Source organism: Nesoenas mayeri, assembly GCF_963082525.1.
Source record: "Nesoenas mayeri genome assembly, chromosome: 1".
Taxonomy (NCBI): domain Eukaryota; kingdom Metazoa; phylum Chordata; class Aves; order Columbiformes; family Columbidae; genus Nesoenas; species Nesoenas mayeri.
Genome location: NC_137541.1, coordinates 94,511,136 through 94,655,314, shown reverse-complemented (window position 1 = coordinate 94,655,314; position 144,179 = coordinate 94,511,136). Strand labels below are relative to the sequence as shown.

Sequence of the window (144,179 nt, the reverse complement as noted above, 5' to 3'; positions counted from 1 at the left end):
AGCTGGCGCTGGAGAAGGTTCAGATTGGATTTCAGGAAAAAATTATTCACAGAGAGCGTTGTGAAGCTGTGGAACAGGCTGCCCAGGGAAGTGGTGGAGTCACCATCCCTGGAGGCATTTAAAAGGCATATAATATAGATGAGGTTCTTATGGACATGGTTTAGTGCCAGAGTTAGGTTAACAGTTGGGCTCAATCTTGAGGGTCTCTTCCAACCAAAATGATTCTATGAAATAGCAAAAAGAGGTGAAGTAGGCATCATTCAATGAAGTAAAGAGGAAGAAAACACAGGCCTACCAGCATGGAAGACTTTGCAACTCAGGGCTTCATCTCCCTGCCCTCAGAAACCCTGCTGGGGGCTAAAAGCTGGTGGGCACAGGCTGTCTGTGCTTGCCAGCCTGTGCAGGACTCTCCAGGACAGAGAGTATTTTTTCACTCGGATTTCTACTCTGCCAGCCTCCCCCCCAGGACTGCCCACTTGCTGAGAGGGAATTCACTCAAGACTCTCCATCTAGGAGCTGCATACAGCTCCTTTCTCTTCCCCAGTTCAGTGAAGCTGTGTTACCACAAGTGCTTTCCACCAGTGAGCTTCACCTTCCAGGTGAGAGTTTTACCAGTGTGGATGGGGCCGCACTAAAAAAAATCAGAGATGGATGTCCCACTCTCTGCCCAGGCGAAGCAGTCGCAGAGCGGCAAAGGCTGTGGCAGATGGTGCCAGCAAGGACGTGAGTGAGCACCGTCACTCTGTCCGCATGGTCCTTTGCACAGAGCCCAGCTCATGAGGAAGACTCAGACTAAAGATGCAGGCTGGGCACGTGCTGCTGCTGAGCTGTGGTCCAGCTGTTGGCCCAGATGCTTCACAGTGAAAGAACAAAAGTTTTTGAGAAGCTTGGATGTGCATCCACGCATTTAATGGGCTCCTAAGGTAGCAAGGTAGAGCATGTACCCTATAAACATTTTTTGAAGCCCTCAAAAAAATCCGATCTCTTCTACTTTAAGTACAAAGCCTTCTTAACGCAACATGCGTGGGACAAGACAGTGTATCAAGACTTACAGGTACCATACATACTAGACGTTCTCAGCGTGACTTTTAAGAAACCGACTCCCAGTACAAAAAAGTACTCAAGTGCCAGACCAAAATCTCCCCCTAAGAAGGTTCCAATGTTCTATTTACAAGAAAATACCACTTCAGTTAAAAATACTAAAAACGATTCTCTTTAGTTCATATAAAAATAATCATGTCTATGTATGCACACACATATTTACATACATTTATGGCTTTCACATGCTTCGACCTTCTCCAAGAAGTGAGGAAATAGAAATGCTCCATTACTGCTTTTTCTCCTCCTCAGGTTTTTCAGCCTCTGCTTCTCCAACTGATAAAGTGCCACTACCGTATTTTTTCACTCGGGTTTCTACCCTGGCAAGTCTTTGCTTCACCTTTTGTTGAGATGAGGAGTATTCTGCCAAGAGCCGAGCAAACCTCGTCTGCAGCGTATCCAGAGCTGTTTCAAGCTTTTCTATTTTTTCTTCCAAGTCTTTTGGGTCAGCTCCTGCTTTTGCTGCTTCCTCATCTATTAAATTGTCTTTCATCAGAATTTGTCGCCCTTTCTCTTCCAGAGCCTTTTTGGCTTCTGGATATTCTGTGAGGGCTTCCATTAAATCATCTTTAGACAAGCAGAATAAATCGGAATAACCAATGCTCCTTATGTTGGCTGTCCTCCTGTTGCCAGATTTGCTACCTTTGATGTTTAGGATGCTGATTTCACCGAAGTAGCTGCCATCGCTTAGGACTACAAATTGGGTTACGCCATCATCTGCCACCACAGCCAATTTTCCCTCCTTAATAATGTACATTTCTCTCCCAATATCTCCCTTTTTGCAAATGTAGTCCCCAGGACTGAAGACCGTAGGTTTCAGTTTCAGCACCAGCTCAATGAGAAGTCCGGCTTCACAGTCTTGGAATATACGCACTTTCTTCAGTGTGTCCAAATGGACGTTGATGGCAATTTCAGCCTTCAGCTTGTCAGGCAGATTTTTGAGAACTTCCTTCTCATCCACTGTTTTCTTGTTGGTCCAGAGGTAATCAAACCACTTAATCACCCTGGCTTCCAAATCCTTAGTCACTTTTCGGAAATGCATGTACTGTTTAATGGAATCGACCTTGGCCTGGAACTCTGCCCTGGAGGCGTTCATGTTGGAAATCATGGAGCCCACGTTACCGACGATGGTAGCGAAGATCAGCACGCCCACCAGGAAGTCAATGACCACAAAGAGATACTCCTCATCTTTCACCGGAGGAGGCGTTTCTCCGATGGTCGTCAGCGTGAGCGTCGACCAGTACAGACTGTAAATGTACTTTCTAGACAGGCGCGCGTACTCTGGAATGGAGGTGTTGGGGTAGACCCAAGAGTCGGTTCCAAATCCGATGACCTTCGAAATGGCAAAGTATATACAGGCGTTCCAGTGGATGATAATAAGAATGTACAAGACAAGATTTCCAATACGGAACATGTTTGGATAATTTGTCCTAGTTTCTGTACGATCAAAAAACTCAAACAGCCGAGAAATCCTCAGCAAGCGGTTAAATCGCAGCTCAGGGTAGTTCAAACCAAGCTTCAAATATGCCAGGTCAGTTGGCACAAGAGACAGCACATCCAGTTTGAACTGCAGCGTTTTGGTGTAATGATCTCGTAATTTCTTTTCATCCTGAACTAGCAAGCCTTGTTCAAGGAAGCCTTCAAAGAAGAAAAATACGTATTTTACTTGTTAGAATAAAAATACCATCAACAATACTGAGTGACTTACATTGCAGATACCTGAGAACACTGAAATTTGTACTGTTATGCACGCAGGTGTTGATACACTGAGTTCATTTAATAAAAAATATTCAGTTGCAAATTGAAATACTTCAATTAAGTTTCAAAGCTGATATATAATGATGTAGAGCAATGACTCTATGATTACCACAGTGCTCCCTGCCCCTTTCTGCTCTATTCTGGGAGAGCTATACCTTTGTCTTTTAGATAATTTTAAGGAAAAAAAAGGGGGGGGGCAGGGATTCAAATGCCTCATTTTTCATGAATTGTTGACATGAGTCATACCTAAAGTTAAGCAAGTGTTAAACAATAGTGTATAAAATCAGAGTGGAATATTTTAAAATAAATATCAAGAATAAGTGGGTATAATGGATTGTTGGAAGCTTCTTCAAAACAACATAGATACCCTTGAGATAATGAAATCCATCTTTTTCTTCCCCCGAGCCGTGTTTCTCCTCTTGTGTCCAATGTGAAAGCTGACAGGATTTTCCTTTTCATTTGGGGACAATGGTTTGCACCTTTTGTGTGTTTCTCGTGAGAGCTACTAAGCAGAATTTTGTACACTGGTATTTCTTCATTCAAACGACTTTGGAAAGGATAAGATTTTTTAAATTATGAGAAGACGTAAGCTGCGGTAAAAGTCCTTAAACTGCATCTGTGTGAGAGTTCTCACAGAAAGGCTGCCTGAGCAGCACAGCCACAGTGCTGTTTTGTACCTCGGAAAGCACAAGGTGTTGAAAATGTTCCAGAAGGAACAGCGAATGCACTGTAAAATGTTGCAATTGTAAGTGGAGATGTTCAACTGTCTGCCCACCAGGCCAGCCAGGAGCAGAAGTCCACTGAGGGAAAAACAGAACTTTCCCTGTGTGTTGGGGATTATTGCATTTTGCTAAGCCTTTAGCAATCTACAAGCAGCAGCTTTCTCAGCAAAGCATCTGCTGACGAAGACCAAGCTGCATTTCTTTCTGCCCTACTCAGCACGGCTGTATTTCTGGAATACGTGTGTATCTGTACAGCTGCCTCATGCATATGTGTGTATCTGTCTTTGGGTATTTGCAAACTGACGGGACCACAAGTGGCAGTAGTTCCTGTGCCACCTCGTAGACACTTGCTGAAATTGCTGCTCAAATATGCCCTTATAAACAGAGATATGTGACTAAACAGGAACATTTCCCAGAGAGATGAATTTCTGACTCAGAGTTATTAAAAATAACTTTGAAAACACCTTCCTCCAGAAGGGGGATAAAAGCTCCTCAGCTCTCCTTTTTGTCCTCTCAAAGAACTGGAGTCCTATAGTAAAACCTTTTGAAAGCATCAAAACACAGGGGTGTTCTAAACAGAACTGGGGTGCATCCAGCACAGCATTGCCAGCCAGGTGAGGGAGGTGACTGTCCCACTCTGCTCTGCACTGGTGTGGCCTCACCTGGAGCACGGTGTGCAGCTCTAGGCAACTCAGGATAAAAAGGATATAAAGCTACTGGAGAGTGTCCAGAAGAGGGACATGAAGTTGGTGAAGGGTTTGGAGGGGAAGCTGTATGAGGGGCGGCTAAAGTCACTTGGTTTATTCAACCTGGAGAAGAGGAGACTGAGGGGAGACCTCATGGGGCTACAGCTTCCTCACAAGGGGAGGAGGAGGGGCAGGCACTGATCTCTTCTCTCTGGTGAGCAGTGACAGAACCCAAGGGAATGGCAGGAAGATGTGCCAGGGGAGGTTCAGGTTGGACATGAGGAAAAGGTTCTTCCCCCAGAGGGTGGTGGAGCACTGGAACAGGCTCCCCAGGGAGGTGTCACGGCCCCAAGCCTGACAGTGTTCAAGAAGAGACTGGACAACACCCTCAGACACATGGTGTGAACTGTGGGGTTGTCATATGCAGGGACAGGAGTTGGACTTGATGATCCTTGTGGGTCCCTTCCAACTCAGGACATTCTGTGATTCTATGACCTGCTGCTGAGAGATGTGAATCATTCCTCTTCACAGGACACAGTCACTAAATAGGTGAAACACAGTGAGAGAGGCCCTGCAGCCAGACCAGAACGCAGTACAGAGAACCTGATGTGGATCACGGCAGTTGTGGGGCTGCCTAGAACACAGATCAAAGCCTGTCCATGGACAGTGGGGAGTCACACTCTTCCCCAAAGGCTTCCAGGACCTCTGTCCCCAGGGGAGATGGACCTTGCAGACTTAGAGGAAAAGGCAGCAGGCACAGCCAGAGCCAGGAGGGCTAGTTAAGAGAGCTGACAAAGATTTCAGCACCTAAAAGAAGTGACTCCCTTATTTTTAGTGCCTGAAACTGCAGCAGACACCTTCACTGAAGCATTCAGGAGGTCTCCGCAGCAAGTCTGCAGCTCCAGTCCAGGCCTGCAATGCCAGCCTTCTAACCACGTTGAACATCTGTAAAATCATTATCAGGACAGACCTGGAAATTTTATAACTTGCATTACCCTGGACATGCCCAATTTCTGCCCAGTTCTTTCCCATTACAATAACATATGTAACTGCAGAAGAGAAATTTAGTTACCACTGTTGAAATTTTAACTATATAAAGAAGATGAAGTCCCCTGCCCTGCCTCAAATACAGCAATCTTGTTTCAGGCTGCTATCTGAAATAGACTTTCCTGTTGAACAAGGTACCTGCTGCATTTAAGAATTTGGCTTGCCATGAGTTGTGCGCTTCCAAATGTGACAGCATTTTTAGCCTCTGTCCTGTAATTATGTTTACAACTTGTCACAAGCCATAATTAATGTCAAGCTGTCAGCATGATTTAAAAATGAAAAAAGAAAATTTAAAGATCAAAGATTTAAAAGAACTCTCATTTTCACGACGCTTTCAAGGGACTTTTTAGGGCTGTATCTGTGCCAGTAAATAGAATAAGCCAGGAAATGTTCTCTGGCCTCAAGACCAGCCACCATGACAGGTTCTATTCACACATAAGTTCTCCCAGCCCCCTTCGAAAATAACACCATGAACAACACCCAACCTCTGCTGTCCTTCCAGCTGTGCCCAGACACTGCCTGAGGGAGTGCTGGCTGCCGTAGACCGCAGTGCATGCAACCAAGTACATCAAAGACTATTCTAGCAATTTAATGGTATGGATCACTGTACGTCATTGCTTAGGCCTGTGTTACAACCTTGTTTCGCTTCAAACAGATATCCCTTTAAGGCTAGAATCTGTATCAGCTGGGGATGTGCAAATACAGAATCTTCTCAGCCTGTCTGGAGTACAAAAGCAGGGACAGGAACCACTTTACACATGACGTGGCATGGTCCTCACAGATCCATCGGGTTCACACTTCCTTCAGGAAGGCAGGACCTAAGCAGAGGTGCCTGGGTTAATCCTGTACCACCACCCTCCTGGGTTAACCCAATAACCACCACCAAGCACTGGGAGACCCAGCCAGGACCTCGCAGAGGCTGCAGGAGATAGAGCTGATGGTTCCAGGCAGGGGGCTGCAGACTGGAGGCTGGAGGTGGGGGCCAGGTCTTGCTCTTGACCAACTCAATAATCACTTCTGTGCTGCACACCTCGGCTAAGAAAATGCAGCATTTGAGGGGTGCCTTGGTTTCTTGCCCAATTTAATGAGCACAAGCAATATGTCATGCACAGAGTGATCATGACATGCAAAGTGCCTTATCCTCCCTTCTTCACACAGGCTGTTAGAGTGGTTATTCAGTCAGTGTCTGACATGCCTATTAAGCAATGGTAGAACTAAATTTAGAGACAATTGAAGTGCAGGTGTTGGGATGTCCAGTCTTAGAACAATCCAAGCTGGTCAGACACTTCGTCTTCCCAAAGCCTCCACATCTGGGCTTTGCTGGAGACAGGCTACTACACTGATCAGACCCCAGAGAGGAATTTGTTTCCAGCCTTTATAGATCCATGCTGTATCTGAAAACACTGTGAAACCCCAAAAAGACTCACCTGTCCTGAATCTGACAAACATGTCAAGAACATAGATGATATCAGAGCCATAATCCAAGAACAGCCATAATTTAATATGGTCAACTTGTAGCTCATCAAAGCAGGCTCTAAAGAAACAAAGATATAATAATAATAATACTCTTACTATTACTACTACTACTACTACTACTACTAATAATAATAATAATAATAGTAATAATACACCAATTGCATAAGCAGAGTTCTTGCAATGTGTGTCCTAGCAGCATGTTAGTGCACACTACCAGCACTGAAAAATTAAGGGCAGCATAGCTCCATGCCTAGATATCTGCACACTAGAGCTCTGTCTAAACAGACTCTAGGATCTGTTAGGTGTTTAGGCCTGGAGCAAAACCCAAACACATAGTTGCTACGCAAGAGCACTTACAGACGAATACACATATCCTACAATTAAACATGCATCGAATTTCATGGGATACGCATCTCCATTAAGATAATTCCTAAATAAAATATTTGTTTCTGAGTGGCAAGCCATCCTCACCTCTCCCTTTCATCTGACAGAGCTTAGGTGAGTCATTTCCACACCACTTCATTACTTTGACTCAAAATTATTTCCACATTTTACAAGGGAAAACAAATACTTGAGTAAAATCCTTCCACCCTTCAGGCATCTACAGATGCATGACATTAATTTAAGATGACCCAACGCTGCCCATACCCTTCTGTTCTCTCCTGGTTGATGGGAAGACCTGTCCCAGCAGTGGTTACAGAGGCTGTGGTGGCCACGGCCGATCCCTGTAGCTCGCCAGCAGGTGGCACGCAAAGGCCACCACCAGCTCTTACGGGGACACATTGCAAGTTACAACAAACTGGTTTTAGAGAAGATAAAAAGAAACGTTGGCTGTCTACTCCCAGTAGTATGTTTATCATATATCCCTAAGGGTATATTAACTGTAAATTTTCTAGGTAAGCCACCCAAAAAATACTGGAGGGAGATAAACGGGTGATTTACACAGGAAACATGAGACTAAACACTAAAATTGAAACCTAACATTATTATCAACTTAAATCCATACCTGCACACTAGCATACACCAGTTATAGAATACGGGTGCTGCAATAATGGTCAGCCAGTTGTAGTAAATATTGCTTGAAGGATCTATCACAAAGATCTCTTTTTTCTTCCTGCAAAGTAAAATGGGCAGATTTACACTGGAAATTTAATGAAGTGACCTGCTGGATCTCCCTGTTCTGGAGGCTGCTCATCTCATGAGGTCACAGCTGCCTAAGAAGAGAAAGTATCCATGCAGGCAGCTCCAGACGAGATACCAGATACTATCTGCCTGACCCAACTTTGGAAAAAATAAGAGTGAAAAGAAAAACAGAGACGTTCACGTTTCCCAGGCTCAGAACAACACCCCTTCTGCATATGACCCCCACTGAAAATAAAGGAAAAACATTAAATGTTTCTTATTATCTTTCCAGCTAGAAGGCTATGGTCCACTGCTAGAGAAAGATCCTTCATTTGCAGATTAATGTTAATGTCTTTGCAAAGTGCTATTACTGAAATGACTTTATGAGCACACATTTAAACAAGTAAAATACATAGGTATACAAATACATGTTCACATAAGTAAGACTGTGCACATACACATAGTGTGTGACTAGAACTAAAATATGTATTATTATATAAAAGCACATTTCACACACTCACAGTCCTGGCTCCCTAGGCCTCAGAACAGTGAGAGATACTAGATGAAGCATACAGGCCTGGAATCCAGAGAAGATGTAAAGAACAGCACGGCTAATGACACATGTAGAGTACTCTCAGAAGTGCCCTTCCCCAGCATGAGAAAGGTTGATGTGGTATAGCCAGCATTAGGCATGTTGTATGGAATCAGAGAAATTATGTATTAGTGGATTGGGAGGCCCACAGCTGCAGAAGTTATTTCAACATAGTGTGATCTGTGAACCACATAATAGTATGGGGAATGCATGACCAGGCAAGGCTTGGATAGGTATTTGTGCGACTCTTCGTCATCTCCAGGAATCTAAAAATATTAAAATGTTATGACAATTTATTTCATATTTGTGCATACTTCTGGCATTATCCTTGCTGTCAGCTGAACGTGAGATGACAATGTTACTAAAAGAAGCAGTTTTATTCTAAAAAGTGTTTGCCATCTTCACACAGTTAAGCTCAGGTTCCCACTACATGGCAACTGAAGCTGAAAGAATATGCTTAGAAGAAAGGCTTTCAAATAAAACAAAGCTTTGATTAGGAAATTCAAGATCTTGAGATCAGGCAGATTCCATCTGGAAGCAATTCCTAACTACATGTCCCCATGCCTACAGAGCACATGCCACCACACACATATACATAAATTCGCAGTATATTACCCTCACATATTCCTTAACTGTGAAGTCAGCTCAAATGTATTACCTTTTTATTGTTATGTTTTATGACTCGTAATACTAAATAGTACTATGTTTGGATCAGCTTTGGGGGAACAAAACAAGAGTAGGATCCATTTCTGTCTAAAGCATTCAAATGATCCCATTTTCTTGCAGAAATACAGCATCTCCTCATCAGCTGAAGAAAATCTTAGTGAACACCAGTAATGAACAGCACCACATTAAGTAAGCAAATATGCCAGTCAGTGTAATAACGAAACTTATTAGTACATCTAGAAACTGTTTGTGACAGGTCTAAACACAGGTCTTAAAGATGCAACAGGTTTGCTGAGCAGTTGCACCTTTCCAAAGGGAAAAGCATATTAAAGATTTGACAGGCTAACATTCTGCAGTCTACAGAAAATAACTGGGGTGGAAGTGTAATGATGAAATGCCATACCATGCTTTGTAGTGTAGGAGGTGTGTCACAGGCACATATTCATTCTTTATACTTACTCTTCTTTTTTTTTATCATCTTTTTTGTCATCTTTCTTTTCCTCTTTCTTTTCCTCCTTCTTTTCCTCCTTCTTCTCCTCTTTCTTTTCCTCTTTTTTCTCCTCTTTAACCTCTTTCTTTTCTTCCTTTTTGCTGTACAACACAACGTAAGGCTTAGCAATATTACCAATATTCTAGCAGCTAAGGGAGCAGGTGGATGTCGAGGTACAGGAAACTAGACTAGACTCCAGACAGAGTAGGACAAGGATCCAGCTGGTGACAACAGTTTACAGGCTGAGGCCTCTTGAACTGACACCACCACACTAACACATCAGGTAATCAGCTGGCTGATTCCATGCATTAGTCACTCACACTTTCTTGACCTAGTCTGACCTCAGTGCACCAGGCAGATTTTAACCAAATGCTTCCAGTTTGTTTCATTCTTTAGAACTCAGGCATTTAAAAAGAAGTCTATCAAGTTATAACAGAACTTGAAATGGATTAACAACCTGTCAACATTCTTTGCATATCCAAAACCTCACAGTCACTGTCTGAAGCTTTTATGGTAATTAAACAAAATGAAACTTAATTTTCTCTCACAGTTCTTTAAAACCAACATGGCTCTAATTGGCTGATTACCTCTGGTTTCAACTACTGCCTTGGAGAAGAATCCTAGTCAATGTTTGAACAAATGCAGCAACTTCAGAGGTGTGTTTTATTTAACTACATAGTAGCCATTTTATAAATGCTTTATAGTCAATATGATTAAGCCAACCTATTTTAGACCTTTGCAGTAGAGATCCAGTGTATCTACAAGACAGTCCGTATCTACGAGATTACTTGTGCCCTAAGGGCATTTTTTTTCTTTCCATCAACTGTAAAGGAAGAATGGATTGTCCAGCTCAGATGCAGGTGTCCATGTGTGATCAGAGGAGCCAGGCCCAAGTTGCTCTGCCTTTATTTATTTGCCACTGTATTGAAAGGCTGAGCACTGAGCATGAAGTTCTATCCTTACTCACATCAATGGGAATTCTGCCTAGACTTAATGGAATCATGATTGTCTCCATGTTTATTAATTGTTTTTCATGTAATAAAGTAAAATATGGACCACTTAACAGTAAAATATAAATAAAAATATATAAAAATTTATAAAAATATAAAATATAATATATATAAAATATATATATTAAAATATATAAAAATTTATAAAAATATAAATATAAAGTAAAATATGGACCACTCTTATCATTCCATAGTATCCAGCACAGACCCACACTGCAAGATTTAATTCCAGATATGTTTTTTCATACTGTTCAAGTATGTATATCCTTTAGCTCATTAGAATGTGATAAGCCAGATAGAAAGATGGAACTAACTTCTCCCATTCTGAACTTTGTATGAACAGTCTTGAGCTATATTAACTTATACAGATAGGCCTACACATCCTCTTCAAAAACTGCAGAAAGTTAACATCTTTCCTAAGATTTTGTCAAACTTAAGGCTAAATTTGCTACAGGGATTGGTCAAGAATCATGTAAACTGAAGAGCTGCACTCATTTGCGCAAGTAGAAAATTGAACAACTGAGATCTCCCTATTTTGTATTAGATTTTTTCTTTTATTCCTTGAAGCAGGAAGTGTCCCCGTTGGTTAGACATAAAAGACTAAATGTTCCTGACACTACAGGGTATGTGGATAAGGCATATAGAAACATAACTCCCCATACATAAGATCCAGTTTGGATGAAAACTGGGACTCCTGCTCCCATGGAAGCTACATGTTGTCCTCTGAACTGCCAGGATTGGGTCTCATTTTCCCTTGCACTAGTGTCAATAAAGGACAAATTAGTTCAATGAGAGCAACATCTCACAGCAAAGACAGAATACGTAATAACAGTTGAAAAAGTGCTGCTTACTGGATTTGAACCGACAGGTGAAAAGTTTAGTGAGCTCACTTGTGCTTTGCATGTACTTGCTTGTATTACTCAGCTCAGAGAAAAATCTATGCTGTGAATAGCAGTCCTGTCTATGAATGCGCTTGTTACAGGAAGAAAAAAGCACTACAAGGCAGAAGACGACAGTCACCGATTTTAAGACAGTAGTAGCTTTCACCTGTCAGCAACAAGCACCTCTTCCAATTCTCACCCTTAGGCATTTCCATAGTGATGTAGCATCACAGTGTAATTTGAAAAAGCCCACATTCCTTTGCTAAAAAATGCTGAAATCCTACACTCTCCCATGTCCAGGGAAATACCTACCAAATTGACCAACACTATTGAAATATTTCAAATTAGACACTGCAAGGGAGCATAACTGGAAGAGAAAAGAACCTTTGGGTTGACTGATCTTCTATTTGTACAGGCATTTCAACTCAAATAAACAGTTTTTCATTTACCAAGGCTGATTCTACATGGCAGTGGGAACTGCTGCTTAAGTATTTATTTCTCTGCCACAACTCCCCTGGACTTTTATTGCTTCTCTTCCAAATCCACCTCAAAAACTCCTTCCTATCTAAGAAACATGTCAAGATGTCACTGTGTATTACTATGCATGGTGCCTGATCTAAAGGCCAATTCACAGTTGTTAGTGTTGAAGTAGCTCCTCGATACTTAAAATGTCTGGCTTTCTTATCAGAAAGGAAGAACTATGAGTAAATGTAATTTTCAAAGAGTAGGGCCACTGTACATTTATGGATATTGTTATGCAGGGAAAAGCAGGTTGATACAGAGAATCAATCAAAAAGTCTCAGTGGTGATGAACTCTGGAAGGGAATACTTTGACAGTTCTAACTTCCTCCTATGTGTTGTATTTCACACAGCATCTAATGCCAATACTTCTTTTTCTCTGGCCTGAGATCTGCCACAAACTCATCTGTCAACTACAAGTATCTTTCACATGTAAGACTCTTCAATGTCTGTGGCCTCTGTTCATCGCTCTATTGTGGTAACTCCCAACTTATCGTACTCCCACCTATGTGTAGTCTGGCAGTGGAAGTCACTAAAGAGTAAAGGTTGGCCATAATCAAAGACTTCAAAGCATCACCTACAGTTCCGCATGGGCAGGCACTCTTAGGTCTTTAACATAATGAAAAACCCAAAGCTTAAAAAAGATCTGAATCTTTTATTCTTTATCAGTGCTATTGAGTAAACTGGAATCCAGTAACTAATAAAAAAATATGTTGGTGCCTCTTCTCTTTGGCAGCAATACAGGGGCATCCATTCTGTGTTTCCAGCATGCTGAAAGCAGCGTGCATCTTCAGACTCAGAAAACATGTCTTCATCAGCCTCTGTGAAAACACTGTCATAGTCTCTGAATGAGTCAGATATTTGCCTTTCTCATCCCTCAAGTACTTTGCAAATCAAGTATGTTTCAGACTGTCAGGCAGGTAGACAGACAAGTGTTGTCTTCATTTAAAAATCATGAAACATTGGAAGGATGAAAGTTTTGCCCAAGGTACATGACTCATTGTCAGAAACAGTGTAAGCAAGCAGTATTTCCATCCTAATTGGTCCTTTGGGCCCTGACTAGCAGGCTCCAGGCTTTTAGCACTTCTATTATACCAGTCTAAATAAAATTCTGCACATTTCTGTCACTGTTCACTGCACATGGATTTTCCTTTTTCATAAAAGTTATGCAAACCAAACCAAAAATTTTCTTCAGGAACAGGAAGACTTCTTGTTCAGGTATTTGCACAAAGCTTTTGCATCATCATTTTAAAAGTACAATTTGAGCTCATCTGTCATGGAGATATTTGGAGGAAAAAAACAACAGTTTCCTTAAAGTATTTCCGACATAATAAAAAACTGTGTCTATTATTTTAAATATTTGGTTTCACCTGCAAAGCAATGAAAAAAAATCATCATCACGTGTGACAAGAGATCTGCTGCTGGATGCTGCAGAGCTGACATGTCCTCAGATAACTGTGGTCTGAGACACGCAACAAATATTGGTGTTGGGTGATTTTAAATTTCAGGAGCTCTTCACGAGATTTCGCTTTGGTGTAACACTGTGAAATATCTTGGCAACTATATGAAATAGACTCCAAAGGACAGCTTCTGTCAGAGCTTCTGTTGCAATGCAAGCCTTTTTACATTACCTGTCACTCTCTCTACACCTACATCAACAATATCTGCTGAACTGAAACACATATTTAAAAAAGATGGTCAGTTTTCACTTTGACTGTGCACACAAGTGTTTTCAAGGTACCCTGATCAGTATCCACTTCCTATTTGAAAACCTGAAATTTTTTGTGGCACTTGATTTGCAGAAGGGGACTAGCATGTTAAAAGAGGAAAATCACTATTAGAAAATTAATACACGAATCTCATTTAAAACCTGAAGAATTAATAAATCAATTGGCAACGCAGTAAAATCAGCCAGCTGAACTAGATGAGGTAAGGACTAAGTGCTTAATCAAATTCACTCTTTGTGAGATAAGGATAACTTCAGACAAAAAGAAGTTCACAGGGAACATAAAGGATGCTTTTAATACTAAGAAAACTAGATCTTTCTTTATAATTAAACTATATTCTTATGGGAGGCTTGGGAAGAGATAAGGAGTTTATACTACAAATGTTGCTAGGCTGGAAAGGGAAAAAGAGAAGGAGCTACTAGTTGAAAGGTGTTTTGAAGTGATCAGTACTTACTCTTCATTGGTGTTGTTGCTATAGTTGACATTAAACTTGGCCAAGGGCCAGTGACTGCAGCAAATGAAATAAAACACATTAAAGAGTGTATAAGGGCTGTTGGTATTTCATACACGTGCTCACTGACACGACGGACCGACTTACTAGCTTCTCACATGTGCACCGATAAGATTAGGAAGGTCAACTTTGACTGCAGTGATAAGCCCCTTTGTGTAACTATTTCAAGGCACCAGTTTCTTTTTATCATGTGCTTGGCAAACACATTTGTGACCGCATCTGATGTCCGAAGCTGGTTCCCAGGCATCTTAGTGCACAGCAACGTGCATCTCGCTATTTTTAGCCCTGTACTCATTTGGCTACTATTTTAAGCTTTCTTCAATCCTTTCAAGTCTTCTTCACAGATGCAGTGCCAAGGCTTTTGGATAAGTAACAAGCATTCCTACCATGGCTGCAGAATTAAACCTTCATGATAGAACTGAGAGTTACTGTCACGTGGCAACAGTGTAAAACTGAGAAGGCAAGAATTGGTATTTCCAAATTCACTTCTAATAGCCTTATATAGAGCTTTGTTGGCCCAAGATCAATGTTGTCCTCTCTAATTACTTAGAATCGTCAGCTGCTACTGATCCAGACATCTGAAAAATCAGACACCAGTCTGGCTGATTCAACAAAATGTGCTTTTGAGGTGAACATCTAAAGAGCAGATCAAGTGAAGACAATAAGACTGTGCTGGCTCAAAACAAATCAAGGTAACCTGTGTCATGCACAGCCTTTCAAAGGTTTTTGCTTTAACCTGAGTTAGTAGTGGAGATTTTGAAACAAATCAGCTTATTACTTGCTTACCAGTCTTTCACTATGAAAAAAAGAATGGTAGTCTATGCTTCAAAGCATAATTCCAAACAGAAAGTCAACTTCTGTCTTGGGACTTCATCTTCCTCTTTTAGTTGGGAGTTAAATTTCGAACACTATACATATATTCATAAAGTAATAATAATAATTCATCAACTCAAAAGACTGTAAACACATTGCTCTGTTGTTATATTGGTAAAATTTTAAGATAAGACTGAACCTGCCTTCCATACCAAAGACTCAATACGTGCTCTTAAGTCAGCAGCCAAAAGATTTTCTCATTTCTGCATAAGAAGCCTTCTGTAAAGTTAGCAGCCAAACTCCTGAGCAGGTGTAACAAAGCAACGACACATTTTGCACAACTGCTTGTTTGGAGTTTCCTAACACTCACAGATAATGTGCATAGCATGAATGTCCTGAAAAGCCACAACTAGCAGCATCCTCAATTCTCAAAATGGAAACTGCATTCGTCCTCAGTGGAGTAGAGTTTAGCAACATCAAGTTGAAAGGAAGCAAAATTCCAGTTCTGAAAAACTACTCTGCTTGAAACAGCATGACCAAAATCCTTATCTTCTTTGCCACAGTGCATTTGAGGGGGAAAGAGAAAGTTGCTGAAAGCCGTAATACTTCAGTTATGTGAAGATTCCTGGGCAGCATTAGACACTCTGCTAACCTCACATGCTAAGCTCCTTACCCTCGTCTTAAAATAAAACTTACATCCTAATCACCATGAAAATTCCATAACCTCAGTCATCTTCCTTTCAGGAATAAACACATCTTCTTACCTGTTCACCCCCCCAGGCTGCTCACGGATACCCAAAAAGGAGCGGATGTTACTTTGCCTGCTGGACACCTCTATAAACTCTGGTCCTCGGATACGCTCTAGGAAAGAATCCGGTCTTTGGTCTTCATGGTGCAAATGTCTTGTGGCCCAGGACCTCACAGATATGACAAATCGTGATAGCCTGCATGGAATGGACATACAATATTGACAGGAACAACCAACGACTTAAATCATTCTCACAAAAAGTAACCCAGGAGGATTTTTCTTGGCTTCTCCACCTGCTACAAAAATTAAACTTGATGGGTTAACTATGTGAACCCGATCACTTCCCACAATTTCATACACCGGCTTTTGCAGTGGATCAGGAAAGTATCACACATCAGTTCCTAGTCCACTGTATCAGCACTGCAGCAGCAACAGGAGAATATTCTTGCCAAGAAGGGGCAAACAAAGTGGTTGGGGTTGACTTCTGACAATCTTCTGACATTGTGTGATAATGAGGGGATTCTAGACTGACAGAATTAAGAAATAAAAAATACTCACAATATCACACACTCAAGGGCTGGTAGACATAGTGGAAACAAAAGCTGAATAGCTAGTGAGGGAGGATGGAATTTGAAATAAGGAATGATAAAAATTCAGCCACTTGCCCTGTGATTTTAAAAGGTCTGTTTGCACATTTATTAGTTGCCTGTCACGTATAAACCTGTCTACTGCATAAAGCACTATTTCCTCGTCCTAAATATCTAGGAGAGCACTGAAATAAGCAGAAAATCATGACAATGTAATAATTCATCATGCTATCACTACGCATCTTTTTCTCTACCCACTAATTCACATTATGAATCATTACAATGTTTTCTGACAAAGTCCAAATAGAAACCTGTTTCTGAAAAACTGAAAATAACAGAGACTGAAATCTACAAAAGTTATTATTACCCGCACAATGTATTGTATTATTTCCTATCAGCAGTCTAGTTTGGACATAAGTGGTGTTAATTCAGGTTTCCCAAACTTGGCCTTGAAAACAGCATAATGAAATCCAAAACAATCCTTGACTTCTTACAGAGACCTTAGGCTCCTCAAGGAAAGCTCTTTACATTCTCTCTGCATCAGATATGCTCAGAATGCACAGAGTTTGATACGAACAGTATAAATCCTATGGCAAAGTACATCTGCCTCATGATTGCAGTTCCCAAGGGCCTAACTACAACTCCTCATTCATCTTGCCCAGGTTCTCTTACCGTGAAATAAAGAAGACAAACAAGGCTGGAATAATATCACATATCAGAAGCTGGAAAAACGTATTCCTAGTTCTTTAGCACTATACCAAGATAGCATCATATAACTCATCCACAATTTCAACAATTAAGAGAATTCAAAGCCCATCAAGAACACAAAAGAAAAGCAAAGCTCCACATGAAAGCCTGAGGTTATTTCCTAGATTCCTCACTCTGTTAAAAAAATGCTGCATAAAATTAAGCTACAAAATTTTTCTCTTTGCCTGAGCGGAACTCAGCTTTCCCATAAGGAGTGGCACAGAAAACTAATATGGATGTTCTTACTTACATTAGAAAATAAAGCATTTTGATGAGACCTGTTAGTTAAGGAGCAAACAGATTTTACCAAATAAGACTGAGAGCCTCTGTATTTTAACAAATAAACAGAATTTTCTGATTTCTGCCAAGCTATATTATTTTCACTTCTTTATCCTTTACATCTCAAAGTAAGATACTCAGTGAAGTCCACCAGATGTTGTTTTAGGTCCTTGAGAATTTACATTCAAGAGGCATGTTATGATACCATAATATTTAAATTGCAAAGCATTCATGTTTGCATCACAGGTTTCCTTGTATGTTCAGAGCATAAGTAACTAGCTACACATATGTGTAACTCAAACTGTCCTGAAAAAGGATAAAGAACAATATAAACAAGGATTAAAAAGGTAGTTCTCAATACTAGTTTATACATTCATGTGTATTGTTTACACAAAACACACACCGATGGATGTTTTCCACCTAAAACCAACTTCTTGCAGACTTTATAATCTACATTCAGTGGTGTCACTATCCTACAACAAAACAGGGAAATGCACGTTTATTCTTCGCCATCCACAAAGCTGAAGCATAAACAACACTCTTTAAATTACTCCAGTTTTATAATAATTTTTTTCTTTGCCCTTGAAATACACTACCCTAAAACTGAGTATGGACTGTATTGTGTGTAACAATGGTGTCTGAAGACAGAACTCTGCAGTCTCAGGTGGAAGTCTTTAAAGCAGACACAATAAGTTTTTGAAGCTCCACTTCAGGTTTATTATAAGTCCCTGTGAAGTAAATGACTTCAGCAAATGGTTGCCTCAAATTTTGCTGACTAAGGTTCCCAATCCTTTCTAAACATAAACAGATGCTAAAAACTGAAACTCTTGCCCTGCCAGCACTGAAGTCCCTGTCTTCTCCCTTGCCAAAGCCAGCTACCATCATTACATCTCATTTGACAGGAAATAAACATGCATCAGCTATCAGCCAGAACCGAACACTTATCAATTTACTTTACAGTCTGGCCTCACTTCATGCATTTCCTCAGCATTCAATATACTTTCAGATCAGATCAGGTAAAAATTGATTTTTTTTTTTTAATTCAGTATCTCTGGCATTTCAACATTTTTATTAGTAACGAGCAAGCAATGAGTTAAGAATTAAGATCAAAAGCACCTTCTGTTACTTTTTATAGACTTTCTTCAGCTGGACTCCATCAATTTTTTGGAAAATGATGGTTCTTCTTACTTTTCCTCCAAATTGCAATCGGTCTCTACGAACAATTCAAACTTAACACTAGAAATGGTATTAGTTAGCATGTTACCTTGCCATTGCTCCCCTGCCTGTGAATGAGCTTGTCTGGGATTCAGATACATGTCTTCCCTCCACAGAAATGACTCTCTGCAGTTCTGAAGATGCATCCTCACACAATGAATGGGTTCTGCAAAAGCAAATTTATTTTTTTTTAAGAATTCCAGACAGCCTCCAGCAGAATTCCACCCCCCTCAAATCTGTTTCTTTCCACCACTACATCAGGAAACAATGCAGCAAATTGTCCTTATTAATATGGCATAGGTTTGATAAACATAGAGCTAAACCTATATTCCTACTTTTCTGGAGTCATCCAACACGAAATGAAGTCAGTGGAGGCTGTGACACCCACCCCAGCAAGCTCAGAAGCTGATTCTGTACTGGGCAGTACCAGTTTGGTGTGCAGATACACACCTGTGGGAAGCATGTTTTCCACCCTAACACCTCCTGTAAGGCAGCTTTCCTTCAACAAGGAGATCATCCCCAGGGGGGCTTTGAAGTGCCTGCCCACCGCTTTTTTCATTGCTGTTCTCCCAGACATGGGGTTTAACAGTCTGGAATTTCTACCAGATTTTACATTAGCTGGTCCAGAGCAGCACCACTGCCATTCTGACCAGCCTGCTACCGCCACCTGCATAACTATAGGCCTAATGCTGCTCTCGTTGTAAAGGAAACTTCACCTGCCACAGAGCAAAACAGGCAACAGCTCTTCAGGGCTGCCCTTGGCAGAGGTGAGGTGAGGCAGCTCAGGACTCTGCCACGCATGGAAAACACTACAATAGTAATTATGAAACTTACTTCACTCGAACCTGGCCTTTACCAGGGCTCACTCTGGATTCTTCTATAAAACTCCAAGGGTTTTCTCTGTGTTTTTCATTCTTTAGTATTCACTTCTATAAGACTTTGTCACAGCCATTATGGATCACATTTTTCCCCTTTGTAATGCAAACAAGAACTCTCACGTAACTCTGTTAATCTGTATTGCCAGGAAAACACTGACTATAATGATACTTGCGGTATCTTCCTAAGAACAGGCAACAACATTTTGAATGCCCACAAAAGGATAATCAGCAACTCAATTTTGTGTGCAGTCACAGCCGAGAAACTGCAAACAGAGAATTAAAACTTTATTATTTCTTCACAAAGAGCCATGCTGAGAAAGATAGGTCCTGCCAGTCCCAGAATTCTCAACTTGTTAACTGTTTACTTCTTCTCTTCTATTATGAACACACCAATACCCATGCTGCTTAGTATTGAAAATATTTTTATAACCTAGTTTATGTTGTGGGTGCTGAGAATATTGTGGATGCCAAAGTTAATGTGGCTTCTAGGGGAGAACGAACCAACTCAGGGAACAGAAATCCATTACGGATTTTCAGATATACAGAGCTCACATTCAGCTCAAGAAGTCTCCTGAGCTGGATCCTGGGAAAGTATTAGAGCAAACCATGTCACACATACTTGCAGTTTACCCACTTATTTCTTCTTTTTTTTCTGGATCATCTGCCTACAGAACTTCTGGACAAAGGATACTGGACTGGTCTGTCTTTCAGACTGCAGGGCTATGGCTGTTTATAAAAGCTTTTATTCCTTTTTACAAAAAAAAAAAATATATATTTTGTATGATCTTAGACAGCAACAAATTCTAACATTCTAACTTCTGTTCTTACTTACCAAAGATTACTATTTTTGAGTCCTGAAAATACATTTTTAAAAGAAGATAGCGGGAGTTTTTAGAAAATAATTTTAAGTGTCACAATTCAGTTATGAAAAAGAAAAGTATTTTTCAGAAACAGATAGCCTTTCATGGAGGCTTAAGCCAGCACCTTCTATTTCATATTTGGATGGATTAGAAGTTTGTGTTGAACCATTGACTCAGTTACTAAGTTGCAGTAACTCAACTGCTTTTAGTGACTGTACATTATGTTGTTATATTTGTTCTAAATATAGGTAATTAAATATAAGGGTCACAAAATAAAGTAGAGAATAATAATAGAGAAAACAAAGTAAACATGGATTAAAATACTCTAGGTATCCTTCCAAGTAGAATTTAAAAAAGAAAAAATATTACCGTAGTGCATTTCTTATCAGTCTAAGAAAACTACCCAAAATGCACTGTTGACCTTCTTATTTCTTTTTTGTAAACTTTTTTTAGCCCCAGCCTCCTCTATTAACTGCCATTGCTGTGCTTGGGCATCTGCTGACTATAAATAAAAGGCTAAGAATGAGGAGCTCAGCTTTATTTTGTGTAAATGCCCAGGAAGGCAATGCAGAATGGTGCCAAGGCAGGTCAGTGAGCTCTAAACAAGCTAGATCAGGTACCAAAAGCAATGCTGTCCCACCAGCTCCACTTCTCCGCACCATCATACTCGCTAAAAACATCCTCTGTTAGTGCTTCATGTGCGCGATCATCACCTCCACACTCCTCAGCAGTGTGGAAAGCTGCATTCCACTGTCACTGCACAGGCTCATTGTATTTTGTGCATCTGTAACACTGAGAGTTTTACCAAGTGTCTGTCCAGGGGATGGCTTTTGGTGTCCAGGGCCAGAAGTACGTTGAGAAATGTTTTAATCTAGGTGAAAGAAAACATGACCTGATCTGAACACCTTCCAATCTGATCCAGAGTCCCATGAAACACATTAAAAACTTCAAATTATTTCAATTACTCCCTGGTCAGGCTCTTACCAGTAAGTGGTCACACACACTCATTGAAAAAAAAATATTCCGTAGGGGAAAGAAAGGCAAAACTCTCAGACTCAACTGTTGGTATCAAATTGGGCGGATTATGGACTCAACCAGTGAAATTCTGAAGTCTACATTTTTATTTTGGTTGCTTGACTGTTCTTAAAAACCAAATTTCTGATTACTCTGCATGTGCATCAAGAATTTCTACAACTAGGTTTATGTTATAACTAAATATAAAAATTTGTAAATAAATTCAGGTTTGCCTTACAAAAAAGTTATAGATATATTATAGATATATCATGTGTAGACAACTCAAGAAAATCAAAATGATTTTGTGAAAACAGTTCTAAAGTGCTTGCATTTCACTTTTACAAATATGGCTTATGTATATCTGCAACAGGATCAGAATACAATACACAAAGGACTCCACCAGGCAACTCTTATGAAAGCATCTGTCCCATGTTACACAGCAATCACAAATATATTCCACATTAATTATTGTAATTCCTTGTTATAACTCTTATAAAACTGACATACTCATTCCTGATTTTCCTCAACCCTGTTCAAGTAACACAGGAGACCTTATTTATTAGCTGACTTTGTACCGATGCAGAGGGACAGTTACAGATAGAGCTTTTGATGTTACACCTTCAACACATGCAACATAGTTTCTATTTTATTTTTACAAAGACAGACTCATTCCCATCTGGACTCCACAAGTTTGTTTGGTATCTGCAGCAAAACAGTAACCACTGCCATTATTATCCACAGGTGTTATGTGGTCTGAAATCAACACGAGAATACACCAAGTCCCAAGAAACAAAGAGCAGGTTACAAACCAGAAATTCCAGCAGATGATTGTGCCTCCTTAGGTTATGCTGAAAAATATTCTGTTTCTATGGGGGTAGCATTCTCACTGTATCTAAGAGAAAACTGACACTGAGGTTTCTGCTCCCTGCCTCTTCAGGCATGGCCAATTTATTCCCATGCTTTGAGATACCTAGTGGAGTAAGCTCTGGGAAAGATACTTAAATCTGTACCTGCTCTGTACGTCTCTCTTGCCCTGACTTAATTTGGCTCTAAATCTACACAAAGATTTTCAAGCAAACCCTAGAAGACCATTTTCACCTAAAGTGCATGCAAATAATCCAGAATTTTCATTTAGTAGTACAAGTTCTAATCAATTAAACAGGAATTGATGAAGCCCTTTAAAGTAATTACTATGAGCCAGACTTCAAGGGTGGGATTTGGCTCCAGTTTGCAGTAACCTAAATTAGGGTATCTAATATAAGCTGAGTATCTTAAATTTCCATTATAGTCAATTGCCATATTAGAGCTTGGTTCAGTTGCTTCAGCACAAGAGTCTAGCACGATTGGGAATACCTCAAAATACTTTATCTGACCTGTCCAGAGCACATAGGTCGTAGCTCACATCCACTAGCCCAGGCTAAATGCTTCAGATAATCTATGGTATCTCAAATAGCTTCAGGTGACTATTTTAGGCAACTAAATATCTCTCATTATCAACAGAGCCAAACGAGCCTGAAGAGCTATTTGATTTCAGGGTAAACTGAACAGCTCCTGGGCACCGCTGAGCATTAGTACTGACCACATCTCTGCTGATGACAGCATGAACATACAGGCACTGAAATCCACATGTCTACAAGGCTCAGCTGAAACCTACTTCCAATATTTAGTGAGCCAGACAGTGTCTATAAGACAATGTGCTGCCTGTCGTATTTCAGCTGCTTCAATACAGAGGCTCGGATTTTTAAAATGAGGACTCATTTGCTATTTTTTTGTTTTGTTGATTTTTGTTTTAACAAAATGGACCAACTTTACAGCACACTACACTATAAGAACATGGGCACATGAATCACCTACTCCAGCGTAACTGAGAATGACAGTTTAAAGATCACCTGCAGCTTTCTGTTAACTGTTTCAGTGAATGCTTTTCCTTGGTGATATGGCATTTCACAACAGAAAACCACTTAAGCACATCCTTAGCATTAAGCATAAATTTAACACCTACTGACTTTAATGAGAACTAAGTAATGTACTTAATTGCTTCATTGAACTATAGCCAACAGGAGCTGGAGGAACATAGAGGCAAAGGAGAAATGCTGCCACTGCAGAAAAGCTGCTTTTTTTTTCTAATGCCTATAGTGGTATATTTTGCTACTAGACAAAGAAGGGCTAAAATTTTGGATGGGATCTATCTTTTTGTACATATTCTAAAACAAATCTGAACTAAAAATATGTGTATCAAAATTCTTTGAGTGGTATTACAAAGGTATGGTATATACTTAGTAGCAGCCACTTCAGTTATCAAAAAACCTTAAATATGAGATCTCTTCTACTGAGTGAGATGGTATCTTTTTACTCATCTATGAATTCCTGTAATTAATGCTGATAATAGCAAACTTCATTTTAAATAAATTGTTCTTCAAGACCATCATCATCATGATAAAGAGCAATTCGTATTTCAGTCTATCTGTCATAAACAAGTCACTGTCTCTGAAACTGCAGACGGCTGCAGTGATTTAATTCTACATTTAAATCTTTATAACCATACTCTCACATCCCTGTTACTAATTCCATTCTATGAGCTGCCAATCACTGATATCCTCTACAAAAAGGACATTGGAAAAAAAGGAAAGGAAGAGGCTCATTTTGATCTGTGCTTTCCCTGTTTCTGAGATACCACTGTAAATGGAGATGAAGGGACATGGCTCTTGCATATCTCCCTAAGGAGACCATGGGGTAGTATAATAAAGTCAAGCAAGCCAGACTGTGCATAATAAAAGCAGCTCCATTTTCTTTAGTGCAGGTACACCTACATGGCAGAAGGTATCAGGTAAGCAAAGCAGAAAGAAAAAATAAAGGACCAATTCCAACAGAAGAGGGATCACGGGACCATATCCATCCTAGACACTAGGGGCATGCAATCCCAAATCATCCTAAGGCAGGCAGTCCTACCAGCCCTGCAGAATTTTAGGTGCTCTAGTCTGGGCACACATGTAAACAGCAAGAGACAGTGTGACAAGGTCCACAGAGCAGAAGTGCTTGACCATAACAAGCCAGAAGCAGAACACTTTTTCCAGTCTGTACAGGTGCTGTGGATCATCAGACACTTTCCTGCAGGCACAGCAGGGTTTGCCCAGGCTAGAGAAATGACTGGTACTGTGTAAAATTAAAGTGCAAGCTCACTGGCACATTTTAAACACCCACTTTAAAACCATCAAAACAGAGAAAGGTGAATGCAAAGAAAACATTACAGGTCCACAGTACAGTGAGAGGCTCTGAAAAGACAGTACAGAAATGTGGATATTTTTTATACACTACAGATGTTTGCTATGACAGGAACTAGGTGATTTGCAGAGGCTACTTTTAAAAACATTTCCTGAGGCTTTTCATTGCATGGCACTGAGAGGATCCCTTTTTCTCCAAATCTCACAGACTGGGGAAGCACAGACCCTGCTGTCTGCTTGGTGACCTCAGAAAGAGGTTTCCCCTTAATGAGTTGGTGTAATTTCCACTGATGTGAAAATGGCATTTATTCCTGAATTAATACAGATTTTGGTTCCAAAACTGCAAGCCATGACAACCCTTCTTTTGCTGTTGCTTTTATACTTTGGATATGCATCGTTAAGTCAGTAAAGTGCACTGGATCTACAAAATCAAGGTATAACACTCCCATACTGCAGAGCTAAGAGGAATGTCACAAATTACGCAGCAATCTGTCCTCTAGACTGCGATGAAAGGAATATATTACCTGATATAGCCATTTTCAATCCTTTCAATATCTTCATCGGTAGTTCTGATAGACAGTCTGTGCACACCAGGGTAGGAGTGCTGGGTGTTGATTTTTGCCATTTTGCTTCACATATCAACATCTAAATGACAGCTGAAACGGGAAAAACACATTTTGTAAAGGCTGCAAAATAAATGTGCTCAGTATTTGAAAAGAGTGATTTCTTAAAACAATGAAACAGCAAAAAGCAAATTCAACCATTGAAAGAATAGCCAATTATATTTCCACACACAATACCTGTTTATTTATTTGCACTGGATGGAAAAAAAGTCCTACTAAAAGTGTAACAAAGACAATTCATTGTGACCAAAGAAAAGGGTTACATGAAACGAAATTCTTTTTAGTCTCCGGGCTATCTGAATCCCTACACTACCATACCTATTATCTATAGTGAAATTGCATTTAAAATCTCATTAAAAGATTACAGTTAGAAAGCCAACCAAAAAACATTAGGTAATACATGTGCTAGGATAACACATTCCACTTTCAGTTGATCTCCTTGTGCTAATTTTATCTATTTTATGATGTTTTTTATTCTGAAAATGCATATTAACCAAGTAGATAATTATTGAAATGTGTCCCTCAGCTGAATATATGCTGTGCATTAATTCTGTATTATCTAAATTCTGCACTAAACACGTAGTAGGTTTTTTCCCATCTATTTCCAGATGTCATTTTTGTTATAACGCCTCAAGACAAGCTCTACTAAGATACTTGGCAGCCCAGCTCTTACAAGATTCAGGAAATTCCTAAATTCCTTTCCAGATTTGGTCTTCAATGCCTTAGCAACATTAGTAAGTGAAATTCATATCACACCTAACCCTGCTAAACGAGCTTTAAGACTCAAGAAAAATGTCTCTAAAAATGAAGGACTGAAAGACTCTCAGTGAAAATTCTGAATTTTGAAATTTTTTTCTAAGCTTTGAAACTCCATTCAAGAACCTTTTTTTGTTTGAGATACACCTAGAATAAAATTCTCTTGGGATCATTCAACTACCTCAGTCCACCTACTGTCCCTTTTTCATCTGTAATCCTTTGTTTCATTGACCATGTAACATTCAGCTTTAACAGCAAATGAAATACAGATCTTATAGAAACTAACATTCTTCCCTGAATTACTCCTGAAGCAAAGCTCACAATCCATGTTTAGGTCTGTGTAACATATCCAATTTCTTAAAAAAACACATACTTGATTTGCCCTCCACTTAACTCCTAGAGAATTAAAGAGAATCACATACGACTTTTAAAATTATTTAATATATTTCAAAATATAAAATAGATTACCTTAATTTTTGCACCCAGATACAATGAAATAATGAAAATAGTCCTAGGGCATAATTTAACAGTGGAAAATCTGTTTAGTATTTCCCGTTTCTAATTTTACCTCAGTGCAAGTCAATTGATGAATAACTGTGTCTCATCTTAAAACTGAGTCCTGTTAATTCAAGCTTTAATGGGGAAAAAATGGGCATTTCTACGACACATTGATATATTTAAAAAAAAAAAAAAAACAGGAGTCGTCTTTTCAATCCACTCTCAGATTTGAATGTTAACTCAAGAATTAATTCCTAAAGTGCTGATAATTTATGCTAAAAACACGAGTACATATAAAAATACTAGCTGGAACAGTCTCACAAAAGGAATAGATTTTGTCTGTCCAAAAAAATCTACCAAATTACTTATATGTTTCTGTTACTGTATATCCATTATAAATATCAATGAACAAGATTTCTTTTAGAAAGTATTCAGCCTTTGAGAGACAAACATTGTTATTATTAAACTAACCATCCAAATAAATAGATTTCAGAATAGGTATGATGCCAAAAATATCTCATTTCCTGGAAAATTGTTCATAAATAACTTTTTTGTTATAATTACTGCTTCCGTTACATACTTTGTTACACAGAATTAGATGACATGCAATAGCGCTTTGTTGGTTAGTGCATTTATTTTGCCGTAATGGGGAGTATTAAGGTAACTCACATTTCTCACGTATCAATTTGAACATAACCCAAGGTAAAAAGAAAACGTGTTTTTCCTTCTGTTATTAATGATTTCTTCAAAGTTCAGCTTACCAAAATCTGAAGAAGTAGCCTACTATTTACTCTCTGCCTCACTACCCAAGTACCAAGACTTCAGTTACAATGGGAGGCTACAAGACCAAGATATCCAAGGTGTCACAGCCACGTCTTCAAAAACAGAGCAGCATGTGTCCTGCTGACAAATTGTTATGCACATCCATAAAGTAAGGCACAGTAGAAAATTGCTTTTTCCTACTAATAGTTGCTCTTGATACCTATTTCATTTCCACTGCTTTGAGTCTCACAAAACATAGCTTTTAAGAGTAAGTTGGTAAGTAAGCTGCTTGGATTTTACCGCTCCATATAGTCTCTCCTTTAAAGCTCAGCCAAATAATTTTGGGTTTGGTTTTCTTGTTTGTTGTTTGTTTGGGGTTTGTTTGTTTGTTTTTTAAACAGAACTCTCTACCACATTGCAAAAGGGAGAGGTAAATTGTCACTCTTCCACTGAACAGCATCATGTATTCCCCATGTATGCCCATTAAACTTCCAGTTTATTCTACTTAAAAGTTTTAAAAAGCTGATGGTGGGACAAACAGAATTATTCATAAGATAGGTAAAAAGCATTAACTTTTTTTTCTAAGGATGTATTTCCAACAGAAAGTTAGTACTGAGTTAAGATCTTGATCAGCTCTGCCACCTAACACAACAAGAGCCCTGTCACTGGTTCTGGTGATTCACGATCAGAATGCTATCCATCTACAGCAGTTCTTAAACAAGGGTCACCTGCTTTATAATCTCCAACAAAACAAATAACTCTTTTAAAACAACAGAAGTATGGGATAATAAAAACCTTCTGAAATCTAGGAATTAAGTATATAATTTGCTACGAACAACATGTAGTATCTCACTGAAAAGATGTGTTGTTTTTGAACCTGAAGAGTAGTGAACAACACCTTTCTGTATTTCAAACGCTAAAGGTGGATTTCCAGACCTGTCATTTCTTCATCAGTTCCTGAAAGCTTGGTTAAAAACCATTAAGTACATTATTTCATTAAACTTGAAACTGAAATAGCTTCTTCTGATGTTACTAATCTCCTGGAATTAGATACTGCTGGTCTGGAATTAGACTTAACTATTAGGTACTGCAATTAGATATTCATAATCTCCTGGAATGGTTTGAGTATGCCAGTGGAGCACTGAACACAGGTAACAGCTGTATACCTTATTTAGACTTCCAAAAGCTATGCCACTAAAGAAGCAAAACAAATCATAGGGTATGAAACCAAACACTATTTTGGATGAAAAACCACCTTCTTAGAAGACAGAAAGCAAGAACGGAACTAAATGGTCACCTTCACCACTGCAAAAGCTTAAGAACAGTATTCCTCAGGGTTCCATAAGAAAACCACTCACTAATGATGCTGATGAAAAGGAGCAGTGAGACAAGAAGATCTTAGGATGGCAAAAAAGTACTATGGGCAGGAGAAACAAAAGAGGAATGCCAGGAGCTTCAGGGTGATCCCCATCAACTCAAATAATTTCTCAATTTGATGGCTAGTGAGGGGTAACGTAGACAAATGGAAATATATGAACACTGGTGAAAAAGCATGTAAACTACTACTTTCTATGCTTCCAAGTAGGGATGTATATATCGCAAGTGTTAATGACACAAAGAACATTAAAACTGCTCCATGAAACAGCAGTGCTGACTTATCTAGAACACTATTAGTCCTTCTCTTTAACAGAAAGATACTGCAAAAGAAAAGCATGGCAAGAATGATTAAGGACATAGAAAAAGGAAACAAAGAAAAACAAGGCTTGTTCACCCTAGAGAGGCAAAGAATACGAAGCTATAAAATAAAAATATGTAGGCAAAATTGGAGCTCATTTCAGAGCTCTTGCAATGATTCCAGCTTTAAAATCTAAATTCAATATATAGTGTGGTCAGAACTTTTATTCTGCACTAAACTGGAGGAAAGGAGGAGGGGAAAATTCCACAGAAATACAACCCTACCATTAAGCAATGAAATACATGAATATATTTTTGGAAGGAAGTAGGGAGAATGGATGGAGCTTCATTATTAAATTGTGCCGTGCAGCTGTGGTAAAGAAAGACAATACAGGAGTGGTAGAAATAAATGGTGCAGTAATTTGGCTACAGTGCAGGTGGTGAAACCTGAAGCAATGTGGTTTGGCCCCGCATGAAGCACATAAACTTCTGACAAATCACTCGCTATCTGATAAAGGAGAAACATTTGTTCCTTCTAAGCCTCCAAGGTTCCAAATGATGTATGTTTAATGGTCTAGGGAGGAGATCAGCATTTCAAGACTGGATCCAAAACCTGGCAAGCAACTGACTAAGGAGCAGCTTAAAACGAGCATGGTGCTATCAGGGGTCACCCAGCAGGAAAATGTCGCAGAGGCCTAAGACTGTGCAAACACCATTTGCAGAGCCTCAGACAGACAGCTCCAGATGCCTGGGGTCTGCAATCCTAAAACTGCCACTAAAAGCTCGTGTTTACAAGACAGTTTTAAGAACTGAGTTAGGGCTCAGCTTTGTATTTAAAAACACAGTTGTGTTGAGTGGTGGGTTGGCCTTGGCTGGCTGCCACATGCCCACCCAGCTGCCAGGGGGAGAAAGTATGAAGAGAAAGCTCACTGGTTGAGATAAGGTCAGGAAGATCACTTACCAATTATCATCACTGACAAAACAGACTCAAACTGGGGAAAACTGATTCATTGCCAATTAAAATACAGAGTTGGACAGCAAGAAACAACAAAAACATCCCATCGCTCTCTTTTTTTCCCCAGATTCAACCTCACTCCTACATTCCCAACCCTCTACTTTCTCCACCCTGCCCAGCAGTGCAGGGGCTGGAGAATGGGGGGTTGTGGACACTCCATAATCACAGAATCATTTTGGTTGGAAGAGACCCTCAAGATCACTGAGTCCAGCCATTAACACAACCCTGCCACTAAACAATGTCCCTAAGAACCTCATCTATGCGTCTTTTAAACACTTCCATGGGTGGTGACTCAACCACTTCCCTGGGCAGCCTGTTCTAGTGCCCGACAACACTTTACGTGAAGAATTTTTTCCTAATATCCAATCTAAACCTCCCTTGGTGCAACTTGAGGCCATTTCCTCTCATCCTATCACTTGCTACACAGGAGAAGAGACCAACCCCCTTCATGCATCATTTCAGGTAGTTGTAGGCAGCAATAAGGTCTCCCCTCAGCCTCCTTTTTCTCCAGGCTAAACAGCCCCAGTTCCCTCAGCTGCTCCTCATCAGACTTGTGCTCCAGACCTCTCACCTCTCTGTTGTTCCTTCCCCCTCACACCATTCCCCTGCTCCAGTGTGGGTCCACTCTGCGGTCCTTCCTGATAAACCTGCCCCAGCGTGGGCCCTCCATGGGCCATGTTTTCTGTCAGGAGAACCTGTTCCTGCATGTGCTCCTCTCCACTGGCTGCAGTTTCCTTCAGGAAATATCTAATTGCTCCACCATGTGGTCCTCCACAGTGGACATTTGCTCCAGCATGGTGCTTTCCATGGGCTGCAGGGCAAATTCTGCTCTGGCACCTGGAAGGACACCTCCCCTCCTTGTTTTCTGACCTCGGTGCCTACAAAGCTGTTCCTCACACTTTTTTTTTTCCCTCCTCACACACTGTACGTGCAGCATTTTACCCTTTCTCAAACACATTTTCCCCAAGGTGTGACCATCGTGGCTGAGGGGCTCAGCCATGTCCCATGATGGGTCAGCTGGAGCCGGCTGGGACCGGCCATGTCCAGCTGGGGCAGCCACAGTCACTCCTCACAGCGGCCCCTGAACCCGAGGCAAGGGGCCTCCTATAAAACCTCTGTTATCTTTGAAGTACACTCTCTGCTCTGAAGATTTAAAGCTACTAATTACACTGTGGGTAAAACTTGATTACTTAAAAGCTCACAAGCAATTTAACAAGAGAGAGAGACAGACAGACAGATAGACAGACAGTCCTCTGAGCCTGAATCTAGTTACCCAGTTTTAGGCAACCAAGTTGGATAACTGGATCCTTAAAGTATCCAAGTAATTTTTAATTTTCCAGAACTCAGTGGCGCATCTTTAAGCACATCAAGTCAAACTACAGAAAACAAAAACTGCTTCAGGTTGAAGAATTTCCCAGTGTCAGACAGCAAAATAAAACTTATCTGAAATAGACCTAGCTCTTAAAAGATTGACGTCTTTACCAATGACTTAAGCAGAATTTTACATGCTTTCTCACGTAGTATTTATTTCCTTGCTACCAACTGTACTAACCAAAAAAAGATGAATAATAATTGCATACTCAAGAATATTGCTTTTCAGTGCATAAATCAAGACTGAATCTAAAGCTAAATGAGAAAGATATATTACCCTACTAAAAATATAACTAATTATACATTAGTGATAGCTCCCTTTACTCTGAATCCAAATAGTTCACTTACTCTTTTATCGTCTTCCTCTTGGATTCAATAGCAACTGACATTTTGCGTCAAATTATTTTATTTGCACTGTCTGGTATAAAAGATCTGTTATATCAAGACAGCAAGTTGTTTGACAACAAATACGAATTCAAGTAACATGTGAATACTTCGTATTCATATAAGCTTTTCCTAACTTTGAAAATCACTTTCTACTTATCTATAACATTAAAGACTAGAGGTACAACAGCTGCAGCACCTAAATTTTCGGAGCTCTCTCATCCAGTGGATTTCCTACAGAAGGTGTGCAGAAAATCAGGTACCCAGGAATGAGATGCTGAGAAGAGAGCTACACATGTCAGTCAATATGAAATGATTGCAGCTAAAATGGGAGATTGAAAATAATTGGGCACCTAACTCTAGGCCAAAAGGAGGTGGCACCCACTTCATGGCCATAACTTAACTCCCCCCTTTATGAAGTCTATTCACCCAGTTGCAGCAAATTGCATTGTGCTGAGGAGCTGCACCTCAAAAATTAGAAACTTTTCAAGTCTGCTTCAAATTAAGCAAGCCAAAACAGTTTCACCCCTTTCCCTGGAGCCTCCTACCAACAGGTTATGGGATACACTCCAGAGCAGCTTCAGCAATGCCTATTCTCACCTCCCTCTGCAATCTGGACATAGTCAAGGCCTCTGAGCAGCAGTAGCAAAAAAAATCCCCAAAACCACAAAAACCAAAACCACCAACAAACAAAAAAATCACAAACAAAAAGACCCCCACATAGGCACACATTTAAATATTACAAATTATATCAAATATAAGAAATTGCTGGCTATCAGATATGCCACCAAAATGAACTGGGTAGCCTGTCAAAATTGTCCAATAATGTATATTAGTTTAAACATCCGTGAAAGAAGTTTGAATTACTACAGTCTCCCTCTCAAGAGCATTGACAGTACATATTTGGGCTATTCTAGCAGTTCCCCTTTTGAGCAGAATATGCTAACTCACCCTAATTTAATTCAACATTGTTAACCAAACAAATATTAATACTTCTGATATGAAGTACATGTAGTTGTTTATCAAGTAATGGTGGCAGATCAAGCTGTTTATACCACCACTTAGTATTCTTAAAGCTTATCTATTTAAAGGACTACAGATAGAAAATTTGGCAGAATTAAAAAAAAAAAAACCACAAAAACCACAGCTTTTCAAGGTGAAATATGGATCACTGTCACAAAGTAAAAAGTGTCTTTACATATGATTTTATAATGGATCTTATGTGTTTGTGTAGTTGGTATATACTGTTGCTCTTGAGGCTTTCAACAACATTTTACCTATTGCTATAGAAGCAGTGATAAGCTGCATAAGATCACTTACATCATTTTAGTTAAGACACGTTCCAAATCCGCATGCAGCCTCTCAGGTTGAACCCTGGTAAGACTTTGGGATTTATTTTGGGATTTGACCTCCACCTCCATGATCCTTGTTACATCACCTGGTAACAGTTGTAGTTCAGCTGTACATTATGCATGTTGTGTGTGTTATGTGTGACAGTCCACAGTTCCAATGGATCAATCAGTACAGGCAACAAGCGGACTTCAAAGACTGGACCCTGGACCTTTAAGCAACTATGTGATTTGAAGACAAGGTGCAATGTTTTTTCTTCAATGATTTGGAGGTTTATAAATTAACCTGTGCATTTAATTTTGGCACACTCTCATGGAAATCAGCTACTGGATCAAGCTCAAGGGGTTGAAAAAATAAGAAGCAGGCTGCACAACCTAATCCTCCTGAATCATTATGCATAACTGTTTAAATCAACAATTCTTAAACCCTATGATCTCATTTTAAAGTACACTTTTCAAATGTTATTACTCTCTGCTACATCATATTGCATTTTCCATAGTCTGTAGGCACTGATAGCTCCTAAAAATGAACATAATTTATATGCATAGCCTAGTAACCTCAGTACTAAAGATCTGTGAAACAAATACACTGTCTCTCACATGTACTCCAGGATGTGCATATACTACACACAACAATGCATATTCATATATGTATAATTCATAGTCAGAATGAAATGCATATGATATGCCTAATCCATTTGATTGTCCCTGTCACCTTGTAGTAGCAAAATATTTTTTTTTAAATAAATCAAATTATTTGGACTGAGTTTCCCTTCTGTATATATGAGTTATTATTAATACAGTTCAATTTTCTAAGATTTACTAAACTTTTTTGCAAACCATTTTCTATTAATGTATTGTTTTTCAGACTGGAAACTGTTCAGGAGTAACTAGCTATGTATATTCAACATTACATTGTAAATTACAATACAATAAATTACAAATTACAGTTGACTGGGAAACCAAGTCACATTTTGTTGTTTCAGTTGCTAGTACGGGTTAACATGATGCAGTTATCCATATTTTTATACAGAAAATAAGTTCTGTGTAAGGCTTCTGTAACCACTGTCCAAAATTTGCCAGTTTTTCAAATATCACTGATTTGCCCAGGTAGCTCTTAAAAGTGAACATAACAAGGGCACAAATACAGCTAAAACACAATATGTTTACATTTCTGAATGAGTATCAATAATATATATATATGTTTACATGTGTGCACATGTGAATGTTACCCATTCAAATTCACCCCCTGCTTTATGTAAAATGTCACAGCCATCCTGTTTGGCCAGGGAAGGAAAACATGTGAGGTAATTTGTGTCACGTTTCACAGGCAGTAAGGAGGCACTCGACAGAAGAGGATTTAAGAGATGCTAATGAAAAGAGACGGCAACATCGGAGAAGGTTGCAGGATAATGTGCTGAACCGAAATGACAGACCTTGGGTGCAAATTGGATGACAAAGGTAGAGGTATATGGAAGGAAAAGCTGAGAGATGCTGACGTGGAAGGATGGTGTATAATTTTTTTAAAGCTGACATGCTCTTTCTTCAAGTCATTCACTGCTTGTTTACTGTGATTATCCTTGCTGATTAGACATCCAGACAGTCCTATTGTCATGCACGCCATGTATTTTTCTGATCAGATGGTTTTAGCAGGCATACTCAAAGCAGCATAAAAAATATCAGAGAAAAAAATAAGTGCTGACTGATGGCCAAGGTATGCTATTTCAAAAACTACAACATCTGAAACTACAATTTATTCAGCTGTAACAATGAAAATTATGGATTTGAAATACAACAGTCCTCTTACTATTTTATTTGAATGTAACAACTCTTAATCTAGAAAACAAAATGTCATAAAAATTGCCCACCAGTAACCAGCACCAACATTTACATTTAACATCATTTCTTTGGAGATTTAAAGTAGCATTCGTGCCATTTTTCCTTGTCTTCTTTTGGCTTTTTTTCTCTTAGCAAGTGAGTGAACTGTGCATTGGGGAAAGATACTGACTACAGTCATTATTGTATCTTGCACACTTAGGCACACTGTGGTCTTGTTGACATTACACAAGCTTTGCAAAAGATGCCACTTTGCTAAAAAACAGGGTCAGTTTAACAGGAGCACCAGGAATGCCAGTTAAGTGATTTCACTGCATTTGTAGTATTTCCTAGCATTTTCTTTATGTAGGGTTTGACAACCTCATCCTTATACCACAGGCCCTGGGCAGCAAAGTTGGAGACACATGGGTCAAACCAGTAAAGGGAAGACTGTCAGCAGGAGTGAGGTCATTGCCCCAGCCCCACTTCTGTACAGATTTGTAGCCTGAATCCAATTTAATTGCGGATACACTGTGACAATCGAATTAACACTTTTCTTAAAACAAAAATATTTTTTAAAATTTAAAAGTTACATTTCCATTTCAAGCTTCCGTGTTTAGATCTGAAGACAGATGCAGGACACGATCCCACTCTCACAAGCATCACAGAACCAGAGGCTTCCAGCCTCCTTCCTTCTCCAGACTCACCTTTCCACACTTCCCTCCGCAGTATCCCAATTTGGAACCTGTCTGTCTGTCCGCAGGCAGGCGCTTGGTGGCCGTTATCCTTAAGCACCGCAGACAGGTAGCGCTGCCCTTCCCCGTCGCGGTTTCGGTCCGGACGCGGCTCCCGGCCCGCGGCGCCGGGCAGCCCGGGCAGCTGCAGCCCTCCCCGGCGGGGCGGCCCGGCCCGGCCCGGCGGGGGCGGCGGGGCAGGGCAGGGCCCGCCGCGGCCGCCCCTCCGCTGGGCGCGGGCGGATTACAGCCAAAGCCCGCGACCCTAAGCCCGGCTCACCGGGAAAAGCCGCTCGAAGGGCTTTGCGATCCTGTTAAGTTCTCGGAGAGGATCAAGACGTCAAAGCAGCTCGGCGGCGCCCCGGCACATTGCTTGCCACGCCGGGGAAAGTTGGGAGCCCGCCGCGGGCAGGGCAGGGCCGACCCGGGGGCTCTGGCGGAGCGAACACCCGCAGTCCCGGGTGGCGACGCCGTTCCCCGCACGATAAACGACGCGACCCTGCGAGGCGGCTCCCCCCGACGCCGCGGTACCCCCGGCAGCGACACACACCCCGGCCCCCGAAGCACCCGCTACCTGCGGGGCGGAGCCGCGCTCAGGCGGCCGCTCATCCCCGCCTCGCTCGGGCTGGGGGCAGGTTCCAAGCCGCCGCCCAAACCGCCTCAGTCTCAGTCCCTCTCGGCCAGCCAGGGACCCGCCGCGGATGCTATTTGGCTGCCTGCCGCGCTCACCGCTCCCGTCGGAGCCTCCTCGGCCGCCTCCGCCGCCGCCCCGCGGTCCATACCGCGAGGAGCCCGAGCGAACCGGGGGAGGCTCCGAGGCGTCCCCAAAGGGGCCCGCCACCGCTCGGGAGAACAGCTCCGAGCCACCCTCTCCTGTCTCCGCGTCTCCCTTCGCAAGCCCCGGCACCACGCACACACCGCCCCCTGCGCCTCCATCTGTCGCCAGTGGAGGGGCCGGGCCCGGTCCGCGACACCGTCCCCTCCAGCCTCCACCTAGCGTGGGGTCGTGCGTGGGGTGCGGCGGGGCAGAGTGGGGCTGTGGCGGGTTTGGTTGGGCAGGGAGCGGGGCCTTGTCAGGAAGGCGGGCGGGGGACGTGCCGCTGCCGACTGGAAGCGTGTTACCCCCGCCCGGATTTCTCTGGCAGTTTCTGGAGTTTCTCTGTGTCTTTGCCCCCCATTCGCGCACGTCCTGCCTGAGGGGTACAGTGAGGAGATTATGTCCCACAGGGCTACTTTTGTGAGCGGCACCTTCTGTTTGATGAGGAGGCGTTTCTTCTCGGTGTACCACCAAGTTTCTTCAGTTCTTTGGTCCTTGCTCCCCGACCTTCTGGAAGGAGCTCACCTTCCTTCTGACTCTCAGCCTGCGCCAGGCAGCCAGTTTCCCTCATCTTGTCCCTCTGAAGCTCCCTGAAGGCTTTTACACTCCCTGAACTTCACCTGTTCAATTCAGATTCCACTTTTTGCAGGGTCCAGAAAAGCTGGAAACAAAGACCATGCATAAAAGCTCCATAAAATGATTCTTCAGGTGGAAAAAAGAGTCAGCAAAAGCCACGTCATTCATAACTGAGGTTGCTGCACTTTGCTTCACAATGTCAATTCAGCTAGATTGCACACAACATGACACTAAGAATGCATTTAAGTGCTTGGGCTTATGGAGAGGCAGAGTTACTCACTGCTCTCCATGTGCTGAGAAGTATTTTACGTAAGAAAGATGAACTGCATCACACAGCAAGCACTAATGAAAGCAAAAGGCCATGTCTAAAACTCCTAAAACCCCATCAGAAACTCAGGGGCTCTCTCACACAGCTATCACATCAGTCTTGAGAGTAATAGGTTTGTGGGGATCAAAACAGAAAAGCCTGGGAAGTCAGTGTTTAAAGAGCATGCTTTTCTCCTCCTTTCCTGCTGGATTGCTCCCTGAGAGAACTCTGGATAGTGTCCTGGAAGTGCTGGTAGGGAACCTAGCAGACCAGGCATGCACCAAGTGCCAGGTCACTATTGTCCCTCAAAAGGCTCAAGCACTGTTTGTGCTTTCCAGGTGCTACATGTAGGTACGCACCCTTTGCAGGTCCTGGCTTCCTACTACGACCAGGTCTAGTTGTACACCTTGCCCCCAAGTTCTAGTTGCTACGTGAAGAAAGCCTAGGAAGAGAATGCAGGAAAAAGTTGTGGAGAACTCTAGAAGGTCCCAGATCTGGGTGATAAGGGGATCAGGCTGAATCAACAAAAACAAATGTCCACATCTAGAACATATCACTTTCCAAAGTCTGTCATAGTATTCAGTGGTACTAGTGTAAGAAAATTTAGAGAAAGTGCTATGTTAAAGTTATAATATATCTTCACAGTACCTCACTTAATCTCACTTAATCAAAGGATTAAGTCTCTTCAACTCTTTTTATATCATAGGATTAAATATTTGAAAGAAAAAATGTCAAAGAAAAACAACGTTAACTGAATTTATCTAAGCATTTGTCATGAAATGCATATTTTCTCAAAAATACAATTTTCTATTCAAGGAAATAATGCATTGTCAATATAAGAACTTTTTTCAAAATACAGAATTGTTTCTCAATTTTTAGGTGAAGCTGAATGACATAAGTTTTAGAACAGGCAGTTGATTTCTCAGTATATTAAATATACAGCCTGCACTGATTGTTTTCCTTTCTCTCCCCTGGGTTCTTCCTCCAGTCATTAGTCTCTGTAAAAATACCAAACCTACACTTACAGGTCTGTAGAGGGGTAAAAGCCTTAATTAGAACCTAAAAGTCCAAAACCAATATTCTTAATTTCATGTAGGTTGTTAGAATATATACTGAAGACATAAGCAATATTAAGCTTTCCTGTTGTGTTAGAACAAACAGCCCTTTCTACAGAAAAGTTTTTGCATAGCAAATACACTAAAAATATATAATATAAAATACAATTTGTGGTAGTGCCAGGGAAAACAGAATCCATGTGAAGACTTTTTGTCCTCTTCAAGAAGTTGTACTCACTACAACACACTGCACGTTTCTCCCTTCAGACAAGGCGCTACCTGGAACAACAGGAAATGTTACTGGCACCAGAAAAATATGCCATAAAACCGTTTGATGACCAGATAGCAAGGCATGCCTCACTAAAGCAGCACAACAATAACAGACTAAAGCAGCACAACAATAACAGACTAAAGCAGCACAACAATAACAGAAGTGAACATGGAGCAAAGGGGAGATCAAGCTGTTGGAGAGAGTAAAGAACAGCAAGGAAGAGAAGGGGATGAAAATCAGGGAAGGTGGGTTTAGTTGGGAGTTTATGAAGAGAAGGACAAAGTGCTAGCAAAGCTCCTTACAGCAAGAAACAGAACTACTGTTATGAAGGATATAGGCATCATTTAGGCATTGAACAACTGCTCGCCCAATTAAAAAAAAAGGCAACATAAGGTTTAAACTTGTTGCAATTTTAAGAAGTCTTCTTATACATGCACGCATTACACGTCAAGTCAAACAAAAGAGCTCCTTTCCACCACACATACAAAGTGTGTGCTGGGGACATATAGAAGGTAAGAGGGGACCAAAATGGCTCCAGCGCTCCCTGTGCTCTGGCACAGTGTGTGGTCAGTGTACGGTATGGTACGGAGCTGCTGAACCAAGTGCCTCTCCATCTGCCCCTCCGGTGTCCTTTGCTTCTGAGGCACAGCTGCTGCCAAGGGCTTGGTACAACTAAGCACCGCCGTGTTCAGCTCGTTCACTTAAGATATTGGAACAGGATTTTAGTTAGCATAAATTTACCCACATTAAAATCTGCTTTGCTAACTAGATTGCCTTTCTAAATATTGGTGACTGTTTCAAACATTGGTATCAGGACTATAACTCTTCAAAGGCAGCCTCAGTGATGTGGTCAGTAATTATATTTGAAACTATATCTGAAGTGAAATTTAACTAGTTGCAAAACTCATGGATTTAAATCTGCTAAATAACCCCCCAAAGAGATTGAACAAACACATTTAAAAGGTAGAGCTACACAGACAAAAGGAAAAGAAGTGTTGATGTGGAACCACTAACGCTATAACTGCACTTAGCTAATAGCATGAAGTACCCACATCAAGCTGACCAAGAAGTTTAATTGCTGCTTATATTCATCAGTCATTGTCAAAGTGGTAGGCACTAGGAGGCAGAAAACCATCCTGAGTCTTGTAGTTAAATTTGGCCACATTTTCCAGTTCTCATATTAATTCCCATGTGCTAATTATGTTCTTATTCAAACCCACTTACTAGCAGGTTTCAACCTACCAGTGTCAGTGGTTGGCCAGTTGCCTGGGTATTGAAGATGACGGGAAAAAAGAAATACCTTTTCACTTTTCCATTTTCTGAATTGTTATATATAAGTAAAAACATAGTTTTTCAGTGAACAAATATTCCTTCTTTCTAGTATTTTCCTAATCTCCATGACATTTTTTTCCAAGTTTAGCTCATGTTTTGTTTATACAATCATTAAACTAGTCCTCTGAGGGCCATCAACAAGTAGGTTCAACATGCTGACAGCTGCAAGACATCCATCCAAATAGTTATTTTTCAGCGAGGCACCACTGATGATTGAAGTCAGTGACCTCTAATTACTGGTCTCTGACAGACACCTCTTGAAAACACAGCCATGAATTACCACATCTAATTTCGACAGAGTATTTTGTAGTTTTATATGCAAATTAAATATCAATTTTGTTCCACTCTGTCTGCAATTAAGCAAAGCATCAGTAATAGTTTGAAGCTGGAAATTTTAATTAATAAGAAAGGGGTTAAGATCAATAATTAATAAGAAAGAAAACTCGAGTTCCAGCACCTCAAAATAGAAAAAAGAGGGGGGAAAAAAAAGAGAAAATGCAGCCCCTTATGTTACAGTCTTTCACGCCTTGGTCCTCAGCTATCTGGTTATTAAAAGGTCTTATTCACAGCCCACTTTCTCCTCTTTTTCAGCTTATTTACAGCTTGCAAGTGAAACTCCTCAGCTGTCAGTCCGCTCTCCAAATTCTTCCACTTGTTTTCTTTCATTTTTCATGTCATGAATTTCTCATACTTACCCTCTAGGCCCTGTTCAGCTGTGCCCATCTACTTCCCTCTTTCATGTTTTCTTGCTTTGTTATTGTGGCAAGAACTCTATTTTCTAGATTTCTAGTCTTACTTCACTGTATATTTAGTTTTATCTTCACTTCAATAAAACCAAAACATAGTTGCCAATACCTACTTTAAACTTTCCTAGTTTATTCTGAAGTCCAGGAAAATACTAACATTTAAGTAATATTTAATCAGCGCCTTTCTATCTAGAAACTTGCTTTATTAGACACCAGGCCTCTGCTGCTCATGCCTGCTCCCATTCAGGATGTGCTTCCTAAGATACCTTGGAGGAAGAAGAGACTTTTGAGTAAGGCACCAGTTGGACCACAGAAGATCTCAGTTCTGTCTCCCTGCTTTTTAACAAATCTTTCCATGCCTCAATTGCTGTTACTCAAGTGAGAATCATTTGCCACCTTAGAAATATTACCAGAATAGCTCTAGTAATGTCTATTCATTGTTAGGAATAATGCTCCAGCTATAGGGCACAGGCAGCAACATAGCCCAGGGGGTAGGTGCACACTTTGCTCCCTAGAGAAATGGCTTTAGTTTCTTCCTCTGACAGAAAATTCTTGTGACCTGTGGCAAATGGCTCAGGTCTGTCTCTGTAGTCAAATATGTGGGCACTGGACTCCTGTGGAAACCAAATGCCTCTGTGTCTCTAACCTTTAAATATCCTGATACACCTTAGTTCTTGATCTATAAAATGTGAGAAGTGTCTTTAAACAGACACAGGGACTCTAAACTGAGCATATGTGAAGACATGTAAATTACGGAATCGCATACCACCCCCTTTTCCCCTCCAAGTCCCTGAGGCATATTGGGTTATATTCAGCAATACATTACCTGCTCCACTCTCTTTTTCTACACTATTACTGCCACAGGAGACATCAGTTAAGAAGGGCATTCCTTCATATAGGCAACTAATTTCTACTGCTCTGTTAAAGTCATTCCTCCTTCCTCTCCTTGTCCTGTCATTAACATTTCAAGTCTCTCTGCTCCACTCAGAGTTATTGCTTTCAGCCACACTTCTGCAATCTCATATATGCAGCTGACCCTTTGCCTCTTCATATCGCTCAGAAAAAAAATCCTTGATACTTTTAAACTTGAAATTTATACTGTTCCAGGATATTTGAGACAGGGCTTAAATTTCAAGGAGATTGACTTAATAAATTTAGCTCAGCAGAAAAAGTTAACAGAATCAGACTAGGTATCAAAAGTGTAGAGCATCACTCCACCAGCTGGCACTGGTATAGTGACTGTACAGGATGGAGAAGAAATTCTATAATCAAAGTATAAAAGTTCAATTAAATAGTAGCATATTTGGTAGCAGAAGAATCAGGAGGCAGGAAAATTCTAGCACTTGGATTACTGTTTTAAAAGCAGGTGAAGAAATGAGCTTGCAGCAGAAGAGAAAAATAAACCAGAAAATATCTGAGGGTTAAACAGCCAGGTTAGTAAAATGAAGAAAAGTAGTTTATATGCATTTGTGCATATCACCATGAAGTTAACCTTATTAACTCACACAAGGATCCACAAGTTACTCAACACAGGTGTAGCAAACTGAGAAGATCAGACATCTGGCCGTCACTAGGAAGACAGTATCAGTCACCTGCTCCCTACTAAACACAACTGGCATCAAAGAGTTTTCTGTTGCATGCCAGGTTTCTCAGCAGTCCACCTCAAAAACAAGCGCTTCTGGGTCTCACCCAGCAGAGACTTGAGGAGCACGGGGCTGGCAAGGGCTCCCTCAGGAGAGGCAGGCATCACTTTTCCTTGAGTGTCAGTTCAGTAACTTTTAAATTAATTCTTATTCCATCCACTTTACAGACCACTTGGCTGTTGAGTTGGAGAAATGAGAAAAGTTTCCTCTGACTGCACATATACAAATAACTACAACATCAGGCCATGTGTCCTGAAAACAGAGCCTTTCCTTGTTAGCAACCTCTGGTGAAAAGACCTTGACAAGACAAAATATCTTTATCCTCCTATCAGTAAGCAAAGCAGATACTGCAAGAACATTCCTCACCAACCTGAGGGATATGATGGAGGGCCCACATTCCTTTGGCTTACCCTGAAAACTTTTGCTTCTTTGAGCTCTCCCATTCTGGTTTTGCAGTATCCATTTCTTCCTTTGGAGTGTAACATACAAAGTACAATCTCTCCAACACCAATTCAGAGTTAATATCTGTGCTTTAAAAATCCTATAGCCACTAGGAAATGGCTGGTGAGCTGAGGTGATATGTCTCAAAGTATTTTCTGTTAATATTTTTTCAAACAGTTTAGGAAATCTTTATCTTCAGTAAGTTGTAATGCATGGCTTAGACTATTTTCAGGAGAGAAAATGAAGAAACAGCCTTCCCCTTTGTCTGTGTTTTATGACACTGCCTGTTTTATTTGCCTCTGCTTGAATATAATTGCCTCTCCTATCATGCTGTGGGCTTTAAATAGGTCAATTTTCTTGAATTCATTAGATGCCTGTGAGTTACAGAAATACTGCTAATAACACAATGGCTATATGACCATAAAGCTATAGATAATCTTGAGCTATTTTCTTTAAAATCAAATAAATAAACAAAATTTGGGAAAAAAATTGCAATTGTTGAGTCCATAAATTGCACTTTTTTTATAACATGTACTTTGGCAATCCTCGTAGAAAGAATTTCACACAGATATTTTTCTCCAGCTGCCTTCCATTTCTCCAGAGTTAGTCTGTCAAGTTGAAGCTCCCTTTAACTCCAGGACCAGCTGGCTTGTGAGTTTTCAGGTTAATCATCATTAGCCCCTGAGGAAAAAAACTTCTCCCAAATGTACCAGAAAAACAGAACTTTTCAGAGCCTTGACTGAGTCCATCATCGAATGAAATCCTGAGCCCATGATAGACTGGAAGCACTCAAAACTCATTGCTTGCTGGAAGACACACTACAGTGTCCTCCTGCATCCAGCAGCAGGTCAACATTTTGAAGATGTCTAATCTGTGATGTAAGAAGTAGATCTGAGAAGAGGACCAAGCCAGCTGAGACTTGCAACCTGTAAACCCGCCCTGCTCTCTCCTGGCTTGGGCCCAGAGCATTGATGAGGAGTTGGGTTTTGCTGATTTCACAGAGTTGAACCAGGCCCTGAGCTGGAAGCAGACATTGTTAGAGCTGTTCTTCCACATCTTGAGGCCAGTTCCTGGCATTAGTTGCCTGACCATAAATGCAGTTGTTCAGTCTGTGGAGACAGCACATCTCACAGACCATGTGTTGTAATGACCAGCCAAAACATGGAGAGGGACAGGCCCTATAGGGAAGGTGACCAATAGCCAAAGTATAAATCCTGGTACATAATCATTCTTTGTTGTCAAAATGGAGTAAGTGTTCAGTGACACTGCCAGAAGTCTCCTTCTGAATCTGTTAGGTGATTGGTGACAACATGTGTAATCATATCATCCAAGAAGTGATACCTCATCCTTCCAAGTTCTCAGCTGCTCTAAACTGGTGTAAATCCAGGGCACTCAGCAGAGCTGAGCTTATTTACTGTACATGAGGATTTGACAATGTGGTTCTGTTGTGAGGAGCACTGACATTTTTCCAATAGTTCTCTTAAGACTGCTATACTCTGCAGTAAAGCACCACGAGGATGCATGACAGAGGAATAAGGCTTTAAAAATAAATAAATAACTGGATGAATGAATGAATAAATAAATTTGTTCTAAAATCTCATTTTGTTCAAGTTTAGAAATGATAATTTCCTGTTTGCACTGCAGTTCTGACCCATTTCTTCTGATTGTTCCACTTCGGAGGAGTTAAACGAACAAATATATGTGAAATAATTGGACTAAATTGCAAACCTGAGGAAAGCTCATTTGGTTCGTTCCCAAGAGAAACACTGATTAGATCTGCCATAGAAAGCCACTTGCATTTAAACAGCTTGAGTTATGATTTATAGATGATCTGCAGAGTGGGAGCTCAGTTGAACAAGGCCAAGCAGTTCACATGTACAAATGCAAGACAAAAAGATTCAAAAGACAGAAAAAACAGAAACAAGGAATAGAAACGTTCAAATGGGGCATGTAAAATCCGCATCACAGGTATCTGCACCGTTCTGAAACAGCCTAACCATGAGTCAGCCGTGTGCCCTTGTGGCCAAGAAGGCCAACGGTATCCTGGGGTGCATTAGGAAGAGTGTGACCAGCAGGTTGAGGGAGGTTTTCTTTCTCCTCTGGTGAGGCTGCATCTGGAGTTCTGCATCCAGTTCTGGGCTCCCCAGTTTAAGGAGGACAAGGAATTATTGAAGGTAGTCCAGCAGTGGGCTACGAAGATGATTAGGGGTCTGTGGCATCTTTCTTAAGAGGAGAGACTGAGAGAGCTGTATCTGTTCAGCCTGGAGAAGGCCGAGAGGGGAATCTTACTAGTGTTTATAAATATCTCAAGGGTGGGTGTCAAGAGCATCGGACCAGACTCCTTTCAGTGGTGCGCAGTGATAGGATGAGGGGCAATGGGCACAGACTGAAGCACAGGAGGTTCCATCTGAATATGAGGAGAAACTTCTTCACTTGGAGGGTGACAGAGCACTGGAACAGGCTGCCCAGAGAGGTTGTGGAGTCTCCTTCTCTGGAGACATTCAAATCCACCAGATACATTCCTGTGCAGCCTGCTGTAAGTGAACCTGTTTTGCAGGTGGGTTAGACTAGATGATCTGCAGAAGTCTTTTCCAACCCCAACCATTCTGTGTGATTCTGTAATCCTGTGAGGAGCTGGCTGTTGTAGAAAACTGAACACGAACAAGCCAATTTTAGAAGCTAGCCCCACTAGAGCAAGAGATGTCCTGATAAATAAAAGCAAAAGGGCATACATACCTGTTTAGTGTTCCACTTGTAATCTCCATGTTGTCCTAATTCTAAGTGAATAAACTCTATTTATTTTACCTTAACCCGCACTACTTGGGGGGAGGTACAGTAACAGGGAAGGATAGGACTGCGTGCAATTCTTTTTTTAACCAAAACGAATGAGCTTTTCCTTGTTTTGCATAAAAATAAATTCTGAATACACAGCAGCTGCCATTGAAATCAATGGAAAGCATTCTGCATATTTAGGTGTAACGGGATTGGATCCTTGATGTATTATATAAATGAAAGCTTTAGCACACACCGAAAGCCAGTCATTTTTACAAGCAAAAATCACAATACAAGCCATAGGCTAAACTCTCCAAAGAATGAACAATAAGTTTCTAAGATTGTTTGGTGTTCCTGCCACAGCAAATAGAGGCATTTGCATAAGAGTCGAGCAAGGCACAGACAGACAAGGAATCTTGCCGCCTGTTGCCTGAGCACTTGGCTGTATCATTTCTGTAGCACAGCCAGTTTACAGAGCATTTCACAGAAAAGCAAGCAGGTGCCTGAGCCCAGTTCTCTGTCAGAAGAGAGCCCCGAGGGATGGGGAGCACATGGTCACTGCTCAGCTGGTGGCCTCAGAGAAGTGTGGAAATTCCTAGTGACTACAAGCCTACCTGTGAATTCACTTGCCATCTTGTGTGAGTCACACTCCCGAAGATACAGGCTCGGCGAGACATGCAGAAGCACTGCAGATGCTCAGGGAGCATCTGTGAAGGTTTTTCTGTGAATTTTTGTGCTGCTCTGTTTAAACAAGTATGATTGCAAATACAGCCTTGTTAATGTTTCCCAGGTGACGAACTTGGGATAATAAGCATACACAAACCCACTTATTTTTTATGTTGCTTCTCAGGACAATCCTATCTCTTAGTGAAAATAAAACTATCCTACTTTCTCTGGGGCAATTTCAGGAAAATGCTAGTCAGGCCTGAGGCACTGACAGGGATATGGCCCAACTCCTACAAACAGAATAAATTGGCATTTTCAGCCACATAATGGTGGTTCATGAGCAGCAAGCATAAGGAAAGAGATATACTTATGTGAAATATGAACTAGGTCTTAAAAGCTTTTCCCATGAAGACAGTTGCTGTCGTCACTGGGCCTCAGTAATGAGTCTGAGGAAACTCAGTTGACAGTCTGCGGCCAAATGTTGATAATCAGAGATTAAATATATCTCTTCCATGAACTCATAAATATCTTTACTTGGATCTGACAACAGTCTGCCCAGACTCTGAGATGGACTGTGTCCTGAGGTACACGAGACAAATGTGGTAGGTCTCTAACTGCGTTCCATAGGTGCTGCACCAAGTTGCAAACTTAGAACTAAAGAAACTAAAGAAATTAAAGAACTAAAGAAAGTGTATGGGAAAGCTACCAGGGGCTAACAGCTCCAGGTGCCCATGTGCTGACCCTCACTTCAGAACTTCAAGCAGTCTGATGCCTCCTGTCAGAAAGCAGTGACTTGCCTCAACCACTAAGCAAAGAGGAGAAGAAAAAATCCTATCCTCTATATTTTGCTTTGGAGTTATTTTAGCCAAGACCATTTAGTTCCATTTCCTGTATACAAGGCTCAAGGTGTAAAGTATGCCTTGTTAATATTGGTATTAATAACAGCCGTAAAAAGCAAGCATTTGAAAATTATACAAAAAGTTCAAAATTTCAGGAAGAAGAGTTGAGTCCTGCTGAATCTTTGTTTATCTGGCACTGTTAAAAGTCTTTCTATGATTTTCCACAGAACAGAGAGTAAAGCAGGGCAGCAGCAGTCCAACATGGTTCCGTACAAACAACCCGCAGCCAGACCTGCAGAACTGGGACTACAGTATCACTGGCAGATAGGGGCAGCCCCAGCTCACACAAAGCAGATGAGGCAAAGCTGAAACACTGAAAAAAGTAAGAAATGCTTTTAAAGAGCAAATATCACTGACTGGGGCAGGGCAGAACTGTTGTATTATGATATCAAGATAACCACAGACAACAATGGCAAAGAGACCAGAAATCTTTGCCAATGAGAACACACTGAGCACAAGCTTTGCATCAACACACAAGCTGTCTAAGAGCTGAGGTCGGTGATTAATGTGCTCCCTCGCCAATTCACCTGAACTGAGCAATTTACTGGCTGTCACTGCTTTCTTGGTGAGCGAGACAGGATCTTAGGTGACTCTTCTGTCTCTTGAGGATATACCTTCTTTGGTTATGTGAGTGCTAGGCTACCTATGTCCTAACCCCTTTTAACATACAGACACACACATGGTTAAGGCATGATAACTTATCATGGACTGGCATAGCTTATCATAGCTTATCAAGACACATATATTCAGCAAGACAAGGAAATAACTCTAGATTCAGGCCAGCTTGTCCTAGTTCCATACCAACAGGAGTTTTATTTCAGCAAACTAATAACATACTTGAAAATTCTGTACAATGACCAAAGACCCTCCATTACAGTAACTATCAGCTACATACAAGTTTGAAAGTTGATGCTGCCCATATGCAAGGAATGAGGAGGACTATGCATCACCCTGTGCCTTTTAGCCTGAGTAGACTTGTGGAATTGCCTTGGGGGTGTAACAGCATAGCTCAAGGCAGAGGTATCATATGTCTTTGCTAATATCACTGTAGCACCTATAAACACCTATATTGTGTTTATCACCTACTTAATGTCACATTCAATTGGACAACAAGGCACTATAGTACAATGTTCTGGATTAGCAGCCTGCAAAGACATCGCAACTGATTTTTTGATGCCTCTTGGAAACCTGAATGAGAAATGTCAGGACAGCTCCCACTGGGAAAAGGGATTTCCCAGGATGATGCCTCTTTTTTTTTAACACAGAGGAAACTCAGGGAAAACTTTGGGAGGTCAGTAAGCCTGAAGGCTAGAGAGAGACCCAGAGAGGTTTTGGAAATATCTTCAGAGTCTGGCAGTAAGACAGAACTATTCTTGAGATTAATCCTGCTAAAATCCAGTGTGGCTGATGAGAATTAACTGTGCTTGCACCTGCCTATGAACAAAACAACAAATACTGGCTGATTTTATGCTGGTAATGGTGAGGGGGAAAGAAATGATTTGGCAGATTATATTCATAAAGGTTAGCTCCCCATTTATTGCCTTACCTATGGAGAATAGCTCTGAAAGACACATTTCATGCCCCCAGAAAATAGGATTCCTAAATTTAGATTATCTTTAAACCCCTTTACTTGGTAAGGGAGATGGGGCTTGATAGAAAGTACAATGTGCAACATCTGCAGAAATAAAGAGACTTAAACTAGGCTTCAGACACTTTTGTAATGCTGCTGAAAGACTGGGGAGGAGAGCTCAGCAGTTTCTTCTGCCTCTTCCATTGCCATGTAGCTGTCTTTCATGGAGAAGAACTAAAAGTCCTTTTGGTTTTAGCACTCTTCTCCCAGTGACAATCTCATTCTAGGGTGTTTCACTTGCCTTGACCTTATCGTTAAGTATAGACTGATCAGTACATAAACAGCCGGTGAATGGTGTGTGGCTGTAATTCAGAGGTAGGTAAGCACAGATATCTGGTTTATATGGCAATTCAGAGTTTGAGAACTCATTCACATGCACTCTTTAAATACAAGAAAGAGGAGTGTCTGCTCCAAAATAAAAAACCTCTGAAATGTGAGCAATCACTATTCACAACAAAACTCCATCCAACTTTCACAGCTATGCCAAATAAAAATATAGCATAAAAAAAAGAAGAAAACCATCCTCACCGACTTCTGATTGCCAATCTAAGGCTCCAACATTCCATAGCATCAAAGTGTGATCAGGCCATTCTTGGCACTGCAGGAATTGCATATATTTTCAAAAATAAATCCCAAAGTAGTATCCTACATCAAAACTATTGCAAAGTGACATTGCTGCCTGTTATTTTTTCTGAAAGACGGGCAAGGTAGGTGAGGTGACTAACTCACTGCTGCACTGGTTTCAAAGAATAACCAAAATAAAATAGGACAGCATGCTAGAAATCGATGTACCACAGAGAAGTCAATGGCTACATTTTGTTTATACATAATGTGCAGGAGTGAACAGCAGAGGGTGTTAGCTTAAAGGAAAACTTGAGTGCACTGTATGGAATATGTCCTGTTTGCTACAATTCACATCAAAAAAAATCAGGTCCTGGGAAGCACAGCTGTGGCTCAGTGTAAATGGCACTAGGGAACCTGCCCGTTTGTCTTCAAGACCAAAGTGAAGAAATAGAAGAATTGCCAACAAACCCCTCTGCCCATCTCAAATCTTATGCCACAAATTCTTCATGTCCAAAGAGGGTCCAACTAGTGTGGCTGGGCTTCTTTTTTTTTGTCCTTTCACATCATAATGATTCAGCAGGGCACGCTGAGGCTTCAGCTGGGCTCAGGCAGCCGGCACAGTCGTCAGTGCCAGGAAGGGCTTTGCCAAGTGAAGCCTGACCAGAGCTTGGAGCTGGATCCTGACGGGTTCTGGGCACTGAGTACAAGCCATCACACCCTCAAGTCACTCACCCTCACAAGGAGCCCTGGGCTAGAGTTTTACACATTTACTTTCACATATTGTGGGGTTTTCAGGAGCAGCAGCCACTTAAATCAGCAAGAAAAAAGCATTTTTGAATGTCTCTGGAGGTGTCTGTCACCTTGATGCGCTCCATGCGACTGCACACAAACAGCGCTCTCATAGGGAAGAAGCACCCTTTCTCATTTGCTTTGCCACCCTGATGGGAGAAAAGAGCCATAGAGGCTTCTTTCTTCCACTAGCAAAGTACTGTTTGAACACACACAAAAGGCAAACGTGTCAAGTACAAAAGCAGGCTGGCAAAGGAGAATGGCACTGACAGGGCCTGAAACTCCATGCACAGCTGAACACACCCGTAGGTTGCAACAGATTAAAAAAGATGCTATTTCCTCAGCCAGGAAGCCTTTCTCCAGCTAAAAGATCTGGCTTTGCCATCAGCAAGTTTCAGAATGGTAGTTATGTTAATGGTTTTTATGTCATTTATGACTATTGTTTAGACTTGAATGATTTTTCAATGTACCTTGCAGAATGGATAAATGTTCTCTTGATGACTTTCCAAGCAGCAGCTCAGAAAACCTTTTTAGTGAGATTTTTTTGTTACGGCATGTCTTGCTGTCAGTAGGTGTGCCTTTGTTTTCTAAAGCTTTCTAAGACCAAAATGATTTCTTCCACTCTTCATATAATCAAGCAGATATAAATGGTGAAGGATATAAATGGACAAACCTAAGCCCCTCCTGCAGTGTTCACCAGAGGGAATGACTTCACTGACAGGGCTCAGTGCTATTTCAGGTGCTGTGGATTATCTCACCCAGCATCTAGCAGTCAGACCCAATGAGTCTTCCATAAGTCCCAGGTCATATACACCAGCTTGAACCAGATGTCTTGAAGACCCTTAGCTACCTCAGATATCACTGGACAGACATGTCCGGGCAGCGGGACTTCATCCTATTTGTTTCAATTCTGTGTCTCCGAAGAGAGAAAAATAGAGAGAGATTTTTGAAGTTCCTTAATTTATTTAAACTTCCTCAGGAAGCATATTTGTGGTTGGATTTTCCTCCAGCTCAGCTAATTTATTATAGATGCTAAATCTGTACCCTGGCCACACATGTACTCCTCACCAAGTGCTTGTGTTTAGATTTCAACTCCCAGGAGAAAATTGTCAAGCATGGGTCTTACTTTTGACTTGGCCAACTTTCTTTTGTACATTTTAGATCGTAAAAACCCATATAGGTGACAAATGAGGCACATTTTAAAAGTACTATATAGTCATAAGCACCAGATTAATATTATGATAATTAACTGAAATCATGTGCATTGGTGTCTCAAGTGCCTGTAACCAAAAAACCCTAAAGTTTTCTGGGGCCACTGCTGGAAAGATAAAAAGTTGCAGTGCCATTGAGTTCAGTATTATATAGCTTACACTTCTACAAGCCCTCGTAGAAGTACTCATAATCTAATTCAAGGAAAAAAAAGGCAAAACAGCAATAGTTGTGGATGTAGATACAATGTGTAATAAAATAAACCTTTTTTTATTGCTGACTCCACCTGACCTACAACATAAGTATTCTCTGTCTTTGCCAGTTTCTGGGAAGGAGTGGACCTGACCTCTCTGCTTCTCCCTGACTTCTTTGAAGTTAAAAAGTGCTTGCCAAAGCACCTGTAAACCATGTATGCACACATATATACAGGAACAAAAATAACAAACCAAAACAAACCTGTATGCACACATACATAAAAGAACAAAAGTTTCAGTGGGAGACACAGTCAATGGTGGGAGGTGAGGAATATTGTGTTCAGCGCTCTGGCATGCTGCGAACTTAAAGGCTTCTGCAGTCAAATTGGACAGGTTATGGTTAAAACTGGGCAGACCTTTATTTGAATGTATTGATCTCCTTTTTAAACAATACTGGGTGGACAGGCTTGGAAAAAGGGAGAAAAATGGACCATGAGTTACTAGTCAGACACCTGTTTGTCATTAGGAAAAATCCTCTCGATGGACCGGGTTCCACTTCACACAAAGTATCCCACATTTATAGGAGGAAGGACACCCAAAATCCTCACATCCTACAGAGACTGTAGGGGCTGTGCCCTTATGTGCCATTTAAAAAGCATACCCTCTTAAGCTTCTTCCTTAGGAGTAACCTATTTCTCTGTGGTGGTAAAATACACAGTCTCCTGCTGCTCTTAAACCCAGAATTAAGCATAAGATCCATGGTATGAAAAGGAGAAAGAAGAGGCAAATAAATTTAATTTTGTCAAGGAAAACATGAAGAAAGTCTACATGTAATATTCCTTCTCAGGATGAAAGCACACAGTGAGAGCATGGAACTGCTCTTTGACCACAAGGGCTGGAAGAGCTGCATGGGATGGGCAAGCACAGCACCACTTGTCCCAGCCATCACTAACATGGGTGAATGCATTAAGCCATATATTTAATTAGGAGAACAAACAGACCAACATTCAGCTGCTGGCACTGCAGGCATACTCACAATGTAATTGTCTAAAAACAGATTTCTAAATTCACATGCTAAAAAATACTTAAGCACTCGATACCAAGCTGTTAAGTTGAAATATTACCTCTTGTTTAGAAAGGAAGGGTCTGAGTTTCCTTCATCGGTAAAGCAGCTGCATGAAAGAAAGGTTGATGGTAAACCTTGGCAGGAACGTTCCTGCAAAAGATTTTTTTTTCTGTTGATATAACTCTTACACCCATCTTGAAGTGAATGGAAAACTGGTCAGTAAGTACCCAAATATGTTTCTGCTCAGAAAAAATGGATATTAAAAAAAAAATACTGAAAGGTGCAATACGGCCTGCCTTGGTGTCTAGTCTGCCACCATTCTATGGGTCATTGGATCCAACAGCATCTTGCCTTTTTATGGACAACTCAGATTCAGTATCCATGGACTCCTACCGTAACAATCCCTATAAAAACTTGCCTAGCCCCTGTATTTTGTATGCGTATTTGTATATTTATGTTCTTTAATATTTTGCATGCCTGGCAAGGGCAAAGCTCTTTCAGTTCAAGGTGACTTTCATGTTAGATCAATGAAAACAACAGGGAAGAATAAACAGGCAGCATCTGTGGGTGGTAAATGAATGTGTGAAAAGACTTTCAGAACAAAGCCAGGTTCTGCAGACAGGCAGAGAAGATGAAAGATGTGAAGAACAGTAGAAAGAAAACAAAACATTTTCAGCTATATTCAACATCTGTATTCACAACATTGCCTGAATTCACTCCCCACACATATTTCCTGGTAAGAGGTTTTGTTTTCTTGGTAAAGGGTTTGCTGGATCCTGCAATATGTTATATCTGGAAACACACAATATCTGGAAACACACAATGCCAGACTAGATGGGGCTTGGAGCAACCTCATCTAGTTGAGAATGTCCCTGGTCATGGCAGGCAGTTGGACTAGATGACCTTTAAAGGTCCCTTCCAACCCTATGATTCTGTGACTCTATGAGTCTATTCTATTAACAGTTCAGACCAGCGCAGCACCTGGAGCACAGGTAGTGGCACTGCTCACCACATACGGTACCAGTTGCCGCTTCAAGGAGATGCCAACAGGACAATCCAAGGAGGATGTAATATTAGTGATTTAATCTGAGGAAAATACTGAGCTTGAAAAGTGAGCACCCACAAGTATTTATTATTTACTGCTGACCTGGATTTCTTTTTCAAGCAGAAGCAACCGAGCTCTGCCTTAAGTCTGAGCCTACTAGCAGCTGTGCAGTTGTACTAGTGCCAGGTGGATCCCAAACCAATGCAGGCTGCTTATTGCCAGGGCTCTGAACTCAATATATATTCTAGAATTAGGGAGAGCTTGGCTGGAGCTTGTGAGCTCCTGGGAACAAAGCTTGGTGCAGGTTTGAATAAATCTGGTCTGTTCTGGATCTTTACAGCAAAACCAGGGAAGATCTGCCAGACTGTTCAGGTTAGCCTTGAGATTTACAGCTCAGCTGAGCCTGAAACTCACAGCTTACCTCTGCGGAACTAAAGGTGTTGGAATTAGCCACAGTCCTAAAATCAAAAGCCTTCCATCTAACACTGCTTTAACCACTCCGGTGGAATTCAATTACAGTAATTACTTCTTTTAAACTACTGGAACTGAGGACGAAAGTCCCAATGCAATGTCACAGAAGAACCACTCGGATGCTGGAGGATAGATCTATCAATGAGATGAAAGGCAAGCTCTAGGGCTGCCTTGGGAAATGAGGCCCTGTAATACATCACCATACTTCTTTTTATGTCGAGCCGTACAATGGTTGCCTGGAAAACCTTGTATACCTGTTCATAACCATTTCTCTCAAGATGAAAGGCTGTTTCCAGAGAAAAGAGACATGAGCAGCCTGAGGAAAAGTTCCAAAATATCCCAGTTTCCCTAAAAACTATGGCACCTCCTGTCCTAAATCCCCATCCCTCTTTGATCTTCTTTCCTCTCTGCTGGAGACAAACAACATAAACCAAAGATGAGGTGTGCAGGGATCTCCAGTCTCCACATCACTATTTGACATAAAGAAAAGTCAGCCTACAATCAGAAAACTAGGCTCAAGATCAGTGCATGCAGGTGGCTGTGACAACACGTCCTCAGTTTCTCAGCACCCTGCCCACAAAAGCCTCAGATCACAAAAAATGATGTGGAAAACAGAAGTAGAGATGCAGTTGTATAGATGCTGCAGGGCTCAGCTCTGAGTTACCTGGGGAGGAAACTGTCTGGAGCAGGGAATGCCACTGCAGATGGACAATTAACTCTGCTAAACCTGCTAAGGACTGAAATGTGGGGCAACTTTCAGTGGAAGGGAACTTTCAATTGTCAGTGGCGAGGACCCAGTATTAAGAGCTGCTTGGAGTGGGAGAAGAACTGGGCAAAAAGAGCTGGTGTTCAGTTTACGTCACATGTGTGTTTGTATTTGTTTGCTTTAAACCTTTTATTTCAACCCTGTAATTAGGAGACGAGGCTTACAATGTGCTGAACTCAACCATCACACAGTTTTGCCCTCCAGTATGTTTTCCATTAAATTGGAACCTGGACACTACTGAGCCATTTTGAGGTGTGTTCCTCCAGAAGCAGCAAGGCTTCCTCAGCAATCCTCATCTCAAGGCTGTTGGCCTGGCTGCAGGGCCAGTGTGGGGAGGACTGGAGAAAAGGAGGCTGAGGAGAGACCTTATCACGCTCTGCAACTACCTAAAAGGAGGTTGTAGTATGGAGGGGGTTGGTCTCTTCTCCCAATTAGCAAGTGATAGCACAAGAGGAAATGGCTGCAAGTTGTGACGGGGGAGGTTTAAGTTGGGTATTAGGAAACATTTATTCACAAAAAGGGTTGTCAGGCATTGGAACAGGCTGCCCAGGGATGTGGTGGAGTCACCATCCCTGGAGGGGTTTAAAAGATGTGTAATGAGGTTCTTAGGGACATGGTTTAGTGCTAGAGTTAGGTTATGGTCGGATCCAATGATCTAAAGGGTCACTTCCAACCAAAATAATTCTATGATTCTGTGACTGGCATTGCTAAATGCTCCATTTTGAAGAGCAGCCAGCATAAACCTGCACCCATTCCTGCCCAGCACCCGCCTTCCCAGGATAAGCAGCTCACAGCTGTGGGAAAAACCTCAGGTTTGATGCAGCTCAGTTGTATTTACACAGCAGTGAAGTTCACAGTGTTCTCACTGGGCAAGAAAGGAATCATAGAGTCATTTATGTCAGAAAAGACTTTAAGATCATCGAGTCCCACCATAAGGAAACAGCCGTGGAGGAAAAGGCCCTTTGCATACCTGTGCAGATTGAGTCAACACTTCCTATACTAACTTTTTTTTCCATGAAGCTGCCCTTTACATGGAAGATAAGACACTGATCTGATTTTATGGTTCCACAACTGAGTAGGAGATTACTGATGACTTTCTAAAAAAATGCAGATTCAAAAGCTTTTCCACTTCTTCCAGTTCTATCAGCTGGTCTCATAAAAGCCTTTACACTCATTTTTTCTTCTACCCTTGCTTCCCTTGGACCTTAGGAGTTTCATCATCACCCTACCAACGTGACAGCTGGCTCGCAGGTATTCTCTTCCTACACTTCTCTTTTGCTCAACGGAGAAGTCCAGTATAAAGTATCTTTTTCTACCTTCTTGTGCAGCATCAATTAACGTGTGTAATGCTGAATGCCAGGGGCTGAGTCCCAAGCCGTGTGGTCCAGAGTTTGATCCAGGACGACAGGTAGGGTGAATATGATTTTTTTTATTTTTTAGGGGGGGGTTTTGTTTGTTTTGTAGGCTATCTTTCTTGACAGAACCCAAAATTAGGCTGTCCTTGTCAAGCTCAGCCATGTGGCAAATCTAATTGGAAAATTCATCTTGTTGACAGAGCACCATAGTAATTGTTGACTCCTTAAAACACATCAGTGAAAAGAAGCAAGCATATGAAAACATCACCTGTACGTCTGCATCACAGCGTGGAATTCAGGACAGAGCTCGTGTTGTGCAAACGGACCAACAGGAGTGTTTGAATGAAAAGAATAAATCATCCTGACAATTCCCAGGCTTGATGCAAAGCAATGCAACAAAACATTTAACCAAACTCAGGCAGGAAAAAAGTCTTGTGGGCTGCAGTAGGAAAAATTAATAAATGTTATCCCATGACAGGTGCTTCTTGAGGTCAGACTGCTCACCCATAAAGGAACGGTGAAATGGATCCTTAATAACATGTGAAAAGGGAACTCATTCATCACCATCCGTATCTCTATAATATATCAGTCTTTAAATATAGCTTGTCTAAAGGCCCAAGAGTGATTGATGATCACCCTTTATACAGCAGCAGAATTCACCATTTGGACTACCTGTGCTGCCAATTTTCATCCTGCACTTGGTTAACATTCCTGTTTGTATTTCTCACTAATTTGTATTGTAGCCAGTGGAATACTAAGGTAACTTCAGCCATTTTTTCAGAAAGACCTTTGGTGGGAGCTGAGCATTGCACAGTGCTTGGGATGTCTTCTGTTCATTGCTCTTTTTCTTTTAGGTTTCAGGGGAAAGAAAAGTCAAGGTTCTCACCATGCTACTATGGTTACACTGTGCTAAGTGAAATATTTAGTGTGTGCTGCATGAAACAGAGATCCCTCACTCAAAGAAGCACTTCGTTGCTGTTATTCTAAACACACAAACAGAAAGAAGACCATAAAAGCAGCAATATGGTAAAACACCTGAGCTCCAGCCAACCCCGACTTAGAAAAACCTTTCTTGAGCCGAGGAAATATCTTCTCTATTTCTGTCCCACTCATTTTGCCCCTGATGGAAATTATTTCCCCATGTATTTATGCAAAAGCCTCCCTAACAACATGCAGAAATCTCTGCTCAGCTTCAGGGGTGTCCTTGGTTCCCTTTATCACTGGCTCTTGTCAGGGCCCTAAGAGTCCCTGGGTACAGCAAGCACAGTGCCCCTGCCACCGCCACTGGAAATCTGCAGTGACCGTGTTACACCCTGGATATCCAGAAGAGCCAGGAGGAACAGATCTCATCTTATAAGGTGAAATTGTTTCTATTCCTATTTGTTTAATCATGCAGAAACCTTTAATACTTGCTAATTTGCTCAGAAAGATATGCGGAATGTAATAATAATATTTTTATTAATCTAAGAATATTCTTCACCTGAGAAAGACATCTAAAAAGGGAAGAATCAAAGTCTAGAGGACATAATAAAGGAAAACCCCTGAGATATTACTGTTACATCAAAGCAGAGTATCCTGGCAGTCAAACCCAGTCATAAATGCGTCATGTATCTGGAAAACACACACACACACAAAAAGGTCTGTGATTAAATTGGCTGCCATAAAAGATGGAATTCACCAAATATAAGTGTACTACTCAGTTGCAATATCTACATATTTATGCATTAGTTGGCCACCTTCTGTTTCTATTTGGTTAAGCGTATCTTTTTAACTCCACTTTACTTCAAATGTAAACATGAATACATACATCTGCCTAGAAATTGCATGAGTATCTAATCTCAAGCTTGCAAGAATTTTTAATGTCTGCTCACCTTGATATGCCAAAAATATTAAGAAGCAGTCTTCACCTTAACAGAAAGCCCTAGACAACCATACAATTGTGTCACTACATCCGAAAGTCCTTCTTGAGTTAAGGTGAGGATCGTCAGTGCTAAACACACTACATCCCCCCACTACTGTGTGTCATTTCTAAGGTCGTGTCTTGGACAGCGAATATCCCTGTCTGTTGTTTGGGAGCTAAGAGTAGAGATGCTCCTAAATGTGTCAAAGTGCAATTCCTGCTTTCATTTATAATTCCATAACACTGAAGCAATTCCTCTGCCTTCAGAGTAGCACTGGCTTTATATCCAATGTCACAGAGAAGAATTCAGCCCTTGGTCTAAGTGAGTGTTGCCAAGCGGTCAGTCTTCGAGGGCAAAGTACCTCATCTGTGTTCTCAGGGGACAGTCCTCATCAGTGGAAAAGCTTAGGACAGACAAACATAGAAGTCAGCACAAGTGGAAAACTGGGCAGGATCCCTGCAGGAGGTCTTCCCAGATGCCTTACAGACCGCATCTGTGAAAAAGGGGTTTTGGAAAAAGACATTTTGCAAGAAAAGGCCCACAGTTAATAAATCAAATAGGCATACTGTAAACAAAGGATACTCAGACAAATAAAATTTTCCATTCTCTCTTCTAATACTGATACCTTTCAGCAGCACAACTGAATCTCTGACATTGTTTGTTTCATTACTGTTTTCTAAGCTTGTAGCTGTTGTTATTCCCATGCCAACCATTGTTCTTACTCTTCTTCAGGAATCATCTTCTGGTCCCTGCTGGGGACAGGGTATCGAGCTACATGGACATTTGTCTAACTCAGTGCTTACCTTCTCAGGTTTGCTATTGGCAATACTGTGTCACTGAAAAGTCACTTTTTACAATCACATCAAATGAGAACACAAACTACTAAGCACACTCCTGGCACAAAACAATGACAATCATAATGAATGAATGGCAAAAGACCAGAAGCAGGAGGAAAATATGAAAGAGACTAAAATAGGAAGAAACAAAGTAAATAAAATTGTGTACTCTATTTTGCTTAATATATTTCTTTAGGGGGGATTTTTTGGCTTTAAATGATCATATAAGAAACACTCATGTAGTAGAAAACAAAACTGAGGGTGGCATCTGAAAAATAAATATATGATACATTAGGGTGGGGAAGCAAAAGCACAGATTGAGTACACAGAGAGTATAAGTACGATCAGTTTTCAGATTGTTGATCATCCACAGCTACCACTGAAATCTCTGAAGCTGAGGGTTTAAAAATCAAAACTGTGCCTTTGAAAATTGCCTTATAAATGCACAACATCAGCACTTAGATGCACAAAAGGAACATTCTGATTCTTCTTGGGCAACCTGAGAGACAGGAATCTGGAGTTCACCTGTGTGAGGCTGAGGAAATTTCTTGACTGTATCCTAAAAGCTGATGGTATTTGTCTGCAGCACAGAAACATTGCTGGGCTAAAATACTGAAAGGAATTGTGGCTGTACTGCTACCTTGAATAAAATGAGAGATGCACGGTTAAATGAGTGTTCCACATCACACACAATTCACAAACTGTTTATTTTCTTTACCCAACACATGAGCTCTCTATGTACCTTCCCAACATGTTGAAGAAAAACCTTCTGGTCTTGCTTCCAGAATCTGGACAGAATTGCCCTTCCTCTCCCTCAGACACCCCACCACATGCCTCCGACACCAGTGGAACTGCACTTCTGTCCCTTGTATGTCTCCATGTTTCATTCTTGACGAGGAAAAAGACAGGAGTTTTAACACACTTTCCTCTTTCGATGAGCAGACAACCCTGACAGAAGAATCATTCCGGCCAAGTTGTAATATGCTATAAATGGAAAAACAAAAGCTAAATCTGGAGGCAGTTGAGGAGCCCTTAACAACACACAGCTGCAGTAAGTAACAGATGCGAGCGTAGCTGAATGGACATCAACTGCTTATTAAACAAGCCATGACCAGCAGATGGGAACACTGCTTTATTATGATAGCCTTCTCCAAATGCTGAATGAACTCTCTGGAAAATGAGACTAGGAAACAAGTGGGTGCTACAAATGTGAAATCCTACTGTGGGAAATTCAGCCAACTCACTAGATTGCCAGGTGCCACAGCTGTTAAACATTGAACCCAATTCAGAGCAACTAGATTTGCCACAGAAAAGGAGAGAAAATTATCATTTTCAAAGGTCTCCTATGTACCCCATATCAGCAGTTACCGTAATTATCAGTGTAATTGCTTCAAGTCACATCTCAATATAAATGAAAAAGGATACTTGGGCTCTCTTAGCTATGGCTTGCTAACGCACCAAGCAATGTAGTCTATTACTGTATATCATACCTGTACTTATCTCTGAATTGTTTTCTGATTTAGTTTTTTACTAGATCACAATTTTGGAAAATCAATAAGGAAATCATGTTAAATGAATGTTGAATGTAAGCATTATAGAGCAGAGAGGAGACTTGAAAGACAGGGAGAAGAATTTTTCTATAGAAAGAAATACATGGTTTTTAAAGAAGCTATAAGAACAGTTACTGTAATAACCAATCAACTAGTATTATTTGAGCTATCTAGATAAAGAATCATTAGCTCACTAACAGTCAGCAGGAATTTGCCAGGACTTCATTGACTCTCTTCTAAACTTACAGAGCTATCTAACAAACTAAGAGCAACAAGCATACACATTAGAATAATAATGTATTAAATATAATAGTTCTGGAATAAATAAGACAAGGTTACACATCAACACAATAATGAAGCTAATATACTCTAAATAACTAACACAATTACTGAATCTTATTCACTTCTGTTAGCATGTTTCCCTGAGTAGGAACAACAGGAGTGGGTTGTTGATGTCTCCTTACAATCAGGAATAGCTGAGTACAAATGAAACTACAAACATTCCAAAATTCTCCATTAATTCATACAGGACCCATCACTCTGTGGATATATAAGGCTTCATGGAAATATAAGGCCTGATCAACCACTTACATAAGAGACAGGTAGCTGAATCCACATTATCTTGGAGAGCACGAAAATCCATCTCTATATTAAGCAATGCTCATTCAAGTTCAGGAGAACTTACTTCCTCATATAATAGATGACTGTACACATGAAGCCAGCAGAACCATAGGAAAAGTGTTGATTAACACATAGAGTGGTTACAAAATACAGCCCAATCAGATTATTAAAAAAAATAAATATGTACCTGGAGAGTTCTTAAGAAGTGACAAGACAAATCTTTGGAAAGGTAGGCAGATCTTTAAGGATGTTTTCTATGGAGCACAAGAGTTCTCAGTCCCCAGGTGTAATAAATTGGGTAAGGAAATGCTCACAATATAGACATGCCTTTAACAAGTAACAAACAGTAGAAGGATTGGAATATATATTCTTTTTACTAGCAGGCACAGAGATTGGTGTTACTGCATCTTACTGCAGCTACAAATGTTAGGGAAATTAAATAGTATATGCTGGAACAAGCTTTATTCAGTTCTCCCCTTTGCTGTGGGAACACATGAGACTGATCAGTGTGAAGAATGGTTTTCAAAGGAGGTGAAAGAACCTTGTCACACGGGACATGGGAAAGCAGGCTGGTGTAACACCCAGAAATTAAGAAACCTGTTTTCTTGTGTGGTGATTAACTGAAGGCTCATGAGATCTGTTTAATCACTAATATTTATAATTTTCCAGAGCTACTTCTTTACTGTCAAATTCTTCTCCATTACTAGGCAGTGAATTTCTTCCTCTCTGTTTTATTTCCCTTCTGGAGACAACCAAAAAATCGTAACAGCCCCGTGTCTTCTCCCTTGGATGTCTTTTGTCTTCTGCTCTCCATTTCTTTTTCTTTTTTCCCCTATCTTCTTTCACAATACTTTTTTTTGCTTCTTCTCCTTCATCTTCCACAGATGAGTGAGGATTGGGCCTTGTGGTCTCTCTGTGTAGGCTGGAAAATCAGACCAGGAAATGAACTATGCTAAAAGCACACATATCATGTACTATTTTGAATCCTTTTTTACATGACATAGATTTCACCTTTTCCCACATCTCACAGCACTGACAAGCGAAAGACTTACCACATTCTTGACCATTTGACAGGGCTATAAATATCTTATAATTCAGTTTCTCTTCTATTTATAAGTAAGTAAAGAATAGCCTAAAACAGGCCTCTGGCTCCTAATTCCGTCTACGTCTTATGACTCCACAAAGGATTTGGGCAATAATTCTCTTTTATGGTGTGGGCCCAGAGCACATAGTGTTTTACTTTGCACATGGAATTTGGCAGTTATATTTGAAGAGTGCTTGTTCTATCACAATTATTTCTTTCGGCTGTGATGGCACTCCAAACACATGCCAGCATCTGATATTAAAATGATGAGAGATGTATGATTACCTCTAAAGTTCAGTGAACTGAGCATGACCCCTCGCACACACCGCATAAACATCAAAGACAATCTCAGAGGACCCAGAGCTGAAGAGTTAGCCAAGCCATTGTAATACATCTACGCACATGGTGGCCTCCCTGTCAACAGAGGAGCCTGGTTTATGCATTTTATTTCTTTCCCTTACTTCTATAGGACTTAGCACACAAGGATTGTCTCTTTTTGAACTCCTAAAAGTGTATTGCATTCAAACGTCATGTTTCCTTTCTGATTAAATCATGTTTCTACTTTATTTGTTTCTATCAACAATGTCAGCGTGTTCTCATTAGATCTGAGTGCATCCATGAGGAATATGCTGCACGTTTCCCCTCTGGTAAGTATGACATGGGAGGTAGGTATCTATTTTAGAATATAACAAATAAAAAGTTCCAGTGGAAAGCACACTTCCATACCCTCTAAAAGGTAGGGGCTCTAATGGAAACTCCAACTAACTGTGAGCTGGAAAACTGCTACAGAATTGCTAATATTAATAACTGATGTGTAACTAATGAAATATAGTTGTTTAGTGGCTTTGAATGTACACCTTCTCATAAAAACAATCATTCAACACGACATGGCAGTTACACAAACAAATATAAAGTAAAATCATGGCCAGTACCAGCTTTTTATGATGCAGCCACTGAGTTAATGTAGTCAACGCCCAGAAGAGGACATTATGTGTGTCTATATGATACTAAAGTGACGTGTTAAGCAGCAAGAAAGCAATGAGATTTCATTTTACAAGTATGTGACTTTACAGAGAACTCAAAACTTTGCTGGGAATGTTACAAGCAACTGACGAACATTCTGAATTAGTAAGCGCATTTTCACAGACTGTATACTCAAATCTTGCAAAGCAATTTACTGTAGAAAGTTATAGATCCAAGAAGTAGGAACTTAAGACTCATAACTATAAAAGCTCTATAGCGCCAGGCTTCCATCATTATTTTTTCCAAAAGAGACTAAAAATTCAGCAGAACTAGATACAACACATAATGTGGAAAAAGATGGAGAGAAATGTATTGCAGTAGATTATAAAGCTGGGAACGTGCAAAAGAAGGTGCTGTGATTCTGGCAGTGAATCACGGAATATTGTGGATCAGTAGTGATCACCGAGTTTTTTATTGGCACACCAATGCACTTCATCTGGGTACCTGGGAGTTAGGTGTACGTTGCCTATATGCTAAAAATCACTATTTATGTAATTTATGCAATGCCAACAGACAATTCTGGGAATCCCAAAAGCTCAAATATGTCTACTTCAGGGCTGTAAGTGACTATCTAGTTGAGAGAGTCAACTAGATCTCTTTGTCATTTCTTATTAGATGCTTTACACGTTTCGCTGCACTCTGCACTATAAATCTTGACCTTCAATATACATCCATGCAGCCAAAGCACCTAAATTCCCCTCTCAGAGCTGCCAAGTGCTCAAGTGTTGCTGCTTTGAGTCCGACAATGTCTCTTTGCTTATCTGGGCCTGAGTGTCTTTAAAACTCTAGCAATGAGAAATCATTTGAAATAATAATGTTTGGAGGCACTTCTCATGTTCCATTAATTTGAGGAAAATTTGAATACTGCTATCTTCAAAAACACAGACGTTTTGCAGAAAAACCATTGTCATTTCAAATATGGTGGTTTGTTTCTAAAATCTACAACTGCTGTGAGAAAAAACAGAAATGATGTAGTGAAAACTTCAGACCTTAAAACAACTATAAGACATTGGCATGCAATCATTATGCTTGCAAAATTTATGCTCTATTCCAGGCCATGCTAAAAAATGTTTTAGTTTGATTTAAAGGGGATAAAATGAACCCATTAACTGAGAATCCATTATTTTGTGTTGTGGCAACAATATTGTTTTGAATATTTTATTTGGATTCCATTAATTTAATTTTAATCATCTGCTATACAAACTAGTCAGGGCATTTACAATAAATCAATGTTTACTAGCTGTAAACACTATATAGAAATTCACAATTAATATGACTCGAATATGCAGTTTCAAGTACTTTTTTACCTAGAGATCTGCCAGATTTGATATCACTTCATCGAAAATTTAGATCTAATGAGTACATTTATTTCTTGTTTGCAAAAACTGAGTGCCTTCATTTCAGTCAGTTCTCCAAAGAATTCCTCTCTTTGCCAGTAAATAACTCAATTTTTTCATAATTTGTACATAACAATGACAAGGCAGCTTGCCAATAAAGCCTGTTTGAAGAATGAATATTAAATTTTATATTAAAGCACTCAGTCGTGAAACAAAGTGTTTAGAATGGAAGCCATTCTTATTTCTTATGCATTGAGTCACATCTTTTCTTAATCAGCTACCTCATTTAGAATATAATTCAACTCAGTGGAAGGGAAAGACTTCCACTGATTTTGCTGGAACTCAGCTCAATTATATACCTGCCTTTTTTCAACTGATTGTATGTATTAAGTAGGAAACCACCGTCTTCAGGTTAACTTTTGTGTGAAAAGAGATAACCATCATGTAGGTGATCTGGCCTGGATGCATTTCCAGATCTGGAATTCTGCTCAGTAAAGCGGGGGTATTCATTTTTTTATGTGCTGTGGCTGCAAGCTGGCAGAAGAGCAAGTTTCAAACTGTGCTGGAATCACTCCTATAAAATGTGTGGGAAACAGGGCTTAAATCAGTGTTGCTTTTTGTTCCATCATTCTCAGGGAATCCATTAATTGGCCCATAACTGGAACCCTCGCCCATCATTTTTACATGTAATCTTTAACACTGATCTTCATATTAGAACATCCAATAAAAATGGAGAAATTCTAACACTGCCTTTAAAGGTGGGATTTGTCCTGTTCATGCAACCTTTTGGGAAAAAATCTCCCATGATGGAGATTATACCATCCTTTGGCAGCATTGCCCATACTATGTTGACATACACGGAAGAGGAAACCTTTCAGTTTAGGATCCCTATGGGATGTCAAGGCAGATGGAAGATTCAAAACAAAAGCATATGTTTTCTCACACCAAATGTGAAAGTGTACAGCTCCTTCTGGGAAAAGGCTATGGATGATAAAGGTTTACATGTGTTCAAAAAGTAACTGCACAAATTCATGGAAGAAAAATCCATCAAGGCTGTTTAATACACAGGCTCCATTTCTGCTTCTGAAAATCCTTAAATCACAAATTGGTGGAGTTTGGGAATGTACTCTGGAGAAACGTCCCTAGATGATTGTTCTGTTCATATTCTACTTGCTGAGATCTGTTGTTGCTACTTGTCAGAGATTGTTGGTCCTCTGAAGGTCATCAAAATCCAATGTTATTTCCAATGGATTAAACTAGAGCTTAATACAGGATATAAAATTAATCCACAATCACTTGGAATCACTGCATGTTCAGCACACACTTCACACCAGAAGAATGTTACCTCTGCTGTATGTAAGTTCTGCAGAATTTAAATCGGGGCTTATGTTCATCCTACATGCTCTCTCCCCATCATTCCCCAGATTTAAGGCCAGCAGAAGATTCACTATCTTGGAAACAACTTGTGATTTAATGTATAGCTTTATATTTCAATAAATACCTTAAAAGAAAAATAAGGTCTACAACAAATAGAAACTCACTTTCATGTTTCAGCAATCCTCTAACAGCTTCATGGGGCTAAATTTCAATTCATCACATCCCATCAATGTTTCCAAAGCGAAAATAGGGCAATAAATTGCCAGATAATAAAACGTTAGGACAGACAGTTAATGCTCTTCTGATTGACATGATTGTGGGTCAAATGACTTGATTGCATGTGTAGAGCAAGCCAGCTACATACAGAAATCTGGCGGCATAGTTTAACCCGAAGTGCAACATTTAGGATTCATGCAAAATAACTTTTATATTTTTAGGTTCAAGCACACTCACGTCATATAATCCACCATCTGCGCCATTCTTATGTACTGACAGGAGAAGGCATACTTCATTTGGCTGATTTTAATAAGCCCACTTCTTACACAGTGTTCCTGCAATAATACAATCAACATTCATCTAATTTAAATCTAAATCCCAGAAACTATGAAGATATATATGTATAAAAAGCCAACTGTTTAACAAAACTGTAATCAGCCTCTAAATAATGAAGATAAAAGTTTCAAGTACAAAGTACCGTTTCTTAATATGCATCATGAAAAATGCAGTATAATTATCATAATGGCTTACAAACAAATAAAGAAACATAACAAAATGAATTGAAGACCATACTGACTGTGATAAAGCTCCTTATGTTTCTCATTTTACCAGCACGGAGCTTGTGAAAGCCACCAAAGGGATTATAGAGGAAAGAAAAGAGTATGATTTAAGAATAAATTATGCTACAGAATTTCTTAGGTCATATCTACTACATAAGCCCTATTTCATTGAGCCCTGAAATATGATTTACTTTGGTTAGCTGGAGACAGGCATTGGGACAGTGAGCTCATTAGACTGGGAAATTATATCTGCTTTGTTAGAACAATGGTGATACCATTGCCAAATTGGTATCATCATTTAGGTTTACTTACTTTCCTGTTGTTGAACAGTAGAACCGTGTAGAGTCTGTCACCTGTTGCCACCCTCTGTGGTGTTGCTATGACAATGGCAGGTGCATAATATTCATTTCTTGTTAGCGTCCCAGTTCTGGCAAAGACATAGTCTCCAACCTGCACATCAGGAAAGCAATGGTTTGCAAGAAACGTGTAACTTGTCAGTTTTACAAGACATTAAAGGTAAATACTCAGATATTTTTAAATAAATCATCATTCTAACATGTTCCCATGCATTATTTTTTTCTTTAAAAGAAAAGAACTTGTTTGTTGCATGTAAGAATCACTCACAATTTCCACTGAATCAGGGAGAGAACACTTAGTGAAAACAAAGGACAGAGCCCCACTAAATGTATAAGGGCTCAACTAGCAAGTCACACTCAGTAAGGAAACTCATAGAACTCTATGTTCCCTTGGATTTTGTGCAAATGTATGTTTTTAATACGTTTTTAAACCAACATTGGGAATTTTAGAGAAGTCCAGATGTACCTGACTTATATAAAATGATTTTTAAAATGAACGCAGAAGTCACAATTTTCTATCAAATTCTACAGATGTTCCCTAGAGTTGGATGTTCCCTTTACAGAATACCAGAAACTACCATATCAGGATTTGCTTTCATTTCAAACAGAAAAAAAAGGCATGTCCCTAGTTTTAAGTGCAACAAGGCAGTTATAAAAATGCTTCTTGTATTTGAAGCAGTTGTGTCTATTCTGCATCTTTCTGTATCCATCAGCTCCCTAGTGTGTAAAATAATAATCACATGAAAAAAACAACTGTGATTACACATAGCCAGCTGATAAATTTTAAATAAAAACAGAAATATAGACTAATTTTTTTTTTAAATTATTACTGTTATTTGCCTTAATATAAGGTTATCTGCTGGGTTTAATATATGCTGTGAAAAACAAATGGTTATGACCTGCTGTACATCACGTTGTGTATAAAAGGTTTTCCTTGATTCGTAATCTGTGTGCTCGGAAACAATCAGTCTGCTGGTAAATAGCTCACCTTTCTTCTATAGGTGGGCAAATAATGATGTTTTATAAAGAAGATAATACAGAATCCTAATAAACAAAGGAATAGGATTACGACAAAAACAAGTTTCAAACAAATAAGTAATAGCATGTTGAAAACAGTATGATATTACTAGCACTAAGAACTCTTCTTTAAAATAAATAGATGTATTTAAAAGAGTTTTTTAAAAGCTATCCATTATTCTATGTGTGACCAAATGAACAAAGTTAAAAATGCATATTTGCTGTCATTAAAAAATACAACTTTTCACCTGCAGACGGGGGCATGGCACAGCACCTCCCACAGGTATAGCGAACTTCACAGGTACAATCCAGGCTTCCCCATTGCTGAAGTCAACAAGTGCACAAGTAGAACTGATATTCTTTATCACCGTTCCTAAAAAACAACATAATAAAATATTCAAATGATTTTTTAATGCCCTTTGTGGATTCTTTGGTTTTAATCCTATAGGCTGTCACACATCACTGAGGTCAAACATGTCTATATTATACATTCCTCATTTTCATTTAGCTAGAGTAAGCTGTGCTAGGGCAATAGAGAAATCTGTATCTAAAAAACCACAGTCGTACTAACCATTCTTAATAATGCCGTAAAAATAAAACAAAGAATAATTTTCAAGTCCAGATCTGAGATTTGTAAGCTGATCAGGTGGATGATTGCTGACAAAAAAAACTATTACCACAGTTAAAAATATGTAAATTGAAAAAAAAAAAAAAAAAGTCAAGGTAACACAAAAATAAAAACACATATTCACAAATGCTTCTTTTTTTTTTTTTTAATGAAACAACAGAACACAATTGTACCTACTAATCATTCTGGCTCAAAAATCAACAAAGAAGCAGAATGATTTAGTGAATTCTTTGAAAACACACACACACACACACACACACACACACACAAGCTCGGCTTTTGCCAAATGCTCAACAGAAACACGCGAAGGAGACATCAAAGAGGGAAAGGTTCATACTCTTGGATACTCAGTTACTTAAAAGGATTTCCTTCCATACTCCTCTTACATAAATGTATCATTGCTTTCTAACTTGACAAAATGTATGTCTTTTTATAAGTGTATATATGGGCACACACAAGATATTTATTACTTTTTCAATAATATGCATATGTAATATTAAATCTGATTAAGACAGAAGTAGCTTATCATTTCCAAAACTAACATTTTATCAGTATTAAGAAATGCTAAAAAATATTTAAAATGTGGACAAAAACATATACCTGGATAATAAAATCCTGTGACATCTGACCTTGCAATGACCTTTTGGCTTTTGTGAGTCACAAATACTTTTTGTCCTCTTTTAGATTTTGACTTCACAGTCTCTTCTCCAAGTCTCTGTAATTCAATAGAATTATTCTTTCCACAACAGCTAAGCCAGTCAGCCTCAATCTAGCCTTTGGAATTAATAAAAAATGTAGGCAATGTAATGTTATGACATCTACAGATAGTTCACATTGAACTGGAATTATTTTAAGCATTAAAAATAGTTATAAATAGAGAAAGTGATGTTACAGGCAGTACTCATGGACAACATAACCTAACAGCTTTCACTATAAAATCCTCTTTTACATGGTCATAACAATACCTAGTGTTCAGGAGAAAATTTACCTTGATGAATTATGGTTCTTGCTGCCATTTTGCTAGAAAAAAATTCTACAAAGTTGTACAATTCATATACAAAAATGAACTGATTTTGCAGAATAAGTAAAAGTGCTATACAAATTCATTCTGTCCAGACAGGTGAGTCTTCACAATAATGTTGTTTTCATTCATTATACCTCACTGTATGGAATGACTGATTAAAAATTCAAATATAGAATCAAAAAGTTTTTTAAAAATTCCTGCAGTGTCTGGAAAAAAAAATTATTTACCAAGAATAAATTCAAAATTAACATTTTGAGCAGCTTTAAAACATTCCAGCTTAGCAAAATATTATACCACATTTGCCAGAGCTGCCACTATCCATCATTCCACTCTGCTAGTTTGGGTTCTTCATACACTAATTCTCTTCTTTGCGGGGCAGCTTCACAGACTACAGCTCCTGCAATGCTGTAACTACAGCTCCTCACAAGAGCTCTGGAGCTGGCTGGTGAATTGTAGGTGGGGGACCATGCACCAGGTTGTGAGACTAGAAATAGGAGTGGGACTGGCTGGCTGTGGACTGACTCAACTCCTAGTTGAAATCGGTGACTGCGATTGGTAACTGAATGAGGAACAGGCTGCCAGGAAAGTGGATGAGTCACCATCAATGGAGGTGTTTAAAAGACACATAGATGAGGTTCTTAGGGACACGGTTTAGTGTCAGTATTAGGTTAATGGTTGAACTCTATCATCTTAAGGGTCTCTTCCAACCAAAATGATTCTGTGAGTCTATGATTCTATGAATGCAAAAAGCACGATGGATCTCTCGCAACAACTGAAGCAGGGGGCTATGGGAAACACAGTATGTGAAAACAGGCAAAGAGTTCACAAACCACATGTGGCTCTACATAAAAATATACTGTTGGGCTTTCTGAGCTTCTGTGTATATGACTTTACAGTCAACAGATCCTTTTACCTTAAAGCCTTTTCTCTCTCACATTAACATTTTATGGAGTCTCAGTGTTATTCGCCTTTGAAGTAGATCAAGTTCCTGAATCTCTTTTTTTCTAGTAGAAAGAATTTCTTCCCGTTCAGGGTGTCTCTCTTACAGAAAGCTTTGAGAGGATCAGGGTATTATATGGATATGTCAGAAAGTGAAAGAACACTTTACATTTTGCTTTCCTGAGACAATTAAGAAAACTGATAGTATAAAAACATTTTATTTCTAATACTGAAAAGTCCATAATCCCAGTGTTTTTATAATTACATTTTAATAATCCTCAAGAACAACACTATATTTTATATTTACTGCAACAGCAAATTAATTCTTGAAAAAGTCAATTATTTTCTCCATAATGCTCACAATAATGTTTCTAAATATAAACTATAAGCAAAGTTAAATAAATCATTTTCCCCATAAATTTTTAAAATACATATTTATTAACCTGTCTCCTAAACAATTTGCAAGCATCCATCTCTTACACAATTCCTTTGAGTCATAAAAACACACAATCTGACATCTCAAACTTTTCCACAGATCTACAAGCTATTCTCAAAAACAATCATAACTCAGACTCCTAAAAATCCCTGCTTGCTAGGGTGTGTATGACCTGCTTCCTTGTCTCATGACATTTTCTTCCTAAAAATATATTTGATTTTTATACTCAATTTTCCCTAAGAGTCAATAATGATGGAAAAGATGGGAACAATTTTGACTAAATTATTTGTTCTCAGTTTCACTATAACTATCACAAACTGTTTTTTCCAACCAACTCCCACACAAAAACCACAAACAACCCTTAAAAAAAAGTCCTAAAAATAAGCAAAATACACACAAACAAAAAGGAAAAAAAAAAAAAAGATATTTTAAATGGGAGATATGTGGAATTTTTCTAGTTTATTCTTTACCTCTATAGAATATAAATTATATCAACAGCTCTGTTGTTCAAACTCAGTCTAAACCAGAGGCTCTTCACAGCGCTTAACTGACTGCTTGAAGTACAACCTAACAAAGGCTGATTTGAGTGCAAAGACTTAGAGATCCACAGACATAAAAAGGTATTTGGGTAAACTCTTTACTTAATTCCTCAGGCTCCAAAGGGACAGCTGCTGCTGAATATTTATTATCAACTAATTCGTAATGCTTGACCAATAACTTGGGTAAGTTTCAGCATTCCCCAATAATCCAAGTACTAAAGACTGAACAGGCAGCCACAATGATGATGCTGAGCCCTGCAGAGGTCAGGTGGCTCAGAAATATGCTCTAAATTCAAATCTGTCTCTCCTTCCTCTCAGACAGCCTTTAGATGTTCAGTGCGATTGACTCAGACACTATGATAGCATCCATTTCTGGACTATTGTTCTTCAGTACTTTTATTACAAAAGAGCCCTCTTTGATCATCAGGGATTTCCCCCTTGTGTAGCTCTGATTCTGTTGAAGGCAGTGCATTAAACAACATGAGGTGAGGGAGACTTTGCTTACCCCTACCAATACCTGCTGCATTTTAAAATTGTCTTTCAAAGAGATTAGGTTTTGCACTTTCATAGAATCACAGAATCATTTTGGTTGGAAGAGACCCCCAAGATCACTGACTCCAACCATTAACCTAACACTGGCACTAAACCATGTCCCTAAGAACCTCATCTACACATCTTTTAAACCCCTCCAGGGATGGTGACTCAAACACTTCCCTGGGCAGCCTGTTGCAATGCCTGACAGCCCCTTCTGTGAAGAAGTTTTTCCTAAAATCCAATGTAAACCTCTCGTGGTGCAACTTGAGGCCATTTCCTCTCAACCTATCACTTGTTACTTGGGAGAAGAGACCAACCCCCTCCATGCTACAACCTCCTTTCAGGTAGTTGTAGACAGCAATAAGGTCTCCCCTCGGCCTCCTTTTCTCCAGGCTGAACAGCCCCAGTTCCTCAGCCGCTCCTCATCAGACTTGTGCTCCAGACCCCTCACCAGCTTTGTTGCCCTTCTCTGAACTCTCTCCAGCACCTCAATGTCTTTCTTGTAGTGAGGAGAACTTTCCTACTATAAGTGAGAATTGATAGGAAGACTATCCACGGATCTCCATGTGTCTCTGCTCTAACTGGCTTTTCACAATCCTGACACCTCCAGAGCTGAGCAGCCACTGCATTTCCCAGGCTGTCAGTGGCAACAAGACCATTCTGTGTAGACCACAGTTCAGTTTTATGAAAGAGTTGATCTTTTTGTAGCTACACACTCTCCACCTGGTTACTTCACTGACGACAATGGAAATTTTGACCAAACATTTCCAGGTAGTTATAACTTTTTGTTGTTGTTGTGCTATTTTGGATGCTTGTTTTGCCTTGCCTCCCTAAAGACACCGAAGAACAAAGACAGGGATGCCAAGCTGTTTAGGAAATATATGAATGCAAAAAAGGTATCACCAGACAGCAATTAGTGATCCTTAAACAGTGAGGAAGAATGAGGAGTGTAAGAATTAGGACACCAGGAAATAGATGAAACTACCAAGGGAGATTTAGAATTTCCATTCCTGTAAAGAATCAAGTCTCAACTATAAATATTTCATTATGAGTAGTTAAATTAATTGCATATATGAATACATTTTTGGGAAAGAACAGATTCAATGAGCCACTAGAGGTCCCTTTCCACCCACATAATCATGCTTTACAACACACATTATGCTTATTAACCATTTAAGTTATTTTTATTACATGGTGACCATTCAACAGTATCACAAACAAGTGTAAGCCCTGAACATTCAAGCTCATCCTAGAGGAAACACAGGACTTCTAAAAATGTATTCTTAAAGAGTCAATCCTTAGCAAACAATGCAGCTTCATTTCTCTGCAGAATCTGAAATCTATTCATATACAGAAACAGAAATACTTAGTATGAGATTAAATCTTCTCTGTCACTCTCAAAGGCCAGATTGTGACCCTTAGGGAAAGAAATACTTTACATGAAGATGTCATGGCCATTAACAGAATGCACCAAACTTTACTGGAAGCTGTCACAGTAGGAGAATAGTAACCTTACAACCTTAGTAGGCCTGAGCCAATCTAATAAGAATTCGGTAGGAAACCATGAACAAGTCCTTTTACTAAGTGACATCACATTGTAAACAGCTTTATAATTCAGTGAGAAAACAAACAAACAAACAAATACATAATAAGAAATGATGGTTGACTGTTATGCCTGACAAGTCCAAAATAGAAAACAGATACAGTATTTTAAGTCAAAGCAGTTACTTATTAGGAAAAAAAAATAAAGTAAATGATACCTTTTACTATCTTTAGATGAAAGCTGAGTGCCAGCCTGAAGAGGAATATTTTTGTCAACCAGTGCTTTAGTCTGTACAGCAAAAAGATCTGAGTAAACTGAGCAAAATACCACCTATAATTAGCCCTCCCATCATCAGTGTTCAGTGGTTTATATTTTGCCTGATAGTAACTAAATGCGTTTGCCCATTTCCCAAAGCATTTACTTCTTGCATCACTAGAGATCTTCAGACATCTTACGGCCCTGTGCAGATGGATTTCTACTTCATCCTCCTCCAAAAAGGCTCTGGTGTACCCCACCTTTCACAGGTATGTGCAAACACAGCAGCCTCAACACAACTCCCAAAGGTCAGAGCACAGAGGGAGGATAACCAGACTATTAATTCAGTTGTAGGCTTAAACAGAAAGCTCCAGTAGCAAGGACATCCAAAAAGGATTACTAATTCTTTTAAGAAGTTGTGAAGGTAATTAGGAGCCCTTAAAAGCTAAAAACTAAGGGGGGTTATTTTGAGTTTAGTAAAAAAAATAGCAGGAAATTTAGAAGTCTGCTTTGTTGAGTAGACCTCCAGGATAATTGTGATTTTTCTACCATTTCACAATGACAATTTTCATTCAGTGCTATATCAGCTATTTTCTTGCTGTAATGTATTTCAACTAGCAGTTTAATTTTTTATTCCCATTTTGTAGACAGAAATCACAATTGGAAAAACCTCCGGCAGCATTTCTAAAAAGCTACTCAGATTTTTTCTGAGTTTTTTCACTATTCTTTCCACCACATAAACAGAACTCTAATTACATCTGCATTTCTGCCTCTCACTCTTAAAGCCTTTCAGTTGCAGATTAGCAATTATCAAGGATGGTGCTCTGATTAGGCTCCTAAAGCAGGGTAACTCAGGATAAGTGATTGCACAATGTTAATCACATCAAGTCTGAGAGCACACATTGGTTGTTTCAAGGCAACAGTAAAATTGCAGTCAACAAATGAAACATGAACAAGTTTCTGCTGCTCTCATATTGGGACATTATATGGCAGAGGTAAATCAATAATCAAAATAGCTGTATGAGCAATGTATTATTTTCAGTTTAATGCAAAATGATTCAAGATCATATGTTTTTTGAAGACATTAAAATGTTTTCAAATGTACATTATTAGTGGAGCATGTTCTCCAAGATTACAGAAAAATGCATGTGATCCTGCCCATAATAACAATTTTCATACATGGCCTGCGTTATCATATTGTATTCTATTCAACACAAATATTTTTAATATCTTATGTCATGGTATGTAAAATCATATTGCTCATCATGAAAACTATTGTTGATCTTGATGAAAAAAGAGGTGTATCTCAGTTAAAGGATGTCAAATAAAACAAAATACTGCCTTTTTCAAGAATACTGACACATTTCTAGGCATGACCTGCTAGGTAGAGTATACGGATACTTGGCATAATTTACAATTGTAAATTCCAATTGCACATTTCCATTCGTTGCTGAGAATTCACAGAGTAGGCTTGTACTCTGCTTATTTGAGTTTCACTTAGCTCAGCTCTCCAAACTGGTGTTTGTATATGTATACATGCATATGTCAGGGCAAAAATAGAACTATTATAATCGTTTTGTTATGTTTCCTACATGATACAAAGCACAGGACTTTCCTCAGCATTCACTGCAACTAGGCCAAGCACACCTTCAAGTTCAGTCAGAGTTGCTTCTCTCACTTGGTGATATAAAACGATGAAAAAAAAGAGAAGGAATATATTAATATATGAGCTTTATGATGAATTCTCTATTTGTTGTTAATTATCTTCTATTCAAACTTAAAAGTCTGAGAGATTTTCTTTCTTATTGATTTTCTAGAGAGTTTATTTTCATACTATTATGTATAACTGCACCTAGACAGCAGTTCTGCAGAGGCAGCAAAATTCCCAGTGAAGTACTCTTTGATTAACCTATTAGGTGAAACAACTTGAAAACAAATAAATCTTCGGTTTGTTTTTTTTCAGAGGTAAGTACTTCGAATTTTAAACAGTGTATACAGAAATATTTTCATTTCATTTTCAAGGTTAAATTGCTTTTTAAAACTTGTGAGTGTGTTCTTCATTTCCCTGAGAATTCATATTCATAACTTGAAGATAATCCTATTAAGGTAGAATAAATTCATTTTCAAGAATGTTCTGAAATTATAAAAATGATAATAGGAGAATAAAACATTCTAATCTAAGACATGTTTTCTGAACATACACACCACAAGAAAAGCTAAAATGAAAAAGTGTATTCTCTCTTCCAGTAGGGCAGTCTAAAATAACTTTCTAGTCTTATTTTCATACTTCTTGGTTCATGTATTTCCATAGGCATTTCATTAAATTTCTGACAGCATTCCAGGTAAAATATGAGGTTCATCTTAGGGACATATATATCTCTCTCAACCAAAAATCTCAAACTTCAATCACGGTTTGAGTAGCTAGACTACTTTCCACTAGTATATTAATGGACTGGAGAGAGCACTCTAGCTCACCAATACCAGGTGAAGCCTTTAGAATGATCTAAACAACTTTCCAGACATCACTGACTGTCATCTAGGGCTCTGCTCACAGTACTGTGAGATTAGCCACCAGTTCTCATATGCCTGCCATTTATGAACAGATAAATTTCATTGTTCAAATACGGAGCTGAATACCACCCCTTCTCTTAATCTTTTCTCTTAGAAGAAAGACACCACGGAAGATTACAGTTAATTACTTCAACATTACAAGACCTTCTAGTCCTGGTTATCAATATTAACCCAAACACAAATCTTGTCTTATAATTGTTGCTTATATATCTCTTTTTTCTCTTTTTTTCGTATGTATCTCTGCTGTCATTGCAGAGGAGGTAAAGATACTTTGCCCAGATTTGTTTCTAAGAGGCTCAATTTCTGTGGCTCTCTCAGCTCCAGAACTTCAGCCTCCCCAGCACGTCAAGAAGTCATTGAAAGCTTGCTCTCTCTTTAACTACCTTCTATCCCCTACCCATTTTTATAATAAAATCATGCTCATGCTAGACACCTAATTTATCAGCTATTACCACAGAACAAAATTATTCCAGAAGCAAATACTGAAGAGGAATATCTCAAATATTTATTACCTTTTTATTGTTGCTTACGTGTGATTCCGAGCTTTTCTCAGTTTCCTTTTTGACAGCTTCCTGAAGATCAGAGGCTTGTTGTATATATGTTAATGCTGCCCGTATCTCATCTTCTAACAATATTACATCTTCATAGGACACTGGCCATCCCAAATTCTCTAAAGCCTCCAGCAAAGCTTCTTTATGCTGCATATATTGGACTGGCCCATCCTCCTTAAATCTTAAAAAAAAAAAAAAAAAAAAACACAAGTAGGAAAAATTTTAATTTTGGTATTACTTTACAAATAAAATCACAAAGCTCAAAGGCAAAATAAAACATCTGATTAATCCAATTTATCTTTTGTATACCATAAGTTCTTGTGTTTCATCCAGCTACCATTGTGTTTAGTCAAACAATCACAGCTGGCTTAATGACATCTTGTAGAAAAACACCTACAGAGCAATTCAAGTGGCTTGGCATAGATGTCTGGTGCCATTTGAGATGTTCTAGAATATATGACTTGCAGATATGACTGAGAAATTATGGAAATCCCTGGCCCTGTGGGGCTGCAGCTAGGGTGAAGTTGTAAGGCATCTAGATGCCTATTAAGTCCTGATTTGCCACATCAGTCTTGACTGATCACATAAAAAAAGATAAAATCTCCTGCTGTTTTTGCCTCTGACATTCCTGCACTGCTCAGTTTTCACTCAATGATCAGAAGTTTGTTTCCATCCATGGTTCAGGTTATGTCAGTGTCCTCTGGACTAAAAAGCCATTTTGATCCTACACACGGAAGGTACCTATACACAGAAAGGTGAATCAGATACAGTCATCTTGTCAATAAAACCAAACTAAAAACCCCAAAATCCAGGAGAGGTAGAATTCTTTACATCTCTACTTGCTCTACAGCTTCGCCAGCACTTAAAAAACAGGAAACCTGTACCCGGAGAGAGTATTTAAGTGCCTGTCTTATTAACACATACAACCATGGTGATGCCTACCACATCGCCCCACTCTTTGTCATTGCTCATCTTCCTTCTCCTCTAGGAACCACTTTGTACTGAAATTATACTGGCTGGAATAGTTATTTAGCTAGATTTTGTTCTCTGAGTCAGTTATTCATCTATACTCAATATCAAGTTAACTTATCTCCTGAGTTGGATCTCTCAACCATTTTAACCACAAGCACAATATTACCACTTCTCTAGTAAATCTGAATTTCCCTAGTATCTGAGATAGTCTTTTAATACACACTAGTGAACCAGAGAGCAACTCAGCCAATTCTTGCAGGATTCCTGTGACCAAGTTAGTAGACTTCGTTACCCTCTCCCTTCAGATTATTAATGATTTTGAAACTGTGTTTTCATCCTTTTATAATACATGAATGTGATAATTTGAATCGTAAATTTAGAAAAGAAATATTGCACCAATATTAAAAATTTTAATATCCTACTCTAGCAATAGACTGTACAATTAGTAGGACATTTTTTTCCTTCATTAGATAATTGGTCATATAATACCAACAATAAAATATTTTGCATACCACCTAGTCAACTTTCTATACTCCACAACTCATTGTCTACCAACAGATATCTATTTCCTGTTTTTAATTAATACTGTTCTTTTGTTTAACAGCCTTCGCTTCCTCTGCAACAGAATGGGGTTTTGGTTCTCCTTTTTGATGATAGAACTGTGTATTTTTTGCTCATTAGATTAAGTCTTCTTGAAAGCATTCTACTTTTCATTCCCACTTTCCTGCCCAGAATATTTCACAGCAAGTCAGTTTTCACTAATTGATCTTCACTTTATCCTCTGAAATAAACAGATGCTAACTTCACTGATGTCAGCCTTGTTTATACAGTTGCCAGCTTTCTAAATCAACATACAGAAATATTTCCAGTAGTACAAACTTCCAGTATGACTTACAGTCACAGTACATGCTGTAAAGGTGCTTATTATACATTTACAAACCAGCCACTGAAGTGCTCTTTACCAGAGGAGAGAAGATTTACCTTAATGCCAAAGGCAATGAATGACATGCTGCCCTTCCAAGGCCCTGCCATTTAACACTGATTAAGAATAGACCAGCACCATTCAAATGGAACACAAGTCCTTTCCTTTAAAGATAAACAGCACTGCAAGAGGAAGTCCAGAATTTAATATTGCTCCATATCACATATACATTTTTGAAAGTAAGGTATAGTTATGAGATACTTAAAATCAGTTGATTACAGAAATATTGATTAAAAAGTATCAAGTATTTATGACCAGCCTTTCAGAGGTAAGTTAGAAAACCAAAAGGTGATAGCTTACTTGTCTCTTTCCTGCTGAGATAGGGCTCTCCAAATGACCAGGTTTAGGCGCCTATTAAAGAAAGCAAAGCAGTTTTTGAGGGAATGCAGTTCCTTGTGCATTTGCCCATCTCATAACCACCAAATAAACACACTTTCTTAACATATCTGCACTGATTTGTATTCCAAGAGCACTGTGTCATCAAACTGTATCGTCATCATTCATCTATGAAATTATCAACTGCAAGAGAAAATGGGAAAACAGCATCCTCCATCAAGTAGCAACCTGACTATTTCAGGGTCATAGAAGAATTAATGGCAACCAGGCATTTCTACGGATGGTTCTCTTCAGCACCAGCAAGTCAAATCAAACAACAAAACTGATTAAATGCCAGTTAAGCTAAGCACAGTTCTTCCAATTAAACAGTTGTAGAAAACTGTATCCTGAAGGATACCTGCTAAGGTAACCCTTCAGTTTTGCAATTTAGGTTTCTACTTCATTAAACTCTGGCTATGAAGAAAAACTACCAACAGGAAAACAGAAGTCTTTATCCCAAAGCAATGCAGTTCTGAGATCTTTTAAAAGCACCACTAAACTTTCTGCTTTTGTTTTTAAGACATAGATTATAAATTCTTACTAGGTCATCTAGCTTGCAGTTTTCTTCTGTTTATTAACTTCTCAAACAATTAAGCCATCACTCAATTACTTAATTTCTTACTATAGAAATAAAACTCTACTGATGATCCTAACTGCCATAATTACACAAAAACTTTCAAACTTCCTTTGGAAATACAAGAACAAATTCATTGTAAGGAAAAATTCAGATGTTAACCATTAGACTTGCTAGATTTACTGATGCATGTGCAAAAAAAAAAAAAAAAAGCTCATTAACATCAGATTTTTAATATGAATTTCTTATTGATTCATTTTATCTACTAGAAACCAAACTCAAGCATTTTTGCAATGCAAATTACTTAGTTCATTCACAATCTGCAGTCTCAGCATGCTCCACTGCCTATTTCATACTTCTAAATGTGCACACTCATAACTAACTCATTTGTAAAAGACTCTGGCTATAGACATTTTGAGTCTTCCAGCATTTTTCTCCTTCAACACTGAATATTCTCTTTGTCAGAGTACCAAATTTCTGCCCTCACCACTTTGCACCCTCTTCATCTAATGCTAAGGTCAGTGTATGTATGGGAAAGATATTGTCATGCTTGTTTCTGTGCTTGAAACCTGCATGCCCTCACATATTGTCCATCTAAAGAAGTCAGAATAAATTTGTGACCGATCACTATTTGTGAAGCGAAACTGCAACTTTTGCAAATTCAGTTACTGTAGAAGTACTGTGGCATTTACAGCAAAATAAATTTGACTGAGTTGCTGTTTCACATGTAAAGGAAAAGCAATGAGAAATTTTCTTTTATATTGTCAATTATAAGGATCTCCAGGCAGATCTCTCTTCTATACATCTTTTTCACAAAAGTAGGGAACTCAATCCTACTATTGTAAATACACTGATTCATTGACCTCTAAGGATAAACATAAGTAAGCCATACTTCCAGTCATCAAAGTTTTAGGGAAACTGTGAAAATGCTGTCAGCAGAAGATCATCAGAGTTTAAACAGAAAACACTTTTATTTCCCTCAAAATTTAAGTCAATACATGTAAAATATTCAATGGTATGGCACAGCAATGAAAAACTTGAATGTTTTTTGGGAAGTCACCATCAAAAATATACCACTCAAACCTTCTGCCAAAATGAGTGAGAAATCCAGATTACTATGAGTTCCTTATCAGCTTGATAATAATAGTATTGTCTCAGTGACAGAACACACAAAACAACAGATTTTTCTTCACTGAATTCCATTAAATATTAGACTTAGCAAGCAGCATTTGCAAACCATAATTCTTGATTTTTACCACAAAAGATGTAAACTTTTAGAAATAGGAAATGGGAATGAAAAAGACAGCTATTACATGCTTTAAAAACAACTGGTGTGATCATAGAGCTACACAGAAAACAAACAAAGAAACAAACAAACAGCCTTAAAGGGCTCAGTGGAATTTGTCAAAAAACAAAGACTAAACATTGTCATCAAGGGTTTTTTCATCATATAAAGTAACTACATCTGTAAATGTTATTAGAATACAGCCTGAAAAGGTATCTCGTTTATTAGAACCATTCTAGTCAAAGCTCTCATAAAGTTGCTGACTGACATTAGCAGTCAAAAAATTGTATTACATAAAAAAATGCACCAAATTAGATCAAGGAAACAAATAGCTTAGATATATAATGTCCTTGTTCTATTTACTTCTGATGTGCTTCTACAGACAATTAATAGGTATAAGGCATCTCTTTCTCAAAAAAAGAAAAAATCAATTAAAATTGTCACTATCTTATAGGTGCCTCAGTTATACTCTTTCATCCATAGTTAGGTGCTAAGAACCTGGCAGTGAAAAGCAAGCCACTAATTTAAATGCCAGTCTATGGATTTAGGAGTTTAATTGTAAGTTAAAAGTCTAGCTACTACTGTATGTTGAGGGGGAATTCCTCTCTAGGGATGATTGCTTTCAGGTTTATTCCCAGAAAGTAAAAGTTGGGTTTTTTTAATCATTGAACAAACAAAACCTGAGCAACATGTTCTTTATTATCTCATTGCCTGTTATCTGTTTCTTCACTCTGCATTTTTTTTGAAGAAAATAAACATTTCTCCTACTGGTTGACGGTGGATTAAAGTGTGTCAATGTGCAGAATTACCAGCATTAGGCAAAGCATGTGTGAGCAAATATCCACTACATAAGAAAAATCTGAAATTAGATGGCAAACATGATACATTTCTGATGAATAGACTTGCCTTTCATAGGATTTAATTGCTTGTTCCAGCTTCTCTTTATAGGCATCAAGGTTCACTGCCCGGGGATTAATTAGTGTGATTCGCTTCTTGTTGCTAACGTGCGCCAATGGTAACATCTATTATACAATAAAAGACAAAGACTTAGTTTATAATTCAACGTTTTCTCCACCAGAATAACTGAATGCTCATGAGTCCATGTACAAGCATCAGAATGGACTGAAGGAACACTTGAAAACTGCAGAAAGAAAGATCTGAGCACCCTAAAGAAATGTCGGAATTAAGACATAGTTTCCAGCCTGCTAATAAAATCTTCTGAAATGATGCAATCACTTGATGCAGAAGTTGCAAATGAAGATTCCTAGCTAATAGTTAATACTAACTAAATCAGTACTGTCAAAAAACTCACTCTAATAATGGAAGGATAGGTCAAAAGGCAGACAAGCATGTCTAGATCATGACAATATTCCAGATTGCATCGCTTTAAAATAACACTCTCTTGCACTTATTAGGATCCGATTGTGTCATACAGGTGTGATAGTTACTTATTTAAGTGTATTTAATACTCTTATTCTGGAGGACCATATTTTCAAAGGAATTAGAGTGCCAAAGATGGAGAGAGACACTTTTCAACATCACACTGATCACCGAAGAGTGAACAGGCTGGATATTGCTCACTGAATCTAGTCTTAATTAACCACAATAATGCATAGGAACCTAACTAAGTTTGTCAGAATCAGGAACTTCAATACCTTTCAAATCTCACAATACAGCATTTACATCAGTCAACTTCACTATAAAATAGAAATTCAAATAGTTACAAGTAGAACACCAAAAGGCAGAGAAAAGGGTAGAAAAGGGATGATGAGAGGAGGAAAGATGCCTTCCTAGCTCTCAGTCCAAAGTCCCACCATCCTTCAACCTCTTAAATTAGCAGCTCATATAAGAAAAGATATTTTATATCAATGTCCTAATGATGATTATAAACAGAAAAAATCCAAGAAAGAAATTGAGAAGACAGAGAACGTTACTCTCCCCCAAACCATCTTCAACACATATGGTTGAGTGGGAAGCTACTTTAAGTGCCTGCCTGAGATCAGGATATAGATGACATAAAGATGGATGAGATTCAATTTAGATATAACTAAAACCCCTGTTGAGGAAATAAGGCAAGCAATCAGAAAACAAAACCATAAAAAGAATTCTTTAATTGAGAACATTTTTCAGCGATATTTTATTTGTGTTTGAATCATCACAGCCTGGCTGCATTCCAAATTACTGCTGTATGACCATTTTTTCAGGAGCATGGTGGGACTTCATATTCCCCTCTCTTTCTGAGGACATCTCTCTGATTAATAAATCTGTGTCACATCAGTGCCAGACCACATCAAAGCTCCTCGTATTAAATTAAACTTAAGATCACTTAGAAGCTCAGGTTAATGGGAATATGTCAGCAAAGTATCTTGCCAGAGGCGGATGAGGGAAATCTCTGCCCAGAACTGAGAGCCATGACATCTGGCTGCCTGTCATCTCCAGGCAGAGTTTGAAAGTTGCAAGGCAAGGAACTGAGAAGACCTGTCTTCCAGTTCCACACTGCCATGGTTGTCGTCCACTATGTTACTCAAATCAAGTTTATAGAAGTCCAGAACATAGAAGCCCTCTCCTCTAGTACCTACAAATTCCCAGAGTATTTCCAAGTACAACCAGCATCATTTGCAAAATTAATATTCAATACAGTCTGTAAAACACTTTGAATAGAATATGAGGGGCAAACAGAAACATATTATTACAGTATTGAATAATAAAACCAGAAGGGAATGTGTCCTTAGCAAATAGCAAACTTGAAATATTATGCATACTTTGAGAGCAATGAAAACTGCTCATGAAGACAAGTGAAATTTGACAGATAGAGCTGAGAGAAATCACAGGGAAGCTTTTGTAGTGCCAAAATGTTTTGTCATTTTCTAAAATAAATACTTAAAAATTCATATCAAAAGAATTTCCTTGTTTCAAAATGGCTTTTATTTCAAAATGAAAATTTCAAAATTTTAAAGGCAAAACCAAAGCACAATAATCCTAGAAAAATTTTTCTTCTTTTAGACCAAACAAGATGTTTTTGTTGGCTGAATCTGAACTTGATTCTTTTGAGCAAAGCATTGAGTCAAAACTCCAAAAGTTGCAAAACTATAATTAAGATGCCACAATCTGCAACAGACACTCAGGTGGTTCTGTAGGAGAGGTTCGCTCCAGAACAACCATAGTGTAATATAGATGAGCACCCATGTCATTTTTTTTTCTAAATATGAATCTGATGGGTAGTTTAATGAATTAACCTCTTTGAAATAGCCCCAGTGAAACTGCTAGGTCACACAGAACTGAAAACAACAGGTCGGCCTCTTGTTAATGAGCAGTTGTCATGGAAACATTTTGCTTGCTGCATCTCCAAGGTGAGAAAACTGTTCATAGTTATTCCGTCATCACTGCTAGCAAACACTGAAAATAAAAATTATACTATCTCCAGAAAAGCAAACAAGGATGTCTGCATTCCACACGAAGAAAACTAAGATCTCAGAAAGAAGAATGCAAAAATATCTGTACAGTTATTATCTTCAGTGAAGTCTTCTGAAGTACTAGAATAATCAAGATTCTAAATCAATTTGTTATGTCTCCTATTTGAGCTCTATGTCTAGTCTCAGAACCTATTTTCTGCTTTTCCTTGACATGCTGTCATGACGCTTGAGGGAGAGTGGGTTCCATAGCTCATAAATTCTACTGAGTCCACCACGTGTGCAGCCCCCAACCCTATTTTCCTTTCTATACTGTTTCAGATCCAGAAAAATCCATGCCTCTACACACAGAACATTAATTCTTCATAGCCTGAGAAATTCAGTGCCTCTATAAAACTAACGGGCATCAGTAGATACGAAAAAGTGGTAAAAAGTATATATTATTTTGTGTTTATAACCCTGAAACTAAAAAAAGCCCATGGATCACTGTTTAGATTTTGTACAGAACCTGTTCATTCTAAGAACACTGGACTTAATTCAGTCCTGAACTAGACCACCATAAGCTCAGAAAGAGTTATGTGAAAGTCACAATGTTTTTTGTTTGACATTTCACTTAGAGTAGATGTTTCATAATCATTGAATATCTGAAAAGCTAAAATGTACATTTTTAATGTTTTTGATACAAAAAGCCATCTTTTTATTGCATACAAAAAAGTTTATCACGTCAAAAAAATCCTTAAAGATCTTGGGTTTGACTTAGTTTTACTAAAACGGAGGATCTGGTTTTGCTTCCACAATCTGGGTGTTGCTTCCACGATCTGAGCGCTATAACAAAAATCCCCATTCCTAAATTTAAAAAACAAACATGAAAACTTTAAAACGTACAAATGTGTACATTCATTCTAAACATTTTACTTAGCTCTATATCACACCATATTCCAAAACCCTTGCTCATGCCTTATTATTTAAACAGAAACTGTTTAGCTTTTTCTTTGAGTATTGTTTAAAGAAACAGTTTTCATTAGTTAGAACGAGCTGCCAACATATTCATAGGACTTTCACAGGATGCAACACACAAGAAGAATTAGAGCAACTTGCCACAAAATTGATTTCCTTTAAGTGGAATGGCAATTAGAACCTCATAATACACAATTCGTTGTCAATTTTGTATGATCTCACAATTGCCTCAACCTATCAGAAGTAAATTTTTTTAATACTTTTCAAAAGATCTTAGCAGACACATGTAAACCTTGAGAATGCACAAATCCCCAAACTCTGCACCTGCACAGTTTTCCTAATGATTTTATGGACCTAAAATACATACTCCAGTGAATTAGTATGTATCAGTAGAGGCTGTGGTACTCAAGAAATTGGTGAACACCTGATGGCTGCACACTGCCATCAACTGGTAACTGTGAAAGAATGATATATAGCTCTAAAAGTTAGAGTAAAGTCTGCAAAAGATACTATTAACTATCAGTTTTAGCTTCTACTGATGCATGAATTAACATTCAGATATGCATTATACATTTAGTGCACATCAACCACCTACAATGAACATTAGAGAATGCAATTATGATATTTATAGGAATGAATTAAAAAATCTTTTTTAAAACAGTGCCAAGTTTCATGTTTCACTGAAAGAGTGTAAGAGTTTTACCTCGTTAAATACTTTAGAAACTACATGCTTGTCCAGAACTGGGATGTATTTGGTACCATGAGGGACAGCTGTAGGCGCTAAGGCATCCATGATGGTGAGTCGCCTAGCAACCAAGCCATGGGTCTTTAACCAAACAGCCGAAGAGACGTCTAGAGAACTGGAAAAAAGAAACTGTAAGGTGTAGCACAAGGTAGAAACACATTTGAGAAGTTCGAAATGACCGAAGAAAAAGATGAACTATCATTTTTGTGATGTATCTATATATGCACACACATACCTTTTAGATATCCTTTTCACAGCTTTCTGCATTTTCAGATCTAAGATAAAACATTTGCATTTCATTATCTCACAGTTTTTGTGCACACAAAAGTATACATAAATAAGCTAGTATATAATAGCATGATGGTTTTTATTTGAGCCCGCTAGCAGTGTCACAAAGGCTACACAATAATGTCTATTTCAGCTGGTAAACTAATCAATGAGAATTATGTTTCCATCTTTCTTGGTACTTGATCAATAGTAACAGTGTTACTATATGCCTCATGAGCCCTAATGAATCAATGAGGAAATTTATGAGATAGGTGGGGAATAATTTAATTAAAAACCAACCAACCAAACAAAACCACAATCAAACAAACAAACAAATCTTTGTATGTTTTTATTTCTTATAACTCAAAAAAAAAGATTAACCAGTTTATACCCTAATTCAAGATGTGTAATATCACAGATGAGATGGCCAGGAGTGGTTAATTTAAGGTATACTGCTACAAACATCTGTATAAAAGGCATATAAAGGACTAAAAATAAGATGCTGAAATGTAAAAACGTCAAACATCTTCAAGTATCATAGGTGAGGTTTTAGAACAACTTAGAGAACCTATAATAAAGTTCAGAGTTGCATGAATTACTGAGGGAAATGAAAACTATTTGGATGTGTATCTAAGCCTCATTATAAATATTTTTGTCTCTACATACGCATCTGCCTCAGAGAACATGTTTTTTACAAGTCTAAACATATTGATAAAGTGCAAGCTCATTTTACGTTGTTACCAGAGAATTAAAACCACCGCTTACAGCTTTAACCTCAACATTGAATATAAGTACAAATTACTGTATCACAGGACCAATCTATTACTGCATAACAAGATTCTCAAAATCTATTCTGTTGATAAGAAGCAACTGTGATACCCTTTCAGCGGTCTAAGGTGTAGCAGCATCACAGCTGCTGCACACCGTGGACATAACTAAGCTGTTGTAAATTCAATAGTTTGGGCGCTGGCAAGATTCTGGCTGCAGCTGTGAGGACCTTGTTACAATCCCCTGTTACCAGCTCCCTGCATCTCTGCTGCGTTCCAGCCCTTCGTACCATGGGTCTGCACAGTATTGCCTCAAGTGAGACACCATTAGTTACAAACACAGGAGAAGTGTTATTGTCTGCCCAGAGCTTCCTCTTCTGTCAACTTGCCTTTGAAAACAGTTGTACACTTCACGCTCTTTTTGACAGGAAAGGTCATTTTTTCAGGAGATATTCCTTCCTCTGAGCTTTCTTCCCTAGATTTCACACTGTGGCTCAGGATTCGCAGCAGACTCGTCTTTGTTTGCTCTGCAGGTGTTGAAAGGACAAAGAAGGAAGAGTTAACTTACTGCTCAAATACATGCCCGGGATTTTTTAGTTCCTCTTTGGTGTCTAGTCCCAATTTTTAAGGGACTGCCCACACATGACATCAAACACAAAATTACTTCAGTACTAATTTGTACTTTGCACGTTCCCACGGAAGAAGACTTCTTTTATATCAGCTGGGTAAACTTGATTTCAGACTGCATGCAAATGATACTTCAAAGAGAAAAATAGCGTTACAGGTGTAGTAAGGAGAAATATTAGTGTAAGTAATGCTGTAACTAGTGAAATATAGATCAGCTCTTCATTCTTGCCAATGATGTACCTATTTGGAGTAAAATAAATAAAAAATTAATATCTATCTATTTATTTAAAACATTCTGTCAAAATAGTTTCTCTTTTACCACAGGCATGTGATAAAGCATAAATGAGCAGACATTTGTCTGTTTGGGCCAAACGAGTAAGACGGCTGAAAAGTAAAAATGAAGAAAAGTTAGACAGAATTTCAGAAAGATGGTTATTTAAATCATCGAAGGCTTCATTTCTTCCTACAGCGAGGGATGCTTTTTGCTATTTTCAACACAATCTTTTCAAGCTAGTGAATAAATTCTGCTAACAACTTGATTTTAGCCTTACCTGCATATAATGCTTTTTTCCTTCGTGTTGGACTGTCAGCAGTGGTTTGCCAGGTTTGCTGATGTGGTGTCAGCGTTGGCTCTTCTGAAGCACAGCACAGCCTGCTGCTAAGAGTAGCACTCAGCTCTTCAGCATCTTTGGTTGCAGAAGACACCACATGTGTCTGCTTGTGATTACTGCTTCCAAGTGACAAAAAGAAGAAACAAGTAAGAAATTATCTCAAACATATATCACTGGTTTTAAAAAAATGCTAAGCTAAAGTCTTCTGGTAATTTAAATGCTCATGTCAAATGCTTCCGACAATGCTTCTGTTATCCTAGTCTGCATTTCAAAGGGGAGTTCAAAGGAGGTCAAAAAGTTCTCAGTTTTTAAAACTATTTAAAAATAATTTCTTAGTCTATTTAAAAGATGTTCATTACTTTCAAGGCAACACCCTCATATGTTTTTAATAAGGTCAGAATGTTCTATAATAGCCACTTTGCATCCTGGGGGAAGGAGTAAACCTAGCACCAGCAATGAAAATGACACACACACATATGCAAATCTATGTATATACATATGCACACATATGCAAATCTGTGTATATACATATGCACATATATGCCTATGTTCTAGCACTAATAAAAATAAAATATGCAAATTCTAAAATAAACACTTACCTACATTTTTATACTGGACATCCTATCTGCCCTTCACATATATAAAAACATTCCACAGGACTCTCCACTTTTAATTTAATGGGTTTTCTTAATACTTTTATTTTAACTTACTGTTTTTAATAGATTTCTGTCTTTAAAACCTGATTTTTTTAATGTATCTTTTTGCTTTTGTACTATTACCACACAAATAAATAAAACACCAGGCAAGCTATTTTTTATTAAGGCTGTGCTCCTGTAGAGATTACAACTTCATGTTTGAAGCTAGGTCTGTGTTTGCTCCCTGAACAGAAACTCAGTATAATCAGGCATGCAGAAAACTTTTCAACAGTGGCTCACGAGTCTGCCTTCAGTGTGCTGTGGAAGAACCTCTTTTTGAACAGTCATTCTTGGCACCACGAGATTTTTAATGGATGCTGAACATGAAACTATTTTTAATGATGACATTACTTATATTTTGTTAAAAAGCAAGGATAAATATGGCATGAACATACAGGCACACACTGTAAAATCAAAAATGCAAAAAGAAGGAAGCTGAATTTCATTCATGGTGTTTGCCATCTTTTAAACAAATACATTTGTATATAATTTATGTCTCAATCGGCATATCCCAATGAGTGGCAATTTAGTCATGAAGTACCAAGCGAGGTCTACCTATAGGACAATAATGAATTCTCTAGGTCAGAAGGGGCAACTTTGTATGTGCTGGAGACAAAAAATATTTTCACAACTTTGCTTTAATTATTCCTAATAATTTGAGACTATTTAGATATTTGAGATAGTTCCAGGCACCACAGCTTAACGTGTTTTTCCAGATTTTTCTTTTCCATTACTGTAAATGTTTAAAAAATAAAACAAAACAACAAAAACCACACAAAAACCCACACAACTTTCTTTTTAAAAGAGAAGAATGTCAGAGGTTAAAAATGCAAGACAATGAAAAAGGAGAAACGTAACAGATATCTCAAATCTCTTATTAACATGATAGCAGTATGAGGACATACTTATTTACTGGATTGTTTTCCCCATTATAATAATCCATCATCAGACATCTAGCATGAAAGGTCTTCGCTTTCTCTAGGTCTCTTTCTCCTTGTTCAATCTCCCTTTTTAAAAGATGTATGTCTTCATTCTAACAACAACAACAATGACAAAGTCAAATGTTGTATCACAATTACTCCTAAACATGTTTTGTTTCTGAACTGAAACTATGCAAGCTTGGATAATAATTTTGAATACTGTCTTGGTTAGGACAGCTATACTTTTTCAGGTAGTCTCTCTGTTTCTTAAATCAAAGTTTGTTTTGGTAACGTTCTGTAAGTATGAATAAGCTTATAGAAAGCAAGATTAAGACGTGCTTGGCAACACTGCCTTTCAAATTATTCTTACTTTTTCAGAAAAGGATCAGAATTCCCTAACAAGCCAGTTACCCCTTGAGATATGAACAGCCATATTGCTAAATAATGTAATAAGGTCAGTAGCTCCCCTCACTGCAAGCAAACAAGCAAACACATAGGTAAATAAATAAAATACAAGATATGTACATTACAACTGTTGTCTTCATTGTACAGATCACAGCTGTACTACAGACTGTCCTTGAAAAATGAGAAGTAAAAACTATACTCTTCAAGTAAACATTGGAACTGACTGGGAATCATTTGGACTACAGGAGGAAACAGGAAGGAAATTCCAACGATGTTCCTTCTACAACTCCCACAGGGCCAGAAGTCTGGAGATGGACAACACAGACTCGGACCCTCATCTTTCCAACGTACACAGCGTCAGGCGGTTCACAGCAGCAGAATCACCAAAATTGCCCAGAACACTCTCTTACATCTTTCAAGAGCTGAAGTATTTTCACATCTTCCTTCTGAATGGTGTCTGCAAAGTTCTCAATTTCCTGCCACTGCCTTGTTCCTCGCTCTTCTCACTATTTCACGACCACCATTTTTTAAAAGTTTTGGAACTAATTAACTGAGTGTTAACTTTAATTAAAAACAAGAATATGCTTTAAATGGGTGTTTGTGTTAGTCTATTCATAAATTTCCTATTGGGGACTGTTAGACTGAGCTGCTTAGTCTCACTTGATAAGTGACTGCTATTCTAGTCATTTTATGCATTATGGATCTCTACCCAGTGGCTGTTGCAAACTTTTAGGAAAATTCATAGAATCATTAATTCATCATCATTCAAATTCAGGTCTTCATTCTCTCATTTATTAACAGAATACAAACCATAGTTTCATTTTAAATGGTAACTTATTTCTGAGACAACAGAGATCAGATATGTTTCTTCCAGAGCTGAATTGGGTCTATATGGGTGGGAAGGTGCCAAGGGAGGAGCAGGGTTGCAAAGGTAGCAGTACAAATATATGCTGCATAATACTTGGGCTTATTTGTTGTGGTCTAATAAAATTTCATAAGCAAATGATGGCACACTCATCGATTTCACACCACTCCAGATCTGATAAGGATTAGCCCCATTTTAAAATAATCTAGTGTAATATGAATTCACAATGATGCGGGTGCTGTGGTTCCTTCAACAGCATGAAAAAACAAATGTATTTATTCGAAAATACTCACATCAATAAACTCTGAAGCATCAGGGCCAGTCAAATAAACATTGTAATAATGAAACTTTCCCCCTGTTTCAGTAGATAGTTTGTACAAAAAATTATTAGCTTCTCTATCATCACAGTTGAAGGATACGGTATGGATGGGAATTTTACGATGAAGCTGGACTTGAGCCAAAATTATTTGGGGAGCCTGAAAATTGAAAAATGCATATGAAATATGTGGCCTCTAAAATGTATTTATCAAAATATGAAGAATTTGTAAGAATCTAATCAGTCATACTGTTGCTTGGAGATAGATATAGGTCAGTTAAAAGCATACATTGCTATTTCACAGTTATATAAAATGAGCTAATTTAAAATTGAGTTTGAAACACTGATAATGCATTAAGGCACAGGCTACTCTAATAAATAAAATTAAAATTATAATATAATCAATATTCTTTGTTTCTGAAGTCTTAAAGGAATTTACTAAAGTATGGGAAATTAAACTATACATCTGCCATTCCTTATGGACCACTTTCCCTTTATCAAAAGAAACAGAACAAAAAGAAAAGCGAGCATTTAACATTTTTCTTCCTTATCAAGGTATAAAGAAATTATTTGTGCAAGTTTATGATGCTTTCTGAATCTGAGATTTATTATATATGCTTCAGTAATTAATTTTATGTACCCCTTAGCCCAGCTATATACCTAAGTCTGTTTTTTGTTGCATATTTGCCATTACAACCAAGCAAAATTTTCAACAGCAAATGAAGTATTTTAAAAATGTCATTCTCAGCATACCAGCTAGTTTTCACCCTGCATTACAGCTTAAAAGTTCAGTTCTACCTCATTTGCATCATTGATCAACAAGTGGGCATTATATAATGTGATATAACATGAAATAGTATCATTTTAAGTCATGGTAACAATACTTTTGATTTTGGTATCCACTTAAAGCTAGACCTAAAACAACTCCAGATCACCGCTACTCCCAAACTGACCATATATGAGACCAAATTTGACTCAGTAGGCTGAAAATGGAATTTGGTATCATACCGAAACCTAATGGAAAAACATCACTATTAACATTTTTATACAAAAAATATGTAAATTAACAATTAGGCACTTATTCCTCAGACATGACATAGACTTTGTGTAAGCTCTGCAATAGAATGTAAGAAGGTACCTACTTATATATTTGATGTCTTCTCTGGGGAAAAACGTTGAACACAAACTTGGGGGTGGGATGTGGTTGTGGTTATGGTTTTGTTTGCTTGTTTGTTTTCTACTACCAATCATTTTCTTTTCAGGTTTTCAAGCCATCACACAAGATTGCAGGGTTTTAATATTTAAATCCCACCATATCTTGGGACCATCATTATTTTCTGAGTTTTAATTGATGATCTATTTGTACTAAGTTAGGGAGATATTTTATTTAACACAAACCCTAACCTTGATACTCACATACAGCTTTTATATTTAATCAGTTACCAGATTCTTAAAACAACTCATGAGAAATGTCATGAGTTATCATTCACCAAAGACTGGACTGTGGGCAGGGAGTTCTAATCAAAATCCCTTCACAAACTGCACATTTCTCAAATACAATTTTTCAATATTATGACAACATCCAAGAGACTCGGCTCTGCAAGTATGATATTCATCTCATACTTCAGCCTTCTGACACCACCACTGCAGCACCACACTACTGCATTTTCTAATTGCAGAAATACCTGGTCAGGTCTCCCATCAGTCAAGAGATAAATAGCCTGAGTGTCAGTATCGGCAAAAGCAACCTGGAGAGCTTTGAGTGTATTTGTGGAACTTCCAACCTAGGAAACCAAAAATAAAAAGAAACAGCTATAAATACTAACAGCTCTTTGCCTTTGTTCTTAAATTCATAATGACAGTGTACTGATTCAAGGGATATTACAGAACCGAAATAAGTAATAAAATGGTGAAAACATTTATGGCAAGGAGCTAGAAAAATCAAAGCAAATGTTAAAGTAGCATAAATTGGCACCAAATTGGTATTCAGTGCTTATGCAAACACACATAAGCAAAATGCTGGCAACATAAATGTGAGCTGTAGAAGCAAAAGCAATCACTAAAAGTCTATAAACAGATGGGGAGATGTAATATAAAAGCTACATTCTATTATATTTTCCCACTGCTGCTCCTGATGGCCAACTCATCACACTCCCTTGAAATACACATCTTGCTTAAGCAAATAATTCAAAGCTCCACAAAAGAGTTGACAAGTTTACTTCTCAAAAATAGGTAAAGGACTTCATGGTTTTCCAAACAATATTTTTTCCAGACTATCTCACATGTACCTCCTCAGAATATCAAAGTAAGCATCATTTATTTTTAGGACAAAAGTTATCTATAACAACAAAACATCCACAGTAAAGCAATACTGTGGCCCCTAAAAATTCATAGTTGTGCACTTTTCCTGGGTCATCCACATACTTGGTGATCATTATATTTTTGGAGGTTTAGACTAATGCAACTTTAAACTCACCAAAATGCATTTCATGGCTTATAGGAACCTATGAACTATAGTCTGTGTCTTCAGATTTCCAACTTTCAAACATTGAGTGTACAGAACTTTCCAAATGTAAGGGAAAAGTAAGGCTTTATCAGAATGAAAAGTGTTTTGTCAAGTTTTAGTCTTTTAAATGGGGTCAAAGCAAAATCCTAGAGAAGATATGAGCCTGTTTTTTGCTAGCATAAGACCTGAGTACAGCTTTGGAGAGCAGTGAGGATTGCAGTGGTGTGTTAAGAGACTCAGGATCAACATATATAATGCAATACAGAACATCATAAATATAAATCACTAACATTGACCCATTCATGCAAAAAACATGTTAAGAGATAGCACTAGTTCTTCAGTCCTATTAATTGTGTTAAACTTTCTTGCAGTCCACCCCTCCAGCAAACAGTTCTATTAGAAAGGGCAAAGTAAGTAAAGCAGGTGAAATGGAGTAGGAGGTAAACTCTGAAAGTGACTCTGTATGGCTGCGTAAGAATGTATGGGCCAGGTATCGAGAGCTCAGATGATACTTCATAATCCTATCTTCTAATTCACAAACTATCCTTAAGAGTATCCACTCAAAAGAAATAACTACCGTAAGTCATTTTCTTTGTGTTAAAAATATCTAATATTACTAATGCTTTAGTAAGCATTATAAACTTTTAGGCACACATGCCTCATTATTACATGTAAATTTGATATCCTGGCTCTTTTGAATATTGGCACATGGTTTTGACCTGATTTGAAATGAATCAACTTCTGCTATATCATAGGGAAATGCTGTGTATGATGATGATGTGAGGGAAATAAGTATGTACCATAAGGTAAAAGCTGTTAATTTTAGATTTCTCCATTGCTGCTATTACAAAGTTACACTGTTATAGTGTTTTCATCAGTGTTTAAACAAAGTCCACATGCTTCAACTACATGGCATAATCACCTTCAAAATTTTAAGTGTTATCACTTCTAAAGGATTTACAAGAAACAGTTGGTTACTGTTTATAGCTCAGCTTATGGATTCAGCATCCTGGGACCATAGTATACAAAAGGAGATCAAAGGATCTATTCTGATTAATATTCCAGAGCAATCTTCTGTTCATTTCAGCTTCACTGTAAAGACAGTTTTCTGATCTCAGACTTATGCCTGCAGTGCTTTAAACAGACTAAAAGGTCAGCAGCAGATGGCATCCCTTAAAAAAAAATGCTGTTCTCAAAACATTCCCTGTACTATTTCAGATATCAAGATCTGAACTTAGAGCGAATTTTAAGATCAACAATTCATAACTTCATCAATAATGATGAAAAAGGCCATTCCCAAATGCATATACAAGATGGTGTTGAATTATAGTAGTTCAAAGTATGATTGAACTTGTATCATCCTGTATCACATATATGGCTTAAACAGAGCCAACATTTCAAGTCTCAAAGAAGGCAGTAAAATTAACTTTACTAACCTCAGTTGTAAGTATTCACCAACTACTCAGTGAGGCCACACTAATACTTTCTCTTCTCCGTGTATTTGTCTGGTAGTATTTTCTGAGAATACCAAGTTATTTATCTTGCTTTGTAGTCCCAGAGGAATTATGTAGCTTCCCCAATTCCCTCATCCCCAGGAATTTCATTATTAAGTCTGAGGTAGAGCTGCCATAATGCTGAGGAGTTTTATTATATAAACATGTTTTTTGTTTTAGAAAACATAACATGAGATACATCTGTACTGTTGTGTGATGGATTTTCAGTCCTGTGCTCATTGCTGTCTGCATTTGACACATTAAATGATCCTAAAGCTGCTAACAGTTACAATCTGGTGGCTGACTGGGGCTGCCTACAAGCATTTCTACTCTGTTTCAGGGAAAAATCCTCAGATTTTGGCCACTGTCAGAAAAAGAATATTGGGTAGATAAACAGGTCTGAGAACAGTTGCCCTCATGTTCCAGCTAAAGTCAGCTGCCTATGTACGCACCAAAAGGGACTAGAAATGCTCCTCCAACTAGCTGGCACCAGTTCCCTGCATCATCTCTGAGCTGTACGTCTGCCAGCGACAGTCCTCAGCCCTGCAGCAGCCCTGCAGCAAGACTGACAAATCTAGACAGACGGGGTCCGAGCGCTGTCACGGCTCCTACAGAAACCAAATCGGCTGCTGTTTGCATCGTGGCTACTAAACATAGCAGGCAGCAAGTTGAATTACTATGATCTTATAAAAAGGTCCACTGTTAAAAGATTATTATACCTGACATGGATAATACGATGTACTCAAATCTACTAAAGTCTATACATTCTCCATATTTTCAGCTTACTCAACTCAAACACTTGGGCAACCCAAAAACACCCCAGCCATACAGAGAAGACACAAATATAACTTCATACAAATGAAGTTATACAAACTTACATACAAACTTCATGATAATTAGTTTCCATGTTACCTCAAGCCCTTTTATCCAAAGCCAAGCATCTTGCAAATTTTCCTCATTAACTTCAGCAAGTTTCTCTTGCCATGCCACTGCCTGGGCACTAAATTTCACAAAGTTAAATCTCTTTTTGTGTCTCAACTGCTCCTGAAAGAGACAGCATCTGTATTTTAGTCAATGTTAAAAGAAAGAATGCTTGTATCTGAAATACTGACTAGTAGGAGTTGTCTTAATTAATGTACAGTTGATTATATGGTTACAATAACTTATGATAATAGTTATGATATACAAAGAGACATACAGAGGAAATTATTGCCTGCAATTATTAAGATTACTTGAACTTCCTGACGTAAGTCTCCATTTACTCATATTTCTCAAAATACTTGAACAGCAAATGTCTAGGAGGGCAAAAAGGGGAGAGATGAAACTGGGCAAGAAAAGAATATAAAAGATTCTGACTGCACACCAAAGGAAACTGAAATCAGAATCAAAGTAAGACACCATTTAGAAGAGTAGAAAAATAATCAAATGTAGTGTACCAGCAAGAGGAACTAGGACAGCAAGAGAGAACTAAGTTAAGAATTTGCTGAAGTTGCTTTTGGACAGAAGTTATAAGGAGTGATAGATTTGTGCAAGCTAGTAGAAACTTGCAGAACCTGGAATCTCTCCTCCCTTTCATCACCATTTCTGTGAAACCTTCTGGCTCAGTATCTAATCATTTTCTAGTGCTGATCTGTTTAGAGTATCACATCATATTATGTCCTATAACTTATGCACTTAGCTCAAAAAACTCTCTGTTGTAGTTTTAAATTTTCTAGCTCTACTAATGATTGCTATTGATGCCGGACTGATGGAAGTTTTATTTGTCAGTTACTCCTCTCAGATCTAAAAATGTTGAGCTGAATCACGTTTTACCAGTGCTTGTTTGTCTCAAATATTAATGTAATGCAGATTTATAAAACTAGGTGAGACAAATCCTGTCTTAGGTGTGTCTCCCACTACTCGCTGCTCTTGAGGTACCTCTGCACTTTGCAAGTCCTTTTGCAAAGCTCTGAGTCACTGTAAGATGAAAGCAAGTTCGAAACATTTTACGCTCTCTATTGTAGAAGTATGAAAGTGAATCTAGAACACACATTACAAATCACAATATGCCAGTGGAATTGGATGACACCACTTAAAAATAAAAATGAACATTCCAAAAGGTGTTGCATCGCACAGGCTTTGTGTAGTTGGCTGGTTTGTTTTTCTTGTTTTTTTTTTTCCTATTCCTTTTATTAGGAGGGAGGTGACTCTACAGAAAGAGCTAAAGCTTCTTAAATTTTTAACATTTTCTCCACATTTTTTCAAATATTTGTATAAATGACAAAAAAATACATTTTTAACTGAAAAATGAGCACATGAGGAAAAATCAAAATATTTTTATAAAGCTGCTATTTTTAAAAAATAGTTTTAAAAAATAAAAATTAGAGTAACAACCATCTAGAAAAGATCAGCCTACTCTAAAATGCTCCTCAGTCTTCAGAAACATCACTTTGACATACCTGTATGAGTTGAAATATTTTCTCCTTCACCAGTGGCAGCTTGTCCTTCATAGACTGGGATGTATCAATAAGAATATAGACATCATCTTCAAATACATTCCCAAAGAGCCCTCTGCTTCCTTGTTGAAGCCACTTAATCCTGGGTGGGTGGAAAAAAGACATCAAACCCTGGTCTGTAAGATCTTTGGAGCTTTGTGTATAAGAATCTAACAGGAAAGATCTTTTTATCACTGCTGTACTTCTTATTCTCTTTCCCTAAGCACCTATTACTAGTCACTGTCAGGAGCAGCATATTGGCTTTGATGTACCAATCCTCTGTCACTACATAAATATACAAGGCACTTTTATTTTCTAATTTCATTGGGAATCTGGAGACAGATAAAACAGACAAAGCAATACAGAACCTTTTTGAAATCAATTATCAGGTACTTTGAGCTGGGAAATCCCATGAGGAAGTAACTGTAAGTATCGCCCCTGTAACTATTCTCCAGCCTGAAGTCAGGAAATCATTTAAGCATAAGCAAATGTGCCTCCCTTTTCAGGAAACCACTTGAGAACCTTTTCTGCAAGGAACTTGAGCACTTTGAATAGTCCTAATATAACACAGATGCTTCAATGTTTTGCTGACCTTGAGCTTTAAATGCAGATTTAATTTCACATTTTAAACAGAATTTAAGCATGCCTGCCAGTTAAATACGTGCATACATACTGCTGTGTACAAGAACATTTCCTCAGTAATGGATGCAGCAGGTCCAAATTGGATTTCCCTTGAGAGTCATAAACTCCTTGTCTACTCAGAAAAAAATACATTTAACAGACAGAATATAATGGCCCTGGGAAAAATATTACTCATCTCCACAGAGGTTTCAAAAAAATCATATCATGGAAACTTAAAGGATCCTATTACATTTGCTACTGATAGCTATTTTGCCATTAGTTATTTCCCCTACAGTGTTTTATGAGGTCTACCAAGACTTTTTAACAATGAGATGAACCATTCAAAACAGCAAACCATAATCTTGGCTTGGATTTCAAAGATATATATTCACCAAAACCCTTTACTTTAAATTTTCCGTTCACAGTAGGTTAATGTTACCCTACATACAGCAAGATGAAGATAAAATAAAAGGAACAGCAAAACTCCGTTTGACCTTGCTAAATGTAATCAGGCTGTTATACTCTTGGTAGAGAAGCAGCAATAAAATGAAACTTCACATCCTGCTTTTTTCAGTGAGACATCTCATTGTCAGAATATACATGACCAAGGGCAACATTTATTCTTTCAGTTCTACAATATATATTTTGAAAGTTTCCTTCTCCTAATGTAGATATAAAAGTCAATTGACTTTAAGGCATCTTTAGGACAAATTAATCAGACCCTTAGATTGCCTATTTTTTTCAGATGTCCTATAAAATCTACAAGTTTATCTGTACAGCTGCAGAAAATCAAACCAGGGAGATAGTTTGAGCACTGAACCTCTGATCATATGCATTACTTGATAGCTCATAGACTCTGATCTAGGCTTTTCAAACTTGTCTTCAAGACAAAATCACAAAAAGGGCAGATAATCATTATCAATATGGGCACAAGCCAAGGTAGCACAAGAGATCCTAAGTACACAGGATGAATGTTTACCAAGTTTTACTGGGGATTCTAGAAATTCTCTGCCACTTTATGTCCTGCTGCTTTTTGGCACTTTCAGCAGTATTTCAATAATGTGCAGACTGACTTTCACATTTGTGTCCCAGAAGGAGAACAAAAGATAAAACTGTTCATCTGTTTTCTTGACAGTAAATGACAAACATTTCAACACCAATGTAAAATAATACAAACTGATTTTATGTGACAGAACACGAACCTTTCTTCCACTTGTCTGAGAGCCATCCTCATTTTCTCTTCATATTGCTTATACTTTTCTGTACTGACGTATACATGAACTACAGATCCATCTTTCCAGAAGGTATGTACAAACTTGTCACAGTATTTTGCATTAATTACCTTCCTCTTTGTCTCCTACAGCCAAGAAAAACATATTTCATGTTCCAAAACACACTATTTTGCAGTGCCTTTAATATCTGGCAAACAGACTTCAAAGGTACATGCTTGTTGTACATGAGCAGGTGCAGAAGTAGACATGGGATAGGGTGGCCATAGAATTTTCTCCTTCCAGAAGTCAATACTAACTGTTTTTATTCTTGTAGCTAGCAAGAACAGAAGCTTAATAAACAGTGTAATGGTAGCATTTGAGAAAAACAAAACGAAGACAAATGAAACCAAATTTGTTCAAGGACCTGCAAACACTGGAGCAGCTGAGACCAATACTTCTTCAAAGGAAAATTAAAGATGACAAGCGATCTTTGCCCTACGTCACATAAATACATAGAAAAACAAAGCATTGCTTAAGTGAGCCCTGATTCTTCCTTACAGATGACAGGTGGACCAGGAAGGAGGCCTTGAAACTCTCATTTTCAAATAGCCCTTTGAAACACTCTTATTTATGACCATCTTTTTCCCATTCCACTAACGACCTGGTTTTAACAAAAAATGCATAGCAACAGATCATACACTTTATCAGAAATACAGCTATCAGTCAAGTTTTCAAGTTTAAAAGAAAAATCAATCAACTCAAAGGACATGAGGGAAAATAAACAGTACTCACAGCATCAGTTTGTGAAGATTCATCCTCTGGCTTAGTTTTTATGTCAACAATCCCATCCACATGGCGAAAAGTACAATCAGCAAGTGCGTCATACAGCATGAGCTTCTGAGCTTTCAAGCCATACTTCTGCAACCACTTCTCAGAAGACAAATATTCATCAGATGTATCCGTTTGTAATGGATGATCAGCTTTGGTTGGCAATAAAGAAACAAAACAAACAAAACCTCCTGTATAACATTTTTCAATTTGGATACAGTATTTTCAAAAACAGGCTATGATGTTGCCTGTTCTTGTGGAAACACATGCTTTCTGATTGCTTGTGGTCTTTAGAACAGCCAGTGTGGCAAGTGTCACGAATGCACTCATAATTTTAAAATAAACAATAAACTTTAAAAATAAATAACAAATTTCTTTCTTCCACATGCTTTATGTAAAATGTCATGTCTCAGTTCAGGTAACTACTGCATTATCTGGCGAGTCGGCAGAAAATTTGCCTCTTTTTCTCTCTCGTCCTGAGGAACATTGCAGTCTTCAGAACAAACTACAATTTGCAGCAGAGCATTTTAAAGAGATCAGGAAGAAATGCAGGCAAATGGAAAGACTGCATTATTTGGATCAATGGGCAATAGTCAAATAATGCTGAAGAACTGACAAAATAAAATACACTGCAATTTTGTTTCTTTTAATTTATTTATGAAGTGATTATGCATGAAAACAAACACTAAAAGAACATTAAAGCTGCAGTCAGGAGCACATAAATAAATGCTGAAGTTAGGGCTGCCCTTGCAGTTTTATTGTGGTCTTTTTGTTCATATGCATTACTGTATAGCTGTTAAACTTCATATGGGAAGACCTACTAATTCAAAAGATGTTATTATCAGTATAAAAACTGAATTACGCCTTCAGAGAAGGATAAATGCAAGCTTAAGTCCTGGAGAATTATGTTACTGACAGATGTTCAAACCCAGTGCAGGCAGGCAAAGTTCCCAGCTTCAAGTCTTCAACATCACCACCCTAAAACACAGTGCTGAGAGTCCCGGTGACTGACCAACTGACCATACAAAGTGTTCCTCAGCAGGTGATCCAGAAACAAGCATCCGGCCTCAGCCTCCAGCCAGCCAAAGCAAAAGCAATTGCACTGCAAAACCAATAGTGGAGCTACACAAATTCACTGATGACTTGTGCTAACTCAATCTGAATCTTGTATCAACTTATGCAAAAAATACCACTAGACACCATATAAGTATTTTAAAATCAGGGACTAATGCAGAATATAGGCACTGACAATCACAGCTGTGATCCTGAAAATCTATCCCTTCAGTTGCAGTCCAACACTGAAGCTGCCTAGACTCTACAGATTCCTAAGTTTTCCGTATTTAAGTCTCGTCAGTGTGATCGTTCCGCTCCATAGTGTGCTCAGAGCACCTCCATCTTAGCAGGGCTGAGTAGCCTCCCACCATCCCCTGTTTAAGCCTTCCATAAATTCAGAAAGCAGCTATACTTCTATCTTCAATAGGGTTCAATCCAATCAATATGCACAGAACAACAAATGGATCATGGTTTAGGCCAAACATCATGGTGGGAACTTTAGTTAAATGAACAAATGTGGGTCTTCCTCCGTGTGTCTTAACACGAGAGTTGCCAGAGCACTCATCCAGAATTGGTTTCAGTCCTCTGCCTTTAACTAAGAGAATTCAAACCCACACTTCTTCCCTTTTAGGGGAATGAATTAGATACTATGTTGGCCTATTCCAAGAAGACTGGAATAGAAGAGAGAGAAGGTGCTTCCCCAGCACCATGTAGAACAAAATTTACTGGCCTCGGCAGACAGGGAGAGACCACAAAAAATGAACCTAAATATCTTGAAATCTAGGCAATTTCTAAACATAGTCACCAGTGAACTAAAAAGGGTGTGCTCCAGCCTGAGCTCTTAAAGTTTAGCAAGTTGAAGCAGCAGTAAACAGAGATGTATAATAGTAAGTTTTAAGCAATCCTAAGTTTAGATGCTAAGTAGAGGTGCTATACATAGATGTTTCTGAGAAAGTCATCCCCAAAATGTCATGTAATCAAAACTGTTCACAAAGAAAACATTGATCATGGATATAAAGGTAACTCTGTTGAAAGAAACATAAATAATACCATCTCGAGAAGCAGGCTGGTCAGATTCTGATACAATTTTTTGAATTTGTCTCACTGTACTCCTGGCTTCTTCCAACTCCTTCCAGATCAAAAAGACATCTTCACGGACACCAGCTACTGGAAGAGAAATCATAAAAAGAACTTAACATTTTGAGAAAATGTCTGCTTCTTATAAGTCCTCAATTACTACAAAGTCATTGGATTAATCCAGATGTTGCTACATAACCTTTTTCTTGAGGGCCAATTGCGGTGGCAAATGCTGTTCTTTGTTAGACTTCAAAAAAGGGCTGAAAGCTGGCACCAGGACATGTGACGTGCTTAGTCTGGTGGAGGTAACCCCCAGAGTTGGCCACCGATTGTTCCCACAATGGAAGAAAATCCATTTTAACACTCTTGGATAATAATGAGAAAACTCCACGAAGATATTCACATGTTGTCCCCTGGACTTCATGGCAAAAGCTGGCTCCAAATATTAGACACAGTTTGAAGCTCTGAAGAGCAGATATTTTCAACTCTTTCAGTTCCCTTAATGTACATAAATACCTTCATTTAAAGTTAAATCTTCTTTTGTGAAGAGTATTGACGAAATTCTGCTTAGATAAGATTATTTTCATCGTAACAATTATCAACAGTAATAAATAAAAGCTAAAAAAATTAAAGTGTTTTCCTATCAAGCTATATTCTAAAAAAATTTGGAAAATCCAAAGCTGGAATTCATATAAGATTTTCTTTATCTCAATAGATATGCTTGTATTGATTAAAAAAATTAAAATATGTACTTATTTAGTAGACTACAATTATTAATATCGAGGCACCATGAATACCTAGGCAGTATGAACACTACTAAAAATGTGTGAAATTAGGTTAGTCTGAGAGTTTAAATTACAATATAGGAATAAAATATAAATTACAATATAGGAATACAGAAACACTGTGTTTAGTGTTACGGTAAAAAAAGAAACGGAATCATGAGCTATCCTAACCACAAATGCAGACTACAACCTACTGTGTAGATTACAATCTATTACTGAATTGCACATAAAGATGCTGAACAAGACAAACTATATATAATCATCTGGTGGTTCAGTTAATATACAGCAGTGGTTCACTGTATAAAAGATAAGACATGCAAGCTTGTCTACTAAAGTAGGCTATCAGTAAACAAACAAACCTGATCATTTTGTTCTTTGATAAACTTCCCTGAAAAAATACGAATGTTTTACAAAATAACAACTCAATTTTAATTGTAAAATGCTTTAGTTTCCAAGAAATATTTTGAAATGTGTTATTGTACACTGCCATCTCCTGGGACCTTCCTGCAGTTCAAAAACATCTGTTTCAGCCACTAAGACAAAGATCAACATCTCCTAAATCACAAAAAAGCTTTAGTAAAGCAGGTCATTCTGCAATATAAAACACAAAAGAGAGAAAAAAACTCAATCTGCTGTCACTACCTTTTAAGAAAAGTGTTCTGTTCAAATACTTGAGAAGGAAGTCAGATTTCCTTTTGCAAACAATACCTACCCAGAAATGCAAAACATACAAAATTTGAGCACTGGCAAAATTCCAGCAAGTAGGGAGCTCAAGGTTTTCTGATGAGTAGTCAGCCACTGAATATATATATAGATTATATATACACACTTCTTGTCACAGTCAAAACCACAAAACACATGCATTCACACCACACATGCACATGTTTCTAAATTTAAGACCGTTGAGAATGCAATTCTAGTGGAGCTGTCTCCAGATAAATCTGGATATCCTCCATAAACTATCAAATACTGGGACTGAGATTTAATTTTATTAACATTTTTAACATTATGTTTGAAAATATTGAAAGGAGTATGTGTATTTCAACCACCATTAAAGCAATAGCAATTATATCATTGTGCTGCTTCATTTCCCCTTCAACTGATGCTATGGACTCATCAAATCTACAGCATTATTGTTACTGTCCCCAGCAAGACGTGTATTGAATTGGCATTACACAAGAAGGTATTTATGCTGTGCCACAGCAAAGTAAAACTGCATGCACTTTCAAAGCAAGTATGTTTGATGACCCTTATTATATAGGACAAATGCGGCCATCAACAGCTGCACATTGTGAAGGTCAAGTTGCATAGAAAACCTTTTATCTGGCAACACTTTGCCCTGGATTCAAATGGGAGAGCAGGTAACAAGTAGTGACAACTGAAGTAATTTTGTCTCTCTACATGGGAGGCTCATCTCCACCACCACCTCAGCCTCTTTTCCTCTCCAGCTAAGGAGGAGTGGGAAGGAAAAGCTGTGCCGTTCAAAACTGAGCCCCCGGACTCAAAATGTATATACACATATACCTCATAGTATCTTCCAGATGCGGTTCTAAACCTGTGGCGTGGCCCTCAAAGCACATCAGTGAAAAATCACTAAGAAAGCACGAACCTCTCTTGGCTTTAAATTCCCCATGCTTGCACCTCAGCTGCACCATTTTTGGGCCACCAACCAAAAAGCGGCTGAGATTTCCAGCCCCCAGGGTGGTGCAGCCCCCAGGCCCACTGCCTCTTGCCCACCTTCGGGCACCCACATCCCAGGAAAACTCATCTTAAAAATATTGCTTTATCCCCAGAGGTGCAGGGCCCTCCACATTCCCAGCCACCCTGGCTGGTGGTTTAACAGCCAGACCCCTGTGGAGCCCCTGGCTCTGACTCAATAGCCACCACAGGGCAAGGGCAAGAGGGCAGCCACAGGTTGGTTTCAGCTCTCACCAATCCTGCAAGGCAGCTCACACCGCCCTCAGTTAAATGGCATTTCTGCCCTGAAGGAGCAAGACCCCGAAAAAAGAGGAAGAGGATGGGGAAGGGTGTGGGGAGAGCCTGTGGTGAGGGGCAGGAGCATTTTGCTGATTGCAGGGGATTGAGAAGCAAGATGGTAGGTGTAAGCAAAACCAGAAATACACTTGCACATGCACACGGAAACTCATAACCGCCCTCATTTCCATTTCCCCGGTTATTTAGCGCTGTCAGGCAATCTTAAAAGCAACAGCTTTTCCACACCTACCTCCCAGCAGACAAACTCATCTAGTTAGACAAGTCACTGTAACCCCTTTGATTTCATAGTCAAGATACAAAACCTGCGGGGAAAAAAAGCCCATACAAAAAAAAAAAAAGCCTGCAAATTCTACAATATCTTTGAAACATCAAGCAAATATCAATGCAAAGACAACTCATGGAAAACTGAAGCATTTCTTACATCTCTGATTATCTGACTTAGACCATGGAAGCAAGCAAATACAAATATAATGCAATAAGATATATTTTAAACTTCATTTGCTTGCAAGGCAAGAAAGGCAATTTCATTTTTTCACTGCTAGTCCCTTCCTCTGCCTCTATGTGGCAGCAGAACATAGCAATGTCCCCTCAAGCGCTCAGTTTTAAAATCCCCACTTGTAGAGGGATGAACAGAGGTACAAAGGAGCACGGGAGGGGAGTACCCAGCTTTACCTGCGTACCTGCCAGGTCAAGCAGCACTGGAACTCACTATAGCCTGATCCTGTCCCTTTCCCACTGGGCAAATAGACAAAGCAAATGAACTTTGTATCCCACCTGGTTTCACCGAGCAGCTATCTGCATCACTCTCTACATGTAAGCAAAGACATTTGCCAGACCAAGGTTAGGCTGCTACAACTAGATAAAGCACATGCAAGGAAAAAGAAGCACTAATCTTTGCTACAGCTTGTAGGCAATGTAGCGACTCATAAATAATTATCCGGGCTTTCCAAAAGGAGGGTTCGGTCTCTCCCATGTCTGTGCATGTGAACAGTGCAGAGTCCACTGATTCCAATGTCACAGAAGAGGCTGGCACTCTTAAGCTTCCCATTGTACACATAGCAATCTGAAATTTTCCCTATGACCATTAGATAAATGTGGAAAATCAAGCAAACCTAAGAATACAGCCTTACACTGTTCACCAAGAGGTCAGACACTTTGGAGTTGTCACATCAGTCAAATCCTGATTTCAGTCCATTTGCATTTTCTTTGCACCTTCCGGCTCATCTGTTCCACCTCACAAAAATCACTGTGCACAGATTTACCGTTGTTTCTATTTCAACCAGAGAGGAAACTATTCATATCAGATTTAGTTCAAAACACCATTGCTTTTCAAGCCTTATTTAGAGCTTATCTCCCTGTCACTCCAAGAAGACGACACAACTGTGCTTCTTTTTGGCAAGAACCTGCTTCTCCACAGTTTCCACCATTTCTTGCCCTCTATGTCTTCAAGTTCCAACTTAAATTTCACCTCCCTTCCACTTCTAATTTTAACTACATAACATAATTGCTTAATTCTGCAGCTTTCTGCAGATGAAGAAGCTACACAAAGAACATAGGCACAAGTGGTAACAGGAAAATCAGTGCTGGGTGAAGAGATACCACCACACTGGTGAAAGTCTGCTTTTATGTAAGAGCATTTTTCTGCCTTAAGTAAATCTGAGTCTGCCAACACAAGTACCTTAATTTTTTACTGGTTTATACTGATTTTCATCTCAAAATGAGTGTAAAAAAATTTCAAATTTTCAGTTTTTCACACTTGTTTTCTAAATGACCACTCAAGATGCAAAACAGGAGAGAATGGAGCTCTTATCTGAAGTTTTAAAGAGTTCACTTCCAACTTGTTTTGGTTAAGCAGATGAAAAAGAGTGAACACGAAGATACCCTGCATTTGCAAAATGCTGTCATTCAGTGGATATCCAGAAAACTATCTGATGCTCTTAAAATGACTTTTCCAGACCATAAAACATAATGACGAGTTTCAGTTTCCAGCTGTTGCATTTGTGGTCCAAAAAGAACCATAATCAAAATATTCCTGTGCCTCCCCTTATTTTGAAGAAACACCACATTTGGAAGATTAAATCTCTGCTTCATTCTCTTTTTATTTCCTTGTATAGTTCATGCCACACATCCAAGAACCAGTTTCAGAGCCTATTAGTAAGTAAACGACACTTTTATTATTATTGCCTTCTACACCCTTGAAGGAGTCTCTGAAACAAGAGACATCAGACACAGACCAGAATAACGTCTCCAATGTGTTTTCTTTTCTGAAAGAACTTTAGATTCTGCATATGACTGAAATGCCCTGATTGGCTGCCAGTGATGTCACGACGGGTCTTATAATACCCCATAAATGCAGAAAGCTAATTGTGCTCCTTTTTAATGTGTAAATCCCACTCCATAATAGCAATAAGACACAACAGACAATGCACTTCAAGGAGATTACTGCCCTTTTGAGCGATTAAATCTATTCAGCTTTCAGCTTTAGAAACAGTGGTGAGGAAGTAATTTCAGTCATACAGGAGCTCTAGGCCCATCTATTGAAACAGGCTGACTGCCCCGGGGGAAGAGGAAGCCAACCCCCCCCCACACACACACCCCCAAATGGGGTCCAGCAAGGAAGCACTTGTAGCAGGCTGAAGGCGATCATTATACTGCTCTGAACTCGTACAAATCAAGAGACAGGTTTTGAAGTATATTCTGCTGTTGGTTTCTAAAGCCTGAGTATGTGAGGCTTGAGTGTCCCACCACAATGAAAAAAAAAACACAAACAACCGAACAGGTGACACTTCACTGTCTTATTTCTGCTCTCCCACTATGGTTCTCCTGTACTATTATAATCACAGTCCTAGTGAAGGATAGGTTAGTTCAAAAGGATCTAGACTATAACACAGGAAAAATGGGTCAGTTAGTCCAAAACTGATACACGACCTTAGGTGCGTCACTAAATCCACCTTAGGCCATACATTCCCTAGGAGCAAGAAGAGGATAACACCATTCTACCCCTGGGGCAATACTAATGCCTCCCAGCATAATGGGGATGTGAGCCATTAGAATCAAGAGGTCTTATGCCTCCTGATATTTAAAAGAAATCTTTTTTTAATTTGATGTCCTGCTGATAAAGATATCAGACTTGACATACACAGCCTCACTTCTCACTATAAACTGGTCTCCCCCAGCCTGGCTGGAATCCCAATCCAATGAATAGTGAGGCTGACTTATCCCAGAGGAAGTAGCACTGTGACTAATAAGAAACACAGAGAGCTTTCTGCCCAGTTCCAGACCCCAGTAAAACGGTTTCTTTCTGTTACTTGTTTACTCCTGTTTGTTTTCCATCAGTTTCCCTCCCCTTCTTTGCACCTTCTTCTCTGTGGTTATTTTACTGTGCTTGTTGCCCGTCTTTATGACAAATCCAGTTCTTGAGAGAAGCAAGTCAACCTCATGTGGATTTAATTCCCTTTTATTACACATGAACTTGCCCTGTATTGATGTGGCTGTTGTGTCAGATGGCCTTCCACATTACTCCTCTTCCTTTCTGCCGTTCTTCTACTTATTTCCACAAGGTCACTGGCATAAGCACACTGCTACTGTTCTTCATTTGCCTAAACAAATGTTCTTTTCCCTTTTTTCACTTACCACATGCACATCCTCTGCTCTCTTCACTTCTCTCTTTTCCTTTCCCTCTCCTTCCCACTCACAGAATTTCCATTTGACCAGTCCTGTCCTTACCCAACCCATGTCGACAGAAGGCTTGTTTTGATCTTATACTTAGCAAGTTCCTATATGATATTTCTATTCTGAAACCTCACTGAGAAAATCAGTAGCATCTTGGCTTTCATATTGTCTACCTAGTAGCATTCGCCCTTTCACTCTTCTGGAATTCAGGACAATTCCATCCTCTTCACATTTTAGTGCAGGTTCAGTAGCATCTCTATAGTCATTCTTCTCAGCAAAAGCATGGAATCTGTAATACAAAATGAGTTTTCAACAGTACATAAGCTGCATAAATACTTTCCTAATTTTAACAAGTTGTATGTTACATATGCAAGATAATAGTGGTGCACAACTTCAGAATAATTTTCTTATCTATTCAAGATATCCAAAGCTTCACTACAACATTATGAATATTATCAAACATTTTATATACATTTATCTACATTCTGAAGTCTTTTCATGAAGAACATCTTTTCATTTTGGTATCATTTACTCTGAGGCACCTTCCTTTTCAATCTCCTGGAAATGTATTTTTAATTAATGCTTTTAACATGCTGAGCAAGCATGTCATTTGAGATGTCTGAGATGTCACTAACACCTTTTTATCAGATTATCCTCCCAGTTGAAAGCCCAACAGGAACATTTATTTCCTTATCGACATACAAATCAGGAAGTCAAGCAGACTTCATTTACCCTCATTGCAAAAACAGAAAAGCTCTCAGAGCAGGAAAAAGATGCATTTCTAAACCAGAGCTATACTAGAGATAGGCTCAAGCATGAAAAGCCCATGAATTTGGCTATTCCTGTGGAAATGCTGACTTAAACCTAGAGACAGTTATCGGGCAAATACCCACCAGCAAAATATTAATTGGCCCAATAAGTCTCTGCACCAAAAGTAGACTCAGGCAAATAGAAGATCGTGGGAATCATATAAAAAAAATGATTCCTCTCAGCTCCCTGCCACAACCCTTCTTGCTTCTTTCTCTATCATACAAGAAACATTCACTTTCCTTTTACAAAGCAGCTGAAAACACTGCCAAAAGAAAATGAAGGATGGTGACTGGTAATATACCTGGTATCATGGAGGTACCAGGGTTCTAAATGGCTACAATCATTTTAGACACACATCAGACCAGAGCAAACATAACACTTTCCCACAGTCCTGTTTTTTGGCAGACACTCCATCTCTTAAAAGCTACTTCTAAACACAGATGGCTATAAAAGAGCTAAGCAGCTGCCATCTTACCAATTGCTCTGCTGTCACTTGGGAGATTTCTACTGTTGGAGGACTTCCCACTCTTGAACAAACAACAGTGAAACAGAAAGAGCTAGCAGCCGTTTCACAGCTCTGCAACTGTACGGTGACTCCTGTAAAGCAAACACCTACTGACTCCTATTGCCCTCCTGCTGTTCAGCATGAGTTCAGTATTGTGGGCTTGTGTATTTGTCCATTTGTTTTCCTTATTTTGATATCAGAATCAAGATTAAAGTTTTATTATCCCTTTCTACTGAAGGCTGATTCTCATCACATGGCTGATTCCCAGCATAAAGTAGGCAAGAAGTCATGTGGAATGTATCCGTTTCCACCAACCATACCAAAAAGAGCCTAGTACAGAACTGCATTTCCACACAATCAGGCCTGATGGATGATGCCACATCAATCTTCTGTTGTTCCAGGAACTGCCCATTTAGGGCTGACATCACCTTTTCAGTACGTCTGTATGGCACTTGATCCAACAAAACTCTAGATCCTGTGCCTGTGGATATTACCCGAGTACAACACAATACAATATAAACTTGTTTCTGCTTATATCATGACCCTTTCCCCTGAACAATTTTTGAGACTTCAAAAGAGAAGCAGATGACAGATGATTTAGCATATAAAAAAGCAATGGCCTTTCTGCAAGCCAGTGAGCACATATGTGGAGAGAAGCTGGTCTGTTCATGTAGGTCCTGTATCTTAGTCATATCTCTTAGACTATTTCCCCAGTTTCCCCAGATTGCTTACTGAGCTGCTTTGTTTCATTTTCCTCATGAGTAAAACCAGGATTATATTCAGCTATCTTCCAATACCATTCCTAGCAGCAAAGTACTTCACAAGTACTGAAATCATTACTACGCTGCTTCTTTGTCATACCTGCCAGAGGCCAAGTGGCTCAACTCTTTCAGAAAAATAATAGTTTCATCTTCTCTAGCATTGAAAGATACAGTGTTGACTGGGCAGGGGCCATCAGAAACCTTCTCAAGGAGTAGCTGCTGTGTGTCCACTGGAATGTCACCCACAGCAAAGTAATAAATGGCTTCAACCTGTGATTAAACAGAAAAAACAAACAAACAAACAAACAAACAAACAAACTGGGAATTGGAAGGCATGGTTTTATTACACAGATGCCTGGTACTTATTCAAACACTGTCCTGTGCTGAGTACTGGTAGGAAAATTTGGTAGAACTGATGCATTACTTGGAACACAAGTTTTTCAGATTTTTGATTCTCCCACTCATTTACACTAGTAATTCAAATGAAGTCCACACAAAATTTCCTGAAGTGAGAAGAGCCACAGCCTCTGGATCTGATTCTTCCCAATGCAAGCTCCTTTCCACAGAAAGTAATGGAAACCAAAGAGAGGTGTAAGGAAGGATTATTAGTTGGGACAAGGCTCTGTGCCACATTCCACTCTAATGAAGAGAGATGCTACATTAGTGCCTTGCCTGGGTTGAAAATCAGTAGGAACTTTTATACCTAACATACTCTTACTGGCAGCATTTATTTTAAGGGTAGGAAAGATGTGTCATTCTTTGAATGCTACTGCTGGTATTTACAGACAATTTGTATTTTTTATACTTCCCAAGGCAGGGAAAGCTTGGCAGGTTTATTGTGACCGCACACACTTAGTTTCTGCAAATGTTACTGAAAGAAGAGACAAGCTAAAGAAATGTCCTTTGCTTATTGCTTCAGTATTACATTATGAGGGATTTGATGTTACCTGCACTTATCCATGCTAACAACCCTCATGGTAAGTATGCTTCTTGAATTTTCACCATTATTAAAAACAAATGTAACAACAGCCATGTAACCCAAATGTAACAACAATGGCAACGTTCAAGACAACAAGTATAGCACATTACTCCTATGGCATGGCATATAACAGCTAATAAATATCTAATAAAAAGTTGTTTAACTGAAAAACTACATTCAAGTATGACTAGGAATCGCCAGACATGCACCAGAAAAGACAGCTATTTGAGTCTGGGATGGCACTGAGGAAATGTTTCTGCACCCACATAATTTTATGCAGTAGTAAAGCAAATGCAGTATCACCTGTGTATTCCTGCATTTCCACTCCTGCCTTTGATATTGATTTATATTTGAGCTCCCTGAGTCAAGAGACTGGCACATTAACATCTTTTGTCCAGTTGGTACTCGAAACTCCCAGGCTGCAGGATTCCTCTACCACGCCACATCATTAGCAGGCTGATACAAGCTGACGTGGACTTCTGGATTTCAAGCTCTCTCCCTCTTCTGCCTTCTGCCACAAATACTTGAGCTAATCCTCAGCACTGGAGGACATGTCTCCCAAGTAGCAACCCAGTCTCAGGCTAGACCTGTCAAATTAATGAAGCAGCAGCTTGCCACCATGGGCTTCCATTGGATTTTGTAGAGGAGGTGAGATACTCCTTGTGGGAGGCAGGGCCCATAGTCACAGACCACACTTGCTTGGGAGAAAGCAGTCTGTGGTCAGCCAGGTGTCCTGGCATCACAGTTGATGCTACACAAATACTAAGGTTAAAGAGAAGAATGAATGTGTTTCATTAAGGTGCAAGATTAACAAAATACCCACCAGCTTTAGAAAAAGGTGCACAGAAACAAAATGAAAGAACTGTGGCACCTATCTGTGCTTTAGTTCAGTTTCACAAGTTTCCTGCTCTCTTTCATCCAGCTAAAAAGCTATCTGAGCGTGCACACAGCTCTCCGACCTCAGACCCAGTCCTTGGACAACATCTTGTTCCTATTCCTTTTGCTGAAGAGGCTTCTCACCGTGGAGGAATGCATGCATATTGCACAACCACTTCTCCCTGTGTTCCTTCAGAATCACATCTTCTCACCCTCCCTCCTAAGACTCCCAATAATTGATAAACTTGATATTCAATAAAGATTATCAATTTTTACCTTTGCTTCAAAGGATTTGCTGCCTGCCTCTGCAACTTTTAAAATAGTGACATTTCCTGGGCATAGCTGATGCAGAATCAACTCCTCAGAAGAAAATAAAGTCACTAGCCACAGGCAATTCACTCTACTTAACTACAAACCCAACAATACCACACCACAAAGGAAATGTTCCTTACAGATTAGCGGGGAAAGCTTAAAACCTTTACATTTAGTCCTTCTTGTTTTGAAAATTGTAATTTATGCAACCATCTGCTTAGATGCAGAAAAACTTCATACAAGAAAAGGAAGAAGAACAAAATGAACAGTTCCTCAGAGTCTTTACCTTGGTAGGGAGGTGTGTTTTGGATGGGTGACCCACACTTGTGGAGTGGCAGCTGTACAGAATCACAAGTTAAACACTGCCGATGCATCTGTGGCAGGCAGAGCTCAAAGCTTTGCAACCTTACAGCAGGTTGATCTTGAACTTGGGACTGACAGGTCACAAAGAAAGGAGATCTAGGGAGTCACCACACTTGGAAGAGAAACTCAGCTAGAGGAATGACAGGAAGAGCCAAGTCTAGGGAAAAAAGAGCTATTGTTTTGGAGCAACTTCTGTTGATGAAGCCAGTTCTGCAGAATGAGTCATTTATGACTGTTCAGTGAGAATGCAGCTTTTACTTAGGAGTGAATAGTGTCTTCCCCCACCCTGCAGTACAGTGAAGCTTGCACTCAACTGAACTGTCAGTTATGAATAATATTGACTGTATTTGGGAGCAACTGAAGGTTTTTTTATGTTATTCACCTGCCACAACTGACTTCTCTAGACTACCCATTAGCCCACCAGTGTCCAGAAAAAATAATAGATGTCTCACTGTTGGACAGATTTTAACTTCTGTTTATTCATACACAGACCCATCAGGACCAAACTTTTTTCATCCAGACAATACTGAAATCTAAATACAATCTCTTTTGTTTCTCACCAGGAAATCAGTACTGTCCTGCAAATTGAAAATGTTAATAAAATTTATGAAGGAGGCATTTAAAAAAGCAGTCATAAAAAAATCTCAGTGTTGCACAATTTGTTCTTTATACAGTTCTTCTTTTAATATCAGTTTCCAGACATCCCAGTTCATCTGGATGAGAAGCCTCCAGTACAGGCAACCAGAAGGAAACTCAAGCCAAATTTATTTTCTCCTTCTAACAGTATCTCAGAATGAGATTTACAAAATGAGTTAGGATTGAATCTGTGCACAGGGATGGATCTTAACGGTAGTGAAAACCAATCATTCTTAGTCCACACACAATAGGCTAAATTTTCCATTAAATTTGAGTGTTAGGGAACTGAAACAATGTACTTTGCTAGCAAATTGCACAAAACATCTCTTTAACAACACAAGTTTTAAGTAACTAGCTCAAATGATGGCATATATGTCTTGTGTGCTATAACGAATAAAGTAACATGGTACTTTTAGAAACAGACAGAACTTAATTGCAGCAATATCTGTGCATGCTTTGTCTTTTTGCCCTGGAAGAAACTCTAGATATAACCTGGCTGATGAAAAGGATTTCCATACTCCTGCCATGATTTTAAATATATTTTTTTCATGAGCACATTGGATACATAACAAAATAAAACAGTTTTCTCTGTCTTCAATACTGTCAATACTAGCAATTTTGTCATAAACTTGGAGCCCTGAAAAACATATATGGCAAATAAAGTGGAAGGGAAGATGTTTTCTCTTTCCATTAATGACTGAATATGTTATTTGTTCTGTGTACTCTAAAAAAGAAAATAAGTTTCTGCATTCAAAACACAGTACATTTACATAAACAGGCCATCGGTAAACATAGTATGCAGCTACACTTGGGGAAAAAAAAGAACCTTTCCAAGTGCTGTCATTAATATTTATCTTTGCAATATTCATCAGGGCAAATCATAGTAGCCAGTCTGGCACTGAATATTCTTGGATTTACTTGAGGCTTCTGAAAAGATGTATGAGCTTACCGCCTCATCACTCATGGCTTCCAGCAGGGCTTCAGCAGAGCTGGTACGGCTGGCAGCTGCCTCAGGGTCCAGCTTCCAGAGCCACGTAAGAGCAGATTTTACAGTGTACTCAGACACAGGAGTAGATTTCTGTTGCCACCTCATAAGATCCTGAGCAGCCCTGAAAATGACATTAACTATAAATCAGAAGTAGTCAGAATAATGCTGGCAGAGCAAAAGAGTGGAGCTCTGCTATTGTTGCTATTCTTTTAGATTCTTAAGTAATAATTGCAATAAACCACAGATACTAAATCTAGACTTGCAATAAAAGATGTAGAGGAAAAATAAAACCCTTAGAAAAAGACTGTAATTTTTATAAGAATTTTTTTGAGACAACTGTTTCAAAATTAGGGTCAAGACAGTTTAAGCACTTTACAAACAGTTCCTAATTCATATTTACCCTTAACGTAAAAGCACAATCAGGTTTTAAAAATATGTTTATGAGAAAAAATATATATGGCTTCTACAGGTCTCCTTCTACAACTTGCTGCATGACTTTTGTGTCAGATCTTTTTAAGGGACCTGTGTTTTCTGTAACAGCACTGATCTTTGTCTACCATCAAAATAAAATTTGTGATGCTAAGCTTTTTGATCTTTTAATTGATGAAAGGCTTAATGGCATTACAGAAGTACAAAGCATATGAGCATGTATGCCTGTGCATTTGCACATAAAAAGACAAAAAGAAAATTAAAAAATGACTGGTTCTGTTGTCTGTGACATTCCATCAAGCCCTATTTTGAAGAGTTTCCTGTAAATCTAAAAGACAAGTATGCTTTCCAATGTTCTTTTAAAGTAATAATCTGCATGCTGTATTGTCCTTTGTCTCCCTCCTCCACAAACAAACAAATCAATTATTATGCCTCAATTTTGATTTGGCTTTGCAGATCATTTTAAAAGAAAATATTTCATATGCTTCTCAAAAGCTGTGGAAGTTATCTTCCACTTTTCAAATCTCAGGTGTATCACAAGGCAGAGAATTAAGATAGAGCACCAGAATCAAATCTGAAGGACAGCGCTTGGGTAAAACAACTTTAAGAATCATAGTCTAGCTGCAACCAATTTTAAAATTACATGACCTAATTTGTGCATCATTTTTTTTTCACAGTCACAAAATTCCATTAATCTATGCAAACCCAAGCTTACATGTTCAAACTCATATATATATATGAGAATTTGTGCAGAAATACATAAATTCAAATAGCTGCTTCTATTATTCTATTTGTGAAGAAACCCGAATTCATTTACTCATGTTAGGGAACAAGCACTTGTCTTTTGTTATGGAAATCTAGTATTGTTTCCTAGTTCTGCTACTGATTCCTGTGACCATGGAAATCTATAGAAATACAAATAACCATGCCTGTGCCTATGGCACTTGAGGGAGTATACATTTAGCCGTAAGGCAGAAATCTGTAATGCCTAAAGACACCAGAATGCCCAGACAGTCAGATGGGACCTTGCTGTTTCACTACTTAACACTTAGATGCCTGAAGAGTATTATTGCTATTGCAAAGTCTCCCTTATCTTTCTGCTTTTCTGTGCTACTTTTGTAGAAGGCATTTATCAGTGTTTGGGTTCTGTTAGTCTTTATCTGTTTATCAGGGTAACAATGGTCTTCTGCCAAATGGAAGTAGCAAACTCAGCATGACTGTGGGTGAAACTCGGTGGAAAATCTATAGATACTACCATGACACGAATCAGGATAATTTCCACTACAGGAAATATATTATCCAAACACATGTCTACATGATATGAGACTCCTTTTATTCTCCAGAAATGGGCAGACATGGTCTTCTTTGTTCAGCCTGAAGGAAAGAAGGCTCCACGGAGACCTTTTTGTGGCCCTTTAGTACCTAAAAGGGGCCTGTAAGAAAGATGGGGACAGAGCTTTCAGTCGGGCCTGTAGCGATAGGACAAGGGGTGATGGTTTAAAACTAAAAGGAGGTAGATTTCTGCTAAATGTAAGGAAGAAATCTTTTACAATGAAGGTGGTGAATTACTTGAACATATTGCCCAGAAAGGTGGTGGATGCCTCATCCCTGGAGACATCCCAGGCCAGGCTGGACGGGGTTCTGAGCAACCTGATCTAGTTGAAGATGTCCCTGCTCATTGCAGGGGGGTTGGACGAGACGACCTGTAAAGGTCCCTTCCAACGCAAACTATTCTATGATTGTATGATTCTTTCTGCTTACCGAATTAGGTTGAATTTGGCAACCTGGGTCACCTGTTCCACAAGTACCATAGAAAGTGCATCCCGACACAGATCAAATTCGGTTGGAGCTGCAGCGCCGAAATCCAAAACAATGACAATGCACCGTTCTTGAATCACTCCAAATATCTGCCGGCTCTCACTGGTTAACCATTCCATTCGCTGCTTATATAGCTCAATAGCTCCCATTAGACAATCCACAAAATGGAGAATCAGTTCTTTTTTGGCTGTCAGCTTTATTTAAATAAGGGAGAGAAAGAAATTGAACATCAAAACAAATAATACAAATGCAGCCCCAAGCTTAGCACAGCTGCAATCGCTGGTTTGCAAGTGCCAGATATGCCAGCCAAGGTAGCAGTGAAAACAACCCATTTTTCTTCCACTATTTCAAGTGCAAATACTTGACAAACGCATCTAAGCTTTAACAGAAAAGACACTGCATTTTGTCCTAATTGCTTTTCATAATCTTTTTATACGAGCATGGGACAGTGCCAGTGGGTTGTCTGACTTGTCTGTCTCAAGACTGGAGCAATTAGAATGAGCTGAACACAGGCTACAATGTAGAAAGGGCTGCAGAGCAGATGGGTGAACAAATAAGGCACAGAAACGTCGTACCTTCTTAGACCAGAATTTAGTCTGGCTCTCAAAATTTTGTACAGCAATACAAGGGAGCATAGGGTTTGGTTCTGGGGCACTTCAATCTCCACCTTGCCTTTAGCATTTGAAAGGAAAATGTAAAATGTTTACTGTTCATACTACTATTTCAATACCAATGCCCAGCATTACAGCTTAACTATTTGTGGGTAGGTGCTTAGGCAAATATAGTTCAGGCAACTGCAATCAACAATGAAAACTTTACATACTGTATCAGTAAAATAAGACAAACCTAGATTCAGTGTTAAAATGAAAAACAGCAGACCCTCCCTATGAATATATGCACCATGCAAAATGATATATGGGTGTAAATATTCACTGCAGGTTCCAGTAAAGAGATTCCCTCAAAATCTCTGACCCATGTAAGTTAATTTAACAGCTACTTTCTACCTCCAAGTACCTTTGTGGGACACAGTACAGAAGCCGGGAGATACAAATGTTTTTAAACAAGAACATTTCTCAGGCAGAAGATATTTTGCGTGTCAGTCTGCACACTTCTTCCTCTCATTTGTATCTTTCTCTGTTCTTTAATGTCAGTGAGGGCCCTGTAATGTGCCTCCCAGATACAGAGTCTCGGGCTGTCTGCCAAAGGAATGTAGGCCTGGAAAGGAGCACTCAGAAAATCCAGTTTCCTCCTATAGCAGGCAGACCTATACAGAAAAGCTTATTGCACTACACCAATCAAATGCCATCTTAAAATAAAGCAGTTTTCTTGCACCACCCCTCCACTTTTAGTTGGCCAGTCCAGATGCCCATTTCTCTGAGGGCTGGAAAACTTCTGACTGTCCAGCCTAAATTTATTCATGGCAGTTCATACCTATTTATTCTTGCACTAGTGTGCCTTTTAGCACAGAAAACTATAGCTTTTCCCTATCCATGTAATTTGCTTTTTTTTTCTAGGCATTCAAGGGCAGTAATGCTACCCTTTGCCAGTCTTCTTCAGTCTTACTTACATATGCCAACATCAACTGAGCCCTCTTATAAGATCAGCACTCCACTGCAGTTCAGACTACTAGCTCTTCCCAGTACCTGTTCTGGCTTTAGTTGCCTCTTCTCAACCTGTGGTAGCTGTACACAATATTGTACACAATGTCCTAAATAAGATGTCACCAGATCTTGTATAGCGGAATTACTACCTTAATGCCACCAGAAATGTCCTCCCTACTGCTCCCAACATGTCCTAAGATTAAAAGATATTGTGTAGATATTTCATACGGAATTAATCGGAAAAAAAAAAAAAAGAGGGGCAAAGGCTCCCTAAAATGGTTCTTTTCTCATTTTTAAGCCTTGTGCCTCAGAAGTGACTCTGGTTATCAGAAAAAATGACAAGCCATTTGCTTTTGTAAAATCCTTTATGAATTAACTCTCTCCCCTCCTCGCTCACATATGTATCTCTTCAATCAGAATCCATCCTCTTAACAATGGGGCCGCCAGCAGCTGTTGCTAAGACATTCCTCAGAACATGAGCCTGGGCAGAGATCCAGCTAGCTGTCTCCATAGAGCAGGCTGAGCCTTTTGTGACCCGTTGGCACTAAACAAAGCAGCACTTTGCATCAGCAATGACAGCACGTTATATCTTCTTACTTCAGCACCCCTATTTGTTTTATTGACTACGATTTTATTTTTTTTAACTCAGTCACACATCTTCTTTTAAAGTGTTCGCTCTTTCAAGATAGGGTAAATGTTGCTTAGAAACTGCAGTCTTTTCTGGAAAGATTTACTGCAATGCTGTGCCACGGCAAGAGCATAATACTTTGCACGGAAAAAAAGAAAATGATATCTAGCTTCACTACTGCTGATTGTTATCACTAACAGTTCAACAAAACAGAAAAAAAAAAAATTAAGAGCTAAAGTTCTCACACAAAGAATACAAGTATTTCATGCCGTAGAGAGACAGTCACATAATTCTGCTACAGTGATAATATCTTCTAAATGCACGGGGAAGTTACCACAAGTCAGTCACACTTACATTATACACGGTGCCATCTTGTGCTCTCTTGTATTGAGGAAACAGACCATCTGCGTATCGAGAAGCCACAAGTTTCCCCAAGGTGGTCACATAATCTACAGTAAAGGTTACAAAAGATCAAGTTGCTAATCATCAGGATTACTTTAAACAGATATTTTTCAGGTTGATGTGCACACCATCCGTGCGTGAGGCACATGCATCTGTACTGAACTCCTGATGTTAAGAAACTTGAGAGAAATTCTACTTGTTTTTGTTCTACAATATTTCTGGCTGTATTTATGTTGGGGCCCTGAGGGTACCAACAGGACTCAACTGCCCTGATTACGCTCACCTGGGGGCTTCCACTCACAGGGTTCCCAGGCCTGGGCACTCTTTGCTTTAGCAGTGTCGTAGGTGTACCTATCTAAAGTCCTGCTAGTGGACCTCTCTCCTGGCTAGACCTCTCAGCCCTATGCTACAGCCCTGTCTCCAGTTCTCTCTCCAGGATGTGGCTCTTAAACCTCTGTCATGGCCTTGCCTCCAGTCTTGTTTCTGGCTCCATCTCCTGCTGCTCCCGTCTGCACTCACTGACTGGACCTTAGAGGTGGTTCATCACCTCGCCCTGTCTGTTAGCAGCACCCTGCTCTGCCTGCCGTGCTTGGATGCTGCAGGACTGCACGCTGGTCAGTGAGGGCACTGCCTGGGCTGTGGTTCCCTTTGGCTCCCAGCTCATTTTCCCTTCATGGAGCAGCCCTGCTCAAGCTGCTCCCTGCCAATTCAGTCACAAGTGGAGAAAACCCCCACATTTAATTATTTATAGGCCAAAAAGCTACATGGGACTTCAATAAATGAAAGGTTTAGGCAATTCAACTTCTGTAGTGGATAGCATTTACCTCACAACAGGACTTGCAAATATTTGTCCATCAAACCAAATACAAAATCTGGTACAGATAATGTTGTTCTCTTACACAACTAAATGGGTGCAGAAGTGGGTGCAACTAAGGAAAAGGTTGCACTCCGCTCTTTCAGTAGCTAGAAATCTTCTACGGGATCTCCACTGATAGGAACACATTAGGGGTGGGAATACTTAACGTCACAAAGCAGCTATTCTGTACAGCATGCTGCCATGCTAAGCTAGTACGTTCTGCTCCTAAAATTACACCATAACAATATTAACCCTGCTTAACAGCTTCTTCTTCATCTACAGCATACAAGATTTCAGGATCTGCACTGTTGATTTTTGATTGCCCCATGGACACAAGCCAGCCAAAATCTTAAATTATGCAACCTAGAACAATTGCAATACAATTCCTAGTTCTCAGGCAGTAAGCTCTTCAAAGAAAATAATATATTAATATTACCATGCTCTGCAAAGCACTATTATGGCAGTGATTAATAATTAGCAAACTCTTCCCTTCCAGCTGTCAGATAACAGCAAAGAACATTTTTTCTATAGCCTGACTTTGCACGAAAAGCAGCCTGAATTCTAATCAAATTTAACTGCTTCCTTAAAGTTGGATCCCTGGAAAAAATACACTATTCCCAAGCAGGTTGGCTAGCCCTGATGGTCAACTAGTAGATTGCGGATTATAGCATGGCATACATTATCAGAGATCTTATGGTGTTATTCACAGGAAGAAGAACAACAGCCTCAGCATATGAGTTATTTTCCAGCTATAGCTAAATTAGAGAGGATTTGAACTGCAGCCTAGGGTAAAGCAACAGTACAGAGGAGAAAGGAAAACCCTCTCAGATCCTAAGACCTTCTCAGATCAAAAGGAGATGGAGTTCCTCAGTTCTCTGGACTGGCAATGTCTGCAACTGTGGATACAGATTCCTTTTTCCTTTTCCGCTATTAGCATTAGATAGGAGGCAATGTGAAAATCTCCTCTGTGTAAAGTGGAGTGCAAAATGAGTGTGATCCTGTAGACTATTCAAAGTTGGGGTTTCTTTAATTATTTTGTTATTGATTTGTCTTGTACCTTTCCTGTGCTGGAATCCAATCTGTGACAAAATCTGGGATAGGGATAATTTCTTTCTTTTGAGCCCATGAACTTGAAGCCATTTAGCAGATGAAATGAGGGGTTGTACATCCACGTCCCACTGACTGACTGCCGGTCTCCTCTCCTCCTCTTTTGATTTCTTCTTGTGAGCCTCATGGGAATCTTCAGGATCTTGCATGTGCTTTAAATCAAAGGCATCTGTTTTCAAGAGAAATGAGGGAAACACAACATTTATACTTGAACCAAATTATTCACTTGAATTGTCTCCTTTCTTTACCTGTATTCCATGGTAGTCTGTTAACATATAGCTCGTCTCTTGTTTTGTTATACTGAACAACGTTCTTAATCTGGAAAGCTGCTCTCAGTCCTACATGTCTACTTGCTGTTATGTCTTTTATTCATCCATGTACATTTACCTTCAATTTATTAAAGAAAATGTCTCTTGGACGATGAAATCTGAAGTCCTGAAATCTAAGTCCAGTTTGCAAAATAGCAATTCTTCCAGCTTCTAAGACATCTCTCCTAAATCATGGGAATCAGAACTCATAATAGGCATTCAAAGATTGTCCGACCATCACTACATGCACGTTAGAAGCATTATGCAATAAATAAAGATTTGTTAACTATTACATATTGAACTCCTGCCATAAGCAATAGCAGTGAAAGCAGCAGATCCTGACTTTATTGCAAGGCTGGTGAAACTCCCAGTCCTCACTTCATTTAACTCAAGTGTAAATAATGGTTCTGGCAGTATCTGCTCCAGGGTATGATGTATCATGTGCATGCACAGGAAACCATGGACATGAAGGTCCAGTTTCATTTTAAGTTTTCCAGAACCTTGAAATATCTCAGCACTGATGTATAGTTGGCTGGGCTAACTCCACTTGAAACTGGCAGCAGAGACAGCCCAGAGCTGAGAGCGGCTGAGGCAGAAATGGAAGCGATGACAACAGTAATGCCTCTGTTCCTCAGCACAGAGGTTCTAGGAGGACTTTGGCATTTCCTGTTCACTCCCAAAATATTCTTGCATGAGTTAAGATGGCTGTAGCTGATTAAATACCCTTGCTGTGGACTTTTGCTATTTCTGTCCATTTTCACCAGCATCAACATTGTCTGGAGTATCTCAGTCACTCAATGCTCATATACTGTAAGCTGGCTGTAAATGCACCACATGGATAAAACTGACTCAAAATACAAAGAAGGGTACTTCTGTCTTTAATGACTACAAAATAACCTTCAGACTGTATGGAATATAATAAGAACTCTCTATAAGTTCAAATGTTACAACAACTGACCTGGTTACAAAGTTTCATTAGAGTGTTCCTCAGTTAATACTACATAAAGGAAATGAGACTGTATCTTCAGAAATCATCTGTCAGTGACAGTAGCCTTCTATTTGGTGCAGATTGGCACCAGCTCTTTCACAGCCACCAGTTCTACATGCAAGGCATGGGGCTGGCATGCCTGTAGAGGTTGGCATTTTACCAGCCCTCCTCCTCTGCTCAGTACAGAAGCAGCAGTGACAGATGTTAACTCTGAGGAGAGACAGGTGAAGGTTTGCAGCTGTTTGAGCTTTGTATACAGTCAGGCACTGTTCACAGTCATTTGAACAGTCATTCCCAGTTTCCTCCTCTGAAAATGCAGAAAGGCCAGCCCAGCACCCCATGTACAGCACAGGTGAGAGTGGCACAGCTTCATAATGGCTTGTACACAGCTATCGGCGTGTACACCACAACGCTGCAAACAAAACTGGAAGTTATCCAGGAAATCAGGGAATCTATACAAAAATAGTTCTGAAATACTCACAGTCATCCCAGGCAAGTTTCTTAGATAGATTGCCAGTCATGATAAAACTCCATTGGCAGCCCTTCTCTGATTTCTTCTTAAAAACCTGGGGAAGTATTATGGTTTTCAAAAATTAAAATATTCCCATGCACAGGTCAATATGAACTGGAGATGAGCTCCACAGGCTCTGGTAATAATAAACTGCAGAATGTTAAGATCAGGATTTTCCTCAAGGAAAGCAATATTTTAAATGAAAAAGGATAGCTACTACCCGTGCCAAGAAATGCACAAGTCAGATTTGACAGGGAGCCCCATACTCAGAAATGTGAAAGTGGGAAATTGGTAGTATAGTTTCCCTTCCTTCTCCCTAAGCTATCATGAAAAAGAGATAATGTGGAAGTTTTGACAGAGATAGGCTAGAAAAAAATGAGTGTGGTGCTTTGGTCTGCTGTAAGCCAGCTGTATTATATTCTATGATTGCTTTCCATTATACCTTACTTTTGCTGTAATCCAATTTATGACTAAACGTGGGAGTATCTGAGAAGCAATTTTGTGAAGAGATTCATAACTTTGCCTATAAGACTACAAGATGATTCACAAAGAATAAGAATTATGCATGTATACATGTACATGTATGTGGTATAAGGCCCAACTGTGAATAAGACACAGTATATGAATAGAAAACAGAACGCCAGACAAAGGAAGGTAGCATAAATTTGCTGAGTGTATCACTTTGAGACATCACGTTTTGCCACTGACTTAGTTCTTCTTTTAATAAATAAGATGAATGAACGAGGGATATTTATGAATCACTAGCAGGCCAGCTGCTAGCTATTGTCATCCATTTTTCCTATGGGAAAAGAAAAAATGGTATAAAATAATAACCCAAATACTTAGCCTCCTCCTTCTTTCTTCATTGCAGAACTAAACATTCTATTTAGTCCTCCTGTATGGTTTAAACACCCGTATGGAAACATATAAACCATTCTAGTCTTCGTCCTGCTGATGCAGAAGGACATGAAGAGTTCAAAAGGCAGGGAGGACTTTAAAAAAACAGGACTCTTTTCTGCACCCTAACACCCCAGGCATCGTGCAGAAGATGCACAACACCTGACTAGCCTGGACTTGGTGTCAGCGCGGTAAAAAAGAGGCCTTGCCACAGAGGATCCATGGCAGATAATGCCAATAGTGAACGGCCATAGTGAGCCACCAGACTTGTGCCATGTCTCTCTCAGGCTGCAGAAATAGCGACACAGCACTCTTTAGGTAACAGTTGAGACACATTTCAAGCAGCAGCCTATGTCAGAGAACAAATTCCAGGTGCCATCTCAATTTTCCAGATGCCCAGGGGTGTGGCAACAGATGTTCCCCCACATCAGCCTCCAGCAACACCCCTGGCTGCTTGAACAGCACCTGGACATGTTGCATGAAAAGGGCCATTTGAAAGGCGATGAAGCAACTTCCAACGGAAACAGCAAGTCTACCTCAAGTCTTGGAAAGCCGAGTTCAAAACCGAAGACAGCTGGGAAAACCTCCAGCCTAAAATCTTTACAAAAAGAGGTTATTTTTTGAGAGGTGAACCAGAGTTCATCAGGGCACCCCTACCCTTCCACTCTGGTCAGTGCAAACAATCTGCTAAAGCCTTCACCTCCCACACCCTTTGAGTCTGTCACAGCTGCGGTCGTGTTTGCCCAGGTCATAGGACCAGGCTGTCCCCCACACTCAGGACCGCCTCAGGAAAGCCCACCCGAGAAGCCGGCCCACGCCACCCGCAGTGCCAGATGAACAGTGCGCGGAGGGCTGATGCGGGCAGCCGCCCGCTGCGGAAACGGGGCAGACGGTGCCATTGCAAAACCATAGCGGGGCCCGGGGGAGATAGGGAGCGCGGGGCGAGGCCGGACATGCCGCCGGGGCCACCGAGGGGGAGACGCGGCCACGTCGCTCGGCGGCGGCAGCGCCCTCGCAGCCCCTGCCTGAGGCAACCGGCAAGTCCCCACCTAACACTGCATGGAAACAGGCGGGGAGGGGAAACTGAAGCTGAAGAGGGTGAAGGACTCCGGGTCCGTCTCACACCCCCCGCCACCGCCCGCCCTCACCTGCCTCCGATCGCGGCGCCGCCGCCACCGCCCTCCCCGCCCGCCCTGAAACGGCGTCGCCGCCGCCGCCGCCCCGCTGTTGACCTGGAGACCGCCCGGTTGCTACGGCACGGCCTCACCACCCGCCCCCCGCCAGGCCCTAAGCCAAAAGTGGGGGAGGAGGAAAGGCGAGAGGGCAGAGCCGCCCCAGGGCGGCACATCGGCAGGACGCGGGAGTGGGCGAGGGCTGCCCGGCGGGAGCAGGGAAATAAACGCGGAACAAGCGCAGTGTCAACAGATGCCACCGCAGCGACGTTCGTTCAGTCCTTTAGGAGCCAAAAAATATACAATCCAGCTTGGAAAGTCACAGAAATCTATATATAGTGGCTCTGACACTTTCTGGTCTTGTTAGTTCTTAATTTAGACGAAGCTATTGACAATATTTATATTGAGAGCAGCCGCGTGTCCTTTGTTTAAGGCAGAGGAGTGATATACGCTGCTGGGGAATCGCCATGCTCCTGGAGGTGCCTAACTAAAACTTATTCTAGTATAGTAAAATATACAAAAATACATGCATCATAAACCTGAACCCAATATTAAACAGCTTCCATTGATGTTGGACAGCCAGAAACCCAGGTTTGTATTTGCAGTATTTAGGCTGTAAATGTTCATGAGCATAGTTTCCAGCAAAGAAACAGCACTGAGCTCTGCACTTTCTCTGCTTTGGTTTACTATGCAATCACAAAGTAATAAAAGATCAGTCATTTTATAGGATCAACTGATCAGTCTTATCTATGTATTGATGTTCACGAGGCCGTCCTGCGGCAAGCCAAAGCGTTGGCTTCAGCTCTCAGAGATGACTTGGTAAACAGAGATAGGAAAGAAAGTTCCTTATAAGGCATGCAGTTGGGATGGGAACGCAGCTTTCTGGAGCTCCAGCTTCTCGAACAGTTGGAACCAAGGGTTTAAAGACTAGCCTAGGCATGGCAAGTCATTTGGGATTGCACAACTGTTCCCCTGAGGTATAGAAAAGGCATTTGTTTCTCAGGCATGAAACAGCTTCCCATTATATAATTAAAAATAGTAGGTACTGAATGTTCTCTGGATACTTCTGGACACTGCGACTACCATAACACAAGCTTCTTTAGGCACCCATGGTTTTTTCGGGGAGGGGGCTTTAAAATTTTCTCTTGAAACATATTTATAGGTAGATGACTCAAATCAATCTAGTCAATCTCCTGATTTGTTTTGCTGCTTCCAGCAACGGAAGTTTTTTAACAAATACTTAAATTGCCTCACTCAGGTGGCTTTTTCCACGGGATTGGACTAGATAATCTTTTGAGGTCCCTTCCAATTCCAAACATACTGTGATACTGTGATACAGATTGAGACCATGTATCCTGATGCCTAAATGTCTATAAACGTAGTAACTACGATTAAAAAAATACATATATGTATATGTGCTGTAACTTTCTATGCAAAGAGCCTAAACAGTCTGCCAGAAACCTTCACTCTAGGCTTGGCTGTGCTAAACAAAAAGTGTTGCAAGGAAACATTCCTTACAATGCTTTGAATTACAGCACTTGTACAACTGCCTGACAAGCCCAGGGGGAAAGGCTGGCAAATGCAAAGCGACTTCTAGCTCCCACAGGCTTTGTGATCAACTGGCTGGCATTCTCAGTTAAAGTTCTTAGGAAAGTAAGATGCTCTCTACACATCAAATAAACATTGTTCCTGGTTCACATAGAAGCCCTTTCCCTTGGCCACTGCCTGCCCTTGCAACTCATGCGGAAAACAAGGAATCAATTCTCCAGATGTTGCCTGCTGAATGAGGCAAGACTGAATAATAAAGGAGGCAAGAATCCAAGTAACTAGGAAGTGGGAATTCACTCCTTGCACAGGGATGATAAAAATAAACCTTGAGCCATTCTGTCATCTGACCTGTAGGCTGAATGACGAAGTGATATTGATGGGTGGAAAGCACATTATTATGCTGTTCATTAGAAAATGTAATGTGGGCCTGAGATTGCATTAGCAAGCATGACTGTGTTGTGACTCTAGAATATTTCACCTACCAATAAATATATTTGATCACCTTTTCTTCTGGCTAAAAATCAGCTTTTTGTCATCACTTCCTCTAGTTAGTGCTTACAACATGGAACTGTTTGCTTGGATTTTATGACTATCTTTTGTCAGTCAAAATAAAAAGATAATCCACTCTTTTTCTGTATTCCACTTGCAAACTTGCAAAAGTTCTTTATGCATGCTAAGTATTGTACATGTTGCATCTAATCTAAATGCTATTTTACTAAGAAAGAGATAGTCTCCTATAGTCATACATGGGATCAGTAAGGATAGTTATGGCACTGATGCTTATGGCTATGATAGCACAAAGAATGGAGCTTGTCCAGGAAGTTTAACGCTGTCACACTTCCTGCCCCATGGTGTCATGCTTCCTGTTGACTCCCTCACAAAGAGGGCAGGAATTGGTTGCAAGGGCTAAGGAAAAACAACAAAAGCAAGTTGCATTGAAGCTGAGTTAATGCTGTCCTTACTAGACACATTGCTTACAGTGATTGTTTACAAAAAAAAAAAAAATACATACACCTAAAAAACAGGTTAGCAGCACAGACAGAAAATAAAAGCATCAAAAGGAAGTCAAATAAGTGATGTTTTTAAAATAATAGAATTGTAGAATGGTTTGGGTTGGAAGGAACTTTAGAGATCTTCTAGTTCCAAACCCATGCCATGAGCAGGGACACCTTCCATTAAACCAGGTTGCTCAAAGCCCCGTCGAGTCTAGCCTTGAACCCTTCGGGGATGGGACATCCATGACTTCTCTGGGCAACCTGTTCCAGTGCCTCACCACCCTCATGGTGAAGAATTTCTTTCTTATATCTAATCTAAATCAACCATCTTCCAGTTCATAGCCTTTATCTCTTGTCCTATCAGTACATGCCCTTGTAAAAAGTCCCTCTCCTCTTTTCTTTTAAGTCCTCTTTAGGTACTGGAAGGCTGCTACAAGGTCTGCCCAGAACCTTCTCTTCTCCAGGCTGAACACCCCCAACTTTCTCAGATTGTCCTCACAGGAGAGGCACTCCAGCACCCTGATCATCTTCATGGCACTCCTCTGGACTCACTCCAGCAGGTCCATGTCCTTCTTACATTGTGGGCCCCAGATTTGGACACAGGACTCCAGCTGGGGTCTCACCAGAGTGGAGTAGAGGGGCAGAATCACCTCCCTAAACCTGCTGGCCATTCTTCTTTTGATGCAGCCCAGGATATGGTTGGCCTTCTGGGTTGCAAGCACACATTGCTGGCTCTTGTTGATCTTCTCATCAACCAAAACCCCCAAGTCCTTCTCCTCAGGTCTGCTCTCAATCCATTCTCCACCCAGCCTTTCACATCTATGTTGTTCTCACCCTTCAAGAGCCTCCTGAAAAAAAATTCTTCACAGTATCTCTGCAGAAGTCAGAGGTAAATGAGCTAGCCATAGAAGGGCTGACTCCTGCTGTCAGTGATGGTGTAGCGATATGAGTGTGTAATTTTGCCTGTTCTTGTCTCAAAGGCAGGCAAAGGAGGGCGGACAGAGGATTTGGCAGAAGTGCTGGATTTAGAGCAGGCTCAATACCACCTGTATGGTATTGCACTGTACCTTGTACATTTACCCAAACAGAAGAATTTTAATTTTCTAGGCATTCCTTAAATTGTTCCTTCAGTTTTTTAAGGTGTTCCTTAAGTTCTGCATGTCAGAACTGTGCAGCCTGTGACTGACTTGCAGCCCATAGGCACCTTTGTCTAATGTGAGTTTAGAAAGAAGTAAGCAGACTTTTGGATGAGGACATTGTAGGGAGGTGGCAGGAAGTGAAAAAATAAGCATTGTGTAGTGGGAAAGTGGAGAATGAAGGGAGGCATGGGAAAGAGCAAATGAGGATAAGTAAAACTTCATGGGGAAAAGACACAGACAGGAGGGGAGCTAACGGGTATGTGACTGGTGTGTGATGGCAGGGAGAAGCAAGAATTCAATGTGTAGAAGTGGGATCCACATTAAAGATGTGGGTACATGTAATAGGAAAATGGGGAAGGGCTGGACTGTCATGGTGGAAGTGATGTGTATTGGGGGTTTTTACCCCTTGCCCCACTATCCACATAACAAATTGGATGCGCTGGATAAACTGTGAGTTCCATGCTGTGGGACCACTCTACCGGAGGTGGAAAGCACGGGAGTATGGGACTAATGTCACCGCACATTGGTCTAACTAAACTATAATAGCTGTAGGACTAAACTGTTAGCTACAGAATGATAATAAAAAGCTGAGTGTCTCCTGTGAATGTCTGGTGCTCATGTTTAAAAATCTAGTCTCAGGCCTTGAGGAAAGAGAGTCATGTTTCCAACAGAAGCCAGCAACAGGTTGTCTTCAACAGTCCACCTGTATGTGGTGGAATGCAACCCCCCCTCACTTCCCCTTTCTGCCCCCTCTCTCCCCCTCCCTCCTTCAGTATGGAGGAGTGGGCACATCTCCCTCTCTCCTGGCTACTTGAGGCTAACAGCTTCTTTTGTTTGGCCCCAGAGCACCCTGGCCAGGGCCATTAGAAGGGAATGCCGAAGCAGCAGTGAGCCGCTGGGTGCCTACGCCCAGGGTGGGGGATGTTTTTGGGAGGCTTCGGGGGTACCCACAGCCAGTGTGGGGGGTGCAGAGGAGCTTCGACAATGCCTACAGTCAGGTCTGATCAGATAACAAAAATGGGACTCTCGTCGAGACTCCACCCATTTTGTCGCGGGGTTTCTCGGAGCACGAGCAAGATGCTGCCGCCGAGAGCCCCGCTCCCCAGGATGGAGACTGCGCTTGCCGTGCTGCCACGGGTGTGAGTAAAACTTCTCGCAGGACTGCGAGTATATTTATACTTTCTGTGCACATATGCACGTATAACTTTCTGTGCTCCATATGAGCGTGTGTAAAATTAATCCTCGCAGAATCGCGGGTGTATTTTCCTTCCGTGTACATATGCACGTGTAACTTTCCGTGCACATTTGCACACGTACTTTAAATTATTTCCTCGCACAATCGCGAGTGTATTTTCCTCCCGTGCTTCCACGTAAGCACGTGTAATATTCCATGCACATTTGCACGTGTAAGTAAATTAACTCTCGCAGGATTGCGAGTGTATTATAAATTTACCCTCGCGGAGTCGCGAGTATACACTTCCCGTACTCACTACGAGTACGTATATCTCTTTAAAAATAATCCCGCACCATGTTCAGGCAAGTGTGTACTTCTCCGGGACTCAGGGGCGACGCCGGCATTGTTTTGAGTGAAGCCATGTGTATGCACACTGTGGACCGCCTGTTGTACTGGTTGCTGCCCCTAAATAGTTTTCCTCAACTGATATCCGAACCTTTATTTAAGTCACTTTTGGAGTGCTAAAAACCTGTTTCTCACCGGTTTAATAAAAGTTGTTTTGGACCCTGTTGTCCCTTAAATTAACCTCGGGGTGCTTCCGTGACACTGTGGTTTTGAGTTGTGCATATCTTCTCTGCATAGTCATCCTCTGCTGCTTCCCAAACCTGCCATGTGCACTTTTGCAAGAAGGATGCTTGTTGAAGATGCACATACCATTCTGTGGCTATTATTTTTTCTCTTCTTCTTACTTTTCTTTAGATATATATTTAACTGGAAGTTTTTCCAAACTGACAGGAGTAATCAGAAACTTCTCCATGCCTGCAAATTTCTGTCTTCCAGTTACCACATGTAGCATGACCAGATACTAATGGAGGTGAGCTTGTCACTGAAGCAGCAATGCTACTCGGAACAGTGCATAACAGATTGATCAGGTCTTAGAATTTAAAAATAAAAAAAATATAGCAGTGCACCATGGACCTTTGTGTTTAAGACAGGTGCTGCACAGCAAGGTTTGCCATTCCCTGGTACCCACACGGTGTTTGTGTTTTCTGGAATGGAGGATGAAAGATAAGAATGCTGCAGATTCCTCACTGCCCTGGGGTGATACTGCCTTACCTATATCACGTAGATTTCTTTCCAGGGAGCCTGCTTGCATAAGCATAAAAACATGCTAGGAGGCACAGTGTCTATACTGGAGAGCCTATACTGAAAGGAGTCATATGGGCCATAAGCTGCATGGAAGTGCTTCCTCTCCTCCTCAGCAAATAAAGGCTTTCACAGCTCTTGTGATGGACTTCCCCAAGTCCATCATCAGTGGTGTGCTTCTTCCCCTTTCTGGAAGTCAGTCTTGTTTATACCTTGTCCATGAACCAAGGGGTTCTTTTTAAGTGGCGTGGAAAGAAGGGAACTGGTTTCTTATTCCATTGAGGAATCATCTCATTTGCTGTGATATCTCTCTCCATCATTTTTCCACCTCTGTTTTTCTGTCACAGGATGATTCTAGTTAACATGAGTAGGAAGTCCCTGCCTGCTTCCACCAACATCTGCCTGCCAATATCCTTTGGGCTGTGAATCCCCAGGACAGGTCATACCCACCTTGGAAGATCTGGAAAGTGCTTCCAACATCATAGGCACTGGTAATCTAGAAATAGTAAGAAATTAGGAAAGCCTCAATGGGCAAAGAGGCTGGGAAGCATATAGAGCAAAAGTGAGAAAGTGAGTTGTTGTTGGTTGGTTGGTTTTTTCCCAATGTTGCAACAGACAAATGAAGGAGACTAAGCTAGCCATTAATTATTCTAGTTTAGAAAAGCGACAAAGTTCTTAAAGGGGAAAAGAGTGAGGACCTGCAACAGACATACAGCTGGAGTATTGGTGGGACACAAACAGCTTAAAAGATAGAGGTTGACATACAAGGGACCAAAGTGACCAAGAAGGTCATGCCCATTCATCTGTTCTTTGGAATTGGAGTGCAAAAATGCTAAATGTAAGATATAAAATGAAAGAGAATAAAGAGGCATAAATGGAGAGAGAGAAGGAGTAAGAAAAGACATGAATAAGTAGATTAATTTGCACTGGAGGGGAAATTTTCAATGGAGTATTTGAAATAAGAGTAAGTAAAACATTTACTAAAATTTGCTTTAAGTTCAAACACTCATTTTATACCATCATAAAAACACTTGCATGTGGAGAGAAGTTTGAGGCACAGCTCATATGCACATAGTGACAGAAGTTTGTACTGAAGATGCTTCAATTGTTGGGTGCCATAAGAGTTCAAAAATCTAACAAATATTCTGCAGACACATTTAAAAGCTAGTAAATAACAAGCTGAATATATTAGGATAAGTTTATTCGTCCAATACAAGATGGAGAATGAACAGTTTCCTCCAGTAAGGGAATTTTTTGCTTATTATAAGCACTAGGGAGCAACAGTAATAAGTTGTGGTTTGTGGAAACCAACAGATTCAGTGTTGGTTCAGTAATAAATGACAGTTGCGCAAATGAAGTGAGTGTCATCAAAAACACTGAAATCTGTCTGGCATCATCTGGTGTGAAAGGGCAGAGAGAGGTCATGTATGACAAAATCATCAAGATCCATCAGAGTCCTCGGGATTCCAACCAAACTGAATCCAACTCAAAGGACATTAATTTATAATCAAAAGAGCCTTTATGAAAGTCAGGTTGTTTTATCTAGAGCCTTACTACATCCACAGTAATCTAGCTGTGCCGTGACCCTACCATTCACACTCAAATGAAACCACCAATGCACGCACAAGGATTTCTGCCATTGCATTTTATTTTCTTAAGTGCTCACCAAGGGTGTTACATATTTTTCTGTCATATTGTCTGCCTTCTATATGGAAATACGCATTCAGCAGAATTTCTTGTTGCAGTGATTAAGTCTATGAGAGCAGGGAATGTTGGGAAAAAAAAACAAAACCAAAAACAACCCCAAAAAACCCTGCTAACTGTTAAGAACATTTTTTTGAAGAAGTTGCCCATCTTGTATAGCAGATAACAGAGGAACTTCACTGAAACAACAAATAAAAGTAGGTACGTTGAGATTTCTAATCAAGCCTATACGAGAGGTATTGTAATGTATTGTATTACTGACAGAACTATATCAAGGGTGGGGTAAGAGAGGCACCGACTGCAGAAAATAAGTCCAAGTCCCCAAAGCGATGGCTGCTGCAGGTGGAGGCAGCATAAGGGTGAGCAGGAGGCAGCTCCGCATCAAAGCAAGCACAGCAGGAGCCAGAGGAGGGGAAGTCAGAGGAACAAGGGCTGCTCCAAAGTATCCCACTACCATTCTGCAAGGTGTATAGTATTATGCAAGAATAAATTCAACACTTTAATGTACAAGTGAAAAGCCTACATCAGTAAGCTATTCCAGTATAGACCAGGCTGGGTATTTTACTGTGGTCAACTGTGGTTTACTGTGGTCAATGGAAAGCTTTTTCCATTTTAGGCAAAGTTGATCTGGACTCTTCTGCTCTTCAACTATTAAACGTACAACAAAGGGCAGTGCCTCAGCTTGAAAAACTATTTAAGCTAAACAGTATTTCTTTCATGTAGACTATAGTATCGTAATGTTATCAAAAGGGATAACCGGAGATGAGAATTGTGGTGACATGCTGCTGGTCACTCAGGCCCATAGAAGGAGTTTTGCCTCATGTGAATGATGGGCAGGTGTGGTCCCACCAGTGGGCTCTGACTGGTGTGAGTGGCCAGGACAGATGCACTTTTTTGTTTCTCATTGAGAGAGATGCATAAGTCTGTGCTGCTGCAAAAGAGGGCTCCTACCATTCACATCTGCACCAGCCCTCCATCAGGCAGCAGGAGAGATGGGACCCAGACAACGGGTGAGGACCTTGAGGCCCTGCTGAACCCGAGCTGCTTGGGGCTATGTGCCAAAAGGAAAGGTCTCAAAGCTGACTCCTAATTCTTAAACTGAAATCGCAAGGCTGGCCATTAAAAGGGGTGAAAAAGGTTTTTTTCCATTTGTAAATGCAGCATCAGTCCAACAACAATCACTGAGAGATGATAAATATTGATCCTGAAAGCAATATTTATACCCAGTCACTGTGTTTATACTGAGACCTGTGTTTTGAACAATAAATTAATTACTCTACATTCACTCATGCTAAGGGTTACTTGGCCAACATAAATATATCATAGATGGCAATTCTTTACCCAGCAGGATGTACACTGGACAGTTATTTCATATAGAAAATATATCTAGTGTATAATTTGCAAAATGTAGAATATTTAAGGATTTGCTTTCATTTCATTGGCCAATCTGCAGTCTTTACAGATTATATGAGTTACAACAGGTTCTATAGGAGACATTAAACCTAGTAATGCTATATTTAAAAACATTTTACTGTCTTTTAACAATATAAAATAGCTTTGGTGTTGTCAAAATCCTGCACAGTGTTTTGATAGTACAGGAAAAGAAGTATATTAAGCAATTAAGAATTTTTTTTCACCGTTTAGTTTTCATATATTTCCGTATTACATTTGTGATGGACACGTTGCCTAGAATACCTTTAGGCAGAACTTTATGCTTAAATAACTTCAGCTCTCTCTTCACTTTAAAGCATTTTAAAATATTTTACTGTAATACCACTGAGCTCATACAGAAAAGATCAGTAACCTCAGTGCATTGTAATTATTTTTCCAGTCTAAGCACAATTAAGATAATAATTGTCAAGTCTGGATAACTCTTTACAGCGTATTTTCATAAATACTCTACAGAGTTATGAAATAATTCATAGATAACAACTTCCATGAAGTACTTACTGACATTTTAATCCCAAGTTGTGACTGTGGGCTGGACATGCCTCTTAGCAATAGTGTAATTGGAACTCTGCCCAGGTGATTTATAAGTTGGCCCTGGTTCCTCCTGCTGGGATTATCGTATGATGTCCATGAAAAGGACAGTGACACACATCATTCTGTAGTAAAGAAGTTGTATTTAGCAATATCTGCACACATGGTTCTCCAGAATTTTAAGTGCAGGTGGGTTTAGAACAAGGAAAGAGCCAGAGAAGTGATGCTGGAGGGGATACTTTATATTATCAGGGAAGTGCACTTTGTAAGGGCTTTGAAAGGCAATTAATAGCATTAAGAAAAAAAAAAAAAAAAAAAAAAAAAGAAGACTTATTTTGTACTGATCACAGAACCTGCCAATTAGGCTTTTTGTTTTAATCAGCGCCTTTTGTTTCCTTCCACCCTGGTTGTCAGAGCTCGCAGCTTCATCGTGGGGAGCAGGAGCCGGGGTGTCTGCTCACGGCTGTCTTGCTGCAGGGCTGGCAGGAGGTGCCAATACTGAGCTGAAACCGATTCACACTCTGCCTTTGGAAACCAGATGCATGGATGTAATTATGCTAATCGGTGGAGTTATGCCCCTCCCACTCTTCCCATCTCTTCCAGCTGCAGTACTTTTATTGTAATTGAAGCAGTATTATGTCACATTAATTTTAATTTCTCATAATGCCCCCCACCGTTGGTGTGTGTCTTCATAACTCAGGGCCCATTTTACAGATGACTCACGTAATAGTCAAAGTCATTAATTTATTACAAGACTGCCTGCAATCCCAGTTTTTACAGTGTGCCTACGTTGCTCACACACTTAAAATCTGGAGCCACTCATATTACTCATTAGACAAGCAAAATAACTGGAAGAGTTAGTATAACTATTGTTTTACAGGGCCCCGGGCCATGGCATTGCATGCTGGAGAGTCAGTGGAGCCTCTTGTCCCACCTGGGTGGCTCAGAGCTTCCCAGTCACCCTTTGTCTGGTCCAGGAAGCACCTTTCTTCGTGAGCAGTCCCACAGGCCGCCATGGAGCGATGCTGAGGTACGTCTCCATGCCACCTGAGTCAGGACACCAGAATGTGCCCCTTAGGTGCTAATTAAAATCCACTTCATGCACAGAAATAAACTTCCAATTAACATAGCAGCTCTGGAATGCATTGTGGGATGTGGGAGCAGAGCAGAAGGTATTGCAGGGAAAAAAATAAATTAATTGGAGCATTTAAATGACAGGGCCCTCGTGATTAGTCTCTGTTGTCGTATGAATTACCTCACAATAAGCTGGCTCCAGGTTCCAAAAGAGATGCTTACATTAAGGTTCTTCAGGACTTCCAAGAGCTGGGCTTCTCAGTAGTCCAAAATCTGAGGAAATCTGGCTTTTTTTGGTTTCCTCACTCTCAAGGTTAGCATGTCACAACATGGTTAAGAGCCAGAGCTCTTGACTGTTCAAAGACGTTGAGGAAGAATTTGTAAAGGGCAAACAAATATGTAATTCAGAATGCTGTCCTGGAAAAAAACCCAAAAATCTCCTTCCATGAGAAATCTCTAAGTTTATTTTTTGTTTTGGAATGACGTTTTATTTTGGAATTTCTCTTGGAATAGAGATTTGAAGAGTCTGCCAATTCAAGTCTCAGTTGTGATTCAGCTGTTACTCATCCATAAAGTTAATAACTTTATGTCCTGTTTCTTAATTCATAGAAGTTTATCATCAATTTATCATTACCATTCCTCGTCCTCATCAAATACTAACCAGAGCACTATTCAGGAGAGAAGTAAGGAGAAGGAGAGACTCTATCTGAAAGACTGTGCTGAAGCCCAGGATGTTTATTTTTCTACAGAGGGGTAGTGTATTTTCCTTTGAATGCTGCTTTGCTTCAGGAAATATTAAAACAAGCTCTTCCACCATTTTGCACCCAAGAGCTGTGAATTCTGCACCAAAGCCACACTTCAACAAGAAAACGTGCCATCAAGTAATCCCTAGTATGTCCAGGACATTTGCAAGCAATAATCACATCAGACTCCATCTCCTGCAGCTACGTATGTTGACTTCAGATGCATTTAAATTGTCTGTCTTGCAATTAATATCTATATAAAGCTGTGCTTGCACACTATGTCCACAGTTTTCAGTCTGTGCCAGTAGAATAAAGGCTCTCAATCACAAAGAACATTTTTACTTTAGACATAAAAATGAGCACCAAAAGCAATTTAAGGTGCAGCCAACTAGGAAAAGGGTGTTGGCACTCTACAGTTCATATTCTTTTTGCTAAATCATTTACTTTTACAAGTATTTAAACAAGCACACGGTGACAGGTACACAACAACTTTTGAGAAGCTTTGTGTTTCTGGTGTTGTCATCATGTGCAACAGTAAATACAGAAAAAAACTGTTGCCTCCAAGAGCAAACAAGGAGCTCTTTGAGTAAGGTGGTACAGAAAGCCCTGCTCTCCCGCTTTCGACTTCTTGGTAGAGAGCCCTCCCAGAAACTCCATCAGCCACCTGGGGCACGGCAACCCTGGCTGTACATACAGACTGGGGAACAAGAGGCTGGAGAGCAGCTCTGCAAAGAGGGATCTGGGGGTTCTGGTTGATGCCAAGTTGCACATGAGCCAACAGTGTGCCCTGGCAGCCAAGAGGGCCACTCGTGTCCTGGGTGCATCCAGCACAGCATTGCCAGCCGGGCAGGGAGGTGATTGTCCTGCTCTGCTCTGCACTGGTGCAGCCTCACGTGGAACACGGTGTGCAGCTCTGGGCAACACAGGATAAAAAGGATATAAAGCTACTGGAGGGTGTCCAGAAGAGGGCTACAAGGTTTGGAAGGGAAGCCGTATGAAGAGTGGCTAAAGTCACTTGGTTTGTTCAGCCTGGAGAAGAGGAGACTGAGGGGAGACCTCATGGGGCTACAGCTTCCTCACAAGGGAAGGAGAAGGGACAGGTGCTGACCTCTTCTCTCTGGTGACCAATGACAGAACCCAGGGGAATGGCAGGAAGATGTGCCGGGGGGGTTTAGGTTGGACATGAGGAAAAGGTTCTTCCCCCAGAGGGTGGTGCAGCACTGGAACAGGCTCCCCAGGGAGGTGTCACGGCCTCAAGCCTGACAGTGTTCAAGAAGAGACTGGACAACACCCTCAGACACATGGTGTGAACTGTGGGGTTCTCACATGCAGGGACAGGAGTTGGACTTGATGATCCTTGTGGGTCCCTTCCAACTCAGGACATTCTGTGATTCTATGATTCCCATTTCAGGTCTTCCCAGAGCAGACTCCAAGAAACACAACCAGCCTTACTGCTCCCATAACAGCTGCCATTCCACTTTTGGACACAAAATATAAAAAAAAGCAGCACCAGAATCTTGCCAAAAAGTATCTGGTTTTGAAAAATATTCTCAGCATCCTGCAAAGCAGAAGCCAGGATGACTCAGTATTTAGCAATGATTAAACATGTTGAACTGAAGGATCACAAGCAATGAACTGAATGAGAACAGCCCTTGAGGTCAGAGCAAGACAGGAGCACGTTTTGACCCCTCTGCGGCCCACATACTTTGATGGATCTGCATCTGTAACAAGTAAAATAGAATTATCCAACAGAGGCTTCTCTTTTGCTTATTTTGATACATCTGCTTTGTTTTAGGTTGTCCTGTGATTTTCATCACTTCAAATAAATTCTTTCTTGGGATACACAACTATATCATTGGAATTTTCTGGGAAAGGAAGTGATTGAGGCAGCTGGCAGAGGAGGGCTAATGTTTTTGACAGAAAAATGCAGAATTCACCACAGCTTATTAGAATCTTCAAGTACTTCACTATCCATATTCAGGAGGGGGCACACTTCATTTCTCCCTTTCTGTTTTTCCTTGTTATTCAGAAAAAATATTTTTATAATAACAAAAAAGGTCCTCAGCATATGCTTCACTAAATATACACATGAATCCCTTCAGTACATATGTAAAAACATTCCAAATAGAGATGGACTTTACTTAAACAGGTCTGTGAAAGGAAGAAAAAGTTGCTGTAACTAGTCTGAAAAGACAACCTGGAGTGCTGATAATTTCCTCTCCCCAAAAGTAACTTGAACTTTCTCCACGTTATTTTTCACATCCTGTTCCTTTTAGTGTCAAATCCTGGTGCCTTGTCTACACTACAGAAGTGTAAATGTATAATTTTTCAATAAATATGAGTGATAAACAATAAACTTTGTAATGTAGTTGGCAATAAAAGATGAAATTTGAGCTTTTCACTTTTCCTAATTTACCTTCTTGGGGGTCACCTGCTAAGTGTGACCATTCATTTTATGTATTCAAAAAGAGAGTGTGTTATTGTTCTGGTTGAAGACTGACTCAGTCATAAACTCTTTATTCCCTGAGAGAAATAGCTTTCAGATTTTTAAAAGACATGCAAAATAAAACTCAGCAGCTATTCATCTATATGAATACGTTTTACTTTTCCTTAAGCTAAAGATTATTTTGTTCTGTAAGAATAAAGTATTCTTTATTGTCGCAGTTGTGTATATATATAGCATTTAAATAATTTTGATTTAATTTTGATTGTAATTCTGATTTGATTACTCAAATCAAAAATTGAGTAACTGTTATCTTTTTCACTGCATCTTTTCATTCTCACAGATATGACTGGTATATCTATAAGCATGCTGTAGTTTAAAATGTAATAGAAAAGCAGGCTATTCCTTCATATTTCTGCATCTATAAAAATGCATGGCCTACTGTATGGCTTGGCTGGTGCTAACATTCAGAAAAACAGTGAACAGACAAACACATGATGTGCATGCAGGTGCAATTCAGACATCATTTTTCAGCTCATTGTTGTTGATATCACATTAGGAAGGAAAGAAATGAGCATCAGGACACTTCTATGCAGATCACCCAACCCTTCTGTGTTTCTTTGTTGCTCTCACTAACATGGATTGAAACACACTTAGATGCATCTCAGGCTGATGTCAAATTTACTCTCCAGTTAATATGTGCAAAGCAGAGTAAAATGTAATATGCTAGACTAGGGTACTGTAGAATATTATTGTTTATTCTTTGCCACATCTGTGGCAGCCTTTTTGAAAACTATTCATCAAATTATGCAATTATAATTAAATTACTATTAATTAAAATGGTATAGATGTCCATGTTCTTTTTTGTTACATTTTTGTAGAAATATGAAAAAAGGTATTTTTAAAAATTATTTCCTTCTCCATTGGTGTTCATGTTAATGGTTTTTACACTATTGCTCTCTCTCATCTCTCAGTAAAACTAATGTAAAAATGTGCAGCTCAGGGAATTAATATTGGTAACTAAGCCCCCCATAAAACCACTTCTCAGACAAATCTTTAAGGACCACAGTAATAGGTTCATTTAGCAAATTCCTCAGGAGCTTCCCAGATATTATTATTAAGATGTCATTATATTTTTAAGCTAGCTAAAATTTGTGTGCCCTTTACTGCTGTTCCTTTAGATTTTTTTTTAATGATGCACAGTAAATCTATCAAATCTATGACAGTGAAAAAAGAAAGCTTTTGAAGAGGTTAACATCTTAGAATGAAGAACATAGCTATTACAAAAACACAACACATATTATTGATTACTGAATACCTGCCTAGTTGATCAGTCTGCTGAAAAACATGAAAATATAAATGGCTGTGACCATCAGCATCCCCATGACACAGAATAACAGCAAAAAGATATGTAAGAGTCTGCTTTGAGGTAAGGCATTGTGTTTGGGAGATGATTCCTGGTTTAATTTTGAGAGGAGAAGCTGGGTCTACAGCCCATTTAATTATATTGTTATGAGCGGTTGTCTCCTTTTTATTCTTTACAGAGAGCTCCTCTGCCACCACCAGTTTCACAAAAGGAGGGCTGTAGGAACTGAGACTTGCTGCTGAGGGCTGGTGACAACGAGGGAGAAATTACTGGAGAAAATGGACAAGATGTAGTAATTTAATGTGTATTATATAAAAAATAACATGGCACTTAGGATCTCCAGCTCTTGGCAATTAGTGAAAGTGCAAGTGATTATAGCTCTGTTACAACAGAAGTTTTGCCCTCTCTACTCCCAGGAGAGTACACACATGGTAATTCAGTGCTTTCACATACCTGCAGTGCTGCGCAAATTACCATCCTTTGCTAGGAAATCCCTTTAATTGACATCGAATTACGTCATTGCCCAGTTGCCTTTCCCACAAGCACAGGAAAATGCATAGATGCTTACAGAAAGAGAGGAAGGACGCTGCCCATTTCCCAAAGAAGATTAAGTGGGAAAGTAAAATATCTGAGAAACTACACTAAGCATAAAACAATCCTGCTCTTCTACTTGTAACGTATTTTCTTATTCCTGCTCATCTGTGCTGCTGCTCCAAAGATAATCTGCTCAATATAACCACAGAACCAATGGAAGACAACAAAATATATACAGCTCCATATTAAAAATGACAGGTAGAGCAAATTAACCCATAATTAAAGCACAGCATAGCCTCACAAAGGTGGCTTTGTCTGTTAATATGGGCAGGAGAGTTACGGCAAAGGCTGCTGGCATCCCTCTGCCAAAGCCCTAGGTGTTGAGGTGGTGTCAAAGGCAGGAGTGCAGGAGTCCCAAATAACACTTAGCTCCCAATCTTGCCAAAGCACTTTACAAACATGAAGCTAATCTCATGGCAGCATGGGGAGGCAGGTGTTATCTCCTTCTGCCCAAAGTCAAGTGACTCGTGTGGCCGCACATGAAGTCACCAGTGCCAGGCAAGAGACAACACAGAAATAGCTGATTTTTTTGCCTTGTCCTGATTCCTCTCTATTGAAACCATCCCTAACTGCAGACCCCATTTCTTTCCTCAAAAACAGAATGGCAAAATTTGCCCTGAAAGCTGTGAATGCCAGACAGTGCCTTAAATGCAGCCTCCTCCCTCAGTCCAACACTGAGAAACATGTGGCATTTAAGGATTACTTGATTTCCAGTCTGGGCTTGTTGCCTACTATGGCTTCAACCAGGCTTTCCATCTCAGATTGTAAAACTGGATTCATGTGACTATCTGAAACTGGCAGTGGCACCAGCTAGTTTCACAAATCAGAAAATTATTTTCCAGCTATTTTTGCCAAGCAGTGAAAGTTCGTCAGGAGCAAAATAGCTGCTTATGTAACCAGCCTCAGTTAACTGGGACTGGGTGTACATATTATTATTTTTAAATATTTAATTAATGTTTATAAGAACCTCCAACAGATTCTTAATGCTCCATGTCACATTTCAGCTGCCCTTTGTAGATGAGACTCTAAGAGAACAAGCCCTATACCTGTGTTGGGGAGGGGAACACTGACAAATGTAAAAAACCTGTATCAAAGTTTCATACACTTTTAATGTAGCTCCTGTTTAACAAGTGCCTTCCTCAAGCTGTTAAACAGCAGTTATTTTCTTACAGGCATCTCAGCAGAAGAGGGACTTTAAAACACATTACAGGAAGATGAGATGACCCAGGGGGCTTCTTCCATGCAGAAGAGGATGCCATGGAGGAACATGTTATGGAGGGAGAGAATAAGGTATCATCACAGATATCACAGATAAAAGGGCTGCAAGAAATGCAACCCATCGGCATTAAACCTTAATCTTCCTGAGAGGTGTTTGCCTAGCAAGATAAAAAGATTTGTCGATTATGAGTTCAGCATGGAGTCAGTGTGGTCTTCTTAACAAAAGCTGTAGGACTTGCTTGAACTAATGCATTCCCCAGCCCAGTAGCTGTAGCTGAAGCAGAAAATATATTTTGGAAAAGTCTTTCATTTGGATTTTGAAGTTAATTGCGAAGGAGAAGCAATCTTTGGCAAACTACCCAGGGTTTATTTTCCTTCCCGGTTAAGACAGTTTAAAAGACCTATTGGGATGAGTCTGGGATGCTTGTGTTGTCCCTTTGAACTAGTTTTTCTCACTGCA

At 39.5% G+C, this 144,179-nt stretch overlaps 2 protein-coding genes across 2 annotated transcripts; both read right to left on the bottom strand.

Moving 5' to 3' along the window:
• Window positions 1–1,327: 1,327 nt before the first annotated feature.
• CNGA3 (cyclic nucleotide gated channel subunit alpha 3) lies at window positions 1,328–25,292 on the bottom strand (the record flags this gene model as incomplete). Its single annotated transcript, XM_080354831.1, has 6 exons — window positions 1,328–2,736; window positions 6,739–6,845; window positions 7,794–7,901; window positions 15,883–16,062; window positions 18,744–18,860; window positions 25,192–25,292. The coding sequence occupies 6 exons, from the start codon at window positions 25,290–25,292 to the stop codon at window positions 1,328–1,330; spliced, it is 2,022 nt and encodes a 673-aa protein (XP_080210957.1).
• Window positions 25,293–61,818: 36,526 nt separating this feature from the next.
• Window positions 61,819–124,536, bottom strand: VWA3B (von Willebrand factor A domain containing 3B; the record flags this gene model as incomplete). Its single annotated transcript, XM_080351341.1, has 27 exons — window positions 61,819–62,092; window positions 66,445–66,542; window positions 67,080–67,217; window positions 68,389–68,513; window positions 69,369–69,483; window positions 77,122–77,341; window positions 79,415–79,465; window positions 82,255–82,370; window positions 86,419–86,575; window positions 86,696–86,735; window positions 87,884–88,021; window positions 88,673–88,851; window positions 90,333–90,460; window positions 91,911–92,093; window positions 93,619–93,717; window positions 96,845–96,976; window positions 98,371–98,509; window positions 100,230–100,384; window positions 101,031–101,257; window positions 103,170–103,286; window positions 109,822–109,937; window positions 111,825–111,994; window positions 115,840–115,999; window positions 118,069–118,319; window positions 120,709–120,803; window positions 122,670–122,888; window positions 124,497–124,536. 27 exons carry the CDS (start codon window positions 124,534–124,536, stop codon window positions 61,819–61,821), a joined length of 3,882 nt encoding a protein of 1,293 aa, XP_080207467.1.
• Window positions 124,537–144,179: the final 19,643 nt, after the last annotated feature.